The sequence below is a fragment of the Canis lupus genome, chromosome 21 (genome assembly GCF_003254725.2).
Source record: "Canis lupus dingo isolate Sandy chromosome 21, ASM325472v2, whole genome shotgun sequence".
In the NCBI taxonomy this organism is placed as follows: Eukaryota; Metazoa; Chordata; class Mammalia; order Carnivora; family Canidae; genus Canis; species Canis lupus.
Genome location: NC_064263.1, coordinates 7,399,161 through 7,543,339, shown reverse-complemented (window position 1 = coordinate 7,543,339; position 144,179 = coordinate 7,399,161). Strand labels below are relative to the sequence as shown.

Here is a 144,179-nt window from a genome sequence, read left to right as displayed (position 1 = left end):
CACATTGCCTTCTCCCACGTTATCTTCCTGCCCCCCTCTTTTTTTCAAATTTTATTTTATTTAAATTCAATTAATTAACATACAGTGTATTATTAGTTTCAGAGGTAGAGTTCAGTGATTTACCACTTGCATATAACAACCAGTGTTCATTACATTGGGTGTCCTCCTTAATGCCCGTTACCCAATTACCCTGTCTCTCCCCATCCTCCTCCCCTCCAGTGTCAGTGTGTTCCCTATAGTTAAGAGTCTCTTATGTTTTGTCTCCCTCTTTGATTTCATCTTACTTTATTTTTCCCTCCCTTCTCCAATAATCCTCTGTTTTGTTTCTTAAGTTCCACATATGAGTGATATCATATGGTATTTGTCTTTCTCTGAGTTATTTCACTTAGCATAATATGCTCTAGTTCCATATATGTTGTTGCAAATGGTAAGATTTCATTCTTTTTAAGATTTTATTTATTGGAGAGAGAGAGAGGAGAGGGAGAGAACACTAGCAGGGGAAAGGGAGAGGGAGAAGCAGATTCCCCATTGAGTGCGGAGCCTCAGTTGATGTAGAACTCAATTTCAGGACCCCAGGATCATGACCTGAGCTGAAGGCAGATGCTTAACTGCTGAGCCACCCAGGCACCCCAAGATTTCATTTTTGACACCTGAGAAATATTCCATTATATATATATGCTATATATTTATATATATATGTATATATATTGCATCTTCTTTACCCATTCACCTGTCAGTGGACATCTGCGGACCTTTGGCTATTGTGGACAATTCCCGCCTTCCTCTTGTAAAGATTCCTATGATTACCCTGAACAAACCTAGATAATCCAGCATAACCTCCCCATCTCAAGATACTAATGTAATCACACCTACAAAGTTTCTTTTCGAGACACGTTACCACATGCACAGGTTCCAGGGATTACAATGTGAACACCTTTGAGGACACAGCACAACTTGCTGAGATCCCTAGCTAGTGAATGGCAGAGCAAAGATGCAAACCAAAGACTTGTGTTTTCAAATTGAAAATTCCCACGGTTTGTCTGTATTGTCTGTAGGTACATCATTGAGCATGCGTTCCTCAAATTAGCTTCAATTGGGTACTTGAATTGATTGGATGTGTGACAGAACAATTCAGAGCATAGGAAAAAAACTATGCTCAAGTGGAATGCCACAGTAAGAACCTTGAGTTTTCATGAGGTGCCCTGCAATGGGCATCTGGAAAGATAAAGGTGGATGGAGAAGCACCAAGAACTTGAGATAACTTGGGGACAGGGCTAGAGGCAATGCCACCAGCTGAGGAACTTCTACATTTACTAGAGACGAACTCTCTTCAGACTCCAAATTGGAGAACTTAAGGATACCCAGGGCCATAAAGGAAGGCTTGTAGTCTTCCTATCAAACTATGGACCCAAGCCAGTAGCACCAGCAGCACCTTGCTAGAACATAGACACCTAGACCCCACTCCAGACCAACTGGATCAGAATCCACATTTTAATGAGCTCTCCAGTGTTGTGTATGCACATTGAATTTTGAGAAGCATTGGCTTTTGTCACAGCCTATTGCCTTTCTCTTCATAGAAAAGTAGAGCTGTTCATACCTTTCAGGTTCAGGGCATCATTATGATCTGAAACTGGTCATTCTTAAAGGGATGCTGTAAACTCTACATGAGCTGACTGATATAAAACACAGAGGAAAGGTCTAGGTCAAGATGCCCTCAAGGTTATCTGTTGTCGAGTTGGGATAGATACTGGATTCATTAAAAAAAAAAAAAAACAATTCCAAGCAAAAGAGGACAAGAGTCAAGGACATTCTTTGAACATAGCCTCTGTTCAATTTAAGAAATCTGGAAAACATCCAAGTATGATCTTAGAGCTGTAGTCGTGTAATGCTAAAAGCTACTGCCAGGTCAGAATAAACTGAAAAGAAATGTAAATGCCACCTGAATATAATATAAGAATGCATGTCATCCAAAGGTTAGCACATTAATAGAAGAGCAGATGTAAAATATGAGAAGTAATTACAAAGCTTTATTCAATTATTTTTAGAAAAATCAATTACTCGAAAAGTTATATATGACTTATGTTCTAATTTGGTTAAGCCTGACATGGATACATTTATTCATCCAACTAGGCAAACATTTGTTGAATCCATCCTACAAGTCAGGAACAGTGGGTATAAAGGTAAACAAGACACAGAATTTATTCTCAAGAAATTCACAGATGAGACATATAAATATTTTGTTTGTTTTTGTTTTTAAAGTGCAGTATAGGGTAGTAAGTTCTGGGCAGTAAGTACAAGATATCAGATGTAGATAGGAATTATAGGGTAATGATAAGTGTGTGTAATAAGTACAAGATAGTAAGTGCAGGGTAATAGCTACAGGGTAATAAGGCACAATCTGTGACAGAAGCAAAAAGGAAGAAGCAACAGTGTTGGTGCATAAAGTAGAAGCAATAGAAATTTTAGAAAATACAAAAGGCAGGAAGAAGAAAATAAAAAGGATGTACCAGGGGTGCCTAAGTGGCTCAGTTGGTTGAGCATCTGACTCTTGATTTCAGCTCAGATCATGATCTCTGGGTCATGGGATCAAGCCCTGCATCAGGTTCCATACTCAGCAGGGAGTCTACTTGGGATTCTCTCTCTTCCTCTGACCCTCCCCCTCCCCATCATTCTCTCTCTCTTTCAAATAAATAATCTTTTTTAAAAAAAAGCATATACAGACTCACTATAGGATTTCACAATTAAACTTTTGCCACGTACCCTTTAGGACTTTTCCCCAAGCACACACATCTTGTATTTACTTCTGATTTACAAGCTGAACCATCCGGAACTGCTCCTTTTATAGACTGAAAATGATTGACTATTGGCAAGTTCAGATGGTTCAACTTAACACTTTCAAAAATGTCTGGAGATAACTTACAATAGTAAAATACATAAAACAGATTTTAAAAAAATGAGAACAGAATGCACTGGAAACAGCAGGTATATAAATGGTCCCAGGTATCTGAGATGCGTTAATTACTGCCTTTGCACCTTATAGTGTGGCTGAGTTTCCTGGCAGCTAAGCAAAGGCTGAAAACCTATTCTGTTATTAAAATTCTCTTTGTAATTAAAGGAAGCACATGTTGTTCACCTGGAAAAATGAACTTTTCCTCCCAGTGAAACAAAAGTAATTTATTATTTTAAATGATGCTCCTTACTTGACTCTCTTCATTGGAGCAAAAACCAACAGTGGCCTAATTTAATGCTGGGAGAGAATTTCAAGAAGCTCAAGGTCTGGAAAACTAACAAATCTCTCAGACTCAGTCTCAGAAAACTGCTTCAAGTGAGCTTTTAGCAAGTGTCAATTTATAGACAAACTAGCTCCTAAATTCTCTTGAAGTGCTGGTCATCTCTGTCATTAATTAGCACTTCGTGTATTTTAGGTGCCAGGAATGTTGTCAGAGTTCACGTTCTTCAATGACAATTTCTTTAGGAACCTGGTTCTTCCCAAGCAAAAAATCATTTCTCTGTTACTTACATTTGCTCAGGGAGGAGGCCAGAGATGACCTCAGGTGACTTCTCTGAGGAAATGTCACATTATCAGGCCTAATGAGAGCTGAAATGCTGAATGTCTTTCAGGGTCATTTAGTGTGTCCAGTATTTCTGTGACCTTGCTTACCCCTAGAGACATAGCTATCATTTCACCCTTTCTGGTTCCTGCCAACGCCCAGGAACCTAAGCCTGTTCTCTTTGTCTTTACTTCTTTTATATTTCTGTTGTTTCCACCCTTTCTCTCCGCATCACTTTCAACATATCCTCCAGGAAGAGAGGATTTGACTGAGTTATAGCTATATGGAGCACCTTTATGAAGCAGAATAAGGTGACCACATAGGCGGTGGGTTAAGAATAAGGGCCCGACATGCAACTCTTTTTTTGTGTGTGTGGAGTTTTAAAATGTATTTATTCATGAAAGACACAGAAAGAGAGAGGCAGAGACATAGGCTGAGGGAGATGCAGACTTCCTGCAGGGAGCCCAATATGGGACTTGGTCCCCGGACCCCGGGATCACGCCCTGAGCCCAAGGCAGACACTCAACCACTGAGCCACCCAAGACCCCCCCTGCATACAACTCTTAATCTTGGGGTTGTGAGTTTGAGTTCCACTTAGGACACTTTAAAAAAAAAAGAGTAAGGGCTCTAGAGTTAGGCAGACAGAAAGACTTTGGGTTCAACCCCAGCAACTCCACTTCCTACCTTGTGACATTGGGCTGGTTACTAAGACTCTCTGAAGGCATGTGCGGGCCACAAGACATATGTGGTCATTAAATATTTAGCTATTATTACCATGTTCAGCTCTTGACAACTACTTTTGACTCTGATTTCCAGGTCAATAAATTTTGGCCAGGTAACCAGCTCACATGCCCCTAATCCTGGTAACTTTAAATGCGAGGAATTATCTTTTCTTCTAAAGAGATGATAAATATGGAAGGCAATTAGTGCTTTACATATTGTTCAGAAAGATCCCATTTTTGCATGAAATGGGTTGCATTTAGCATCGTAAGCCTGGAAGATATAGTTTGAGCTTTAAATAATTAAAGACATTATTACAAACTATTTTCTTTGACTACAAAAAGAAAGAACTAGTAGAATAGCATCCTGAGAGACTTGCCAAGATTCATCTACTTTTGTTTCTTAATTATTTCCTAAACATAAATCTTGATGCCACAGCCAGATTGGGAGCTTAACACAAAACTATATATTTCAGTTTCTTTTTAGTTCCCCAAATTCCTAAGCAAATAAATAATAGATTCTCCAAAAGCACGCATGGTCTCTCTCATTGAAGACATTTAAACATTAACTGAGTGGTAAATGGAAATAGCCTGCATTTTTTGATGGTGGTGGTGGTGGAATGCAAACTGGTGCAGCCACTCTGGAAAACAGTGTGCAGTTTCCTCAAAAAGCTAAAAATAGAACTATTGTGCAATCCAGCAATTACACTACTAGGTATTTAACCAAAGGACACAAAATAGTGATTTAAAAGATACATGCGGGAACCCCTGGTGGCTCAGCGGTTTAGCGCCGCCTTTGGCCCAGGCCTGGAGACCTGGGATCGAGTCCCACGTCGGGCTCCCTGCATGGAGCCTGCTTCTCCCTCTGCCTGCGTCTCTGCCTCTCTCTTGCTCTGTGTCTCTCATGAATAAATAAATAAAATCTTTAAAAAATAAATAAAAAATAAAAAGATACATGCACCCCAATGTTTATAGCGGCATTATTTCCAATAGCCAGATTATGGAAGCAGCCCAAGTGTCCATCAACAGATGAATTGATAAAAAAGATGTGGCATATATAAATATATATATATATATACACATATATTATTCAGCCATAAAAAAGAATGAAATCTTGCTATTTGCAATGATGTGGTTGGAGCTAGAGACTGTATTGCTAAGTGAAATAAGTCGGAGAAAGACAAATACTATATAATTTCACTCATATGTGGAATTTAAGAAACAAAACAGGTGAACATAGGGGGAGAGAGAGAGAGGCAAACCATAATTACAGACTCTTAACCACAGAGAATAAACTGAGGGTTGTTGGAAGGAAGGTAGGCAGGGAGATGGGTTAAATGGACGATGGGCATTAAGGAGGGCACTTGTTTATGACTTTCAAGGTATGGAGCAGAAATTCTCTTGGAGTCTTTTGAAAATGCTGTGCTTTTATCGTTCTATGCCCCCTGCTCCACATTTACCACGGTATTTAGCCGAACTATGGTTGCATGGGAAACAAGACAGACCCAAGTCACTTCCACTTCTTGTGGCTCCTGCATTAAAAAGAAGTTTTAGGGGCACCTGGGTGGCTCAGTGTTGAGCATCTGCTTTCAGCTCAGGTCATGATCCCGGGGTCCTGGGATCAAGCCCCACATCAGGCTTCATACAGGGAGCCTGCTTCTCCCTCTGCCTATGTCTCTGCCTCTCTCTGTGTCTCTCATGAATAAATAAATAAAATCTTTTAAAAAGAAAGAAATTTTGCTTTAAAATATTTCTTGGTTTCACTTTCTTCTCTCTGTTCCCACCGCCATCATCCACACCCAGATCTCTCATAACAACTCTCCTTTTCAATCTCTGCTGCTGCCAATTTATTCATTTGAAACACTGCTTTCGTTATATCATGCCTGTTGAAAACATATAGCAATGGTGGAGACTAATCTTTGCACATTTTCATCATTTACTTAACAGTTTATAATTTTACATGCTATTTTATTCGATATACTGCAAACTCTGTGAAAGGCAGGGACGGTATCTGTTTTGCTTACCATTATACAACAATTCCTAAGCATACAATAAATATTTTTTGCTTAACTAGAGTTTGGGACACTCTTGTACATGAATAGTAGGAACATAAATTGTAGGGAAATTTTTCAGTGTATTTATATGCATAGAAAAAACTGCTAGGGAAACACAAATAATGTTAATAGTGGATATCTCGGAGAAGTGGGATTATGGATGGCTTTTATTTTCTGGGTCATCTAAAAACAAAACGAAAACAAAAGCACCCAGTTCCAGTATTTTCCCTTAACCTACTTAAATATGTCTCTTCCTTCCTTCCTTCCTTCCTTCCTTCCTTCCTTCCTTCCTTCCTTCCTTCCTTCCTTCCTTCCTTCCTTTCTGCCTCCCTCCCTTCCTCCCTCCCTCCCTCCCTCCCTGCCTCCCTCCCTTCCTTCCTTCCTCCTTTTCTTCCTTCCTTTCCCTCTCCTTTTGGCTTATCCTTTAAAAGGGCCTTCATAACCCTGCCTTATGATATATGGGAAAATTGTTAAGACAGTACATCCTGTGGAGAAAAAGGAACACTCATGCACTGTTTGTGAGAATCCAAACTGGTACAGCCATTGTGGAAAACAGTATGAAGTTTCCTCAAAAACTTAAAAATAGAATTACCATATGACCCAATAATTCCACTACTGGGTATTTAGCCAAAGAATACAAAAACACAAATTCGAAACAATATATGCAGCGCTGTGTTTATAGCAGCATTATTTACAAGAGCCAAATTATGGAAGCAGCCCAAATGTCCATCAATAAACAAATGGATGAAAAAGATGTAGTACACACACACACACACACACACACACACACACACACAATGGAATATTATTCAGCCATAAAAAAGAATGAAATCCTGTCATTTGCAGCAACATGAATGGAGTTAGAGTATTATGCCAAGTGAAATAAGTCAGAGAAAGACAAATACTATATGATATATGTGGAATTTAAGAAACAAAGCAAATGAGCAAAGGAAAAAAGAGTAAAAAAACAGACTCTTAACTATAGAAAACATAGAGAGGAGGGAGGAGGAATGAAACAGATGAAGGGAATTAACAGTGCACTTACCATGATGGGCACTGAGTAATGCAGAGAATTGTTGAATTGCCATATTGCACACCTGAAACTAATATAACTGAATTTAAATTTTAAAAAGAGAGCAAATCCAGGGCAGCCCGGTGGCTCAGCGGTTTAGCACTGCCTTCAACCCAGGGCCTGATCCTGGAGTCCGGTGATCGAGTCCCACGTCAGGCTCCCTACATGCAGCCTGCTTCTCCCTCTGCCTCTCTCTTTCTGTGTCTTTCATAAATAAATAATAAAGAAAATCTTAGAGAGAGAGAGTAAATCCAAAGAGTTCTTATCACAAGAAGAAACTTTTCCTTCTTTCTTTTCTTTTTATTGTATCTATGAAAAATGGATGTTAGCTGAGCCTACTGTGATAATTATTTCACAATATCTGTAAATCAAACCATCAAGCTGTATGCCTTACACTTACACAGTGATGTATGTCAAGTATTTTTCAATAAAGCTGGGGGTGGGGAAGCCCTTCAAAATCTAAACCCATCTTACTAGATCTCCCACTGGTCTCTCATTAGAAAGCCCTCCAGTTAATTTTTTAAAATATTTTATTTATTTATTCATGATAGACAGAGAGAGAGAGAGAGAGAGAGAGAGAGGCAGAGACACAGGCAGAGGGAGAAGCAGGCCCCATGCCGGGAGCCCGACGGGGGACTCGATCCGGGGACTCCAGGACCACGCTCTGGGCCAAAGGCAGGCACTAAACCACCGAGCCACCCAAGGATCCCCACCTCCAGTTAATTTATCCATCCACCCATCCAAAAAATATTTGAGAGCCCATGTGCCTGGCACCATGGAAGGTAGGAAACAGACTCATGAACAATTCATTACACTCCAGTGTGGTTGATGATATATTAGAGACACATACAGAGGGCTATGGGAGAGCCATGGAGGGAGTAGCTGACTTTGCCCAGTTGTTAAAAGAGGCAGGGGAAGTATCTGGAAGAGAAAACCATATTTGAATGGGACCTAGGAGAGGGATTTAGTCAGGCAGGAAGATGGATGAAAAATATTCTAGGCAGAATGGGTAGCTTATAAGCAATTCCATGAGGGGGTGCCTGGGTGGCTCAGGCAGTTAAGCATATGCCTTCAGCTCTGGTCATGCTCCCAGGGTCCTGGGATCAAGCCCCATGTTGGGCTCTGTGCTCATCAGGGAGCCTGCTTCTCCCTCTACCTCTGCCTGCTGCTCCACCTGCTTGTGCTCTCTCTCTCTCTGTCCCTCTCTGTCAAATAAATTAATTAAATCTTAAAAAAAAAAAAACATGACCATGAGGCCTGCAATTTCATGCATTCCATTAGAAATACAAGTGTCTGTTTTACATGGGGTGAAATGTCACATCCTTGGATCTCAGTCCACAGGTGGGAGTCACTATCTACAATGAGATAGCTTAAGTCCTGTTTCCTCCAATAAGTCTCCCTGGATGCTCTTGGTACCCTGGGACTTCTTCCTTCTTGCAGACCCATTGCCCAATTATTTGGCACTTGATTCAAGACCTCTTTTATTATTCTGTTTTATTTCTCCCATCTGGTTTGCATCGTTCTTAAGAGCAAAGAATGCACCTTCTATTCATTTCTCTCATACCCACTTCAGTACAGTCAGTGTACCATTGTGCATCATAAGTTCTTAAAACTCATTGCCAACTGATAGATGCATGGCCCTTTAGCTTCTGTTTTCAGTTACAAGACCATCTGAATGGTTAATTCTCAAGGTGACCCACTGGAGCATTTTGATAAACCACTGGGATAAGTACTGATGTGCAATCATCCCAAACCATCTTCTGAATCTTCTCTCACAGTAGAAAGGGCAGGTCTACCACTGGTGCAGAACCAGAGTTTCTATAAATAAGGCCTGCTGTGGCCCCATCAGACCTTTCACTGCTGACTGAAGAGTGGGGGGTATTTAGTAAACTCCTGAGATCACTAAAGTCTGAGGTAATCTCTTATGCCTCATTAATCTGCGATGTTTGAAGTAATCGTTAATGTGCAATAAATCTCTAGTCTCTGAAGGTTTAAATCACACAGATGTGTTGCTTCAGATGAATAACAACAGAAATGATTTTGCCATCCAGTCACTGGACCCACATTTAGGGAACTGACAATGTTCAAAGCACTGAACTGGGGTCTTTTCCTGTGCCTCACACTTCTGTGTCTTCACTGCTTTATGTCATAGTGGAAAATGGACTAGCTCACAAAAAAGTGGGCTGGAAGTTCTGTGAATGCAAAGTAAGTGGTTATTTAGTTTTCAAATAAATCAAGGGAGGGGCGCCTGGGTGGCTCAGTTGGTTAAGTGTCCAACTCTTGATTTTGGCTCAGGTCATGCATGATCTTAGGGTCCTGGGATCAAGCCCTGTGTTGGGCTCCCCACTTAGCAGGGAATGTGCTTGAGGATTTTCTCTTTCTCACTCTCTGCCCCTCTCCCTGTTGTCCCCCAACCCCTGCAATAGATAAATAACTCTTCAGAAAAAATAGATCAAGGGAACTTTTCCTATTGATTTAAGGGTAAAGACTTCAAAGTTCTTTCATTCCCCCATTCCCTCCTTCTTGCCTTTAAAAAATGTTTATAGAGAATCTAGATCAGATACTCGAAACCAAGGATATGATGATTAAAAAAAAGAGAGAGAGAGAGAGACATAAAAGATACAAACTTCCTGATATAAAATCAGTACATCCTAGGGATATAATGTACAGCCTGGTGCCTATAGTTAATAACACTGTATTGCATATTTAAAAGTGCAAAACAATGAAATCTTAAAAGTTCTCATTACAAGCAAAGGTCATTAACTACATATGCTGTTAATGACAGATGTTAACTAGATTTATGGTGGTGATCATTTTACAAAATATACAAATAGCAAGGCATTACGTTGTACACCTGAAACTAATGTAATGTTATATGTCAGTTATACCTTAATTTAAAAAAGAGAGAGAGAGAGACAAGATTTCTGCCCATGTGGAGCAATAATATTTTTCACCTAGAAAGCAGAGTTGTCTAGAGCTCTCTATTCCTTTGATCTACTGAATACCCATTTTATGCCAGGCATTAGTAGGGTCAAAATAGGTCATGGGAGTTATATATGTCCATTACTTGAAAGGAGGCCTTTTATTTGGATGATGATAATAGTAAGTACTTAGAGCATGAGATTCGGATTTAAAAGACTTGAGTTTTCCCCTGCGTTATATTAAGTATGTGAACTGAGAAAATTCTATCTTTCTTTGTGCCTCTGTTTCCTTATCAACAAAACTGGGAGAGTAATAAATACCCAATTCTTGGGGTTTTGGGGAGCATGTAAGATAACGCTCTATGCGTCTGGATCTGCCTATCTTACTCCCCAAATTGTCTTTCCTACCTCCCCATCCCTTCTACCTCACTAACTCCTACTTATCTTTGAAACCCTGGCTTAAGTAGTATCACTTCCTGTCAGGAGTAGTTCTCTTTCTATCCCTAATGATGTTAAGCAGTCTCTTCTTGGCCATCATTGTACCCATCCAGGCTTTTATATTGTAATTACCACAAGATACTGTCCTACAGAAGGGTAGAGCCTATGACTTATTCACACGTTCTGTACCTAGCATAGTGCTTGGCTCATAAGCAACACTTAAAAATCTGTTGAATAAGTGAATAAAAAAGACGTTGGGAAAAAGATAGATTTGAAAGTATTAAACCAAAGTAAGGTACTATCCTCAGCATCATTCTGGGACAGGGGCACTGCAACCAAAAGAGGACTTGGCATGACTGAGCTATAGATGTGTATTCTATTAGTCCTCTGATATTTTGCCATTTTGAAAATCACCACAGCATACTCTAATCTATCCTGACTGATAAAGTCACCAACTCAAGTTGGAAAAAAAAAATAGAGCAATTTCCTGGGAATATAAACATGCTAATAATATCAAAAGCATGTAGAAAAAACTTGCCTAAAAAGTATGTACAGAGTTGAACCATAATACGAAGAATCTTGTATACTTTATAGGGGGTGTTAAGTCTCCGTTGACTTGAGTCTCTTTAAAATCTAAAGAAATTTCTCTAGATTTCTCAGCACTGAAGCAGGAACCAAATTCTGAACTTACATCAGAAGGAAATTAGATGCAATACTTTTTGAAACAAGGCTTTTAGCAAAACTTGTTCTAGGATCTTCTACTAACACAATCACTGCTTATGTGGCCTATTCCTTGTACCTCTTCCCTAAATGTGAATGGTAATGAGGATTGTCTCATGATTTTCTACTCCAGGAGTACAAAAGAGGGAAACATTCTTTTATGGGTTTAGTTATGTTTTCTTTTTTGTTTGTTTTTATTGTGAAATACACACACCACACACCTAAGTATATGAAATGTATATTTGCAACTTAACAAAAAAACCTATAAAGTGAAATTGATATAGCCACTACTTGGGTCAAGAAATAAAACGTTGCCAAGACTCCAGAAGTGCCACCACGTACTCCTCTCTCTGGAGGAAACCACCAGTCTGGCTTTTGGGATAATCATTTTCTTACTTTTCCTTGAAGTTTTACTGCAGTAACTATTTTAAAACGTGTTATACCACATATATGGTGGTAAAATTTATGTACAACAAAATGTACCTTTAAAGGATATAGTTTAGTGAGTTTTGCAGATGTACATACTTATGTTACCAGTACCCTAATCAAAATACAGAATTTCTATCACTCCGGAAAGTTTCTTTGTGTCCCCTTGCAGTAAATCTTCTAGGTCCCAACCCCAGACTACCACTAATCCACTTTCTATCACTATTGGTTAGTTCGGCCTCCAATAGAATTTTACATAAATAGAACAATACAGTATATATTGGCTTCTTCCACTTAGCATAATCTATGTCTGATTTTGAACAGAATCATAATGTATGTCATAATTTTTTTGAGTCTTGCTTTTTTTGGTCAACATTTATAAAATTCATCCATAAATTTGCATGTACCTATAATTCATTCAGTTTTATTACTGTATACAAACCATTGTATGACTACAACATAATTTATTTATCCTTTCTGTTATTAGTACAGTTGGGATATTCTATAGTTCCACTGCTGACATGTACTGATTCTGTAAGTTGATTTTATATCCAGCTAGCTTGCTTGCCTTCTTATTAGTAATAGCAACTCCTCTGTAGATTCTTTTGGATTTTCAGTGCATATATATATTCATATTATCAGTGAATAATGACATCAATCCATAAAATCTCTATATGTCTTATTCATTTTTCTTGTTTGTGTGACTGCTTTCACAAGAACCTACAATACAAAGTCAGATAGAAGTGCTGATAGCAGTATCCTTGTATAATTCCAAATCTCAAAGAAAAAGTTTTTTATTTTTAAAATGTTTATTCTAGTGTAATTATTATACAGTGTTAATATTAGTTTCAGGTACAAAATATAGGGATTCAACAGTTCCATACATCACACTGTGTTCATCACAAGTACAGTCCTTAATCCCCATCACCTATTTCACCCATCCCCCCATCCTCCTCTCCTGGTAACCATCAGTTTGTTCTCTTAATTAAGAGAGAAAATATATACTATTTTATATTCCATATTCTTATGTATATCACATCTTCTTTATCCATTCATGTACCAATGGACACTTGGGCTGCTTCTATAATTTGACTATCTTTGGCTTGAGAGGATGTCTATTACCAAAATACAGAAAATAAGTTGGCAAGGATATGCACAAATTGGAATTCTTGGACATTAATGGTAGGGATGTAAAATGGTGCAGCTATTGCAGAAAACAGTATGGTGGTTCCTCAAAAAATTAAAAATAGAATTACCATATAATCCAGCAATTTTACTTCTGGGTATATATACAAAAGAATTGAAAGCAGGATCTTAAGGAGATATTTCTATTTATTCATGTTTTTAGCAGTATTGCTTATAATAGCCAAAATGTAAAAGCAACCCAAGTGTTCACTGACAAATGAAGAGACAAACAAAATATATTTATACACATACAATGGAATATTATTCTTCCTTAAAAAGGAAGGTCAGACATATGCTTTAACATAGATGAACCTTGATGGGATCCCTGGGTGGCGCAGCGGTTTGGTGCCTGCCTTTGGCCCAGGGCGCGATCCTGGAGACCCCGGATCGAGTCCCACGTCGGGCTCCCGGTGCATGGAGCCTGCTTCTCCCTCTGCCTGTGTCTCTGCCTCTCTCTCTGTGTGTGTGACTATCATAAATAAATTTAAAAAATTAAAAAAAAAACATAGATGAACCTTGAGAAATGAAATGTGCAGCCCAAAAAAGGAGAAAAACTATATAATTCCACTCATATGATGTACCTGGAGTAGTCAAATTCATAAAGAGTAGAATTGTTGCCAGGAGCTGAGGGGGTGGATGGGAGATAGGAAATGGGGAGTTGTTGTATAATATAGAATTTCAGTTTTGCCAGATGGAAAGAATTCTGGAAAACCCAATACCCCTTCATGATAAAAACCCTCAGTAAATTAGATATAGAGTGGAACTTTCTCAAACTGATTAAGACCATCCACAATAAAACCTACAACTAATATCATGCTTAATGACGAAAAACTTGAAGCTCTCCCACAAAGATCATGTACAAGCAAGGATATCGCTTTTCATCATTCCTTTTCAACATCATATTGGAAGTCCTTTTAAAAGGGAAGAAAAGAAAAGATATACAAGATAGGGAAGGAAGACATCAAACTGCTTCTGTTTGCAGAGAACATGATCATGTATATGGAACACTCGAAAGCATTGATGAAAACCTCCTGTAACAAATAAGTGATTATAACGAGGTTGCAGGATACAAGGCTAATGTAGAAGAATCAATTGCTTTCCTATATACCAACATGAAGAAGTGGAATTTGAAACTCAAAACGTGACACCATTTAAACACTAGTACACTCCCTCAAAATGAAATGCTTAGGTGAAAAACTGACAAAATATACATAGGACCTATATGAGGAAAACTATAAAACTCTGGTGGAAAAAATCAAAGAAGAACTAAATAAATGAAGAGATATTCTGTGTTCATGGATAAGAAGACTTAATATTGTCATGATGCCAGCTCTTCCCAACTTGATCTACAGATTCAATTCAATTCCAATAAAAAATTCCAGCAAATTAGTTTATGGGTATTGATGAACTAATTCTAAAATTTATATGGAAAGGCAAAAGACCCAGAATAGCCAACACAATATTGAAAGAGAATAACAAAGTTGGAGGATTTATACTACCTGATGTCAAGATTTACCATGAACCTATGATAATCAAGACAGTAGTATAGATGAGAGAATCAATAAAGATCAAAGGAATAAAATAGAGAGATGAGAAATAGACTCCAAAAACATAGTCAGCTGATCTTTGGCAAAGTAGGAAAAGCAAAGCAATGGAGATAAGATAGCATCTTCTACAAATGGTGCTAGAGCAACTGAACAACTACATGCAAGGGAAAAAAAGAACCTAGAGAGAGACCTTAAACCCTATACAAAAATTAACCCAAGATGAGTCATAGAAAGACCTAAATGTACAGGTCTAAATGAAAAACTATAAAGTTCCTAGAAGATAACATAAGAAAAAGCCTAGACAACCTTGAGAATAGTAATGAATTTTTAGATACAACACCAAAGATATGATCCATGAAAGAAGTAATTGATAAGTTGGCCTTAATTAAAATTAAAAACTTCTGCTCTGTGAAAGACAATATCAAGAAAAATCACAAAACAAGCCACAGTAAGCAGAAAATATTTTCAAACATCTGATTTAGGACTGTTATACAAAATCAACAATAAGAAGACAACCCAATTTTAAAAATAGGCCAAACACCTTAAGAAAAACCTCACCAAAGACAAAATACAAATGGCAGCTATTTGCCATGTTTGGCATAAGAAGAGATATTCCATATATGTCATACAAGAAATGCAAATTAAAACAATAAGATACTATTACACATGTATTAGAATGGCTTAAATCTAGAACATTGACAACATCAAATGCTGACAAGGATGTGGAACAACAGGAACTCTCATTTATTGCTGGTGGGAAGGCAGTGCCACTTTGGAAAATTGTTTGGAGGTTTCTTATGAAACTAAACATACAACCCAGCAATCATGTCCCTTGGTATTTACTCAAAGGAATTGAAAACTATGTCCACACAACACCTGCAATGGATATTTATAGCAGTTTTATTCATAATTGCTGAACTTGGAATGTCCTTCAGCAGATGAATGGTTAAACTGGCACCTATAGACATTGGAATATTATTTAGTACTAAAAGAGAAATGAGCTATAAAGCCATAAAAAGATGAGAAGGAAATATAAAGGGATATTTCTTAGTGAAAGAAGCTAATTTGGGAAGGCTATATCCTGTACAATTTCAACTGCATGATATTCTGGAAAAAGGCAAAATTATGGAGACAGTAAAAAGATCAGTGGTTACCAGCGGTGGGGAAGTGGAGAGATAAATGGGAAGACCACAGAGGATTTTTAGGATGGTGAAAATACTCTGTATGATACAATGATGGAATATGTCATTATATATTTGTCCAAACCCATAGAATATATAACAAAAGCATGAACCCTAAGGTAAACTATGGACTTTGGGTGATTATGATGTATCAATGTAGGTTCATCCTTAGTAAAAAATGTACCATTCTGATTAGTGATATTGATGATGGGAGAGGCTATGCGTGTGTGCACACAGTTTTATGAGAAATCTCTGTACCTTCCCTTCAATTTTATTGTGAACCTAAAACTGCTCCCCCCCAAAAAATCTTAAAATTAAAACAGAGAGAGTTCAGGAAATGGATGGTGGTAATGATTGCACAACAGTGTGAACATACTTAAAACCACTTAATGGCACACTTAAAAATGGATGATGATAAATTTTATATATATTTTACTACATTAAAAAAATTCTAGGAGGAGAGTTGGCTCAAATATACTTGTTGACTATTACTAGAAATGGAAGTTGTCAACTCACATTTATATTAAATAACTACTCTTCGGCAGGATGATGCCATGTGCTTTCCATTATTACTCATAAAGTTAGTAATAATTTAAGTAAGAGCTACTTGTTTCTTTGGCAAGAGCCACCGAGCAGTTGTGTACTTATGATATAGGTAGGCATGGCGCTAGGTGCTGGAGGTTCAACAGTAAACAGCATGAGCTCAGGGCTGCCTGGGTGGCTCAGTTGGTTAAGCACCTGCCTTTGGCTCAGGTCATGATCTGAGCCATGATCCCCGGTCCAGGGATCAGGCTCTGCACCGGGCTCCCTGCTCAGCAGGATATCTGCTTCTCCCTCTGCCCCTCCCCCACCTCTTGTGTGTTCCCTCTCTCAAATAAAATACATAAGATCTTTAAAAAAAAAAAAAAACAGCATAAGCTCAGTTCATGCCTGCAAAGGGTTAACAGTCAATGTTCTCCTGCAAGATACAGATGCCAGAATAGGACCACATGTAAGAACAAAAGAGGAGCACTTCTTCTTGGCTCCTGTGTTCTAGGCTTCCTGCTAAATATTTGCCTACCTTATTTAATTCATCCCAGAACTTTGATGAATTTAGGAATTCCCATTCCCATTTTACAAAGGATAATCTTAAATCTCAGATTTCACTTACGTGAGATTGTACAACTGCTAAGGGAGTGGTAGACCTGAAATGCAAACACCAAGTCTGCTTCTCTGTAGCCCAAGTCCTCTTTGCATGTGGGTTCCCAGAACAGTTCTGTGGATTAAGCTGCCTGGAGGCAGTGTTTCACCATTAATACAGAGAAGACAGTGAGGACAATACAGTGAGTTTTCTATCAAAACAAAACAAAACAATATTTCATTAATAGTCTGTCCTATATACTGCAACTTGCTTTCTTTTATAGTTTGGTACTAAATGTTTTTTTTTTTTCTCTTATGAACTGATCCCCATCATAATAGATAGTAGTTGTCATCCGTTTTTAGGATCTCAATATCTAAACTCTATTCCTGTTTGAAAAATTATGCACTTTATAAATCTTTGTGGCAAGCACAGCCTGCCTCCAAACCTAAAAGCTCACTTACCCACCTATCCTGCAGCAAGGACATGAGCCCAGGAGCTACTCTCCAGTAATGATAAATTCACCCCAGACTTAGAGTTTGAAACCAGAGTTATGAAGAACCAAGAACTGCCCAGACTCCACTCTGGCAATGAGTGGTGGCAGCAGCAATGGCTGTATCTGGCTCCAAGGGCCATATGTCAGTGAAACCGTCCAGTGGCAGCATTAGTGATGTTAGTAGTTAACATGTGGCATCTACTGCTTGAAGGCATGAGCAGTGGTGTTTTCATGGTATCAAAGATACAATCCCCACAGGGGGCCTGATGCAGGACTCGATCCCAGGACCGCGGCATCACAACCTGAGCCGAAGGCAGATGCTCAACCGTTTAGCCACTCAGGTGCCCGAAATTCTTTCTCTCTTAAATCAGCCAGAATTAGTTTCTGTTGCTTGTAGCTAAAAACTCTGTGAGAAGAGTTGTTTTAAAACTCTTCTTGACACTCTAAAAAGTATCAATATTAAGCAGTTCCCCCAATTTTGGGAAAAAAAGGATATTGGTGTATGAAATTTTAAAATATTTAGGAACCATTGCTTTGTATTATGATGCTCTGATTTGTGTATTCAAAGCCCTATCTAATGAATTAAGCTAGAATTGATTTTTCTTTTCAACTAGTTATAATGACTAAACATAACTCTGGGTAACCGTGTGGGCTGCATTATTTGGTTGTTAATATGGCCAGACTTGCAACAAGTCTGTCTTAGCAAACAAGCCAGATTAACTATGTGTCTATATAATTGCTTTCTCAGCCTTTGTGAATTGTTTGATCCAGTTAACTTTATAGATTAGCTCCTCTTTTTAAAAGATTAAAACAGCATGTAATTAATTAAGTGATTACCGTATTGATTCATTATATTTACTTACTGAACGCAGCTATAGGTTTTTACCAAGCATGATGCCTGGCACACGCAAAAGACACAAAGCTTATGATCTCAACTATAAACCATTCTTTTCAGCTCCCTTGAAAACACCTTTAGCAGGCCAACCACAGTGACTTCTTATCTGGGCTTTTCTAATTGCTCCCTAGCTAGTTTTTCTTCTTACCCTTGCTCTTCAACAATCCATTTTCCATTGAGGAAGTAGGGCATTCTTTTAAAACATTAATTGGATCATAGTATTGCTCTGCTATAAATCCTTCAAAAATGTTCCAGTATCCTTAACCTTAAATCTAAAGTTTTTAATACAACCTGGAAGGCCCCATGCAATCTGCCTATATTTCTAATCTTATCTCACTCCTGCCCCCTGCCCGCTGCCCCCATGTCCCAAACATACCATCCCTAGCCCCCCCACCCCGAATTTCTGAAATGCTTTCATCTCTGGCCTTCACACATATGATTCCTTCTGCCTGGAATGTTTTCCCTCCTAACTGTTCACCTGGATAACCCCTACTTAGACTTCCTGTTTTAGATTTCACTTTCTCAGACACCTTCTCTGACCACCCAATGTAAGATAGACTCCTGATTTACTCTCTCAACATATGATTTTTATTGTGAGATTTGTTTGTTTGTTTGTTTGTTTGTTTATGAGAGACATGGAGAGGGAGGCAGAGACACAGGCAGAGGAAGAAGCAGGCTCTCTGCAGGGAGCCCGATGCGGGACTCAGTCCCAGGACCTGGGATCACAACCTGAGCGAAAGGCAGATGCTCAACTGCTGAAGTACCCAGGTGCTCCACACATGTGATTTTTATTATTTTCTTTCACGGCTCTTATTGCAATCTATAATTCTATATTTTGATGTTTGCTTAATGTTTGTCTCTTCCACTGCAGTGTATAAGCATTAAGAAGATAGGGGTGGCTGTCTTATTTACCACCTAGCATCCAGTAAAACTCCCTGAATGGTCTCCTTAAACACTTGTTGAATGAAGTTAGCAAACAAATCCAAAGCTTATAAAATTCCATGTAAAAAATGGTGTCCTGGACAGGAAGTGCTAGAAATCACAGAAACTGAGGGAATTCAGCAGAAAGCTAAGGAAAGTCTCAGGGAAAGTAGCACTTGAGGGGGACCCTCAAAGTTTGGGTAAGATATGAACAGGCTCTGGTGAGACCTCTGGGGAGAAGCTTCATTGATCAGGGCAAAAGGGGTGACCAGGGCAAAGGTGGCCTCTGAGGAGGAGGCAGAGGGATCTCCCTGCTAGATAACCGAGTAGTTAGATATCAAGCGTATGGCTTGCCTGATTCCACGCCAGCCCCTGACAGGAGTGTGCTTGCATCGTGCTGGAGCCTAGAAAGCTGAAACTATCCACCCAGATTCAACCTAGAGCCTATCAGGCAGATAGCACCATGCCAGGTTTGGGCAGAAGTGAACATCTCGCACACGAGTCCACACTTCTGCTACTGCCTTTTGCAAACACAGTTGTCAAAGCACTTGTTTCTTTTGCTTTGCTTTGCTTTGTTTTTTTGAGGCCATTGTAGCAGAGATTCCAGAGTCTGGTTACTAGCTTCCTGGCTATTGCGAGGCACTGTGTATCCCTCCTTGCTCTAAACTTGATTTAAACGTAAAACTTTCTCACTTTCCAGACCAAAACTGGGTAAGACCTGCTCTAGGCTGGCCACTTGCAGGGTGTTTGAGGATATCATCCTCTTTTCTTTCTCTGTTCTTTATCCACCTTGCTTTCTGGTTTATGATCGCTCTGGGGGTGGAGAAGAGAGGGGTTGGAAAGAGAAGGGGAAAGGAAGGTTCTTAGAGCACTTTGTAAGATGGCCTCACACTTCCTGGGTCTGGCAGACGTTTCAAGTTGCCTCACTTTTGAAGGTTCTTTAGAGACCCTGCTCTCACGGTGGGCTTTCACCTGTGGTCTTCCTAATCTGGCCAAATACCTGCTATTCCTGCACTTCCTCCCTCTCTGAGCTCTAGGGAATGGGTGACCCACTCAGCGTCATTTCCATTGAGATCTCATTGTCCCTTCAGGGTTCCTCATGGAAAAGATCTGGAACAGTTCTCCTGACTCTTGAGTTCACGCATATGGCCCACATCCCTGCCAGAGGAAACATTCACACGTTCCTCTTCCAGGAACTGGTATGCTACACATAGAAACCATGTGTAGCATACCAGTGCTTTTCTCTCCTCTGCCACCAAATCAGTGTGCAAGCCCAGCTCCAGCCTCTTGAGTTCACCAGGAGAGGAGCCAAGCTGCACCCAGTTGATTCTCCAGCTACGGGGAAACAGGGAGCTAGCTACCAAAGTAAATCTTCGCAGCCCATCTGACTCAGCCTGTGCTAAGGGTGGACACCCTGCCCCCGTAGGATGGAGGCTTGAGATACACAGCACACCGGCATCATTCTTTCAAATCCTTCACACCAGACCCTCTCTCCATCTCCGTTCTATACCATTGAAGCCCATTTGAAGTGGTAGGAGTGACTCACCTAATCAGTTTCCGGGACATCTCTGCTGTCCACTTTGAAATTTCTGCAGAGTAATCTGTTCTACAGCAAACTGATCACATCGTTGACTCAGGGGGTGCACACCTTTTAACATCTTTTTGCACCAGCATTAATGCAACTTCTGCCTTCCCCACCTCCAACTTCTGCCTTCTTCAGAAAACATTGCTCTTTTTGGAGGATCCCTCACATCCTTAGCTCCTTATGTGGGTTACAACCAGCCCTAAACCAATTAGGAAAATATTCTCCTGGTCTATTCTGGTTCAGGTTCTTGCAGTCATGAGAAAAACATCCCAAGAGGGACACCAAGCCATGGAGGAGGCAAAACTAAGACCCGGAGCCCTTATGGTGGTGTGGCTTGGATTGCTAGAGCTTTAAACTTCTTGTCATAAAAGATAAAAGTCCTTGTTATTTTAGCCAATTTGAGTCAGAGCTTCAGTTATTAGCAAGCAAAAGGTAGTGATCTATACATTTCCTGTGTCAGGTTACAAGTCATGGACCATTCACTGTGGAAATATTTGGTTAGCGGAAAATCTTTGGTTGTTGAAAACATTTGCTAATGGAAACAAACGGAAACATGAGGTGATAGAGAACATTGATAGGCATAGCATCCCATCACTTTTTTCTTCCTTAAAATTAGGGGTGGACCCAATGTGCTCCTCTGTATTTGGGGAAAGTAGAAAAGGTAAAGGAATGCCAGAGGGACAAACACCCCACTAAGACTAGCAGCAAACCTTTTTAAAGTACCTTTGGAAACCATTCTGTTTTGTGATTGTGGTTTTAAGGTTTCAGTTGCTCAGGCACTGTTAACAGCACCTGGACAATTAGCATTAATTCAAGATAATTGCTTCACATACATTGAAAAAGTCTGCTATGCTTATTTCCTTTTCAATGAAATTTTTATCCTAAGTTACATTGCCTTATGAGTCTAGTAGATATTGTCCCAAAAAAGGCAAATCAACCCATGAACTTCTGAACTTGACTTTTAATTAAATGAAGGTCTTTAGGGGAAGTTGCTGTTTCTAGCCAACAAGGCTCTTTAGTTAACCATTTTGTTTTTATTCTATTACAGTGTTTAATTCTATCAGTTTGGTAAATTACCTCTGCACTCTGTGTATTTCTGGGAAGCTCGGGATCTCTTTGTGGGTATTTTGATGTGTTCAATGTGAAGAAATATGATCAGGCTCTAAGCAACGCCACTTTGCTTCTAGCTACCTATAGCATCAATGATAAAAATAGACAGGAATGAGATACTTAGGATGGCATCATCTGTGTTATGGCTGGAGAAATAATCAATAACCTCTGAATGTCTTTGGCATCTTCCCCTTCCACCACTTTAATTCAGACCTTCATTATCTTGCTGGATTACTGCAAAGCCCCTGAAGTGGTATCTTTTTAATCTCCTGTTTTTCCCCCTCTTTGGTCCAGCCTCACACTATTTCCAGATAAATCTTACAGGCACACAGCTCCCATAGCATCACTGTCTCACTCAAGAGCCTTCAGGGACCCCCTCACTGTCTACCAAAATCAATAGCATTCAGGGCCCTGGTGTTCAAGGGCCTTATAAATATGACCCGAACACACTCCTCAAACTTTTCTCTCAATCTTTCTCCGTGTGAACTGTATGATTTCAATCAACTGGACTGCTTGCTATTCCCCAGGTGTTCCTCATGCTCCCACTTCTCTGAGCCATGCTGTGATCTTTTTTCTAGGATGACTGTTGTCTCAGTCTGTTCGGGCTGCTATAACAAAAATCCCATTAGGTAGGTGATTTAAACCACAGACATTTATTTCTCCCAGTACCTAAGTCTGGGAGTCCAAGATAAAGGCAAGGGCAGATTTGGTGAGTGGTAAGAGCCTGCTGCCTGGTTCATAACCAATGGTCTTCTTGCTGGGTCTTGCATGGATAGCACTTGGACAGGGTTGCATGAGAAGTGAAGTCCCTCACTGTTTGAGGGAGCCCTGAGGTTACAGTGTGGAGGCAACCATCCAGAGGGGAAGGGGCAAGGGAATGCCCAGGGCAAGAGGCTCACCTGACTGGGTGACATGTCTCTGTATAAGAGACCTCTGAAGGGCCTTCGCAGCTTGCAACCAGAGGGTTCTACCTCACCAATGGCCAGCAGATGTGTGGTCAGGTTTCACCAGGTATGCAAAGCAGTAGGGGCTCTAAGTGGTTAAAAATCTGCTTGTTTGGCCTATTTTTAAATAATCAGATGTGTAAAATTCTGAGTGTGCTGCTGGTAGGCTTTTGAACTATCATCTCAACCTGCAGTGAAGTAATAAACAGCCTACAGGTCAATACCCACAGACCATCTTTGGCTCATTTATAAAACATTTTGGGCAATAACTAGCAGTCAGTGCCAAAGCAACCATTTACAAATTGAATTAAGTACTAAACATTTACAATTTAAGAGGTGCTCCAGCAAATGACTTGACCTATCCTTTGGAATTATAAACTAGGAAAGAATGGAATGGATTTGATGGGTGATGTGCAGTACTTAGGAATGGGGAGTGGGAAGCATAAAGTCAGCATAGATGCTCCACTCTGTTTTTATTTGGAAGTGAAATCATCTCTCACTCTCCCACTTCTTTCCCAAATAAGTCCATGCGAACTCCAGTCAGCGTTCAACGCAAGATGCCCAAACCACAGTGTTGCTCAGTATGATGGAAAACAGCCTTCTTACCCTCTGCACCCCAGCCCTGCTCACCCTGGTGCTGGGACCTCTCGGTCCCCCTAATGGCTGCTGTATAGGTTAGTGTCATGGAGGGACTTCCCCTCTAAATGGAGGAAATGAAAATGCTGGGTAAAATGTACTATTCTTCCATGAGGTGATGCACCATTAGAATTGTTTATGTAATCAGAATTTAAAATGTCCCACAAATTGGGACACCTGGTTGGTGTAGTTGGTTAAGGCCTGCAACTTTTGGTTTTGCTGGGGTCCATCTCTGGGTCACCAGATCGAGTCCCGGGGTTCTGAGATCAAGTCCCACCTCCCGTCTGCTCTCAGAGGGGCGTCTGCTTAGATTTCTCTCTCCTTCTCCCTCTGCTCTCTCCACTTCCTCCTCTCTCTCTCTAAAATAAATAATTTTTTGAAAAAGTAAAATAAAAATAAATCAAATGTCCCACAATTCATATTATTCCCCAAGAGAGTACATCTTCCTTGTTTTAAAACTGGAAGCGCCTATAGTTTAGACTCATCTTCTACAGCCCAGAGTTGCTAAACAAACAAACAAACAAAACCCTCAGTTATTTGTTTGCATGTAAGTCCAGAAACACAAGCAGAGATGCTTCAAAAAATGAGAGCTTAGCATTTTAGAAATGCACAAGTCACTTAGGAAGCTTCTAGGACATGGGTCACAGTAAAATCTAAGATTTTTGATTACTGCTTAAATAGTCCCTGGAATGTTTTCTTTGTTAATTTGAAGAAGTAGTTTTAATTGTGTGATTCTTGATATCTGTGTTTTGTCCAACAAATATTTATAGAGAATTTGCTACGCGCCAGGCACTGGACCAAAACATGGGGACACGGCAGTAAACAAGTTGAATGTGATTGCTGCCCTAATGGCATGGGGAATGACGCAGGGGTCAGAAAGCTGTCCCAAACCTTTGCTTCTAAATTGAAGATTCTGACAAGGTAGGACAAAAATAAGTAGTTGTACTGTTTTATTTTCTCGCCTGGGCTTCCCTGAGGCTGGAACTGATTGGCTCCAGTTGCAAATCCTACAAGAAAGTGCTTTTTTTGTTGTTTTCTTTTCTTTTTTTTTTTTAAGGGAATTCATAACTCTGTAAGATACTACTGGTCTGAGGACTTGAGTTTAAGTTCCAATTTGCTTCACCAAGGTCTCTGATCAGCCTCAAAGAGGCCAATTCATGGAATCCCACAGTCTAACTTATCAAAATATTCATTTGACCTTGAAAACATTCTTGTTGATGCCATGCAGGTAGAAAACAAATGAAGTATTTGAACAAAGTGTTTGCATCAGTGACTCCAAATTGACACAAACTCTGTAGGTGTCTAGGATGAGAAACCTCTCTAAGACTCATTTTATTTGGTGCCTGCAGGGTTTTGTTATTCTCTGTGCTAAAAGATGACAAGCAGCATGTTAATTAAAGAACTGACATCCTTCAATTTACTCTTTTCTCACTATTTGCAATATTCCTCCTCCCCCAGCTCCCATCCCCATTCCTGCCGGTCCCAAAGAAGTGTAAATGAAAGGTCTCACAGTTCTTACATGAATAATTTTGGGGCAGATCCTGTTCTTTTCATCAACCACTTCACAGCAGAGTCAAATTGTGTGCCCTGTTATGTTAAATTTTGATCTTTTTAACACAGGAAAAATCATTTTGATAAAGGTTAATGCCTCCTTAATATTTATACACTTGAATCATATTGAGAATGCATTTTGAAATTCTGAAATCTTGAATTAATATGACAACGTGCACAGACTGTGTGACACTATTTGTAATTCATTAGCACATACTTTACAGTATATTAGCATCAGATGTGGAATTCTCTGTCATGCTTCTGGCAAGTCTGTGAGTTTCAACCTAGTCTATTCTCTAGCACTTCAAGGTTTTGACATAGATGTCCAGAGACAATTCCAAATGATTCTTGCAGATCAGGAATACATTAATTTATCCAGCAACCTGCTAGGTATAATATATTACCCCGAGAAACTTGCTTACCTAGCAGCCATCCAGCATATGTTTGTCTAGTTTCAAGCAGATTTTGAACACCAGACTGCCGCAATGTAAATGAATTGTGACATGATCCTGGTAAATGGGGGACTGCATCTGCTCTACTGCACCTGGCATGTGTCCTCCTTGCATAGTGAGTCTACAGATGATTAACAGCCCCTACAACTCACATCATTTTGAAATAGTGCCTGGATAACCCCACATGTATCGCCAGTGGCTCCTGCAACAGATGGAAATCTAACAGTATCATAGATTTCATGAGTTTGTTCTTTGCTGATGCGAAAACCCTCTGGAATACTTATTTTAATGACCTGATCTCCTGGGCATCTGAAAACCAGTCTCTGAATGGCAGATCCACACAGTGCCCAAAACAGTAATTTAACGGCTATACTTAGTTTGACTATCCCCTCAGAAATCCTAGCTCTTAAAAATTCCCAAATCTCTAAAAATCCTTTGGCATCATAGAATATTCAGAGTTTCCCTGAGCTTGAAAATTTTTGTAAGGAGCATAGCACGGGAGTTTATGTTTAAAAATATTTATAAGGATGTTTCTGGTCTTATTATTATTAAAAAGAAAGCTGCATCACCTGAGTTTTAGAATTGACAGGGCTGCTTCATATTTATTATTAATTGCTGTGACCCAACTATTGAGAACTGTGGTACAAGATTTATGAGCCACTGCAGTGTGTGTGTGTGTGTGTGTGTGTGCATGTACACATGTATATACGCACATAGAGCGTTATGCAACACAGAAGATACACAATCAGATGCATGAACATGGCCTTGTCTTTGTGACTGTTGTTGTCTGTACAAGCCAACTTAATGCTGCTTCTTCCCTTTGCTCTCAGCCTCATCCCCGCCCTGCTGCATCATCCCTCTGGTCCTGTGTCAGGGACTACTAATTTCTTCTTAATGTCCATTTTTATCTCTTCCATGGTAATATAATGCTGGGTTTTAGCTAGACACTAGACACATTGCTGCCCACTGAAATACACATTTTCCAATCTTCCTCGCAGCTAGATATGAACAAATGACCTCATTTTTGACAATGAGACATAAAAGCACCCTCCTTGGACCCTTTCCATCAACCTGCTGCCCGGAATGCCAACTCAGTGGCTCGAGCCCCACAGACATCTTGTGCAAACATCAAGTGAGGCCCACACAGTGACCTGGAAGGGCACTTGTGCTCTGACACCCAGGGGGCCTCGCCAGCCCCAGGCCGCCTATCTTCAGAGTATTTTAAGTAAGAGAGAAATAAATCTCGATCCTGTTCAAGGCATTGTTTCTTCTGCCATTGTGCTCAGGCAAACTGAATCTCAACTGCTGGCCACTTCTTCTACACCTGCCCGTGATGCCATCTGTGCCTCGCTCTGCGCCCTGCCATCCACGCTACCATTGGTGCTCCTGGGAGCCAGTTCTTGCCTGTCTAGTACCCTTGACTGATCATGCGAGGCCGGCCAAGATCTGATGACTGCCTCTGTCCAGCCTCAAGCCGGCCATTCCTCCTCAGCTCCAAACTGCATGTCTCAGCGGCGCTGCCATGCCTCAACACATTTACAGTTTGGGCTTTGTTCTCTCTAGAATGTTCTCCCTGTGCTCAACAACGTGAGAAACTCAAGTCTCAGCTCGAATGCTGAGCCCCCTCTCTGAGATCTTGCGTGATTCCCCCCAGCACAGCAAACGAATGTGTCGTTTCTCCTATAGACCCCTGCACTGGGTTAACTAATTGTACTGTAATCCTTTGCGTTCTTGTCTCCATGATAAACTATAAGCTTCTGGGAAGCAAGGACTAGGTTATTTCTTCCTTGCATATCTTGTATCGAGCTCATTATAGTCACTCAACATATGAAGCTGAATGTAAAAAAAAAAAAAAAAGAATGAATGAGTGAATAAATGAATGAATGAATGATTCTGCCGAGGATCCATTCCATTACATAGTACTGTCCCCACTTTATTTTTTTTAAATTTTTATTTATTTATGATAGTCACAGAGAGAGAAAGAGAGGCAGAGACACAGGCAGAGGGAGAAGCAGGCTCCATGCACCGGGAGCCCGACGTGGGAATCGATCCCGGGTCTCCAGGATCGCGCCCTGGGCCAAAGGCAGGCGCCAAACCGCAGCGCCACCCAGGGATTCCTGTCCCCACTTTAAATAACAGCTCCAACTCCTTAGTTGCTTATGTGAAAAAGAGCCTCCATGATGTTTTTAAACCATACTAGAATTTTATAGTTGACCATTTTAATGTTTTTGTTTTACCTTCTTCATCTTGAATCTTTTTGGAGTTAAAAATGACATAAAATGTATAAATAAGTAAACCTTATATTTAATTAGTTGTAATAATGGCCACTGTGTATACAGCACGTTACAGTGGCAACTTGGCCCTGCCAAGCATTGTGCTAAGTGCTTTATGTACTTTATTTTATTAAATTTTTGCCATAACCCTTTGAGGTAGGTATCATGTTCAGACTCTTTAGTTGTAAATGATAGGAACCCAAGTCAATCTAGTTTAAGCAAAAGGGATTTACTAGATTGTATAGCCAAAAGATCTGAGGGTATGGGATTCAGCCAGATCTAGGGCTCAAACTATACTGTTAACGTGCTATGTGTATCCTTCCCTACATCTTACTCTGTACTTGTCCCTTCCTGCCTCTGACTTGTTCCTTGTTACTATCCCTACCTCTATTCTTCTCCTTGTCTCCATCTCTGTCCTCATTTCTAGCTCCATCTCTATATCCCATCCTTCTCCCTACCTCTGTGTCTCCAGAAGTTTCTATTCATACAGCAATCATGATGGACATCAGCAGACCCAAACTTGTATCATCCCCCTTAGCAACCCAAACATCAAGGGAGCATCTTACTACAACTTGGGAGTGAAATCTCAGACAATTGTCTGCTTGGCTGCCTTGGGTCATCTGCTTCTCCCTGAAGTTGATAGTTATTAGGGAGAAAGGTAATGTGGTTTTAGCCAGGTTTGGGTCATACCCAGTCGTGTGGCTAGGACAGAGTGAGTTCAGGCCCGACCTGAACTAACCACATGGTGTGAGTGTCCCTACACAAATAAAGGAGTTCCAAAAGAAGGTGAAAACTACTAGGCAGGCAAAAAACAAAACAAAACAAAACAAAAACAAAACAAAACAAACAAACAAACAAAACCATGCTCTCTCCTTACAGATAAGGAAACTGAGCTCAGAGAGATTATTTTATTTTCCCAAGGATACACAGGAGGTAAATCATGGAGCTGGGCTTCAAACCCAGTACTGTCTGATTCTAGAGTCTTTGTCCCCTAACCATTCTGCTGAATGATATTCTTTTATACAGAACTAAAAAGTAAACACTAAGCCTTCAAAATTTAACTGATGACCAGAAATAAAGAAAAAATAATTTGTCCAAATTTGTGACATAGGGCTAAGGCTGTGATCTGAATTGCTGTCTCTATGCAACCCAACTGAGGTAAGTCTCCTTACCAAAGAGGTATATTATTTCTTTTTATAGCCATCCATAAACAAACAAAAACATATGGGTCACTTTGTACCTTCAGGGATTTTATTGTTTCCTTTTGGGGGGAAGCTTTATTCTTTAAACAGGTAGTCTCCACAGAATTATTTTCTGAATGATGCTCAGCTTCTTTTTTTTTTTTTAAGATTTTATTTATTTATTCATGAGAGACAGAGAGAGAGAGAGAGATTGGCAGAGACACATGGAGAGGGAGAAGCAGGCTCCACACAGGGAGCCCAACGTGGGACTCGATCCCGGATCTCTAGGATCACACCCTGGGCTGACGGCAACACTAAACCTCTGAGCCACCTGGGCTGCCCATGCTCCGCTTCTTAATGCCTTTTCCTAACTAAACATAATCGTAGCAATCTTAAACGATCCAAGTGGATTTCAGTATGTACATTGTGTATGTACACTATACTTGTCTTGATGTTGTTCTTTTGTTTGTTTGTTTTATTTAGTATCTTTTTTAAAAATCTGAGTGTAGTTCACACACAATGTCACATTAGTTTCAGGTGTACGACTTAGTGACTCAAAACCATGATAAAATACCACCATACATCAGAATAGCTAAAATCAAAATGACAAGAAATATCAAGCAAGTGTTGGTGAGGAGGCGGACAAAAAGGAACCCTCATGCATTGTGGGTGGGAATGTAAATTGGTGCAGCCACTGTGGAAAACAATATGGAGGTTCCTCAAAAAATTAAAAATAAAGTACCATATAACCCAATGATTTCATTATAGGGTATTTACCCAAACAAAAAGCACTAATTTGAAAAGATTATGCATCCCTGTTTATTGCTGTTTATTGGAGCATTATTTATAATAGTCAAGATATGAAACAAACCTAAGCATCTATCAATAGATGAATGGATAAGGAAAATGTGGTTTATGTATGTATATGTATATGTATATGTATAAAATATTATGTATGTAACCTAAGCATCCATCAATAGATGAAGGGATAGGGAAAATGTGATGTGTGTTTATGTGTGTAATATTACATAGCATAAAAAGGATGAGATTGTGTCATTTGAGACCACATACATAGACCTGTAGTGTGACAAATCAGTGCATTGTTCTTAATACTGCTCATACTTTTTTGGTTTCCCTAATGCAATACAGGCAACCCTACCTTCATACTTTCTATGTTTAATCTCTCATCCATAAGAATTTTAAAGATGTAAAACATGCCATGTCGATACTAAGGGATTTGGGTGCAGGGAATCATCCCAGAGATCATTAAACCCAATAATCTCATCTCACAGATGAGAAAAATCAGATTCAGAGGTTAAGCGGCTTGCCCAAAGCTGCTCCACTGGTTTGGCAGAACTAGGGACTAGGTTTTCTGGTGCGCTTTTTCTAACATTTTACCATTATCCATATTGTACCATATCTCATCTACCATGCACTGTTAGGTTTTCCTCTTCAGAACCTGAAATAAAACCTTCTCTGAAACTCTGTAGGCCAGAAAATTCAAGCAGTAAACATTTGTCCTGGCATACTAGCCATGTGATTAATATAAAGACGAAGCAAACACAGTCGAATTCCAAGGAATATAAGGGTGCCATTGAAAAATGCCAGGAGATTTTCTTTTAAAGATTTTATTTATTTATTTGAGAGAGAGACAGAGAGAGCATGAGGGGGGAAGGGAAAATGGAGAGGGAGAGTAACAAGCAGACTCTCTGCTGAGTGAGACAAACAGGCTTGATCCCTGAGATGGAGACCTGAGCCCAAGTTAGACACTTAATTGACTGAGCTACCCAGGCACCCCAAAATGCAAGATTTAAAAAAATTTTTTTGAGATTTTATTTATTTATTCATGAGAGACAGAGAGAGAGAGAGAGAGAGACAGAAATACAGGCAGAGGGAGAAGCAGGCTCCATGCAGGGAGCCAGACGTGGGACTCGATCCCGGGACTCCAGGATCAGGCTCTGGGCTGAAGGCGGTGCTAAACCTCTGAGCCACCCAGGCTGCCTGCAAGAAGATTTTTAACAAATGCTGTCTGTGCTCTATGGATTTAAGTATGCTTCTTGAATCTTGTATGGAAATTCATTTACATCACAGACAAATAAACCAACCACTGTAGTAGTAGAAATGAAAAGAAAGAAAGAAAGAAAGAAAGAAAGAAAGAAAGAAAGAAAGAAAGAAAGAAAGAAAGAAAGAGATATAAAGGAGAATTATGATAAAAGAAGGGACAATAAGTCCTTGCAAATGACTGTTAAAAATTGTCCAGGTAATTCTGGTATTCGATTTTTCTCTCACAAAACATTTCTTTTCTTTTGCTTTTAATAATCCCTTTTATGAAGCTGTTCAAACCTCATTAAATTGTCATGTTGTCACGGTCGCCTTATCTCCAAATGTGAATTAACTATATGTTTACTTGAAGAAACATTTTTTCTTCTATAGTGTTATGCCAATATCACCAGTGAGAAGATTTGCACTACTTTGAAAACTCTCAAGTAATGCAGTTCTATTAATCATAGTGCTGGAAAGCTTCAAAGTCTACCTGCATGTTCATGTTCAAAAACCTAAATGGCTTTTTAGAACTGTAGCAATTTCACTGGAATAATAGAGTTCTATAGTGGTTACTTACATCCTTTAATTAAGGCATTTGACAGAATTAGGTATACCAGGATATATGTTCTCATTCTGTATACCATAAAACATATTCTGGATTTGTTTTCACTTACGTTCAGGAATGCAGGTCGAGACCTATGAGAGATCAAGTATTTCCTCTTAGGCCAAAAATGGCAAATAGTTTTCATGGGAAGACCCAGCTTCGTTATACCTAGAAATAGGTATTGAGAAGGTTTGTGAGTCTGTTTCTAGGCCCTGGGGGGAAAGAAAGCTGTTTTCAATTAGTAATGTCTCCCACAGACAAACAAGGGACAGGTAGCTCTGTGGAGTGCACTTACACTCTCCAAAGGATGGTTCTCATTGTTTCTATTTTCCTTCTGTTTCAATTTTAATTTTTATCAAACCTATACATGTACATAGTTAGAACCTAAAATAGTCATGGTCAGAAAGCCCAACAGGAAGACAAAGGCTTATAATAAAAACAGTAGTCTCCTGATCGACCTCTTCCCACTCCTGATTTTCACTCCCAAGGCAACCATTTGAAGTTTGGGAGACTGTTCTTTTGTATTTGCCTTGGCAATCCTCAGGGTTGTTACTTGGCAAACAGCAAACTGACTCCGACAGTTGGGTAGCTCATGAGGGTGCTAGGCTTCTAGAAACTATGGTTAAAGCCACGTGATAGACTGCCTTAAAAAAAAGAAAAAAAAAAAGTTCTACCACAACTTGCCCCACTGGCACCAGTGCTGCTCTGGAACTCAACCTTGTGGTGACCTCCAGAGTTCAGTGATTCTGCCCCTCCCTCCCCGGCCGAGTTTGTCCATGTGGGGCCTCTTCGTCAAGGTCAAACTCTCAAGGGAATGAGTCTGCTAGTGGAGCCCAGATCATTGATGGCTTTGCTAGCGGCCAAGGGCACCAGAACAGACCTTGGGGTTTATTTGGAGGATACAGGGCTCATATGGCAGTAAATTTCCCAAATTTCCCCTCTGTTGTACAAAAGGAGCTGGACAGCCTGAAAAGAAATGACAAATATCTATCACAGCTTTTTTTTTATTTTTTTAATTTTTATTTATTTATGATAGTCACAGAGAGAGAGAGAGAGAGAGAGAGAGGCAGAGACATAGGCAGAGGGGAGAAGCAGGCTCCATGCACTGGGAGCCCGACGTGGGATTCGATCCCGGGTCTCCAGGATCACGCCCTGGGCTAAAGGCAGGCGCCAAACCGCTGCGCCACCCAGGGTTCCCTCTATCACAGCTTTTTAAGGGATATGTTTATTGCACTACTTTTTAATTTTGCATTTTACATATTATCTAAGCTAATATAAGATAATCATAACTCCCCCAAACCCAGATTTCTCTTCATCTATCTACCCATCTCTATAACCATACAATATTTTTTTCATACATCAGTATTTGAGTTTACATTATTCTATCCATTTAAACGTTATTTTTATCTGAGCCAGTATTTTATTATATTCTTTTCTCATATAATGTTTTGTTTCCCCTGAAATTAAGAATTATCTCTTCTTTTCATTTGACAGTTTTCTATATACCTGTCATTAAGGCATTCTGAATTTTATTCCAGTACTGTAGTTTCTGGTATCGTATTTTAAAATTTCTAGGTGGTTGATTTCGTTTTCTAAATGTTCTCTTTTTACAATGTATGTGTGTGTGTGTGTGTGTGTGTGTGTGTGTGATATGTAATGCTTTTTCTTGTTTCTCTGAAGATAATAATTGCCTGTTTTTCTTCTGCTTCCTATGTTGTTTGCTTCATCTGTGTTATCTTTTCTGTTTGTTTTGGTCTTCGTGTTATTAAAAGTTGCCCTCAAATCTCTCATCATTCTTGTTCTGGCTCATATTTAAGAAAGAAGCCTTAATATTGTGAGACAGAGTAGGGCTTATTAAAGACTGGGCTTCACTGAAGGATAATTGGGAAGAACATAACCATTTTTGGGAGGGACTTCTGAGTGGCAACATTTTATTTTTTTCCTCATTCTTCTCTTCAGCTGATTACTTTCCTCTGAGAGAACTCCTCCAATATCCTGTCCTTAAATATGGCTACCAGCATTCTTTTTCTCTTTAAGATTTTATTTATTTGGCAGAGAGAGAGTAAGAGCGCACAAGCAGGAGGAATGGCAGGCAGAGGGAGAAGGAGAAGCAGGCTCCCCTGATGTAGGGACCCTGGACCCACGGTCCTTGATCCCAGGACCCTGAGATCATGACCTGAGCCGAAGCAGACGCCCAACTGACTGAGCTACCCAGATGCCCCTATTGCCAGCATTCCAAGACCTGAGCCATGGAAGAGGTTGTTTAGAATAGAGGTTTTCATTCTATTTCCCTGTGTTTGGTAGGGTAGCCCTGTTCTTTCTGCTGAATGCATCAAGTCCAGAGACCTCTGGTTTGACATCTCCAGAGAGTAAACCTCTAATTTTCTGCCAGTTTCACGAAGAGGCAGTTACCCAGCTAGAGAAAGGACCTGGGTAATAATCTACATCCTGTGTAGACTTTCAACCAACCCTCTTGTTTTCTTCTCTACCTGTTCTCCCATATTCTGAAGTACTTGGCAGAATCAATTCCTGAGCTTTTTTTTTTTTTTTTTTTTTTAAATCCTTGGAATGGGTTGATATGCTTCTTAGGTTTAGTCCTGGTGGGCTTATATTTCAGCTTCCTGTGGTCTGTGGAGTTAGCCACCATTTATCCATGGTTAATAGTGTGAGAGTTCTCCAGAGCAATTATCCAGCTGCTAAAATCATACCACTGTCTTTTTTCTTATTCTCTCCCACCATCTCTATCTGTATCTCCCTCTCCTCCTTCTTCTCTCTCAGTGTGTGTGTTTGTGTGTGTGTGTGTGTTTGTAATCCTTTACTGTTACTGTAGTGGAGTTTTAGGAGGGAAGAATAGGTAAAGCATGTTTCAATCCTCCATATTTCCATGTTAATTAGAAATCCTTTGTTACATATTCTTTTTAAAAATCTTATCAATATTTACCATGTAATACCACAAATAGAATTGAAATTACAGTTTTCACAACTTACATATCTGTTTTTATCAACTTTTAATGAATCAGATCTTCAGTAGGAAAAAATTGGCTTTCTTCTTAGACATTTGACCATTATGTTGAGACTTGGGTGGGGTATCATCTCTGTTCTCTTTCAATCTCAATTCAATATTTATGGTTTACTGTTAAATCTCTCCCTATTATGCACCTTGCTACTTTCTAATTATATAAGCAACACATTTTTCTTTTAGGAAGTCTAGAAAACACAGAAAAACACAAAGCAGTAAAAAAAACCATTACTCTTTTTTTCAGCATAATATGTAAAATTCACTCCTTTTCAGTCCCACTAAGCTAATTAACAACCATCTACCATATCTCTATAAGCACTGTCAACATTTTGGTCTGTAGGCTTCTAGGTATTTTTATTGTTTATACCTACATAGGCAAGGTTAGATTTGTTCCTCCCAAAATATAGGATCATGCTATACATATCATTTTAAAACTCCCTCTGTTTTTTTTACTTAATGGTATATCGACAACATTTTTCTAAGTTAGTATTTTTTTACATACTTCATTATTTGTAATGGGTATTGAGGTAGTTTTAGGATACCTTCATACATAAAATAACTCCACTAACTTTCGATACTATTTGATTAGAGCATAATTCCCCTCGGAGTGTGGGGTTAATGACTCACTTCTAATGAACAGAAAATGGTGAGGTGACAGTGTGTGACGTCTGAGAGTAGATCCTAAAAGACATTGCAGCTTCCCCTTTGCTCTCTCTCTCTCCCAGACCACTCATTCAAGAAGAATCCAGTTCTGTGTCACCAGAACACTCAAGCAGCTCTAAAGAAAGGTCCACATGGCAAGAGACTAGGGCTGCCTGCCAGTAGCCAGTGAGGAACTGTGGCCCTCCACCAATATACATTTGAGTGGACTATCTTGGTAGTGGGTGTGTCAGCCCCAGTCAAGCCTTCCAATGAATGCAGCCCTGACTGATATCTTGACTATAATCTCATGAAAGAGACTAAGCCAAAACAACCCAGTTCATTCTTGATTCCTCTGACCCACAGAAACCATAATATATTACGTGGTCATTATAACCTGCTATGTTTTGGAGTAATTTGTTACACAGCAGTAGATAATGGATACTGCTTTTGGTACCTAGGAATTGGGTGCTGTCATATTAAAACCTAAAAATATGGAAGTGGCTTTGGAACTGGATAGTGGGCAAAAGCTGTTAGGGCTTTGTGGAAGAGTGTTAGGAAAAGCCTAACAAAACTATAACTGGAAGCCTGATTGCCATTGGCAGGCTACAGGTGAAGTCCCAAGGGTGAGTGAGCAAAAGCTTTATAGAAACTGGGAAAAAAGGGATCCTTGTTATGCAAGACAGAAAACTTAATAATACCATCCCCTATGGTAATGTGGAAAGTAGAATATGCACCCAATGAACTGGGTGATCTAGCTAAAGAGATGTCCAGGTAAAGTGCTGGGATGCTACCCAGTTTCTTCTTGCTGGTTACAAGAAAGTATAACAAAAAAGAGGGAAACTAAAAGAGAGATTTTTAAACATGGAGAAACCAGACTGGATGGTTTTGGAGATTGCCAGCCCTGCCAAACAGCAAACAAAGCTCAAATTAAGAAAGGATTTCCCAATAAAGTTTGAATCAAGGCCACTACCAGAAAGACCTGTTCTAGAGATGAGGCTGAGGGTGTAGCTACAGAATATTTTATTTATGACCTCAGGAAGATCTACAGAAGACAGTATTTCAGAAAATTCTTCAAACAACAGAGTTTTAAAGAAGCTTAAGGATGCTGTCCTTCTGTAGTTCAGCAGAAACCTAAGGTAGAGAGGATTGACCTTGAAGAGACTTGGGGGTGTGGCTTTTGTCAAATGAAGGGAACTCCAAAGACTCATAGAAGACTCACAGGTTTCTAAAAACAATTCTAATTACAGAAATACCACAAGCATAGACTGAAGGAGACAGAGATAATACACAGGGAAATGAAGCACTTGGAATCCCAAAATTTTACTGAGAAAGCTACACAGCTCCAAAGGTTACCTTTCAAGGGAAAGAAAGAATGAATCAGAAGAGGTTATCAAGTACCCAGAATGTGGAGCCAAAGGCCACAGAGAATCATTTCTGGGCAGGAGTAGGACTGAATTCAAATCAAGAAACTTCTAACATGTGACTTAGAACAGTGATTTCTTTGGGCCTCCATTCATCTCTTTTTGAACAGAGATGTCTAGAGTCGTCATTCTTTTCCTGTCCCACATGTGCATTTTGGGTACTCAAGGAGCTGTACTAAAGGAATGACACCTGAGAAGCTTTAACCATACCTGAGTCCAATTAACACAACATGTTTCTGAACTTTAAGCTGATACTGTAAAGGGCCGAGACTTGAGAGTGGAAGGAGGTGAGTTTGGAAGCAGATGAATATGTTTTCCATGTGAAAGTAATTTTAATAATTTGTGGCCAGAGGACAAGTTGGGATGGTTTTTAAATATGCCCACAAATTATCCAACACTCTTCCCTCCAAAAAGTGGAAACAAAATCACTTTCCCTTGAGCTTAGACTGGAGCTGATGACTTGGAATGCTGCAGAATTGATAGAATATTGATATTGTAGAATGTTGTAGAAATGATAGTGTGTGACTTCTCAGGCGAGGCCATAGAAGGGATGGTAGCTTCCTTCTCGCTCTCTCTTAGATCACTAGCTCTGGGGGAATCGACTGCCATATCATGAGAATGCTCAAGCAGCTCTAGGGAGAGGTTCATGTGGTCCATGTGGAGAGGGACTGAGGCTCTCTGCCAACAGACACGTGAGTGAGCCTTCTTGGAAGCAGATCCTCCCGTCCCAGGCAAGCCTTCAAAGACTGCTGGCAAACATTTTGATTCACGATAGACGCTGAGCTAGAACCACCCAGCTAAGCTGCAGCCAAATTCACCACCCTCAGAAACTGCAAGATAATAAAGAGTTGTTGTTTTGAACTGCTAATTTTGGGGATAACTTATTACCCAGAAATATGTAACAGAAATATGTTGTTCTCCCCTCTTTCTTTTTTGCAATTATAAACAATGCTGCAACAAACCTCCTTGTATATATATCTTTATATTCTCAAGATATTATTTCTGTAGGATGAGTTCTTTTTAAAAAAAGGATTTTATTTATTTCAGAGAGAGTGAGAGAGCACGAGCAGGAGGGAGGGGCAAAGAGAGAGGGGAAGTAGACTCCCTGCTGAGCAGGAGCCTGATGCAGGGCTTGATACCAGGACCCTGAGATCATGACCTGAACCTTGAGATCATGACCTGAGCCAAAGTCAACACTTAATCAATTGAGCCACCCAGGCACACCTCTGGAGGATGAATTCTTAAAATTGGTCTGGCTGTGCACATTTTAAATTTAGATAGATGTTGTCAAATTACCTTCCCCAAATAATTTTAACAATTTACACTCTCCCAAATGGTGGATGAGAGTGAATCTATATCTTGGCCAATTTTTTTTTTTTTCTTGGCCAATTTTAATGTTGTTAGTCTTTATAATTTTTCTCAGTCCTGTGAGAGAAAGTATCTTTAATTTTATTACTTTATATTCCTTAACCTTTCCTGAGGGTGAGCTTTGCTTTTTGTATATTTAAGGTTTGAAAACCACATTGCTTATTTCAGATGAAGTTTTCTTTCCACACTCCTATTCTTTCATCCTTACTCTTCCATAGTGCAGTTTCTGAATGAGTGAACAAAGGAATCATTGAAATTTAAATATGCAGAAAGTCTTCATTTAACCCCATGGGATTGACTTCTAATTGGGAAAAAGAATACCTTAGCAACCAATTATTTTAATTAGCTTTTCCCTTCCCCTTTATCACTATTTGATTATCATTCAATTGTTCTCTGAGTAAGCTCTTTATTTTATAACTTGCTTAGGACGATCTGTTTCTAGAAGTGGCCTAGAAATGAAGCGAAAACATAATAGCAGAATAGCTACATAACAAATAATAATACTAGTAAACAATAATAATGGTGATGCTATTTGCAACTATTGCTAGGCACCTACTATGTGACAAGCACATCATATACATAACTGACCTAGTTTAATCTTTTCTACAGCCCTGTAGGCATTATTATTTCCCACTATAGAAACGAGGAAACTAATATCCAATGAAGGTAAGAAAGTTAGCAACAATCATATAGCTATTAAGCAGTAGAGCTGAGATTCAAACTCTTGTCTGTATGGATTCAAAGCCCGCATTCTTTCTACAATGCTCAGCTGACCTTCTTTGGAAATAAACATTTATATAGTTGTTTTCCCTTATTATATGTTCAAAGAAAAAGGAAGGTTCAAGAAAAGAAAACAACTGTACAATTTTAAATAATGAACGCTGAAATTATGTTTTTCTTGCCTAGAGGGCAACTGCTTACTGGTGTTGATTCTTCTCTCAGAAGAATGAACTTTTTTTTTTCCTTTCATGGTTTGCAGACTTAATTTGGCCATCAATGGGTAAGTGACTTATGCCCAGTTAAAGTGAGAAAATGCAATTGAAACACTTAACTATGAAAAGAGAAAAAAAGAAAATGTGGTTTCCTTTTACCAGTGATCATCGGTCTCTACCATCTAAGAATTTCTGTCAAACTGAGAAAATTCTCCCAGTCTGTTCAGAAATAAGGCATAATGAATTTCGAACACAACACCATGATAATGAGATTGATGCCTTCTTTACAAAGCAATTTACAAACTTTCCGAGATAATTTGGCTTTCTGGATGGTGAGGCCACCACAGACTGAAGGCGAGTATACCTTTCAGGTACATTCCCAAATGTTCCACCAGAATCATGTAAATTCATTTTTTTTTGGATCACATAGCTTCCTTAAATTGCCAAAAGTTGTTTCTAACAAGCCTTGTGTGGAATCACAGCACTGTTAAATGCAACCACATGGGGAGGAAATAGCCCTGTTTGTGAGAGCACTGTGAACTAGATTTCATGCTACATATTTCTCTGCTGCTTTTTCTGGACACAACTTAGAGGTTTTATAATTGTAGTCTGGGAAAAGGAAAAGAGAAAAATGTTTGCGTTTTTTCCCCCCAGATTGGAAATGGCCAACTCATGTTCCCTCAGTGCTGAACTCAGATGCCTCCTAGAATCACATTTTATTATAGGCATAACAGCTCATATTCAGTCGCAACAGCGACGAAGCTAACATGTTTTGTGCCAGGAACAAAAAGAGGGCATAATGGTAGCAACGTGATGAGTAGTCTTGCCACACAAACCTAAACAACTAGAGTGCTGGGAGTCATTTTTCTTCAATTTGTGTTTTGTTCCACGTGATCATTAAAGTGTGACAGTAAAATGAATAAAACACTGGTATCTCTCTAAAACAGGTGCTGCAGACCCTCATGGTGATGACAGAATGTTTATTCATTAATGTTTGTTTGAGGTACTTTTTCATGTATCTCTAACTCAATTTTATTCAGCCAACTGCACGGAAACCATGGTTTATAGGATAAGCAGAAAACATGACACTCAGAGATAGCCAGAAAATAATTCTCAGTTCATAGGAGTCATTTCAATAAAATTAAATAACAACACAATAACAATAATTGATTTTCCTATTATGAATTTCTGTGTTCGAAATATATTTTAAAGCCACATTGTCTTATTTTATAAATGGCTATATTGTGTTCTTTAATTTGTATAGTGGGAACTCATGTTTAGCCTAATAAAGATATGAATGGTTACATGTAGAAGTAGTTAGAGATATGTATAAATACATGGGTTACTATAGACATAAATATTCCCCTTGCCTATCAGCTAAGAGGGCCTACAATCAATGACACCCAAGTAGAAATGAACATACATACTGCTCATATCTTGGTTTCTAATTGCCCTTTAAATACAAGGAAATGGGGTGCCTTCAGCTCAGGTCATGATCCCAGCGTCCTGAGATCAAGGCCCATGTCAGGTTCTCTGCTGGGAGAGTTAGCTTCTCCCTCTCCCTCTGCAGCATCCCCGGCTTGTGCTATCTCTCTCTCTCTCTCTGTCAAATAAAAAAATCTTTAAAAAAAATACAGGCAAACATAGAACGCTGGAGAAATGGCTGATTCTAGGACTGAAGCAGGATATATACATATACAAGATGAGCCTGGAATATCGTATAATGCCAGAAAGCAATAAAGTGCTTTCGAAATACAAAACTAAACTAAACCTCACAATAATTAAGGTATGTCAAAGGAACACAGAAATTGACTAAAAGAACTTCCAATGGCCAAAACTAGAACAATTTGAGAAACAAAATAAATGAAGTAGCTTTGGATTATAATTCAAAATACACAAAAAATATCCATTAGTCCATACTGATATAAATGGGTGAGATGGGAAAAATTTTCTGTGCAAAGCCTTGTGAGGTTCCAATTTAAAGGCATAACTCCCTACCTGGAGTGAGCCCAGGCTTTGTCTTTTGTCCCCTTTGCTCCATGAGACCAACAAAACTGGGGCACCTGGGTGGCTCAGCAGTTGAGCATCTGCCTTCGGCTCAGGTCATGATCCCGGGGGTCCTGGGATGGAGACGCACATCAGATTCCCCGCAGGGAGCCTACTTCTCCCTTTGCCTATGTTTCTGCCTCTCTCTGTGTGTCATGAAAAATAAAATAAAATAAAATAAAATAAAATAAAATCTTAAAAAAAAAAAAAAAAAAGGCCAACAAAATTGCTGTTCAGTTTTGTAGTCATTCCTTCCAGAGCATCAAATGCCTTCCAGGAAAAAACAGCATTGAATGATGGACTCACTTCTCTAGGTTCTTGCCTTTTCCTAGACTTTGACCCAATAATTTCTCACTATTATATTAGCTTGGGACTTGAAACACTTTAACAGAGATGAGCTTCTGGAAAGAGTTGACTCCTGCCTCCAAATTCGTTTTCCCCACCTGGGGACTTTTCACTACGGCATTGCCCCTGCCATGCCTGGTTCCAGGAAATAAGTAACTCCATCCATGAAACAAGACAAAAATCTTGTCTTGTACAAAATCTTTGTTCCTGTTAATACCCAATGGGGGATCACTTTTCAAAACCACTGTGCTAAAACACTAAGGGTCAAAAAATAAATAAATAAATAAAATAAAACACTAAAGGTCTATAAGAAGGAAAAGCAAAGGAAAAAATTATGATTGGTATATTCCAAATAATTTGTTTTCTGAACCTACAATAAGACCTGTTGTTTATGACTCCCATCGAGAGGACACAGTCCTTTGGCTCATAGGCCCCTGGCCAGCCAAAACTAAGAGGTAAGGCCTCCCCATTTACTCTTAATTAACTTTGGAGATGCAGCCCTTACTAGGAGAATTGATAGGACTGTGAATCATAATGAAGTGAAAGACTTTTCCTGCCTGCCTAAGGGTCCCAGTAACATATTTCTCTGCAGATGTCTGGTCCCTCTTCCAACCTAGAGATGATTAACGAGGGTTTTGATGAAGGAGACTTTCATAGTTCCTCTCAAATTATATCCAAATAATTTAGAATCTCTCTCATTGCATGACCCCTTGCACTTAACAACCAAAGCACTTTAGTACATTGGCCAAGAACCTGTTTTCTGGAGCTGTGCTGTCCAATATGGTAGCCACCAATCATGTGTGGCTATTGAGCACTTGAATACTGCTCTATGAATTGATTGTGCTATAAGTATAAACTATGCACCAGATTTTGAAAACTTAGTATGAAAAAAAGAATGTATAACATCTCATAATTTGTTATATTGACTATATGTTGAAATAATATGTTGGATATATTGAGTTAGATAAATATATTATTGCATCTAACTTCACCTTTTATTTTTTTAATTTTACTACTACAATATTTAAAATTACATAAGTGCTTTGCATTATATTTCTATTGGACAGTGCTGCCTCTAGGGTACTCTTGGTTCTAAAGACTGAATTTCCTCTTCCTGAATAGTTATTTTTCTCAACAACTGAAGTTTTTCCAGAAAATTCTTTAATTTGCTTCCATGTATGGAAGCGGTGTGATATAATAAGAAAAAGCACCTGGGTTCTAATCTCAATGTTTGTTATTAACTAGCAATGAAAGTAGTCAAATCATTTTAACTCTTTGGGCCTGAGTTTCTTTACGTAAAATGAAAGGGTTGAACTAGGTCCCCTCTCTGGTTTCTTCCAGTTCTATGATTATTTGATTATTATTATTATGTTAAAATTTCTTCTAAAATATTTTCCATGGGGGATCCCTGGGTGGCTCAGCGGTTTGGCGCCTGCCTTTGGCCCAGGGTGCGATCCTGGGGTCCCGGGATCGAGTTCCGAGTCGGGCTCCCAGCATGGAGCCTGCTTCTCCCTCTGTCTGTGTCTCTGCCTCTCTCTCTCTCTATCATGAATAAATAAATAAATCTTTAAAAAAATAAAATATTTTCCATGGATAATATAGATTTAGCTTTTTGTTATGACGTATATATAATTTTTGAACCTTCTTTAGAAGATACTATAAAAATAAGTATTTCCTTTCTTAAAAAGACAGACTTCAAGCTAATTTATATAACTTTGCATATGCTCAAGTGTACTTTCGTTTTCTGTGCTGTAATCCTAAATTTTGCTGTGAAAACTACTTTGTTAATGATTATTTTTTCCATTTTTAAGGTTCAGTCTATGGCCATGATTATTATTTATTTTATATAGTTGGTCCCCTAGCTTCTTCAGAGATCATTCTCATTCTTCAGACATATATGTCTCCTGTACTGTCTTTTGACCATTTCTGGTTATATTTACATCTTATTGTGGCCTTGCTGTGTCCTCCCATTCTCTTCCAGTACTGAACTTTCTTGCCATCTCTTGGCACCAGCCTGGTCACACTCTTACCCTCCTTTGGACTCAGGGACCTCCTACTTTCCTTATCCCTTTCAAAACAATTTCATGTGAAAAAGATACAATAATAGGTACATTTCAGGGTAAATTCCAGTCTCTGCACTTACTTCTTACTTGAAGGGGGGAATGGGTAGGGGAGTGGGTAGGTCAGTCTTTGCATTTTAAGCCTTAACTTTCATCTCATTATGAAAGCCTTTATTCCTATTAAATTGAATGGAGTGTTTCCATTCTATATTTAATTTTTTTTTAACTCCATCAGATACTTTGTAAGCCCTGCTCATTTCCCTTCTGTCTTGTGAAAATGTGGCTTTAAACACATCTACAGCCAGATTCTGTGTGCTCAAGAAACCTAATTTTTTGTACCGAGTTTGAGGAGCACTAAGTTTTGACTAAGAGGATCTAGATTCATTAGCTTAGCTGCGTTTGAACCAGATGTGTAATCCTGGCCAAATCCATTATTCTGAGGTTTACGTTCCTAATCTGCTAAAAGGAGCTGTAAGAACCCTGTGTCACATGTGTCACACCGTACTTGTGAGCATCTAAGGAAATAATGAGCATGAAAGTCTTTACCAATGGTAAAGTGCCACACAGCACGAGTGATACAGGGCATCCTGAAACTTCATTAAATTTTGTTCCTACTTCCAGTTTCCCCTCTTCAGGTCAGAATAACTATACTGACCCATTAAGTTTAGACAAGAATAAAGAATATGACTTAAGGTTTTCAGAATAATGGAAAGTTTCAAGTTAAGATGAAATGATCACTCTCTTCATTCAATCATAATGAGAGTTATGAAACACTTATTAGAACGAATAACCTAAGGTACTTTACACAATTCATCTATGAAACTCAATTTGTCAAGAGACAGCAAATGGTTTTTTGAAATTCAAAAGGAACCCGAATGGAGGGATTGGGATCCATGTTAAGTTGATAGTCATGTTAAGTAGCAAATTCATGTTTATGTTATGAACGTGGAGTGCAAAGAAAAGATTTTAAGAATTAGATGTCGATCAACTGGGTTTTGAGAAGAATGCTGTTCTTAAAATTGATGCAGAAGTACTTTCCAAATACAAATTCAAGTGCTTAAAAATATTATTTAAGGTATCAATAGAAAAAATTGTGTGTGTGTGTGTGTGTGTGTGTGTGTGTGTACAGGTCTATATGCATATATTCTTTCCTGTTCTTTAAAATCAGAGATATGAGACAGAGCTTCTATCATCAATTATTCTTGGAATTTAGTGAAAAAAGAAAAGAATTTGGAACCAGGCACCGGGTTCCCTCTGCCTTCCCCCACTTGGGTGGTGTTTCCTTCTCCGGCAAAGTAGTGCTAAGGACCCGGTGTGCTGTGTGGGGAGGACAGGTACAGTTGCTGCCGTAGTGATAACCTGAGTGGCTGTGCACCCCGCAGTGCACTTGAAACGCCGCCCCCCAAGCTGTTCTGAGGTGAAAGACACCTTGGTGAGGAGAGAGGCAATTCTCTGCCCCAAGTCTATTTTAGTTTTTATACCATTTCAAATATGGGGGAGAGGGAAGAGGGTCGGGGGGATTTAAGGAAGTTGGATGTCAGGGCGCCTCGCTGGCTCTCAGTAGAGCCCGCAACGTTTGATCCCTGGGTGGTGAGTTCGAGCCCCACAGCGGGCGTAGGAAAGACCCTTTAATAGAAAATAAAGAAAAGAAAAAAAGAAAGGAAAGGAAAGGAAGAAAAGAAAAAAGAAAGAAAAGGAAAGAAAAGACGAAAGGAAAGGAAAGGAAAGAAAAAAGAAAAAAAGAAAAAAGAAAAGAAGGAAAGGAAAAAGGAAAGGAAAAAGGAAAGGAAAGGAAAGGAAAGGAAAAAAAGGAAAGGAAAAAGGAAAGGAAAAAAGGGAAAGGAAAAAGAAAGGAAAAAGGAAAGGAAAAAGGAAATGAAAGTAAAGGAAAGGAAAGGAAAGGAAAGGAAAGGAAAGGAAAGGAAAAAGAAAGGAAAAAGGAAGGAAAGAGAAAAAACAGGAACGAACCCGGACCGGAAATGAAAGGAAAAGGAAAGGAAAGGATTCCCTGCAAACTTCCGGAACCGTCCCGTCCCTTCCAGGCAGGAAAGCCCCCTTCCCCCCCGTGTCCGCGACCCCGTGCCCGCTCCCCTCCCCGCCCGCCCCGGGTGGTCCAGGGGCGAGGACCGAGGCAGCGGTGTCGGGAGGGCCTCGCCGAGCACCCAGCGGCGGGTCCCGGGGGCGCGACCCGAGCCCCGCACGGCCGCCGCCGCCAGCCCTGCCCCCGCCCCGGGCGGCCCCGAGTTCGGCCGCGTCCCCGTGGCAACCAGGGCGGCTCTGCGGGCGGGCGGCTCCGGGACCCGGAGGCCCTAACGGCCGGGGCGGGCGGGCGGGCGCTGGCGGCGGGAGCGCGGGGGGGGCCCTGGGCGCGGCGGCGGGGGGGGGCGGCTCGGGCCTCCCGGGGAGCGCGGCGCGGCGCAGGTGAGCCCCCGGCCTGGGCACGGGCTCGGCGCGGCCCGCGGGGGCGGGGGCGGGGGCGGGGGCGGGGGCGACCCGGGGCCGGGCGGGGACCTCGCTTCCCGGTGCCTCGTTGCGCTGGCGCCCAAGTGAGCGGTGGGGAACCGGCGCAGTGAGATTAGCCTCGGTGCGTCCGTCCGGCCGGGCTGTGGTTCCGACGCCGCGGTCCTCGCCTCGCTGCTCCCCGAGCCTCTGGTCCTCGGTCTGGGAGGGCCGGAGCCCGCAGTCTCCCTCCTCCTCCTCCCTCTCGGAGGCTGTTTCGTTGACTTTGATGTAGTGACTCGGGAGTTGAAGTTCTCTTCGATCCTTCCATGTCATTTTTTAATTAACACTTTGTGGCTGGGATAAACGTGTTCCTCCTTCCTCTTTCTTGAAGGCAGGTACCAACATCCAGGTAAGCAGGTGCCCACAGAGCCATCGCAGAATTGTAAGATTTATATTTTTATAAACACTCTTAGCCTGTCTGTCCTAAATCTCATAGTATATTCGTTCTAACAAAACCCGGGAAGGGCCAAAGAAGGAGTTGACTCAAATACAAGGCAAACTTTTAGCAGACAAGAAAGTTTGAGAACATTTAGCTGTAACTCCCCTACCATAGGAATTCGGTTTTACTTATCTCGTGTGATGAGCACTTTGCAAAGTACCTGGCACCAGGGTGTTGTTCAGGAAATAGTGAATGACTGCTCATTTCAGCCAATACCATGGATTTCGACTCATAGCTAAACCAGTGTCCTAAATGCGTGGGGGAATTTTTTTAAAAGGCCCTAATTTTCTACATTTTGTAGCACCAAAAGCTGCTACACTTGGAGAAGCTCACACTACATGGTTTGCTGAGAGCAGAATTTTCTTGTTTTATAGGTTAATAAGTGTAAGTGTTTTAATGATCTAGATCATTTTTCCCCTAATAGATTAAAAATCAAGAAACAAACCAGATACAGCAATTTCTTGACATGGAGAACCAAGCCCATAATACAATGGGGTAAGTGCTGATTGAAAATTTTCTGTTTATTAAGTGGGCCCTTAACTATCCCCAAAACTCCCAGATGATACACAAATTTTGAAATTGAGCATTAATATGAAGGATGTATTAATTACTTTTGGTGAGGAAGATGGGGGGAGATTCAAGTGATTCTAATTAAGAACCTATGATATGAATCTTTCCAATTTTGACTATGGGTCAGTACCCAAAAATCATTATTTTCCAACTTTTAGGGAGTTTTTTTTTTTTTGGTGTTTTAGGATGGTGGGTGCCCATACAGGCCTCCTGTGCTCTTGAGAGGAGCTCCCCTCAGTTTGCTCCTTTCTTGCTACATTGAGCGTTCCAGTCATGCCTCTTACATTTGCCCTTAAGGCTGAATTCAACACTTAAACACAGCCTCAGAACAGATTTGGCTCCCACAGAATCTTAACTACAGAGAACAAATGGACGGTCACCAGGGGACGAGTGAGTGATGGAATGGGTGAAATGCGTGATGGAGATTAACGAGTACACTTATCATGATGAGCACTGGGAGATGTATAGAATTGTTGAATCACTATATTGTACACCTGAAACTAATATAACACTGTATGTTAACTCTACTGGAATTCAAATTTAATAACTTAATAAAGTTAAAAGAAAAAGATTTGGCTCCTCAAACAACAATAAGAACTGGATATGTTACCAAAGTCTTCACCATTTGTAAAAAAATTAAACTCCCTTTTACAAATATCTGTCCCTACCCCAACTGGGGTTAGGGGGCAGGTGAGGGGCAAGGGGTAGTGAGTAGGGACAGTGGGTAGGAGTGGTGCTGTAGTGCCTAATCTTGACTATGACTGATTTGCACTCATCAAACCACTCCAAGTGTCTCCCTTTCAGTTATTCTGCTCAGACCATGACTTTGACATCAGGCTAAAGGAAAGCATCATAAATTTGGGTAAGAATAAGGTTGGTTTTGTAAATCTTGCTGCATACTCCTCCTTACAATATCTCAGCTAGGTATTGTTCTCTGTACAACCAAGAAAATCGAGTGTATTATAGTCTAAGGTCTTGTGACAAAGAGACCCCCAAATGATGACCCCAGTGGTTTAAATAAGAGTGAAGTTTATTTCTGTTTCATGAACAAGTTTTAGGATAAGCAGACCAGGACTGGGAGGGCAGCTCCGCTGCCTCTACATGATTTTTGTGTCTGGATCCAAAGTGAAGGCTTCAGCTTTTACCACCGTGCTCCTGCCAGAGGGAAGGGGGAAGGGCAAGAGGAGAGAGAATTTGGTTCTTTTTTGGAGAATGTGCCCTAGAAATAGCAGGACTCACTTCTAGTCATTTCCTACCGGCCAAGAAAGAAGGTTTGGGACCTGTGCTCTCTAACTGAGCAGCTCTGTGGCCAGCTAAAGCCTAGGCAATAAAAGAAAGAAGAATGGATATTGGCAGACAGGTAGCAGCCTCTGCCATGTTTCTGAGCTCAGAAAGATAGAAAGAAAGAGAAATAAAGTGGCAGCTTGCCCCAGAATATACAGCTGGTTAGTGGAAAGGTAGGATTTGAATTCAGATACGTGTAACTCTAATCCCTGAAGCTTTGCTCCACTGGAAATGAGTGGTAGTGAGATGTGGGTGCAGAATCAGGTTGGGATCCAGGATTGAGCAGGTGTTAGGTCCCTAATATGATGGTAGCAGTAGGGTCTGAGATGCAGATTGAAGGTCTTGGCCTTAAGGTTTGGTACCAGGAACCCCTTCACTCCTGCGAATCTGAGGCTGCGGAGACTGCTGTTTGTCTTCATTCATTCTTTTGGGGGAAAAGTGTAGACTATTGAATGCATGACAAGCACAACACTAAGTCTCTTGGTTTATACAAAGATCATTAAGAAACAGATCTTAAAGAACTTAGAATTTAGTAGGGAGCCATAGAGCTTGTCTGGGTACAATGTAACTACAAACCAGAAGTGAATGAGAATCACTAGAGATTTCCATGAGGAACCACCCTCCTCATCCCAGCAGACATGGGACCAGACATTGTCTACCATGGTCTACAAAGCGTGGAGAGCCACTTTGACTTTGCTTCTGTCCTGCATCCTTTTGAGATATGTGTAAAAATCTAGATCATAAAGACAGTAAAACTTCATTGGGGGTGTGTTACAGAGCCTATCTAACCATGTCACCTACATACACAGTAGTATTTTGTGGCACATCTTCATCTAACAGATATTTATCTAGAGTCTACCATATGCTGTTAATGGTCTAAGCACCTGGAAGAGAGCAGTGTTCAAAACAGGCCACTCCTCCAGGGGTTGGTGGGAAATACTAACATGTTTCGTATGGTCATATGAAGGAAAACAAAGCAGGCTAAGGATGGGAGGATGAATGGGGTGATCAAACATGGGTTCCTGGTAAGATGGCGTTTGAGCAGGGATTATTTTGGGCAAAGAGAATCCCAGATAGTAGGAACAGAAAGTGCAAGGGTGTAAGGAGGGAGCTTTTAGACAGAATGTTCATTGGGTCAATCATTATTCTCTGGCACGTGGTTTACCATAGGGTTTGCTTTTAATTTTAAATCCATGATTTCCCGCAATTATAGGTGTTTGTATCTGTGCCATTAATCAACCTAAACTCCTTCTAATCAAAACAGCTGTATTTGAGTTTGTCCTTTTCATTTGTTTTTAGAGTGTGTGCCCAGAACATAAATAATAACAGAATGAACAAATGGTCTATTTGTCCTGGCCTAGTTAAGAGAACAGTGTCTAGATTTTGCTTTGTTTGTTTCCTTCTTGATTTCTACTCTTACTAGTATGGCCTCTTAGGATTTATTTTACTTATCTTGTTCTACTGAGTTTTGAATTGAAAAATCTGGTTTAGTTGTTTTTATGATTTCTGTATTTTATGATTTCTTCAAGCATTTAAAGCTTAAGTTTCTCCTGAGCACAGCTCTGCTGTGGGCCACAGTATTAGAGATTTCACACATATAGGTTAATGTGTTTTGTTGTTGCTGAAATTCTCCTTTGCCTGATAGTCATTCATATTGCCATTTCTGCTGTCTTTTTAGCTTACTATAGTCTGTATTGTCCTTTTCATCCCCTTTGTAATGGAAGAAACTCAGTCTTTTCTTTTCTGTGTAGGGAGAAACCCAGTTCTTCTCTCTATGCCTTTCTTCCCTGTGTGCCTTTATCTTCACAGAGAATACTTCATTTCTGATGCTTTGGTCATCAAATATGTGGCATTTTTTCCCCACCAAGCAATTGTCTGTAACACCAGCTGGGTATCCTACAATTTAACACAATTTTGACACCGTCTACCTGGAGATTGCACAAGATCACACAGGTAAAGGGCTCAGGCTGCTTCTTCTACCACTTCAGATGCCAGTAGCAAGCCCGAGTTGCCACCTGTGCTTCTGACCCACCAGATCCCCACCTTGGGTTCAATTAATTTGCTAGAGCAGCTCACAGAACTGAGGGAAACACATTTACCAGGATAAAGGCTACAGATGAACAACCAGTTGGAAGAGAGGCATAGGTCAAGGTGTGTGGGAGGGGGTCTTTGGTCTTTGGCTTCCATACCCTTGCCAGGTGTGCCACCCTCCCAGCACTTCTTGTATTACCAACCCAGAAGCTCTCTGAACTGAGTATTTTGGGATTTTTATGGCAGCTTCATGATATAGGCATAAGGGATCATTACCTCCATTGGGAGCCCTTCTGCCTTCTCAAGAGAAGAGAAGGTAGGGCTGAAAATTCCAAGCTTCCAATCATGGCTGGTCTTTGCAGTGACCAGCCTTTATCTAGGAGCCCACCCAGGAATTGCCTCATTAGAACAAAAGGCACTCCTATTGCCTGGGAAATTATAAAGGTTTCAGGAGCCCTGTGCCAGGAATCAGGCTCAAAGACCAAATGTTAGAGCGGAAGATGCTCCTGGTGCTTTTATCATTTAGGAAATGGCAAGGGTTTTAGGAGCTCTGTGCCAGGAATTAGGGGCAGAGACCAATATATATATTTTCTAGTATCTCACACTCTTGTTTTGAAAATTTTTATATCATATCATGTCTCTTGTAAAGAATATATGGTTAGATTTTAAAATATACCTCAATTGGAGAGTCTTTGCCATTAAAAGGAGGATTTATGATCATTAATATACTAATGTTTGACCCATTTTGATTTCCCCAAATTTACCAGTCTGATCTAGTTTCCTTTTTCCTCATTTTCCCTTAGAAGTTTTACATACTATTTTATAAATTGTCAATGAACATTTTTTACAAACATTTTAAATCTGGACTTCTCTTTTGGCATCTTGAATTTTAACTAAATCTTTGACTTCCCTCAACCTTTTCCCTCTGTTAAAACTTAACCTTTGGTAGTTCCTGTGCTTCCCCAGTCTCTTTTTCAGCTCCAAGAAATAATCTGGATTTCTAATTCCTGGTCACTCTTAATTCAGAGTATTAATTATTACATATGGGATACAGTTAATTATTATTGCATTCTTCTATTATTTTAGAATCCTTTTTTAACAGCTATAAGTTTGCATTATTACTATAGTTATATGCAAAATCTACCCTGTTCTTAATTTAAGAAACTTTTGAATTCATTTAATTTGACTAAAGTACTTCCTTAGATCTTTCCATACAAATGAACATGGGTGAAGGGTGCCTGGGGGGCTCAATTGGTTAAGTGTCTGACTCTTGATTTTGGTTCAGGTCCTGATCTCGGAGTTGTGGAATCAAGCCTCATGTCGGGCTCCACACTCAGCAGGGAGTCTGCTTGAGATTCTCTTTCCCTCTCCCTCTGCCCTTTCCCCTGTGCATGCAGGTATCTCTCTCTCTCTCTCTTTCTCTCCCCCCAAATCAATACATCTTTTTTTAAAGAATGAACATGAGTGATATACTTCTTAACTTGTTACATGTCCAAATGTCTTATTTATACTCTTGCACAGGAACTCTGCGACATTACTCTCATTGTCTTGAAGTGTTGAATGTTGCAGAAGGAAGGTCTAATGCCAGTGTCATTCTTTCTTGTTCAGATTTGTTCTTCCTTCCCCTTCCTTCCTTTTTCTTTCTTTTTATGTGTATGTGTCTGAAAGTTTATAGGATTTATTTTTATCCTTAGAATTTACACATTTACCAATATGACTTTCTAGTTATGGATCCTTTTGCAATAATCCTTCACAGCATTTGGTGAACACTTGTACACTGAAGATTCAAATCTCTTCAACTCAATGACGTTTTCTTATACTTCTTTGCTTAATAATTCTCCACTCTCTTGTTTCATTCCCATCTCTTAGAAGGATCATATTTTTTTCTTTTTCTCTCCTAATTTTCATTATTGTACTTTTTGCTTTATGTCCTGGAGGAATTTCTTGAGTTTTCTCACTTTTATTTCAGCACTGATTACAATTGTTTTTACTGCTTCTCCCCCAGGAGTTAGTAGTGGCAACCATGTTTTTATTTCCAAGAACGTCTTTTTCGTATGTCTATTTTGATGTTACTTTTACATAGGATAAGCTAGTTTTGTTTTATCAATGCAATTTACCCTTGGCTTTTATTAAAAATACAAATAAGAGGTGTTTGAAATGATCTCTTATATCAACTCCTTTACAATCAGTTGTTCTAGGGGCGTGTGGGTCTGGTGGTGTTCTCTACCTCCTTCAATTTGTGCCTCTCCCTGGACCCCCAACAGCTGCTTCACCACCAGTCCTTTTTCCTGGCTTCTGCTGCTCAAAACAAGAAATCAATTCGGTCTTCTGAAGAAATTTGTCCACCAGCTACAGTGCAGCTGCAGCTCCCTGTGGGCTCAGCATAGCTACCAGCCAGGAAGTTACACAGTCTAGTGTATTGAAGATTACTAAAACTTATATTTAGTAAACTTACCTCTGAAGGTCATTTCCTTCTCTTTTTTTTTGAGATTTATTTATTTATTTGAGAGAGAGCACACGCACAGGAAAGAGAGCACTTACATGCATGCACTCCTGAGCATTCACTTGGAGAGATGAAGAGGGAGGCGGGCAAGTGGACTCCCTGCTGAGCACAGAGCCCAGCAAGGGGCTCCATGCGGACTATGTGTGAGGGGCTGGATCAGAGGGTTAACTGTCAGAATAAGAATTACACAGATGCATTGAGCAATCCTGAGGTCAATGAAATACATATATAGAATCCCAAAATGTATGAATTCCAGAGTATTGCTTTTAAAAAAATGTTTTTTCCTTGTATAGGTGGATTCACCTATAATGGATTACTCTTTAAAATATTTTCTAACTAAAAAAGAACATTTTTCCAGATCTTTCTTTACTTAGTTACACATGTATGTAGTTTAAAAAGTCATTTGGTTCCTGATGGCTGCTATCAAAAAACACCAATCTCCTGTTCCCTCTCCAGTTTTCCATGCCCCAGAGACAATTCTTTTGGCTGATTCTTCTGGCATTTATCTCCATATTTCTAAATAACATGCTTATCTTGCTGCTACTTGATTTTTCCATTTTAGGCATTATCTATTGACATCCACAGTGGTTAATTTTCCTGCCTCCACCACCTCATCCCCACCATACACACAGTCTCACACATATACAGCCTCACATACACAGTCACACTCACACAGACGCACAGAGTCATACTTCCCATTCTTCCATCCTCTCGATACACCATAACTTTGACTTAATCAATGTTATGTTTACGTTGTTATGACTTTATAAATGCTTTTCACTTCTGAGTGAGTGAAAAAGACAGCATATAGTGATGACTCTTCCTCTCCTATAAATAAAACATTCTGTTTTCTCCTGTTATTAAATGTTAATAACTCTAGTATCTTAACTATATTTTTTTGAAGTTTTCTTCTTCATAATTTCCTTCAAAAAATGTCTTCCTGTTTGTTTTTTACCTAGTTGTGTGAACTGCTTTTCTCAAATGTCTGTGATCCCTAACCACTCACTCCTGTGTAAGATGGCAGAGTCAAAGCTGCCAGGAAACTCCAATGTGTTCACAGGCAGTGCCTGTTGACAGGGAGGTTCACTGCATGTCATCAGGCTAGTCTTGTCCAGTCTCTGTTGAGACAGGCTAATCAGATTCTAGAGAACACTCTTCTAAATTCTCCTGCTTAGAGGGTGTAAGTTGCCTGTCAGCATTTACCCTATACCTAGTTGGGTTGCTTCTTGGCTTTCTCTACTGCTAACCACTATTATCTTTGTCCTTGTAGGTTAAAAATATATCTTTGCTTTATTTTAATAGGATTTGGGAAGGAAAAGTGTTTATAGGATTTGGGAAGGAAAAATGTTTATGTCCATCCTTCTTCAACCAAAAGTCTCATTTTTATCTACTAAATCATTTACTGTACTTTTGATTCTGTGACTTCTATCATTGATCTTGTTCATGGAATCTTATCATATCCTTCCTAAAAATCTGCTGCATGATCTGCCAATTTTTAAAAATCTGCCATGAAAGTCAAATTTTCACAGGACCAAGACAGATGGATAATAAAGCATAACTTCTCACATCTAATTCAGAAAAATCCTTTAAAGCAGTACTATACGTGTGCATCTTTCTAAACCTAAGTGTTCCTTCCCTTTGAGATATATTAATTCATAATTACAACTTTACTTCCCAGTTTCTTAGTTTAATACAATTTTAATTATAATTTGTAAAAACATCTAATATAAGTCAATATATTGGTAATTTAATAAATTGTAGTTATATATTATTTTTTGAAGATTTTGTTTATTAATTCAAGAGAAAGAGAGAGAGCATAAGTATAAGGAGTTGTAGAGGGAGAGGGAGAAGCAGGTTCCACACTGAGCAGGGAGCCTGATGTGGGGCTCTAACCCAAGACCTTGGGATCATGACCTGAGCTGAAGGCAGACACTTAACTGACTGAGCCACCAAGACACCCCGAAATCGTAATAATCTATTGTTTTCGTACATTGACAATTCTTTTTTTTTAATTTGGTTGATTCTCTTGCCTTCTGAATGGCCCAGTCTATACCCTCATTATTCTCCCTCCACTCTTTATTCCCACCCAGGCATATTCCTTTTCAGAGTAATCAAATTTGGTAAGTTGTAGTTTCTAGTTTCCCTGAAGAAACAAAGTGAAATAGACCTGGGGTAAAATCCTGATATTTTACTTTGACAGTAGATCCTGAAATGTTAACACAACGCTTAGTGATTATAGGAATTCACTGAGTGATTTTAAAAGGAAGGGATGGGGGAGAGAAGAATGGAGGGAAGAAGGGAGGGTGTGGGGAAGGAAAGAAAGGAAGGGGAAGATTCCTTGAGAGACTAATTAAGCTGCTACCATATTTAGGCAAAGATTAAAAATGCCACCATGTAGGATACATTCATGTGTACTTTTTACAGGACAATGTTTATGAAAGATTAATTGCAGTAAAGTTACTTTAAAAAAGAAAAAGCAATGGTATGTGTAAACCCAGGCATGTACATCACGGGCTAGGCACACTGACCATGTAAAATGGGAAGTGCCTAGAGGGCTTTGAGCAATGCAGTGACATCCTTTGACTTAGTGTTTTAAAAGGCTTATTCCAGTTGCTATGTGGAGAATAGACCACAGCAAGGTGAGAGCAGGAGGGATAGACAAGCTTAGCTGTTGCAGTAATTCAGGTGGGAGATGACAGTGATTTAGATAAGCTTGGTAGAGGTAGAAATAGTGACAGAAAAGCTGACAATATTTAGAAATCGTGAGTTGGATGTGTGGTATGCAAAAAGGACATGGGCAAAGGATTATCCAAAAGCTTTTCACCCACCATTTGGAAGGATAAGTTGTTATTTATTAAAATAAGGAAGGCCAGAGAAAATGCAAGCTTGGTTTGAGAAGCCTATTTCACATCCAACTGAAGATGTCAAATAATTAGCTGTCTATACAAGTCTCCATGTATCTTTCTACTCCCCTCAGTGGGGGGCTTTTTTATTTGTGGTCACCTTATGGTTACAAGATGGCTAACCACCGCAATCATTACATCTGCTTTCCAGAATGGGAGCAGAGGAAGGGCGATGGGTAAAACCAAAAGAGCACATGCCAAAACTTTATTGTGGCTTCTTACAGAGGCCAAAGCCTTGAAACAAGGATTTGGATGCAAGTAGTTTTTTGGGAGATGAGAAAATGTGGTATATTAGTTTCCTGTTACTGCCATATAACAAGCCTGGTGGCTTAAAACAACCAAATCATAAGCACATGCACAGTTCTGGAGTCCAGAAGTCCAAAATCAGTATCACTGGGTCAAAATCAAGGTATCCAGAGGGTTACATTCTCTCCAGATACTCTGGGGAAGAATCTATTCCTTGCTTCCAGATTCTGGTGGCTGCCAGCATTCCTTGGCTTATGGCCACATCTCTCTGACATTTATTTATTTATTTATTTATTTATTTATTTATTTATTTATTTACTTGAGAGAGAGTGAATCCACATGAGCAGGGGGAAGGTCAGAGGGAGAGGGAGAAGCAGGCTCCCTGCTTAGAGAGCTCTACATGGGGCTCAATCCTAGGACCCTGAGATCATGACCTGAGCAGAAGGCAGATGCTTAACCAACTGAGCCACCCAGGTACCTCTCCTCTCTCTCTGACCTTTAAAGCCAACATCTTCATATCTGTCTCTGGTTCATCTCCATATCCCTTCTCCTGTATGTCAAATCTCCCTCTGCCTCTTTCTTAGCATGCACCCAGATAACCTAGGATAATCTCCCCATCTCAAGATCTTTAACTTATGCAAATACCTTTCTTCTAAATAAAGTAGCATTTATTTATTCCAGAGGTTCAAATGTGTACAGGGGCTGTTTTTTGGCCTACCACTTATGGGAAGAGGCAAGTAACGTAAGGAAGGGCAAGTTATGAAACCAGCTATCACTGAGGGTGACTGGAACAAAAGCCTAATGGGGAAACTCTGGAACCCAGTATAAAGCACAGCCCTCAGAGTTATCCCATCCAAGGAGCAAGTATTTACACACCAGTAACTGACAGTCACTGGTTGAAGATTGAAGATTGCTCCTGGGAGGGCTTCAATTTCCTGTTACTTCTGGCCTGTCACACAGGTAGCAAGAAATGAAAGTTCTGTCCACTAGGAATCAGGCCAAGTGCCCCCAAGTGGTAAGTGAGGGATGTATGGGATGCCAAAAGCAAGTGCTCTAGCTCCCTTTTAAATAGCTTCACGGCAACTTCTGCTTCCCTTTCACAGGCCGGATTTTGTTCCATGGCCATGCCTAGGTCCAGGAGAGACTGCCAAATGTAGTTGTGTTTTTAGCTGGACACATTTCCACTTTGAGTAATATTGGAGATCTGTTATGGAAGAAAGGAAGGGTGATGTTAGGTTGGCAGCTAGCTGCATAGGAGACAAAAATGAAATCAGACAAGTGATAAGGATGACTCAGACCAAAGTTTTATTACTGGACATGGTGAGAAATGATCAGAATTTAAGAATATATATTGGAGGCAGTGCCAATAGACCTGTTGTTCTGGTTTCTCTCTGTTGAGAGAAACACAAATCGCAGATCATGAGGGTTTTTATCATGAGCAACTGTAGCACTGGTGCCAATTAAACAGATAAAGTGGACTGGAGTGGGAGCAGGTCTGTGGTGCAGGGAGTCAAGGGCTGTGTTTTGAATATGTGAAGTTTGAGATGCCTAAAGGTGTCCTGTGGGAAAGTCGATGTTAAATGGTAGGTAGTTGGATATAGAAGACTGGAGCTCAGAACTCAGGCACTAGATATTTGGAAGTTATCAGAACAAGCTGGCAAAAGAAGGTTCATTTCCAACATTCAGGAAACAGTGTATTATCTATTTTCCTATTATTAGACAGATTTTGTCAATGTTTACCTAATTACTGCTAATTCTTTGCTGTTAGGATCCAGTGAAATAGCTGGCTCTAGTTTTAAATAGAAAAAGGGTAAAATGGCTATTCTCATTTGTACTAACACTGCAGTCTTTCATGTAATAGACCTTTTAGCAAGAGGGAATTTTAATTGTCCTCTTAGAGATTGCCTTATAGGACCCAACCCAAAGCATATGTAGTATATTACTAATTATCCCATGGTTCTCTATTAATATGAAGTTTAGAGATATATGTTTATGAGTGTAGTGAATTACTTATATTTCTAGATAACAATAAAAATCACCCTGAAGAAAGGGTTGGTGCCTGCTAATATTTCACTGTCTTCTTACATCATTCAGTCTGTGAACCAAGATGTTACTCAGAAGAGGAATGGTCATTATAGAAAAGTTTTGAGAAAAAGTTTATCTGTAATATAGATATTTAAAAGATCTTCCATTCTTTTTAGAACATAAAAATGTGAGATTTTAAACTTGTATGTACCTAGAATTCTAATAAAAATATTGATATAGGAACTTGGAAGCTATCACATTGCGTTTTATTTCTATAAATGTCTTTCTTTTATAATTATGATGAAGGCTCTAGAATAAGGCTTGGATAATTTCATGTAAGCATCTTTTTGGGAATGGTGGGATTTATACCTCCTCCACATCCCAACATTAAGATTATTACAGATGAGGGAGCAGAATGGACTGAGTATGAGCCACCATCTCAAATATGCAGTAAAAATAGGCATTATAATGCTGCTAAGTCAGCAAACACTAATGATGACAGTAAATAGCATTTTTTTGGGCAACAAGAAAAGTGCTTAAGAAAAGTTATTTTTAGTTATAATTTGGTAACTAATTTTGAATGAGGGCAACCATGAAATTACGACTGAGGCATCATAAAGTATTAAGCCTTTCACTTTACTGTCTTAGAGGGAACAGTCAACTATAGAGCAGGCCAACATCACAGACATGTCTATGAAAGTGGGTTCTGGGACTTCTGGGGTCTCTCCCATTGGATCTATTTAGGTTTCTGGTGTGGTGCAGTATTTGATATACAGAATAGGGTCTATGAGCCTCTACTGAAAAGTTAAATTCTATTGGTTTAGCTAAATATGTGGTAATGTAACTAAGACAAATAATATGTTGCTACATTTTAGAATGGGTTTCATTAAAATATTTTGGAAAGTTAAGACCTAATATGATGGCTCATGTTGCCCATCACGTTTTGGAACACATTTTCTTAGACTATTCCATGTTGCATGATATAGCCTCCTCTTTCTCTTCTGCCTATGATGACTTTCTCTATGATAACTTCCATATTTGTTTTTCAAACGCCCTCTTCTTTCTGTCAAGCTCAAGATCCATTTCTATTTGATATCTTATGTCCCAAAATGAACTCACCTTGGTTTTATTTTTTTTTAACAGACCTTTTTATCCATTTCTATTTTCCAGATTGATGATGGGTAGACTGCCCCTACATCCCACTTGGCCCAGAACAATCACTGGTTTCATCTTTGCCCTGGCAAAGATTACGTTAATAAATGTAACATTATAAATTATATTAGAAATTAATATATTGATATACGTAAGTTAATATAAATTATCATTAGTGCCCCTTTCGCTTTCAAAATTGTCCTGGTTTGGATAATTGATCATATAGTTGCCATAGCCATCTGTCTGATGAAGGTCTGCCCTTCTAAGAATCAGCATGCAATCCCATATATGAAAGAACTTTGGATATGTGTGTTACTCCAGCCTTTTTTCACTCTGAATGAGTCACCACATTCCATGTCCCTGTCCTCCTCCACACATTGGCACTACTACCTCCATTTATATCATCAGCTTTTTTTTTTTTTTGCTCTCTTCATCTTTAAGTTTTATATCCTTATATTTTGACTCTAGGCTCCTCAGATCAATATATCACCTGAAAGTCTCAGTGAGCCCCTTCCTTTTGGTTTAAGATCTCTGTCCTCGCCCCACAATCCTTCTCTTGTGAATTGGCTCCCGATAATAAACCCAGCAATCAGGGCCAGGGCTTGTATGTCTTAAGGAGTGTATCAGATACAATCCACCCTGTCCCTAAAGTTGGAAGACTTAGAGGATTTTTTCTTTTTTAGTGCCTTAACGTTTCTAAAATTGGAGTAATAAGACCTATTTTACAGGATGTTGTAAGGATCCATGAGAGGAAGAACAGGAATGTAATTAGCATAGTGGCAGCCTGGCATTTAACTAAAAGAAGAAATGAAAATATAAATAACGTTAGTGCCCAGCTTTGTAAGAAAGCTAAACTAGCCTTTTGTATTTCATTTTAAGGTTCATTAGCTTGAGGAGCATATACTGATGCTGTGGAGACCAACTGCTCTTAATTATCTTGGAAAAACTGAAGGAGGGAAAATATACCAGATTAGATCATTGAATTTCAAAAAGGAATATTAAATTTGGCAGAAAGCTGAGTTTGATGTAAACCTGAGTTTGGCTAAGTCTTTGGGAAGACTCTGGAAGGGATTATGGGTGGGTTTGTGAGCATCCGGGGAGGAAGCAGTGGCCCTGGACTCAGCACAGACGTGCCTCCATGGCTGTGCACTAGATCAGCCTTGGCTCACAGGGCTGATATGCAGGTGCATCAGGAAGTGTATAGATAGGATCTTCTTTGGGCTTTGCCATAATATTTTACAGGGCTTTTCATGACATTTTTTTAAATTTTTTTTATTTATTTATGATAGTCACAGAGAGAGAGAGAGAGAGAGGCAGAGACACAGGCAGAGGGAGAAGCAGGCTCCACGCACTGGGAGCCCGACGTGGGATTCGATCCCGGGTCTCCAGGATCGCGCCCTGGGCCAAAGGCAGGCGCCAAACCGCTGCGCCACCCAGGGATCCCCTTTTCATGACATTTTTATGGCGGGGCCGGGGGACAGGGACGGTGGAGAGGAAAGATCGTAAGTTTAATTAAGTGGATTAGAAACTGATTATAAGAAAAGGGATCCCTGGGTGGCGCAGCGGTTTGGCGCCTGCCTTTGGCCTAGGGCGCGATCCTGGAGACCCGGGATGGAATCCCACGTCGGGCTCCCTGCATGGAGCCTGCCTCTCCCTCTGCCTGTGTCTCTGCCTCTCTCTCTCTCTCACTGCGTGCCTATCATAAATAAATTTTTTAAAAAAATTTTTTTTAAATAAAAAAAAAAAAAAGAAACTGATTATAAGAAAAGAAGCAACCACCAGATCCCTGTCACCCTTGGGCTTGGTAGTGGAATGCCACAGAGCTCTGTCCTCCATCCTGTCTTGCATGATATTTTACGGTCACTTGGGGTAAAAAAACATATTTATCTGTGAAACAAGTAATGCTTATCAGATCTGCAGCTGACAGAAAACTGAGAGGTATGGCAGGATCCCAAAACAAAAGCTCCTTGAGGAAGGCTTCTGTGGTAACCCACCCTGTCCAAGTTTGTATTCCTTACCCCTCCCTTCCTCGAAAAGCTGCCTGGGTTCATCAGCCTCGTATTATACCTGCCTTGCAAGTGTGTCTGCGTACAGGTCTCTGTCTGTTTTCCTAGCTCTACAAAAGGGGAACAGCCAGTGAATGACTGCTTCATGCTGAGAGGCTGCAATGATCACACTGAAATTTAATAAGGATAAATATAGGGCACCTGGGTGTCTCAGTGGTTGAGTGTCTGCCTTTGGCTCAGGTTGTGATGCCAGGGTCGTGGGATCGAGTCTGCATCAGGCTCCCCGCAGAGAGCCTGCTTCTCCCTCTCCCTCTGCCTGTGCCTCTGCCTCTCTCTGTATCTCTCATGAATAAAATAAATCACATCTTTTAAAAAAAATAAGGATAAATATATTTATTGGAGCAGTCCCCCTACCCCCAGTGAAATAAGCGCAAGACATTGGCTTTGTAGCATGCATGGAATAGGTTCTTAGACAAGAATAAACTCACCTTGAAATGCTATTGTATCACTGCTTTGCCTTCCCCTTCCCAAATTCAAAGCTAAGGTGATCTTCATCTGCTCGAATAAAAATATCTAAAACAAAGGATGTGAGAGTCCCTGTCGAAACTGATTAGACTGTACCTGGGGTAATATGTTCCAGTTCTGAATGGTACATTTCAAGGAGGAAATCAAACAGGAACTTGTTCAATGGAGAGCCACCAGGATTCTGAAGGGTCTGAAAGTCTTTCCATAGTCATTCACTTTTTCATTAATTCAATAAATGGTAAGTTAAGTATCTAGTATTTTCCAGGCAGTATACTCAGCAGTGAGTGGTAGAGAAAAAAGAAATCTCTACAGGCAATTGAAGAAAATAAACAAAGACCACCCAAATGAGAACAAATGAAGCCTATTTATTCAAAGCTTGCTATATAGTAAAGGAGTTGCAACCATCATCCGTACTTGGATGGGAAAGGCTTACAGTGAACAAAAGAGAAGGTTTCAGATCTGTTTTCATCGGATGGAGGCTGTTACGGGGATCCTATGTGATTAGTTTGGGGAGTGTATTTTGGCTTTTTCTGAGTTGCAAGTGGAGGCAAAAATTAAGGAAGTTGTCAGTCACTGATTGATCCTGACCATTCTAGGACTATTGCTATAGAGGTTGTGGGTAAGGGTCTGTTATCATATGTTCTGGCCATTGTCTGCTTGAATGTTCATTATCTACTATTGAACAATGAGAAAACTTGGAAGAATCTGAAAGTACTGGTAACTACATTTGACATGTCAATAACTATATGCAAGTACTTCAAGGTGTACTCTGTTGAAAAGGCATTTGTTCTGCATGGTCCCAGTGGATCAAACTAGAGCCAGTGGATGAAAAGACTCTTCAAAGTAAAAGAACTTTTAAAAAACTCATTGCTTTCTAGATACAATCTCAGACAGTGGTTGCCTGGGAAAAAGAGAAATTCATACCTCGGCTGGGTGACCTCCTGGTACTGATATTGCAAAACAGATCACAAGCCTTAGCATGCACCAGAATCACTTGCCATCTTTGTTAGCGATGCAGAATCTTGGGCTCCGTTCTAGACCTGCTGAATCTGATCAGTGGGGCATCATAGAGGATTCTCTTATGAAACATTTGTGAGAGATATGCAAACACTGGATGGGTAATTGGACAAGATGACTTGTAAAAGCCCTTCCACCCTGAGTCTAAATACCCTAATTTTTGCATGGCATAGTCATAATCAGAAAAGAAACCATTCACTCATTTATTTAACAATATTGATTGAGTAGCTTCCATTATGTCACACTCTACTTTCAGCCTATATTTTAATTCCATTATAGTATGGTGCATTCCTACATGCCAAAGAGATAGTGATGAAAAGATCTCATTTGTTCATTTTTCAGAAATTTATTGAGCATCTGCTATGTGCTGGAGCACTGTGCTGAGCTCCAGTGAGATGGTGATGAAAAAGACCAACATAGTCCATTTTCTTTCACAGCTTACAATAGCAGGAAAGAACAGAATGTTTTTATAGTAAAGGTGATACATGTTGTTATGAAAAAGAAAATGATGTGAAAACAATTCTTTTTGTTCTGCTGTTTTTCTCCACATCGTAACTCCAATTAAAATTTGATCAATTTATTTATAGAGGAATTAGTACTTCCTTTCCTCAGGTTTGTTTTGGGTTTTAAGTAAAAATGGAGAGCCTTTGTGCCTTAGTCCAGAAATGCTAGAAGTCATTAGAATGGCACTTTGTATTTAAAAGCTTTCTGATGTCAAAACTGGTGAGGTCACTGTTGAATAAACCGATCAAAGCGACATTCTTCATTCAGGTTGACTGGGCATTTTAGAAAGCCCTGGAAACTCCGAGTTCTTTGGGTTCTAATACCTGTTTCTAATTCTATTTCAATGGAGCTAATTTATATTTATATTTTTCTTTTTTTTAAGATTTATTTATTTATTTATTTATTTATTCATGATAGACACAGAGATTGAGAGAGAGGCAGAGACACGGGAGCCCGACGTGGGACTCGATCCCGGGACTCCAGGATCACGCCCTGGGCCAAAGGCAGGCGCCAAACCCCTGAGCCACCCAGGGATCCCCTAATTTATATTTTTCAAGCAAGTCCTTACTTAAACATCATGTCTTTTGCTGTGTAATACACAGCAAGGAGCTGAAGATGGGAAGCAGCTGCCTAGGATCTTGATCTAGCTCTTTCAACTGATTACTGTGTGACCTTGACCCCTCTGGGCCATAGGTTTTTCAGAACGCTAAATGATCCTTAATTACCTCTAAAATTCTGATTTGGTGAAACTAAATGGAGAACATATGTCTTACCTGCTTTTCCCTCCCCATGTTCCTCCCACCTACACAAATATATTAGAAGCCCCATCACCACCATTGAATGGATACTGAAATAACTTGCCTTCTAATCTGGACATGTGTGTGTTCTTTAGGCTGAAATCTGAGGCATCAAATCTGCCTGTGTATCCATTCTGAATAACTGGATTTATGCCAGTTCCCTGTGGAATGTATCAGCTTCCTTGAAGGAGAACCCTGCCCTAGAAGCACCCAGCTCTCTATCATCTCACAACTAGCACCTCAGAAAATCTAGCTTTTACCAAGGGCTTTGTTTCAAATATAAATAGACTCTCTGAGATCCAAGATATTACCCCTTATCTGACTGAGTATCCCCATTATCTAAAGAGTTACATTACTCTGCCCCCACTTGCCTGATCAGATTCTTTCCAAGGGGACACCAGCCAGATCACACCAAGTTCCCCTCCTGGAGGAGTAGCACTGTAGCCCAGTGAGTACCCTTGACTCTGGTCTTACCTAGCCTGGGGTTGCTCTTCTATCCCTGATAGGCATGACTGAAGTCCCAGTTTATGTGCCATCAAACTTACTCAAGTTATGATAGACATAGGTACATGTATATTTACATGGAAGAGCATTGAATCATCTTTCATAATTTGAATTTTCCATAGAATCAGCCCACTTGAACAATGTTAATTAATTTTTTTTTTTTTTTTTTTTTTTTTTTTTTTTTTTTTTTTTTTTTTTTAGCTAGCTAGCTTTATTGTGACCTTGTTTCTCACATAACCCCCATGTGTGTTTTCATTTTAGGACTTCCTTGTCTATTGTTCCAAAGTTTATACTTTGAAATAATTTATCAGATATTTATTAAATGTTGTCAAGGCTTATAAAATATTGGGATGCCTGGCCCAGTTGGAACAGCATGGGACTCTTGCCTGCCCCAGTTAGAACAGCATGGGACTCTTGATCTCGGGGTTATAAATTCAAGCCCTACGTTGGGTGTAGAGATTATTTAAATAAATATTTTTTTAAGAAAGTTTAAAAATAAAAAGGACTTTCTAAGTCAAAACCTTTGCCTCTGGAAGACCCGTGTGCTACCACATACACTAAGAAGAGAATAGAAGTGGTGTAACCAGTGTATTGCATTATATTATGACAGCAGCTATGCTTTAGGAAATGTCATTTAAAAATTTTTAATGTATATTCACTGTTTACTCTGAAATTAGCTTTTGGTTTTAGTTTAAATTTTAACCTCTAACTTTTTTCCTCTTTAAACAATTGAACAATTTGAGGAAATAATGATCAAGGTATTCAGAGCAATGGAATCATCTTTCTTGTCCTTACATTTTACTCCTTTAAAATGTGTTTTACTTTTCAAACATTGCCAGAGCTTCTCCTTGTGAGGCCGAACTTCAGGAATTAATGGAACAAATTGACATCATGGTAAGCAACAAAAAATTGGATTGGGAAAGGAAAATGCGGGCTTTGGAGACACGATTAGATCTTCGGGATCAAGAGTTGGCAAATGCACAGACTTGTTTGGATCAGAAAGGTCAAGAGGTACTGAATATACATGTTAATTCAGACAGAAACCATATTTATTCTGTTGGAATATGTTTTTCATTACGTATGCTTTTTGTCAGGCATCAGCAGTAGCATTTATTGCTTGGAATTCTGTCATAGTGTGTTAAACATGTTCTATCAAATAAATGAGGATCAGAGCCTAAACCCATAAAAATTTGCTGATGCAAACACAACATGTCAGTGCCATCTAGAAAAGTAAGCATTCAGTATGTATGTGAAACGAATATTGTTTGCAAGCAAAGATGTCAGTGGTTTTGTAGCCGTAGAAACAAAGTAGTTGTCCAAACTGTGTCTTTGGAAATGGCCAAGTTCAAGAGCCTCTTTTAATCCCCTAGAAGAATATTTCCTGAAAGAAGTGAAATGTCAAGACATGATTTCAGGACAAGGGAGAAAAGAGTTTGGTGAAGGGGGTGTATGTATATATCTGGGCACCTTCTTAAGAGAAGTGTCCTCAGCCCCTAAAAAGTTTGCTTACAACCATGGTGGTGATTGTAGAATGTATAAGTGCTCTCAGGCTTCCAGAGGAGTTCAGGAAAACCATATCTTTACCTAATCACAGACTTCTGTGTCTGTGAATTTTTCTTCAGGGCAAGGTCTAAGAGAAGTGTTTACATTAATCATATATTAAAACGTCATCAGTCAGCCTGTTCATCAGCCATTCCTTTACCTTTATTGGCCTCTCAATAGAACTTAGTTTTTGACATAGTTAATGGAGTTATTGTTTGGCATAGTTGACTTAGTTATTGGCATCTTGCTTCCTTCCATAGGAGAGGTGGGCTAATCAGACTTGGAATATGCCAGGGACTATTTTCTGACTTCCATATTTGTGACAACACAGATGTGTACACAGGTGCTTTACCTGCTTTTTTAAGCAAATTCTGTAAGCCAAACCCCTAAGAACTCCTCTGAGACATTATTCTTTTCTTTTTAAAATGTTCTTCTAAAAAGGTAGCAGTTATTCCATAGTGCCACCAAAGCAGAGCTCCCATTGAAGGCAGTGGCATCAAAAATAAAAGCCGAAGTGTATCTGTAGAGGCTGTGCCTGAATAATGATGACATAGCCCCCTGAAAAGATAATGCAAAGTAAATTCTAGACTTTAGTTTAGAATGTGATGGTGATATGGATCTTTCGTCAAACATCCATACCATACTGTCCTAATGTGTACCCAGTGGAATAATGCTAGCAATGTGTGCCTTGTGACTTTAATTATTAATAGCTATTTTAAGAACTGCAGTACAAATATTTATTCTTGTTTTGGTACAGCAGTTTTATTTCAATTGTGCTCTTCCTTTGCATATTTTCTGATTTTGTCAGGCAAAAGTTGAGAAAAATACAAATTAAATTTTATTCTTGCTGCAGGTGGGGTTACTTAGACAGAAGTTGGATAGTCTGGAAAAATGTAACTTGGCAATGACGCGAAATTATGAAGGACAACTGCAAACCCTAAAAGCTCAAGTAAGGAAACTTATTATAATGTAATCTCATTTGTTAATTTAATACATTTTGATATATGTTTTTAAATATAAATTGTATCAAATTTATAGACTTATAAATTGTATTTTATTAAAATGGATTATTTTTAATACAAGTAAAGTTCTTGTATTTTAACTTAGGGTTATATGTTTGACCCTGTCTTTCACTGTTTTATTAGATTGTTTCTTTTCTTAGACCATCAACTCTTTATCCCTTTAACTGTTAGCAGAGTGCAAGACTATTGCCTATTTATCAAGTGATTTGTTGATTAATTACATGATAATAATTAGTTATATGAGCAACAAAAATAACTTTGGTATTACGAAATAGATAATTGAAAAGATAAAACTGGTCTTTATTACTTTGATACTGGTAGGGCTGTTTCATAAATGACAGATATTCTGAATAGGGATACTGAATTCTTTCTTATTTATTTCTGTATCTCCCCACTGTGCTGGCAAGCCAAAAGTCTTCTCTACCTTACCTCAAATAATACATAGGGCAATCATCATCTGTGCTTCTCAGATCTGGTGGATGCTATGTCCTTGCTTAACTTTGTAAATGAATCGATGGGAAACAGTTTGTGAAATTTTTGAAGTGCGAAGATTTCATAAGTGGTGATACAATTAAAGAGCCTCTAAAGTAGTGAATTCTTTCTTAAGTACCTTTTTAGGGAGGTTATCAGCCATTAAGATTGGAATATGAAACATTTGATGCCACTTAATAAATGTAATCTTAAAAGACTATCTCTTAAATTTAGACATTTTGCCTGCAATTCAAATAGCTGCCACTAGATGGTAGCTTGAATTATGAAACTAAATTGTTTTTCCTGTGCCTAAGCGTTTAATGCTTAAGTCAATCAACCTTGTTTTTTCTGTAATTATAAAGCTCTAAAACAGCAACATATATATTAAATCACTATATTATTCAGTACAGAGATACCACGATCTGGAATAAGTTTGAAAAAAATACAGAAATTGAGATACAAGTGAGGTGCCATCTCAAAATTATATTTCATTAGTTCTTATCACTGCTTACCAGATCTTTAATCTCTGGGTTTTTTTCACATCTACTGTTAGAAAGTTGTGAGACTTGTTTACAGGTGCTGAGCGGTCACATAATATATGAATCCTTGCCATTTGATACTCTGCAGCTCTATTTTATTACTTGTCTGCTGCCTAACCAACAAATATCCTTATGGCAATTTCACAAAAATGTGTTCTGTGGAACACTAAATTGAGAGTTTAGGAAATGCAGTTTACTTCTTCTCTGCTCCTGGACATTCACAATGCATATTAGCATATTACAGGGTGTGAAAAGTCCTGCTTTAAACAAATCCATTTGGCCTTTTTAATCTAGCATTTTTCAAAACATATGTGCCCATGGAACTCTCTTTATTTTTTAAGCCAAACCCTGCTTAAACTGTAGTACAGTATTATAGTGTAAACACTGTAAACAGGTGTTTCATAGAGTACAGGTTGGAAACACTACATTGTTTTTGAGAGAGCAGCCATCTGCTTTCACTGCAGTTTACTGCTTCTCTTTTCTTCTCGTGCTAAAAGAAAGGAAGAAAGAACATTAGGGAGCAGAAGAGAAGGAAAGAAGGAAGGAGGGAAAAAGAGAGAATTGGTTTGCATAAAAGCTAGTAATATGTCATTCTTCTAACCAGAAAATGCTGTCATGTGGCAAACACGCTTTGGTTGCTGCTAGCTCGCTCTACTGATTCCTTCTTTGAAATTCCTGCTTTAAGTACAATTTCCTTTTCCTGAAATATCTTAAGAATGCACTTTACCACAATCTTCCTTGAATAACTCAACTCCATCAGAACTTTCTCATAGAAATTGCTTCCTTTTTAGAAAGAGAATATGTTTTTTCCTTCTAACCATTATGAAACTATGATTAAATTGTGTGTATATTTGAGATTTTCACTTTGGGAAAGATGGAGTAAATGCATTTTGATCCTGCTAAATAAACTAGAAAGCCTGGGCATTATTTAAAAAATGACATATAAAGACTCTGAGAAGTGGAGGGAAGAGACAGGCCACCTAGGACCTTGGTACCCAAGGAGCGACATAGTGGTGAGTTCCCTGAGATTTCTTTTTGCCTCTAATATCCCAGTCTGGGTAACAGAGAATCTGACAACCCAGACACTCCAAAAGGCACAAACAACAAACAAAAAGAATCCCAAGGAATGCTGCTTTATACAATCAAAAGACCTGGAAAAAGACAGCCTAGCAAAATTACACAGTTTTAGATAATAACTGCTCTACTCCAGCCGGACACCGCAGGAAAAAGACTTGAGCCCCAAACCCACCACCGCCCCACCCCACCACCACCCCCAGCACAGACTGGATAGACAGCCTCTCTCTCACCAGGTAGCCCAGGCTCCCCAGCCTGGGTGGTGTTAGACAAGACCTGAGTGGAGAGTCAGGACTTTCATCACAACTGTTAACAAGGCCCTCCCCAATCCATGATGTTAGTGGAGGCCACGTGGAGAATCTAGACTGGTGTGCCCATTTGGTGGTGATGAGGCACCCCCCCCAATGATATCAAGGGAAGCCAAATGAGGAGTCAGGACGTTTACCACCTCTCAGTGGTAATGAGGCCATTTGTCCTCACCACCCTTTCACTGAAGGCCATGTAAGAAGTAGTAAAAAGTACCTATGCCCCTCCAGTCAAATTGGTATCAGTGAAGACTATATAGTAGGGATCCTGAACCCCCATTCCCACACAGCAGTGATAAGGAATGCCTCCCTCCTGTTACCACTGAGGCCAAGAGCTGGCCTCCCACTGCCCCTGGCAGTGATGAGGCACGATCCCAGTTTCCTTGCTGTCAGAAAAGGATGGCTGAAACATAATCCCTAAAGAAAATCTAGTGTCTCATTGCACAATACCCTCAATGTCCAAGTTTCAATAAGCGAATCACTCATCCCACCAGGAACCGGAAGATCTCAACTAGAATGAGAAAAGGCAACCAAGAAATGTCAACAGTGAGTGAATACAGATGCTAGAATTATCTGACAAGAGTTTTAAAAAAGCAGCTGTTATAAAAATGCTTCAGTGAGCAATTACAAACATACCCGAAACCAATGAAAGTTTTAGCAAAAACAAAACTATAAAGAGCAACCAGTTAGAAATATTATCTCTGGAAAATACTATAACCAAACTAAAAAATTCAATGGATGGGCTCAAAAGTAGAATGAAGAAGATGGAGGAAATAGTCAGTGAGCTTAAAGATTGCAGAATAGAAATTACCCGACCTGAACAACATAGAAAAAAATAGACTAAAAGAAAATGAAACTAAGGGACATGTAGGATTATAACAAAAGATTGGGAATTTGTGTCATCAGAGTCCCAGAAGGGAAAGGGAGTAAGACTGAAAAAATATTCAAAGAAGTAATGGCTGAAAAGTGTCAAAACTTGATAAAAGATAAACCTAGGGGTACCTGGGTGGCTCAGCGGTTGAGCATCTGCCCTCAGCTCAAGTCATGATCCTGGGGTCCTGGGATTGAGTCCCGCATCGGGCTCCTCATGGGGAGCCTGCTTCTCCCTCTGCTCATGTCTCTGCCTCTCTCTCTCTCTCTCTATCTCTCATGAATAAATAAAATATTTTTTAAAAAAGATAAAAACCTACAGATTCAAGAATCTGGGTGAAATTCAAACAAGATAAATACAGAGAAATCTATACCAAGACACATCATAGGCAAAGTTCTCAGATCTAAAAGACAAAGAAAAAAATCTTGGAAACAGGAAGAGAGAAATAACACCTTACCTATAGGGAAAAATCAATTCAGATAACAGATTTCTCATCAGAAACCATGGAGGCTGGAGGATATGGAACATTTTTCAGTTGCTAAAAGAACATAAATGTCAACCCAGAATTCTATGCCTAGAAAAAATATCTTTAGGAATGAAAGGAAAATCAAGTCCTTCTCAAATGAAAAATGACTAAGGGAATTTGTCATCAATAAACCTACCTTCAAAGAATGGCTAAAGAAAATTCCCTTAGCAGAAAGGAAATCACAAAGAATCTTGAGACATCAGGAAGGAAGAAAAAACAATGGAAAGAGTTTTAAAAAAATAGGTAAATGTAATACTTTCCTTCTCTTGAGTTTTCTAAATTGTTTGACAGCTAAAGCAAAAACTATACCAATGTCTAAGGTGGTTCTTAATATATGTTGAGGAAATACTTAAGATAATAATATAAATGAGTCAGGGCAAAGGAACATAAAGAAATGTAGGACTGCTGCATTTCCCTTGAACCAGTAAAATGTTGACACTAGTAGACCATAATGAGTTATGTATTTATAATGTAATACCTAGAGCAACAGTTGAGAAAGGTATTTAAATTGATATATTCAAAAACACTATAGGTAAACCAAAATAGAATTCTAAATAATGCTTAATCCTGAAGAAGACAGAAAAGCTAAAATAGAGAAACCAGAAACTAGAAAACAGAAAACAACAACAAAGAGTAAGGCTTAAGCTCTAATATATCAATAATCAGATTAAATGGACATTGTCTGAATATATCAGTTAAAAGATGGAGATTGGCAGAGTAAATTAAGAAAATATGGCCTAACAATATGTTCTGTTCCAGAAACTCACTTCAGACGTAACTATATAGGTAAATTGAAAATAAAAAGGTAGAAAAATATACAATACAAATTTAATCAAAAGAAAGCAGAAACAGTGCAGAGATAATTAGTGGAGAAAGAATGTATTTTTAACAAACAATAAAGGGACAACTGAATATCCACATGTAAAAGAATTAAGCTAGACCTAAACCATAGACAGAAATTAACTCAAAATGGATTAAAGACCTAAATGTAAAAATATATAAAATCTTAGAAAAAAACAAGAGTAGATCTTCATGACTTTGGATTAGGCAATGGTTTCTTAGATTTGGCACCAAAAGCACAAGAAAAATCAGATAAATTTAACTTCACCAAAATTAAGAAACCTCTGTGCTTCAAAGGACACCATCAAGAGAGTGAGAAGACAACTCACAAAGTGGGAGAAAACAATTATAAATCATATATCTGATAAAGGACTAATATCCAGAATTAAAAAAATAACTCATACTAGTCAACAACAAAAAGTAAATGACCTAACTTTAAAATGGGCAAGGATATGAATAGACTTCTTTCCAGAGAAGGTATACAAGTGTCCAATAAGCATATGAAAAAATGTTCAACATCATGAGTCATTAAGGAAATGCAAATCAAATCATGACATACCCATTCACACTGACCAGGATGGCTGTAATAAAAAGGATGGACAATAGCAAGTGTCAGTGAGGACATGGAGAAATTAGAACCCTATACATTCCCAGTAGTACTGGAAAATGGTAGAGTCATCTTAGAAAACAGTTCTACCATGCCTAAAAAGTTAAACTCAGAGTTTCCATATGATGCAGCAATTCCAGTCCTAGTTATGTACCCAAGAGAAATAAATATATGTATTTACACAGAAACTTATACACAAGTGTTCAGAGCAGCATTATTTATAATATACAAAAAGTAGGAAGAACCCAAATGTCCATCGATTGATGAACAGTTAAACAGAATGTGGCATATTCATGCAATGGAATACTATTCAGCCATGAAAAGGAATGAAGTATTGATCCATGCTACAAGACAGATGAACTTTGAAAGCATTACGTTAAGTGAAAGAAGCCAGACACAAAAGACTACATAAAGTATGATTCCATTAGTAAGAAATGATCAGAATAGGCAAATATATAGAAACAAAGTAGATAAGTAGTAATTTCTAGGGACAAGGATGAGGAAGAAATGTATAATCATTCTAACATTCTGGGCTTTCTTTTTGAGGTAATGAAAATATTCTGAAATTCAGTGATATGATTGTTGCACAACTTTGTGAATATACTAAAAACCAATTAATTTTATCTTTTAGAAGGTGACTTTTATGGGAGGTGAACTACATCTCAATTTTTAAAATTATATGAGAAAAAGAAAGCAAATGTGACTCTATCAATAGCAGATAAAGTAGACACGATCGTTCATAGCTTTATTTGTGATAGTCAAAAACTGGAAACAACCAAACTATCTCAAATATGAATGGTCAAGCAAACTGTGGCCCTATTCCATACTGAGCATAATACTGAGCAATAAAAAGGAAGGAACTATTGACATGTATGTATATCTTTAGGGCATTACGCTGTCAGAAAATAGCCGATCTCAAAATGTCATACACTGTATGATTCCATTTTATAACATTCTCAAATGACAAAATTATAGAGATAGAAACAAATTAGTGGTTGCCAGGGATTAGAGGTGAGAAGATGAGAGGTATGAGCATCACTACAAAGGAAGGGAGGTCTCTGTTGGAATGTTTCTGTATCTTGATCGTGGTTGTGGTCACACAAATTTAAACGTGATAAAATGGCACAAAACCATATATATATATAGTACCAATGTCAATTTCCTGGGTTTAATATTGTACTGTATAATTATACTGTAGAATTTTTTCAAAAGTGAAAATAAAACCAAAAAACTTTTGTAGTTACCTAGAAATTTCTTCACAGATATTGATGGACCATGCTGCTTTTAATCTGTAATTTGAAGGTATAACAAGAAACAGAAAAAATAGTATAGAGTCTAAGTTAAAAGAATTATTGGTAAGAAAAAGATTGTATCAATTTGATACTTCAATTTATTTAAACTTATATGAACATGAATAAGTAGTATATGCTGTTTGTATCTTTTAAGTTCAGTACTCAGTTTTCTTGAATAAAATATACACTTGTTATTTTATAGGAGTTACTGAAATTAAAATTGTCAACACAAGATGGCACTAAATAAAAGAAAAAAACTTGGTTTTTAAAACTTCTGAGCTTTGCTACATACGGTTAAAACAAACCTAAACAAAACATTTATCGAGTGAATCATTTGTGCAGTTAATGAAGTCCCAAATTTACATGAAAACTGAATGCTGTTCAGCTTCAGTAATTTAGTTTTAATAACTGGTCCTGTCTTCACTAATCAAAACATTTAAGCATTACTGCATTTTCCAATCATGACTTAAATTTTCAAAGAGGTGCCCAAGAGGAGAACTCTTGTGAATTCCAGTTCAAAGCACCAGTTACAGGAAGACATTAGCATTCTCTCTTACTTACAGTTTTCCAAACTGACGAATAGCTTTGAAAAACTGAGGCTACATCAGATGAAACAAAGTAAAGTTCGGCGAAAGGAGTCACCACACCTCAAAGAAGAAATACCCTTTGAGCTGAGCAATTTGAACCAGAAATTAGAGGTGAGCCATATGTACTGTCTTAGTTTCTTCATGCGTGGTAGGATTGATTTGTGCTGCTCTTGCCGGCTGCCTGTCTCTGATGGCACGTACAGCTGTGGTAACAAACACCATTACAAATCAGCTTCTCATTCAGTGTATTTTCTTAGTTCACCTTCCCTTTAGGCACTTAGCGAATTAAAACATCACTTTGATTTATGCATCTTTTATACAGATCAGCATTTTTGGAGAGGCCCCCCTCCAAAAAAAAAACAGAGTTCAAAGAAACTGCAGATGTTGAGTGAAATTGAAGGACATCCCTGGGGTCAGTTAAATTGAATATCTAATAAATCTTTTAATGGCTATTTAACTATTAGGTACTTAAATCCCAATGAAGCCTCGTAACAGTTTTTGGAACAGGGTTTGAAGTTCCACGGTTTTTTCTTAAAGGGCTAGGGCCACTCCAAGGTACTACCACATTATCACCCAGAGTTTCTGAAATCTCTGTCCGTAAAAAGGTTTACTATGTCCCAGATGCACTTATTTTTTCCTCCTTAATTTCCCAACCTTGGAAAAAACAAACCCGCGATTTTTCTTCCCTGTGCTCTTGAGCATTCCTGCTAGAGGTCATGTAACAGCACATAGATTCAATTATAAATTCTTGCTGGAACCTGAGCCCGGTTCCTAGGGCTGCTCCCGTTATCATTTGTTAATTGACCTCAAGTTAGTCCACTTCATTTCTTCTTTTGTTCTCAAGCCTTAAACCCCAGTACCTGCTCCCCATCCCCAGCCAATGATTTCCCTTTCTTCTCCTTTGCTGGTAGGTAATGGTTGGCATCCCCCAGTCACCCAGGTAGAGACCTAGGAATCTTTGATCTGTTCCTTTCTCTTAATCCCCATGTTCCAGCCCACGTTTGTCTCTTTTCCTGGTCTCCTGCCTCTTATCTCCTTCCTCCTCTCTAATTGTCATTGCCCTCTTTGATTTTCATTATTTTACTCTTCAATTAACAGTCCTTCTCAAACTTTCCCTCCAAAATATCTTTAAAAGAAGAAAGAAAAATCTAAGATAAGCCCTCAAACCAGCCTGGTGCAAGAACTTTGCTGGAAGGCTTGGGTTTTAGCTTATAAATTCCTGTAAATTTTACATTCTACTGAATAATGTATGATTTAAAAAAAAAATACAAAACTACTACCGCTAAGTAAAACTGACTCTACAGGAAAATGTACCATGTGTAACTGTCTGGCTCTTACGGCTTCAGAAATATCCTGGTATCATAGAAGATGCCCAAAAATGTGCAATATAATACATACGCTTTCACTGAAAATGCAGAGCGCAAGTCACCGATTAGCCTTCTGATTGACTTTTCATGGGGTTTTATGGGACAACCACATTCATATAAATTCAGACAAGAAAAAGTCCTAAAATTAATATTAACTACTTTGTGTGAACACTCTACATTTAGGGAATGGAATATTTACACAAAATATATTTCATGAATTTATAGATGAAATATAGATGTAATTAGTAGCAAATGTGGCAGCTGGGTGGTTCAGTTGATTAAGCATCTGACTCTTGATTTTGGCTCAGGTCATGATCTCAGGATCCTGAGATCAAGCCTTACGTTTGGGCTCCATGCTGGGTGTGAAGGCTGCTTGAGATTCTCTCTCTCCCCTCTTTCCCTTCTCTTACCCTCTCCCCTGCTCATGCTCTAATATATATATTCTGCCTCATTTTTTACCATATGTATATCTATGACCTGATAGGTTTGTACTTATATAAAATTTTTAAGCACACTGTGTAGGTAGCTTAATCTGTATAATTATGGAAACACTTCATGTACCTGTTTTTACTTAGAGCCATATAAAAAATTAATGTGTAAGAGATGGGCTGTCCCAGTTTCAGTCTAGATCTAAGAATGTTTTTCCTTTGGGATAAATGTTTATTCACTGTTCTAGTAATAGAGAAATGGGAAATAGCATCTTGATGCAGAAGAACATGACAGTTTATAATTTAAAATGCTTCCTGACTGACTCATTTATTTGCCTTGTGACCTTCAGGCAAGTTGTTAGCCTCATAGGAACTTTATTTTTTCGCCAGTAAATGGGTTTAAAATACCTTATTGGTGACATCGTGGTTGTGTGAGAAAAAATACACATATGTATATATTTAGATGCACACTGAAGCGTTTAGAGGTGAAAATACATGAGGTCTGGAAGTTGCCTTAAAATACTCCAACAGAGAACGAGCAGAGAGAGAAGTGGAATAGGGATGGTTAAGTTGATGGTGGTCAAACTGGGTGAAAGGTACATAGGAGTTTTTTTTAAATCTCTACTTTTATGTAAGTGTGAAATTTTCATACTACAAAGTTAAAGCCATCTTAGAGGTGGAGGTTTAAAGAGTCTCTGATATATAACAATCACTGAAGAAATGTTAGTTCCATATTCCAGTATTTAGTAAAGAGATTTAAAAACATATTATACAGAAATATATATGTATACAGAAATATATATGTGTATATATATACATATATATGTATGTGTGTGTGTATATATACATATACATATACATGATAATTTTAATGACCCTGACCCACTATCAGCCTTGAAGACCAAAAAAGTTCCAACCATGGAGAACTTATTCTCGAGGTTTAGGCAGACCCTCTGGAACCTGAGAGGACACCTCCAGTCTCTACAAAAATCCTCGTAAAGCTCTCTAGGTCTCCGTATGGTCCTATAACTACTGAATATATTGTGCTGGCTTGAAATCAGTCTTGAAATCAATACATCTCTAAGATCAAGAAAGCCAGGACTGTTATGAGCACCTGCTGATATGTTTACGACACATATTTCTAGCCTGCTTGGCCTCATTCTTGACCTCATTTCTACTGGTTGTAGAATTTGTAAAGAATTGAAGCTAATGCTCCTGCCTCCTCTTAAAGCATCCTGAGAAATATTTATTTTCAAAATTGAGAGGAGCGCCTGGGTGGCTCAGTCAGTTAAAATGCCTGCCTTCAACTCAAGTCATGACCCCAGGGTCCTGGGATTGAGCCCCACATCAGGCTCGCTGTTCAGTGGGGAGTCTGCTTCTCCCTCTTTCCCTCCCCCTGCTCATGCTCTGTCACTCTCTCTCTCAAATAAATAAATATGTTTTAAAAAAAATATTGAAATTGTTGGGTGAGTATTGCTAAATATTAGTATTATCTGAAAGATATAAACCATGTAAGTCAACTTTGCCCACATTTTGACTCCTGACTCCAAAGACTCCTTCCAAAATTAAAAGAAAACAGGAATTTTTAAAATCTACATTGTACTAATTTTAAATACTAGCTATTTTGTACAAATGCCTAGTTTTGTAAACTTGTCACTATTATTAAAGATGCTGTTTTTATGTACCTAATTTTGAATTGTTGAATGTCAGAATAAAAGTCAATAACTTTAAATGAATTGTTTCCATTTATCTTAATAAATATAGTTTATTTATCATAAGGTATTATCATATATTTAAAAGGGCCTATCCATATTTTTCCAACCTTATGACCATCATTCAATTTCAGGTCATCTTTAATCACTGTAAGAGCCTCCTAATTTATAACCTTCCTTGACTAATTGATTCCCAGAGCCATATCCTTTCCTTGAGTTAAGTGGTGAACATTCATGCTTTATGATTATACTACTTGAACAAAAACTTGTAGAACTGAGTGTATTGTATCCAGTTCATTCCTCCACTTCTTCCCCAGGGTAGCTCTGCTGATATGGCTAAATTAGGCCTGAGATGGTTGTTTTGTTGGCAAGAATGAGTTAATTTTGGCTTTACCTTGGACAATAGTGTTGAAAGCCACAAAGGGACAAAATCACTAAATCAGTCCAAGCCCCATCCCATAAAAACCAACAAGCAAACAAGCTAAGGATACAAGTTTGGTGATAAGAATCAGAAGCTATATCTAGTAATAAATCCAAGATTAGTGATTTAATATTTATTTTTTTCCAAATGGGGAAAGAATGGATGTAGTTCTTTAAAATGAAGATGTACAAATGAAAGAAGCCTTAATCATTGTGCTTTTAAATGAATAATTTTCTTCAATTTATGTTTGTCCCTCCACTTTTTTAAAAGGAATTTAGAGCAAAGTCAAGAGAATGGGACAAGCAAGAGATACTATATCAGACTCATCTGGTTTCTTTAGATGCTCAACAAAAATTATTATCTGAGAAGTGTAATCAATTTCAGGTACATTATCTACTACTTATAAAAAATTAGAGGTTAACTATTATTACTATCTTTGTAATCTTATTACAGATAGAGATGCCAGCCAAGGGAAAATAACCAGAGTATGTCTAATACTGGGTAAAGTTGCAAGTGCATGATAATTTGTAATGATGACTTTAGTCTACATGTCTCAACGGATGGTACTTTTAAAAGTGTCCGTTGTTATTATGTCATTAAATAACATCTGTTTTTGCATGCTTATGGGCAAGTCACTTAGAAAGTCTGAGATTGCTTGGTCCCTGACCTCAAGAACCTTACAGCTTAGAGGTAGAGCTAACACATGTACATATTTATAGATAATTAATGGCAGGCGAATGGGAAATCTTTTAGAGTTCAGAGGAATAAGGAAAAAATTTGGGCTGAGTTAGTGAGGAAATATCCTCCAGCAGGGGTAGGACTAGGGTTGGGCCTTGAAGAATGGATGGATTTTGAAATATTTTGGGTGGTGGAAGTAACAAGTGAAAATCACTGAGGCAAGAGAGCAAAAGGCAAATTCTGGGTGTAGAAAGTGGGCCAATTGGCTGGGAGTCCCTGTGGAAGGTGAGGAAGGGTTGGAGATGGTAAACCCTTCCTGGTGGTTGAATACAGATTATATAATAAGCCTTAAAGTCTTGGCCAAGGAATTTGGAATTTTTATTAAAGCCAGTGAGAAACTACGGTTTTTGTTTGATTTTGTTTTTGTTTCTTATTTTGCATTCTTTAAGGTACTTACATAAATTACATTACATAAGTTATATATGTTCTCTGAATTTAACAATACAAAAATAACGTGAAATTAATAGCTTCATCTTCTCCATTCTTATCAATTTAATACAAACATTTAATAGGTGTTTTTCTTTCTATACTTTTTCTTTTGTTTGTACAAACATGTAAAATGTGTATTTGGGAGAGTTTGTATATTTTTCCTTTTTAAAACTTTGTTGTTTTATTTAATTATCCCTCCTCATGCATATTCTTTCAAGTCATTACTTAATTCTCCATAATACTGAATAGAATTTGGTTTCTATTACAATATGTATCATAGTATATAGTAGATATATATACCATAATTCTTTTTTACTGATGAACATTCAGGTTGTTTCTATATTTTTGCTAATACTATAACAAATATCCTTGTATTTACATCTTTAAATGCTAGTATTTTTCTTTTGTTAGAGTAAAAATCCTAGAAATGATTCTTGAGCCAAAGGGTATTGTGTCCATTCAAATTTTTATTTTTATTTTTTTTAAAGATTTTATTTATTTATTCATGAGAGACAGAGAGAGAGAGAGAGGCAGAAACACAGGCAGAGGGAGAAGCAGGCTCCACGCAGGGAGCCCGACGTGGGACTCGATCCCAGGTCTCCAGGATCACACCCCAGACCGAAGGTGGTGCTAAACCGCTGAGCCACCAGGGCTGACCCCCAATTTTTAAATATATACTAGCATATCACTTCCTAAAAGGTTATAGTAATTTCCATTCATTAACTGTCTATGGGGGTACCTGTACTTTCACCAACATGGAATGTTATTAGCCTTTTGATTTTTACCAATTTGGACTGATAGTAGATTTACTTGATTTGTTTTGCATCTCTCTGACTACTTGTAAGGTTGAGTATCTCTTTGTATCCTTCTTAGTCTTTTCCATTTCCTTTTCTATGAATTGCCTGTTTATAAACACCAATTTTTCTTTTGTGTTCTCTTTTTCTTGTGGATGTATAGAAGTTTTTGTACATTAAGAATTATTGGCCCTTGTTATATGTGTTGACAACTTTTTCCTATAGTCCAGCTGTTTTTGTTTAATTGTTTATTTTGCATATTTTTCATCATATAGACATTTTCAACTATTGTGTAATTATACCCACAATTTTCCTCTACAAAATATTCTTTCTTGCTTGATAAGACTTCTCTACCCCAAATCCCCTCCCCTACTCTGCATCTTTGCTCTGAAGTTCTACAAATACATTTTCTCTTTAGGTCATCAGAAATTGAAATTTTTAAAAAACACAAGACTGAATTACAAAGAGCGAAGCTCCATTATAAACATATTGAAAGATAGTTTTCCCAAGTCTTTTCTATCACTCTTGAATGTTATTTATGGAAGCTTAAATATGATATTCCTCACTTCATTAACACAGTCTTAATTTTTCTCAGAAACAGGCACAAAGTTACCAAACTCAACTAAGTGGTAAAAAACCATGCACAGAAGACAGCAGCTCAGAAGATCCTCGGTTGATGTGTGAACCAGATCACAGTTGCGAAACCAGTGAAAGAGATGAGTTCATTATTGAAAAACTAAAGTCAGCTGTGAGTGAAATAGCATTCAGCAGGAATAAGTTACAGGATGAAAACCAGAAGCTCTTACAAGAACTGAAGATGTACCAAAGACAATGCCAGGTGATTATTTTCCGATATTGCCCACAAGTTGTAGAAATGAGTACTCAACAGGTACATGGATTAGAAAGCTAATATTCTATTCCATGTGTAAGTTCAGATCATATTTCCTCTTAGCAAATAATTCTTACTTGATGAGTAAATTCAGTAATCTCATAGATGCTTTACTCCACCAGGGTGAACCTCAGTTCTGCAGTAGTATCAGAATAATGCATTACCAGGACAGCGTAACAGCGCTTGCTTACAGACCTCTATGCCCTACACCCGTGGCCCCACGATTCTCTCTGACCCTGAGCCTCTTGGACTTGCAGGAATCCTGGGTTGGAGACCCAGGAAATCAGTAAGGGTTCAACAATCTAATTACCTCAATGAGAGGCATGGAGGCCACTTCCTGTGATTTATCACGGTTTACTTTACCATAGTCATTTACCAAGTAGCCTGGAGTTTGGGGGGTGTTTGTTTGTTTTTTGAGTAATGTAATGTCCACATTGGCAGATGGGATCACTGGTTATTCTAAGCATTAATTTTCTTCTTAACCCAACAGTCTTGTCTATATCTTCCTTCTTTCCTTTCTTTCTTTCTTTCTTTTTCTTTCTTTCTTTCTTTCTTTCTTCTTTCTTCTTTCTTCTCTTTCTCTTTTTTTCTTGTTTACTTCTGCATCACTAAGAAGGGTATACAGCATTCATCAAAATTGGTCATCACCAATTTCTGTACTAAATATGTACATTGGGTACATATTTATGGATATCCCAGTTACTTGACCCATTCTATAGTTTTATCCCCTGTTTTGGTCTCATCTCCCACCTACAAGCACTCAGCCTTTTTCTACCAATCCTAACATGTTGACTGGCCCATTCTTAGTCCGACTCTATTCCTTCCTCATGCTGAGATATACTTTGGAGGTCACTATGTGAGCAGACTTCCATTTCTCTAAGATATTTCTTGGGATCTTCTGCCACTTAAACTCCCAGGGTCATTTTTTAGTCTTGGGCCAACTCCTCATCCCCCCATCCTGCCACATTATATATGGGATTAGTTCTCTTATTTCTTTCTCTGCCAGCATCTACTCCTCCATGTTCCTCTATCCCCATGTCCGCAGGGGGGCAGAACACAAGACTCCCAGCTTCTCTTCCATGGCATTTCTAAGAGAAATACATCTCCTCCGTCCCCAAATCCAGCTTTGTTTGGGAAGGGGGGTGTTATTCTAACACAAATCAGAATATAGATGTAAACAAACAAAACAAGCTAAAAACGGAAATGCTAAACACTGAACAAGTCATAAATCATCTAGAAATTGACGGGATACTGCTGATGTTTTCTCCAGCTTTGCTGTAATAGAAATAAGACTAGTCCTTACTCTTCTACTCTAGAGGTTGTCTAGGTGGCTCCCAGTGTTCAGCTTGCCAGTCAGCCCACCTGGTCCCGTTTTAGCTGGGTTTACAGGACTACTGATTCTGATGGGATTTTCTGTCAGGAGCTCATTTCTCCATCTCCCCAGGCAGGGGACACATGCCCTTGGCTTTGAGTTAAAGACATTCTGCAGCTCTCTTTGTACTGCTAGAATCTGTACAAAGATCACAATAAGTAAGGAGAGTATATTTCTGGGTCGTTCCTGAATATTCTCCCCTGCGCTTTAGGTCATCCAGCACAGACTGAGGAGTTAGTCCTCTTTGTCCCTTGTGGAGGTCTTTTTGGTTCTGGTCCCCAGAAATCTACTTTCCGTTCTGCTGTCTTTAGTTTGCTCTAGACATATTTCACTAGTGAGCCCAGATAGAAAGTTCGCTCCTATGCTTCAGTGAAGTTCAGCTTCTTCACCAACATCTTCATTTTAATCTTGCCGAAAGAATTTTGTTTGGACCTCTTACAGCATCCAAGAACATCCTCTTTTATAGACTGAGGCTCTTTTACGGGCTTTTGGTTCTCCAGCTCACTTATGAAATATAAATAGCCACTGTACCCTGTATTCTAGAAAGAGCCTCTGTTCCACCCTCTTGGCAGCATGACTGACTTTCTCTATAATGCTTTCCTTGACCAGCTCCACCCTTCTCCTTCTCAGAACTTTATCTTTTATATGTTTCCAGGAAGGGAACATTGGAAAATCTTGTTCAAAGAAAGAATGTTGCAAACAGAGGAAGAGTATACATTGAGAAACATTCATAAATTCCCATTCCCAGTTCAAGTTGTAATCTCTACCCTCTCTCCAAGTGAATGCTTCAGGTGAATACTTTTCACATTGACACTCCTATTGACAAGAAGAGAGAAAGTGCAACCAGAGAGTGTGAACGGGTAGCAGGAAGTTAGGCCTAGGACCAAGGCCAAGGCCTCCCTGTCTTTAGCAATATCATTTAATTGATTTACCCTCCTGACCCAAGTTCAACAGAATATGACTCATATGCTGCCCCCCCCCCCGCCCCCACCCAAGGTCTCTACAAACTTCTAAGGGCTTACTGTGCTGTACTCCTGAGAAGGCTCCCTAGGTCATCTAGGCTAGGGAAAGTCCATGTCATCCACTTTGACTTTTCCTGAGATATACATATATGAATGTACATAATAATTTACTAATGTTCCTGAATACATACTAACAAAATAAAAACCCAGCTACTCATAAAAGTCAATAAATCATGAAGACTCTTATTGATGTTTATACCAAAGGTTATAAAATAACAGTATTGATTGCCCCTAATGTGGTGTCTTTCCTTTAAATCCGTGATTCTCTTAATTAAAAAAAATAAAAAATAAAAAATAAATAAATCCGTGATTCTCTAGTGGAGTGATTTTGCTCCCCAAGTGACATCTAGCAATGCTTGGATACATTTTTGGTTGTCACAACAGGAGAAAGGGGTGCCATTGGCATCTGGTGGGTAGAGGCCAGATATGCTATTACACATCCTGTAATGCACAAGACAACGCCCAAAACAAAGAATTATCCAGACCAAAGCTTAAATAGTGCTGAGGTTCAGAAAGCTGGCTTTAACTTTTGCAATTTTTCTGATATTCTTCACCAGTAATTGTTTTACGATGTTTTCCATAGTTAATGATACATTTTAATATGACTGTTATTTACTTATTTTTATCTATATGCCAACTTCTATGAGAAAATTCACCAAAGTTATTTTCACAGATTTTTTTCTTCACTAAAAAAAATAATAATAATTTAGTTATTTTAGGAACATTATTAAATTTAAACTAAAAATCTCCATTTTATATTTTACGGAAGAATCACATGTATTAAAAACAAACCAAAGTATTCTGGAGTATGCTTAACACATAAAAATATGTTAAAGCTTTAATGAAAAGATCTTTTTTTTTTTTTTTTTTTATTGGTGTTCAATTTACTAACATACAGAATAACACCCAGTGCCCGTCACCCATTCACTCCCACCCCCCGCCCTCCTCCCCTTCTACCACCCCTAGTTCGTTTCCCAGAGTTAGCAGTCTTTACGTTCTGTCTCCCTTTCTGATATTTCCCACACATTTCTTCTCCCTTCCCTTATTTTCCCTTTCACTATTATTTATATTCCCCAAATGAATGAGAACATATAATGTTTGTCCTTCTCCGACTGACTTACTTCACTCAGCATAATACCCTCCAGTTCCATCCACGTTGAAGCAAATGGTGGGTATTTGTCATTTCTAATAGCTGAGGAATATTCCATTGTATATATAAACCACATCTTCTTTATCCATTCATCTTTCGTTGGACACCGAGGAGATCTTTAAGGAGTAATTTGGTTCAAAATCTTAAGGTAGCTAACAGATCAGATTTCTACTCCCAAGAAAACACTACTTATTCTTGATTCACTTAGAAGAAAAAAATGCTGAAATTAATGCTATTTTTTGGCCTTTTCCCTGTTTTATTTCCAAATTTGACCTATGTTTCATTCTCTTGATTTAAAGCATATACTAAATAAGAAGATAATCAATTATTTACTATTTGGTAGCTTATTTGAAGGTTTAAAAATCCCTGCTTCTCTCAAACCATTAGGCAAATTTCTAACTAAACAGATGGGCCTTTAACTTGTTTTACAAAATTTATATTTTACCAAATGGTAATAATTAGAGGTAAATAATCACTTAACCAGTGCATGTGTTTAGAAAGAAGTTTCTCTTCTCTTTTTGCAAACCTGTCATATGACAGTGTTCCACATCTTGCACATGAATTTAGAAAGACAACCATTTCAATTTGAATGTCACTTATTGTATATAAAATTCTCTTTAGTTTACAACACATTTTAATGCCAGATGCATCTGAATTTTCACATGAATCACATCTTCTAACTTGTCTTTCCACAACTTTGAAATGTGTCAGTATACATATTAATTCCATTGCATATATTTATTTTCTATGGTGTACACACATTTTTAAAATGTGTTGCATTTCCCATTGGAGGTTAATGACAAAAAGAAATTGTTCTCACCTTTCTAATATCTATGCCTTCCCATAAATGACCTTTTTTGTTTACTTGTTAATGTGTCATTAAGGTACTAGAGCAACACTCTCCAGAAATATATGTCCAGAAATATAATGCAAGCAACAAACATAATTTAAATTTTTCTAGTAACCACATTAAAAGAAGCCATAAGAAATGAATGAAACAAATACATAATAGTAATCTATTTTATTCAACATATCTCTAAAGTATTATCATTTCAACATAAAATCAATGTAAAAAGTTACTAATGAGGTAGTGATATTTTACATTTCTTCTCATACTAAGTCCTCAAAATCTGGTGTGTATTTACACCTACAACCTATCTCAATTTGGAAGCCAAGTAGTCACTGGAAACACTTGATCTGTGTTTAGATGTCATAAAATTTACAGTTCAAAAAGTAGATTTACAGGGATGCCTGTCTGGCTCAGTTGGTAGAGCATGCAACTCTTGACCCTGGGGTTGTGAGTTTACTTTTTAAAAAAGTAGATTAACATACCTAAATTGTTCCAAACAAATTTGAGAGTATTCTAGTAACTGAATCAAGTACTGAAGAATCATTTTCCTAATACTGGCATCCACAGTGACAAATAATTAATTTGATTTTTCTGCAAAAGCATGCCAATTTTAAAACTACTTCTAAGTTAAGTAAATGCCCTAATTCTGTGTCAACTCAGTATTATTAACATTGAATTCAAAGGGATATTGCATAAGTCAAAAAACGACTCTCAATTTATCAATACCAGCAAAGCCTCTTTTCTTGTACTTTCATTGCCTAAGTTTACATAATTCTGTCAATTATAATTAAAAGCTTTTGCATATTCATGTTAGAAAAATGTTTCAAATCATTATTACTGATTTGTATTATGAAAAGTTTCAATTTTAACATAAATTCTCGTACCTTTGTAGCTAGATCATTAATAAGTTTTTTTTTTCCCTTAGTGACATGGTATCTCCAAATATCATTCTTACAGGTATTATTTTCTAAAAACAGTAAACAAGCTATTATTATCACATTTTACAGAATTGTAATTACCTGTAGCTCATGGTGACTGCATTTTATTGGCCCGAAGTTAGGGCCATTTTATACTTCCCTTCCCCAAATGAAGGAAGACCTCATTGCCTACATGCAACTTCAAGTCGTGGCAAATTTGCAAGGCAGATGATGCCTTCTTCAGTTGGTCAAAGTAATGGATGACATTCACATCAAGTTGTTTTTCTACTTGCTAATCTATTGTTTCACATTTGTTTATTTTGAAATTTTAGGCTCATCTGAAAAATCCCCTGTTTGAAACAAGGACTTTATTCAAGCACATCTTTGCCCAACAAGTTTATTAAATCACCTAGTTGAATATATTTTTGCTTTTATTTCCAAGTCAACCAGGAACTTCTGAGGCTAAAGTATTGCAGTGAGGTCCTTCACCAAACCCACGTCTTGGGTCTCTTGGAAAATAATATAAATTTAAGGGTTTGGTTTAAAAAAAAAGTTTTGTTTTTTTTTAAGATTTTATTTATTTATTCATGAGAGACACAGAGAGAGAGAGAGGCAGAGAAATGACAGAGGGAGAAACAGGCTCCCATCCAAGGAGCCGGATACAGGACTAGATCCAGGGTCTCCAGGATCAGGCCCTGGGCCAAAGGCGGCGCCAAACCGCTGAGCCACCTGGGCTGCCTAAGCTTAAAAAAAAAGTTTATCTGGAAACTTGTATGTCTTATTCTGTTTCCATAATTATATTTCTAGGCTCTTTGAATTTTGGGGTAGGAGTTAATGAATAAGAAAACATATGCCCAAAGCTTGTACATGAAATTTTATAGCAATCTTATTCATAATGGCCAAAAAGAAGAAACATCAAATGTCCATCAACTGATGAATTAATAAAATGTGGTATATTCATACAATTAAATATTATCCATCAACAAAAAGGAATAAAATACTGATACATGCTGTAACATGAATGAACCTTGAAAGAATTATGCTGAGGGAAAGAAGCCAGGGACAAAGGCTACATATTGTATGACTCCACTTGTGTGAAACGTTCAGAATAGACAATTCCATTAGAGATAGGACATACGTTAGTGGTTGCCAGGGACTAGGGGGAGGGAAAATGGGAAGTGACTACTAATGGGTATTGGGTTTATTTTGGTTGTGATGAAACTGTTCTGGAATTAGTAGTAATGCTTGTGAATATACTAAAATCCATTGAATTTTATACTTCAAGTGGGTGAATCTTATGGTAATTGGATTATATTTGAATAAATCTGTTATTCCTATATACAAAGAGTTATTTTACAGATGATTTTTAAAAATACCTATAATCAGGATGCCTGGGTGACTCAGTGGTTAAGTGTCTGCCTTTGGCTCAGGGCGTGATCCTGGATTCCCGGGGATCGGGGATGAGTTGGGCTCCCTGCGGGGAGCCTGTTTCTCCTTCTGGCTGTGTCTGCCTCTCTCTGTGTGTCTCTCATGATTAAATAAATAAAATCTTTTTTTAAATGCCTATAATGTTTTCTACAGCTTTTATTAGGAACTTCCTGTGCTTATAACACCCCACCCTCTCTTTACCAATAAGCTACAGATCTGTTCCACTAATTTTGCATGAAAAAAATTATTTTTGCATTTTGAATGTTCCAATTGGACTTTTAGACAAAAGACCTGGATTTTTCTTTTCCAAAATCTGCCACTTGTAAGCTATGTGACTTTGGAAGAAGTCTGGCCCTCAATTTCCTCATCTACTGTAGTGGCAATGGATTTGATGACCTGGGTAAGGTACACTTAATAGTTTCCCTGTGTAAGTGAGTAGAAGAAACCTGATGATTTAGAAGGACTCTGCCAAAATAACCTTTCTCCCAGAGAACAGCCAAGTACTGCTGGAGAAAATCACTCAATAGGTCATGGTCACAAATCTCGGATGAGTACTCACCACTAGCAGAAATTCTCTTGTGTTGCTCCAATCAGCTAATTCTCCCATTCACATTGCAATCCATTTCAAACCCTCTCCACTCTTAAAAATCACTCCCATGGGGGCACCTGGGTGGCTTGGTTGGTTAAGCATCTGCCTTTGGCTCAGGTCATGATCTTGGCGGGGAGAGGGCCTAGGATCAAGCCTGCATTGGGCTCCCTGTTCAGTGGGGAGTCTGCTTCTCCCTTTGCCCATCCCCCTGCTCTCTCTCTCGCTCTCTCTCTCTCAAATAAATAAAATATTTTTAAAAAATCACTCCCATGCCCCCACCTCCCCTTCTCCTTCTAGTGACATCATTTTACTTCCCAAGGAAAATAGAAACCAACAGAGAACCACTGTTATCTCTCCATATCCAGATGCCTATACTTGTCTACATTCCATTTTCCTTCCTTCTTTCCTTTTGCTTTAGGCAAATCTCTTCCACTTGGACTTTGGGACCCACTCCACCCACCTTCCCAGGAACCAAAACCATTACTGTTATTCTTCCTCTCTCCTGCCTGGACCCTTTCCAACAGCTTTCAAACTTGCTCAGGCATCTCAACAAAATAAACAAAATAAAACACTAGATTCACAGGATTGCTGATGTTTCTAGTTGTTGGATAAAGTAGGGCTATTACTGGGCAATAAAGACATAGACCATGGTTTATAACTCTTTGTATTGGTCAGCTTTGAAATTAGATTCTTCTTGACTATTGTCTTTAAATTGGGAATTACTGGCATTAATCCAAATTTCACACATTAGTATTTTATTCCTACTTTTATGATTCTCTCAAATTCACATACAGTGTGACTGGATTTGGTTGGTGATTTGATTATTCTTTATCACTAGACTATAAGCTCACTGAGAACAGAGTCTATGTATCTTCAGTGTTTTGTTTTTTGTTTTTTGTTTTCTTCAGTGTTAAGCACATAATAAGGACTCAGCAAATATTTGTTGAGTAAATGAATGAAGGAATGAAATTCTGTAAGACAGAGCCAACCAAGGAAGGACTCAATAGCAGTTCATTTAGAATTAGGCTAGTTCACAGATGTTAAATATTTTTAAATATATTATAATCACAATACCCAAATGTGTGCATTGAACCTGTTTGATGTTTTTATGTAGGCCATGGAAGCAGGACTCTCAGAGGTGAAAAGTGAGTTGCAGTCACGTGATGATCTCTTGAGAATTATTGAAATGGAACGATTGCAGCTGCACAGAGAATTATTAAAAATAGGAGAGTGCCAAAATACTCAAGAAAATAAAAAAAGGTATATTCTTTATACTCAGCAGCCTGAGAGAAACTGTTCAAGATATGATGTTGGAATATCTTAAGAGTTTTATATTTAAACTAGAATAATAAGTCTATTTGTTTTGTATTAACATCCTGTTGATTATTGGGTAATATTATGGATTAAAAACAAAATCTGTGATGATTTCATCTTCAAAATGAATATATTTACTTATCTAGAAAATTGTTTCATGTTCTGATTTATGGATACTTACCTATCACAGTGAGTGAGAAATTTTCTTAGAACTTTTATTTTTCAGGATATTGTAAAAACAATAGTATAGAACTGATATTTAATTGTATATGTTAATAAATAAGATTTATTCCCTATTTTCAAATGCTTTTGATTGCCTATAAGCCAAGTAACTGTTATTAACTTTTTCACTTGTAAATGTTATATTTATTTTGGCCTCCATAATCACTACCTTGTCAATTCCTTTAAGGGTTTTGTTAGAACAGATTTTTTTTCCTCTTTTAAAATCAGGCAGATATTGTGTATCCCATAATCACAAAGGAAATGGGACTGCTAAGGATTATGAAATGTTCATACTTATGAGTAGAAAATTTGACTGTCCAAACAATTCATTGATGTTCTAATTCTCATTGGAACTTGAATCCTTCTCAAGTCTGAAGGCTGATGGAAGGCCAATGAGAGGATTTTAAAAACTGACTAACCAAATGGTAAGGGATATTTTATTGAAAGATGATTACCTTGCTTTAAAGGCAATAATTATTTCTTTAAAGTTGCTGGACTTGCTTGAATTTTTTGAGCTCTACACTTAACAAGAAATGGCAAATTAAGCTTCCTAAAAATGACCTATTGTGTGTCTCACCAAGGATGTAAAATGCCTATTAGCCAGTCAGCAATATAGAGTGCTCCACATGCAAGCTATAGACCATCGTCACTGATCATTAACAAATCTATTGAAAAAATATAATGTGCAAGGCACTGTTCCAGTGGGGTTAGTTGATGAGAAATGTCTTTGTACAAAGAATGTCTATGCCTAAAAATATAAGAAATTTCCTAGAAAAGCAAACCTTTCACCCCCATCTGCCTCTTGATTTGTGGAAGAACATTGTAGGTACTTCCATGTGGACCTGTCTTACAACGCCAATGCCGAATTCCAGGCATTGCCAACTTATCTTCAATACATGACTTCATTCAAAATTTTGTGGTTATTCACATAGTTGTTGTTATGCCTAATGCCAGTCTCTATTTAAATTGGCATTTATTTGGGTCTCTAAACTTCAGTTTTCTTACTTGGAGGGTATTCCTCAATTCTAGTATTCTGAGATCTGATGGAAAGATAGATATTTAACTTTTCACAGCTAACATTATATTTCAGACTTAAGGCCTAGTCTTCTCAGCCTTCATATTTCCAATGGAAAGTTTCTAATCCTTTTGGTTTGTTCTCATATGAATGTAATTCCAATGTATTGTTTTGGTTTCTTTTCTTTGGACTGTGTTTCTTCTTTCCAGTTGTATTAAGGTGAAGCAGCCCAGGCTTCTTAGTGCAGATGCACAATAGTTTTATAGAAGTAGCATAGTAATGCTTTTACTCATTTTCAGAACCTTTCTCAATAATACTAAGATCTTGTTACCTTTTCCTTTTTTTTTTTTTTTTTTTTTAGCTACTGAAGCACCTTGGGCTGATACGTTCTGAGAGTTATTAAAAATATTTCCAACTCTCCTTTCCTACATGACAAGTGATAATTCCTTTATATATTATTATTAGCATTTTACATTAGCATGATTATTGTTTTCTTCTTTTAACTTACCTGCGTTGATGTTTGACATTTGTTCCAGTCGCTCAGTGAAATTTACAAGACAATCATGAGGTTTTTTTCCCCCCAATCAGTTCAGCATTCCACTCCCTGAAATTCCTTAAGAAGAATTGAAAAATAAGAAATGTCATTTTTCAGTCCTTTCAAATAATAGCAAATAAGAAAAATTTAAGACTGATTCTGAAATAATGTTGGAGGAGAATATTAGATAAAATGTTCACAATATATTACTGAGTAGGATACAAAAGGGGACTGAAAAATAATGCGTGTGATACATTTTAATTGTATGAGAAACATATGTATTTATACACATGTACATAGAAAAAAGATAATTAATATACACAAAAATGCCAACAATGATTTTCTTCTGATGATGACATTATACTAGTATATACTCTGATATACTCTGTTTTCTACAGTTAACACATATATTTGATAGAAGAAAAGCAATCCAGTCTAGATAAAGTACCTAGGGAATATCACTATTCATTTATACCTTTTTTAAAGATCCCTTTATTTTCAATATTTCCCTCAGTTATTTTTCAATCACTACTTGGATTTTGTGTTGTGTGGTTTAGGTTTTTGATTGATGGAACCTTTTAAAAAGTTCTTTGGACATCTGAAATTGTACTCACTTACAGGTGGGTACATCGCTCAAAACACCAGACTTTACCAGATTAGGCAAGCAATAGCATGCTAGTGTCCTTGCCTGACTATCTTTCTTTTTCTTTTTTAATGAGTTTTCATTTACCAACTTCCCTGATGTAGAAGTGAACCTGCTTGTATTTCTCCAAACTTCCTGTAGAAATGGTACTTTTTATACTAGTTTCTGCTTTTCCCCTCTGGTATCCATATGTGCTAGCAATTCTATTTTGTAAATTAAGCAGCCAAGGAACAGATGTATTTGAGCTTTCTCTGGGTAGACTGTCACATTTAGTCATTTTGGATCACTTTTATGGAGAAGTTGCCCCCCTCTGACTTCTGCTGACATAGTTCCTTCCCATGATGCATAAGCAGGTTAGATGTGTTTCCCTTTTCTTTAAGGGGGTTCCAAGTTATTTTATATAAAAATCTTATCTACATATGCAAACCCAGTATTCTGCCAATTTTCAGTGTATAATTGAAATTCCATATTAATTGCTACCTCTTATTTTTTTCACTAAAACCATTTGCACTCAGTTAAATATGTAAATACTTATGGGATCTGAATGTATGAGAATTTGCAATTTCTGGAACCAGAAGCTTTTCCAATAAACTAATAGTCTATCTCTGCAACCTACGATAGTCTAAATCAACGACAGAATCAGGACAGTTTACCAAGTTAAGTTTTTTTTTTTTTCACTTTAATTTGTAGAGTTGAATCCTCTTATTCACCTTCTACTAAAGAACTAGAAAGGAAAAGGAAAGAGCTGTTCTCAGTGACCCTAGATCAACAAAATCATGAAAAAGAATTGAATAAGGTATGGAAAATAATGCGCTTCATCCTTTCAGGCAGATCTGAAGTCTCTGAACACAAAGGGAAGAGGAAAACCGTCCTTCACATTCCCTTCTTTTTCCTTCTGTATTTTCCCCTAAGAGAATAACCTACCAGGCTGCTAATTCTTACATTTTTCTGCACAGTGCTATAAAAGACACAAACCTTCCATCCTCATTGTGCCTCTGGGAAACTGTGGCTCCATCACAGGTAGCTTACAGCAAGAAGTATGAGAGCCCAGACTCAGGCATCCATCTGTCTAGTAGGTACATAAGCTTGGGGAAGTGGCCTGTGCCAGATGCTAGGGTTCCTCATTTCTAGGATGGGGATGGGATCCTAAGCACCTGCCTCATACAATTCTGATGAGGCTTAAAGGGGTGAATAATGACTTTGCTACCTAAATAGCACTCCCCATGCGCCAGGAGGGGCTCTAAGGGCCTAACAAACCTCAGCTCATTGATTCTTCATAACCACTTTAGGAGGTAGGTACTAATACCATCTTTTACGTTTGAGGACAGTCAAGCACAGAAAAGTTAGGTAATTTTCCCCATATTACACAGCAACCAGGCAGATTGATCATATTTGAATTCAGGCAATCTGACTCCAGAGTCCATACTCTTCCCTTAGGTTAAAATCCATTTAAAAAACGCACATCAGGGATCCCTGGGTGGCGCAGCGGTTTGGCGCCTGCCTTTGGCTCAGGGCGTGATCCTGGAGACCCGGGATCGAATCCCACGTCGGCTCCCGGTGCGTGGAGCCTGCTTCTCCCTCTGCCTCTCTCTCTCTCTCTCTCTGTGACTATCATAAATAAATTAAGAAAAAAAATTAAAAAAAAATAAAAATAAAAACGCACATCAGATGCTTAGAGCAGGGCCTGCCTAGCTCAGATGAAGCACCCAACAAGCGAAGGCTGCCACTGTTAATGGTTGCACCCACCTTTTGTCACTGAACACCTAACTGGTGCCAAGTAATCTGCCAGGAGCTGGGAATACAAGCATGGATAAGGCCTGGGCACTGTCCTCAAAGGCCGTGTGGTTCTCAACTCTCTACCACAAGTATATTCTCTTCTCCCTATAGCAAAATCTAGTTGGAGTTTCCTTTCCATGAGCTTATCATGGCTTCTACTCATGTCTCTGGTCTTTAGGTTTGAGGACCACACCTAGATATTCAATGTTATATGATCTAAACAGTTGTTAAAAGTAGGGAAAACCTGGGCATGGCTTCGAATCATCATTTATCCCAGCACAGAGCCTGACACACAAAAGTGAAAATAAATATTTGGAGAACAAATGAATTAATATCAAGGTTATGATCTCCCATACCTGAAGAGGCTCATAAATTTAGTTGTCGTGTGTATAAATTCAACATTTATTGCACATCTAGTATGACTATATCTATTCTGCTTATTTCTGTAGGAAATACAGTGACACAAAAGACAAATCCTGTCTCCCAAAGAGTTGACTGTCAGGTAGCTAGTAAGTGTAGAAAAGGTATTATGAATTAATGATCATTTTCCTTATATTTTTGCTTAATTCCATGAAACTGATTTTACTATTTAAACATAGAATTTTTTTAAAAACTGTTCTTTATTGGTGTCTGCAATGAACGCATTATGATAAAAAGACTGATTAAAGCCACCTAAAGTGTATTTATACCGTTCTTAACCTCATAGACTTGATAACACTTTGAATAACAAGGAATCTACTGACACTGCACAGTTGTGCTCTGAAGGAAGAGAACACTAGGCACAAATTCTCTTCATAGGCTCTTGGAGACCTCTAGATAATGCACTGCTGTGCAGGAAAGGTAACAAATGAATTGTGTATAAATAGCTATAGCTCCCAGGAAGTGTTTGTGGAGAGCATTTCTATTCTCTTGTAATAAAAGCAACAAGAGCCATGTATTATGAATCTTGCAAGTGTTTTATTTCTCTTTTTTCAGTGTAGAACTATTTTTGTCATGTATTCCGTGATGAAATTGACATTTTTAATTAATAAAGCCAAAAGTCATTTAGAGCTCAGTAAATTAATCTCATTTAGAGGGAAGCTTTGCAGGAGAACATGTTTTAATATCTAAATGCTCTGAAAAAAATAAAAATAGTTTACTCCTTTTTCATGATAGTATATTCATCTTTTTTACATTTTGAAAGTTCCATTTTAAGAGAACATGTTAACTACACAACAGGGATGCAATCAGCAAAATCCAAACTGGGACAAACCACAGAAGAACCCCATTGTTTCATCAAATAAATTATAAAGAGAAAAATTGGAGAGAGGAGGTTGGAGATGAAAGCAGACATGTGACATTGTCCTCAGGGTGAGGATATCTGTACCTCTCTCTCCTAGTCTCTTCCTTTTAGGGCTGGGTGATAGGCCCACCCCTTCTCTTCTCTGGGAGTCTTTTTTTTTTTTTTTTTAACTCATCTGTTTAATGATGGGGTTGGGGTTATACCATGTGACTCCTAAGGTCATTTCCAACTCTGAAAAAAAATTTTTTTTTAAGGGTCAAGGGAGGGACAGAGGGAGAAGGGGAGAGGGTATCCTAAGCAGGCTCCACACCCAGTGCAGAGCCTAACATAGGACTCAATCTCACAACCCTGAGATCATGACCTGGGCTGAAATTGAGTCGAGCCCTTAACTGACTGAGCCACCCAGTCATCCCCCACAACTCTGAAATTCTAAAAATGTTAATAATAGGAATAGAGGGATGCCTGGCTGGCTCAGCGGTTGGGCGCCTGCCTTCGGCTCAGGTAGTGATCCCAGGATACCGGATGGAGTCCCGCATCGGGCTCCCTGCATAGAGCCTGCTTCTCCCTCTGCCTATGTTTCTGCCTCTCTCTCTCAGTCTGTGTCTCTCATGAATAAATAAATACATCTTTAAAAATAATAATAATAGGAATAGACTCACATAAGGGGTTGGTGGCATAGAGCTGAGGACAGGTCGAGTTTTCCTTCTGAACATGCATCATTTGTATGTTAGGTCTTCCCATGCTTGCTTGTTCCAATGTGTGAACTACCTTCCAGGATTCTGCTCACAGGGGTTACAAAGCACAATGGGTAAGGTCCTGGAATCAGACTGCCTGCCACCAGGAATGTGACTGTGGAGAGTTATGTATGTAACATCTCATTCCACAAAATAGAGAACTGCTCTAGGAGTTAAATGAGATGATATATGTAGACTACCAGAATACACACAACCACATACAAAAAGAGAGGCTTTACAAAGATGTGAGCCAGTATCCAAACTTAGATCACAATTCAAACAAACAACATACTCATTACAATCTTGATAAAATTTTAAATTCGAATACTTCCTGGATATGTGATGATATTGAGGAATTGTTAATTTTTTAAGGTACGATATTGGTCTTCTGGCTATGTTAAAAGAAAGAGTGCCCTTATTCTTTTACAGATATATCCTGAAATATTTCAAGATGAAATGAAAAAAAAGTAAATTTTAGAAGTTCCCTAAGGAAATTCATATAAATCTCTGTACATGGACTCCGTTAAACTCTCCAGCCTTATTTCTCACAACATGCCCAGTCCTGTCCACTCCAGACTCCTCTTGCTTCACTGGGTGTGCATGCTCTCTCTGGCTCCTAGAACCTTTACTGCACTCTTTGCCAGGAGGCCCTTCTCCATCCCTGCCTTCCATCTGGCTTCCAATTCATCCTTCAGTCTTTGATGTCCCCTCCTCTTGGAAGCCCATCCTGACATCCCCAGGCTGGGTTAAGCACCCTTCTACCACATACCACTGACATGCATTGCTCCTCTGCGTTCTGTTTATTTTTGTTTCCCCCAATGGACTACGATTTTCTTGAGATTGGTGATTATGTATTTTATCTCCAAATCTCAAGAATTAGACGTGGTGAATCATTTCTAGAAAGGTGGTAAGAGGCTGAACCAAAGACAGTGGTAGTAGAAATGGAGAGCAGAGGAGAGATTTAGGAGAAACTGAAGTACAAGGGACAGAATTTGCTGCTTGACTGCATTGTCAGGTGGGGAGGAGCCCAAGGTTATCCAGAGGTCAGTGACAAGGAAGGCCTAACTATGGTTAAGAATTGGACAGTCCACAGGCTTAAGAGGAAGAGATGATGCATTTTCATAGACACTTTCAGTGTGAAATTTATCATAACGTGATTCTGAAAAACATAATGTTTAGTCACAAATAATACACACAATTTAGGCAAAAAAAAAAAACACTGAATTTAAAGCTAAGAGTCCTAAGTTCTATTCCTAGCTCTGCCAGTTAATAGCTTTTTGACCTTGAGCAAGTCACTTAACTTTGCTAAGCCAATTTTTCTCCCTAAAAACCTGCTTGGTCCATATGCCTCTAGGTAGTGAGTCCTGCGTCTTTCCACCACACATTCTGCAGTGGTCATTTGATGGGTGTAAAGTTAAGTTATAGGGTGCCTAGAGATGACAGTAAGGCATTATGCACTAAAATTTTAAGAGGGTAGATCTCATGGTAAGCATTCTTACTACAAAAAAAAATTTTAAGCAAAAAAGGAACAAGGAAACTTTTGGAGGTAATGGTTATGATTATTATGTAGGTTGTGATGATAGTAACATGAGTATATGTCCAAACTCGCCAAATTGTATACGATAATTATGTAGTCTTTGAAGACTATTTATACCTCAGTAATGCTGGGAGGCTAAGTGCTTCATTATATTTTGTTCACCTTCCTGTCAAAGTAGTTATCAAAGCAGTATCAGTAATAAGTGATGATTTGCATATAATAGAAAATAGATGTGAGAAATGGAATTTTGAATTTGAAAGGAAAAAAGTAAATGAGCCATTTATTGTAAGTATCTATTTTTAATTCATCATTGATCAGAAAAGGTGGGTAAAGTGGGGCCTGCCAAAGGTTTAAGATAGGACAGGAAGACTGAGCATGGCTAACAAAAGCCTTAAGCTGCTTGACAAATAAAAAGATTTGTTAATATTTGCCTGGAATATATCTGCTGCAGATAAGAAGCCAACTCTATCAGGAGGAAGAGTACCATGGCTCTGAGCAGGAAAGAATGAGGAATGAAATCTCTGACCTAACAGAGGAGCTCCATCAGAAGGAGATCACTATAGCAACTATCATGAAGAAAGCTGCCCTTCTGGAAAGACAGCTAAAAATGGAGTTAGAAATAAAAGAAAAAATGTTAGCAAAACAACAGGTATGCAAGAGGGCAGGATGGCACTTTCCAGGTCACTGTGTTGCACAGTAGTCTTCCTCCTTGACTAATAAAGCATTGGATTTCTTGATATTGTTTCTGAGACTAGCATCCCGGAAATGCTTGGTGGAGCCACATAAAACCTTTGCGAAATAATGCAAAGTGTGGGACACCTAGGTGGTTCATTCGGTTGGTTAAGCGTCTGCCTTGGGCTTGGGTCATGATCCTGGAATGCTGGGATTGTGGTCCCAGAAACCAGTGCCACATGGGGCTCTCTGCTCAGTGGGAAGCCTGCTTCCCCCCTTCTCCCACTGCCCCTCCGCCTGCTCATGCTTGCTCTCTCTTGCTGACTTTGTCTCAAGTAAATAAATAAAATCTTTAAAAAAAAATAATGCGAAGTATCATCAAAAGAGAACCAAGGGAAAAGTGATGACACAAGATAATTGCACTAAATCTCATTCTAACATTTTCTTGTGACACATATTTTGATCACCTCCCACAGAATGCTCTAGTCAAAGATTTCTTCCTGAATTTATTTTCTGTAGTTCCATTAATATTTTTGTCTTTAAGAAAAAGCCTCTATTCCAGCTTTTTGTGGATACTTCTTACCCCCATTTTATATATTTATTAAGGAGGAGTAAAAAAAATGGATGTTGAAACATGAAAATTATTCCATATTTACTGAACTCGATACACCATATGGTTCATGGTGAAAGAAAAACAACAATTATACCATTCTACTATTAAAATACTGCAAGTAACTTTGAAGTCCACCCCTCCCTCCTTTGGCTTCCTCCTTTTTCTCCTCCCTTTCTTTCATCCTATTTCTTTTGAAATTCCTCAATCCTTTACTCATCATCAAATTGATGATCTGTTATTAAAAGCATGAGGTTTATCTGCTTTTCTTACCCCAAATCAAAAGGCTTTGAGGGCACCATTCAATGACTTTCTAGGCATATGAGGGTCACTTCACAAATAAGATGGCTATTTAAATCCTGTGTGTTATAAAAACAAGATCTGACTTTGCCCAATTATAAGCCATAAACTATGATAAATTCATACAATACACAGGAAAACAGCATAGATGAGATAGTAGCATTGATTGTACTGCTATAGGAAAAGATATTTTAGAAGTATTAACAGTGATTCGGGTAGTTGGATTATGAATGAATTACTTTCTTTATACTTTTATGCGTTTTTAGGTTTTTGATCAGGAGAATATATTTTGTAATCTACAAAGTAAATAAATCATTTTAAGGGAAGTGTTTTCTATAGAAATGAGGCCTATCTAAGTAAAAGAGCAGATGTGTGTAAGTACTAGTCAAGTAGAAGAAATCAGGGAAAAATAAATTAGACAGAATAAAGTAGTCATCAGACAGAGAGAGCGAGAGAGAGAGAGAGAGAGAGAAAGTAGTTTGGCAGAAATACTAGAAAGAACAAAATTAAACATAAAAGTAATATTTTCGTATTATAAAAATTAATTAGGTAATGAAGAATTCAATGGGCATTGTTATTAGAGCATGTTTTTAAATCGTGATTTTTCTGGTGTTAATTTGCATAGGGTAGAAAAGTTAGAAGTGAGATATGGAATTTTGGAATTGGAAAGAAAAAGCAAATGAATCGTATTGTCAGTATGTGTTTTTAATTTAGCACCAATCAGGAAAGGAGGGTAGAGTGAGGGCTGCCAGACTGAGAACTAAAGGCAAATATCTGATTTATGATGATCAGGCCTAACAAGTGTTTCTCTTCCCTACACTTAGAAAATCTATAGATTAGTAAAATTTCTTCTAATACAGTTGTGAGCTTTTATTATGATTTTTGCATTCACTTTTACCTCCCGATCTGCTTTCAGGTCTCAGATATGAGATATAAAGCTGTCAGAACTGAAAACACACATCTGAAAGGAATGATGGGCGATTTAGACCCTGGACAGTACATGGTAATAACAAGCTGCAACCATTTAGTAAATCAAACTGGGACACTGCGTCATTGGTCAGGATTTCCCCAGCCCTAATTTTACTAAGCACTTTCTATGTGTCAGATGTACAGGAGTTGGGGTGGCAAATTATTTTGCATTTGGATTGAATTTACTTTTATCCTCAGACTAGAACGTTTAAATTTCTTGTTTTCTCCTTTGCTCTTTTCTTGGGTTGGGCTAAATTCTGAGCATTTCCTCAAACATGCTACTCGCTCACTTTTGCTTCTGCATTTATCTCTGAAATCCTGCGTCCTGCGTGGCCTGACTCCCATGTCAACCATAGCCTTGATGCAGCCACTCCTGAAACTCCAATCAGAGTGAACTGGTCCATCCACACTTGGTCTGTACTTTGGTCTCACTTGTTTTGTAGCCTGTCACTTCCTCAGTGATGGTAAAAAGGGACCATGTTATATTCATGTTTGTATCACCATCACCTCACAATGTCAGGGGTACAGCAAGTGTTCATTAAATGTTGGCTGAATAAAAGGAAGGATGAATAAACAAATGATTGAGGATTGGCCTTATAGTTTTGACCAGTGGCTCTACAGACTGACCCCAGGGCAGCTTAAACAGACTGTGCCTTTCATTTCAGTTGTTCAATAAAACAGTTGAAGGTTGGTTTTTATATATCAATATGAGAACTTTTATTTATCAAACTAGGGAAATACCACTGTTACTTGTTTAGCATTTCTTTACTTTGGGAGAAAATTCTGAAAATAATTTGCCTGCCATTGAGAGAATGGAGAGGATAGAAGATGAGCAAGGTAAGCTGGTTCAGTTTCCTCAGCTATGACAGGAGGAAGTTGGGGTGTACAGGTTTCCATGATCCTGTATTTCTGGAATGGGAGCTACTCGTTCCCATAATGGTAAGTATTCAAGCATCAGAGAGTTAGAAGCATTCTGCAAGCATTCTGCCTTCGGCCCTGGTTACAGATTCTGTGATTGGAGGACAGATGGATAAAAAGGAAAGTATATGTGGCTTCCCTATCTGTTACATAAAATCTGTGTGACATTTAGGACTTTTATTTCTAAACACTTGACACGCAAAAATTTAAATTGGGTCCTGCCCCCATGAATGTCTTATTTTTTCCCCTCTCACAAAATGGTTTTTGTGTTATTTTTCTTTTTATTTTGAACTAAATGTTTTTCGGTGTGAATTCTGCGTCATCACAGCCCACACTGAGCCTGCTTCGCTCTGGCTTGTATAGGCATTTGGCTTTCTTCATTTATTTGGTTTTTTTTTTTTTTTTTTCAAGAAATAAAACACATAAAGATATGTAAAGAAGCTGATTATCCAACTGTTATCCCCAGTCCCAAGGTGGACTCCAGAGATATCCAGTGCTTTAAAACCAATATGTAGCATTCTATAACTTTTTTCTTGCTCATGTACACATATAGAAGGGAGAAGCTGAATGTCTCTTTACAGAAATAAGTATATAGTAAGTACATTATTCTAAACTGCTTTTTAACTATATATCATGGACAGCTCTATGAGACAGTAGGAAAACATCTTTTTTATCCTAATTTCTTAGGAAAATAAATATATACTCATGTAGAATATATGTGATTTTTAGTAAATTGAATCACAACTTATATACTAGTGATTTTCATGCAGGTATGTAGTCATATACTATTTAGGAGTTTTAACTTTTTTTAAAAAGTTGGATTACATTATACACACTTTCCTGTGTCTTGTTTTTGTTCATTCAACAATATCTTTTGCAAAGCATTCAAATCAGCTGGTTTAGGTCTATTTCATTCTGTACAATGGCTTAATAATATCCTTTGATGTGAATCTATCAAAATTTATTCTTTTTCAGAATGAATTCATTTGTAATTAATTCAACCCTTTCTAGATTTTTGCACAAATAAACAATACTGTAAAAAAAAATTCCTCATACATACTCAATTCTTAGGAACAGGTTCCTAAGAATAGGATTGCTGGGGCCACCTGAGTGGCTCAGTAGGTTAAGCATCCAACTCTTGATATCAGCTCAGGTCATGATCTCAGGGTCGTGCTGAGCATGGAGCCTGCTTGAGATTCTCTTTCTCCTCCTTCCTCTGTCCCTGGCTTAAAAAAAAAAATGGAATTGCTGATTAGAAGGATATGTATTTTTTAAGATTTATTTACTTATTTGAGCAAGAGAGAGAGCATGAGCAGTAGGTGCAGAGGGAGGGAGACTCTGAAGCAGACTCCATACTGAGCATAGGGCCTCTTGTAGGGCTTGATCCCACCACCCTGAAATCATGACTGAGCTGAAACTAAATCGGCTGTTTAACTGACTACACCACTCCAGTGCCCCTGTACATTTTAATTTTAAAACATCTGTTGTCAAATCACATTTCTAGCATCTCTGTACGTGCATACCTTTTTTGTTTCCTCCTTAGCAGCAAGAGGTGTTATTGCTCTTTTAAATTTTTGTCAGTCTGATGGATGTGAAGTGATGTCTCAGTAGTACTTTAATTTCTACTTCTCTGGCTACATAGAGTATATTTTTGTATATTGGCAATATACAATGAATTCTATTCTTATTCATTTCTTCATTGAGATACCTTTTTCTTGTCAATTTGTAACAGCAGTTTCCTAAATTTATTATTTATAATTTTATTTATGATATCTTTTTACCATACAAAAAGTTTTATTTTTTTGTCAAATACATGTATTTTTTTTTGTTTATAGCTTCTGAGTTTTCTTCCTGGAATATCAAGGTTTTTCCAACTTCTAGACAGTATACACTGTGAGTGTGTCTTTGATGATTTTTATATTTTTTCACCTATGACTTTAATCCACTTGAATTAAAATTTTACATTAGATATAAAACAAGAACCCAATTTAAATTTTCATATGAAGGTTCAGTTCATTTTATCCAGTTTCTGCAGATAATTTCCTGTTGGGTTTTATTTGGAATTGAAATAACTTTACACATTGCTTTGAAAGAATTGGCACTTTTATGATAGTAAATTTTCTCATCCAAGAATAAGACATGGCTTTCCATTTCTTCATGTTTCAGTTTATGCTCTTCAATAAGATCTTACAATTTTCTTTGCATAGGTTCTATGCCTTCTTTTAAAATTTATGCTCAAAAAAAAAAAAAAAAAAAAAAAAAAAAAAAAAAATTTATGCTCAAGTGTTTTATAATTCTTGTCACTGTTATAAGTGGAATATTTTCCTTTTTCCACTTATTGTTAATATAGTAAGAAAGCCAAATTGTCTTTTAATTCTAGTAGGCATTTTACTAGGGGATCCTAGGGTTTTTTGAGATATACAATCATTTTAACAAAAATAGATAGTTTTAACTCTTTTCCTACTGTTCATATCAATTATTTTTTGTCATATTGCATTTGCTAAAATCAATATTAAATAATAATAATAGCGATTGCTGACAAAACTAATTTTTTTATTTTCAATGAAATTGTTTTAGAGTTTTACTGCTTAGAATAATATTTGTTTTTGGGTTCTGGTCTTATATATTTTTATTCCTAGTTTATTTAGAGTTTTTAAGATTTGCTGCTGGCTTTTACCAAACACCTTTTCAGCATAAATGACACCATGTGGGTTTTGTCTGTTAATTTGTTAATGCCTGATTGACTGTGGTTGACAGATTTCCTGATACTGACCTATCTTTGAACTTTTGGAAGAAACCTTCTTGGTCATTGTTTTCATTTGCCAGGGCTGCCATAATGAAGTACCACAAACTAGGTGACTTAAAACAATGGACACTTACTGTCATACAGTTCTGGAAGTAGAAGTCCAAAATCAAGGTGTCAACAGGGCCACACTCCACCCCCACCCCCACCCCCCCGAAACCCGTAGAGGACAGTTCTTCCTTACTTTTTGATAGCTTCTAGAGATTTCCAGCCATCTTTGGCAATTCCCATCCTCTGTCTCCACATGACATCCTCCTTGTACATCTGTCTTCACACAGCCTTCTCTGGTTCTCCATACTGTCTTTCCTGCATGCATGTCCATCTCTGTGCCCAAATTTCCCCTTTTTGTAGAATACCTGTCATATTGATTAGGGCCCACCTTCGTGACCTCATTTTTACTTGATTGCCTACCGAAAGATCCATTTTCCAAATAAGGCCACATCCTGAGGTGTACTAGGAGTTAGGACTTCTATATATATAATTTTTTTAAAGATTTTATTTATTTATTTGAGAGAGAGCGTGCTCATGAGCAGGGGGCGGAGGCAAAGGAAGAAGCAGGCTCCCCGCTGAGGTCCTCTGGTGATATGCTTTCTCTTAAAGGATAGATCCATCAACCACTCCAAGTTACCTCCTTTGGATTACCCAATGGCTCCCAAGCTCTCCACTTCTTGTACTGGCCATACTTTTCTAACATAATCTTTCCTCATGTTACTCCTTTCAAGAACATGTGCTCAATTTCCAACTGGAAGTCTGAATTCTTCATAGTCCATGGCTTCCTTAATCTGGCTCTCCTTCTTTGTTTCACTTTAGTGACCTACACAAATCCTCTGCTAGAGCTAGGCCTGTCTTAGCCGCATTTGCATACGTGATGGCCATTTCTCATGCTCTTTCCTTGCTTCCAGGCCTTCACACATGCTTTCCTTCTACCTAAAAATTCCCTTTTCCTACTTCACAGAGCCATACCCTATTAATGTTTCAGGAAACTTAGCATAAATGTTACATGTTATACAAAATCTTCTTTGATTTCTCTCTGCTATGTTAAGTATCCCTTCTTGAAACTATCATAACATCCTTTACTTAACATCTATTGTAGCACAATGTTAAAATCACCTATTTCTTGTTAGCTACCCATCCCCTTACCAGTAGGCTCATTGAGGGCTGTTATGGCTCTAGTTTACCATTGTACCCAAGCACTTAGTATAGTGCCTGAATGCAGGAGGCAGCAAAAAAAAAATATTTTGTTAGATGAGTGAATGGATGAATCCATTATATGTCCTCCACCTGAAAGCTTTCCTTTACTTTTACCAAACTAAAGACATAGTTTTACTTTACTAAATCCTACCAGTCCCTTCAGACCAGGATTACGCTATATCTCCTCCATGAATTTATCTTCAGTTACTGTAGACTCCATTTACTTCTTCTTTCTTTGACTTTCTTTAGCAGTTATAACAATTTAGCATTGAATTTTAAATTGTCTTATTTTTTATTTTTTACTGTATATATGTCTTGTCTCATCAATCATAGACTCCTTGAGGGAAGAAGTGGACTGTGTTTTATACTTCTTACTGTAGGGTTTAGAATAGCATAGGGCTCAATGAATACTTGCGGATTTATGCATCTCACCTGTAGTGTAAGAGGCATAAATAAGTTTTCATGGAAATTATTGCTCACGTCATTAAAGAGATTGCCAGAGCCTTGTTTTATCTTACCTCCTGCATGATCTTAGTCTGATAGTTGTTGCCATTCATTGATTCAGAAAACATTTGAGTTCATACTTGGTGTAATGTGATATGATACATAGTTATACTTTATATTAGTCACTATTTTTTCATACATGTTAATTTTGTCTACTCAGTTTTGCTGTATTTTCCATTAAGGCAGAGTCACTTTTTCATATTTGATCACCTCTGACCTCTTAATACGTGTATATAAACAGTACATATTTGTTTAAAGATGGGTTAATTGGATATCATAAAATGGAATACCACTGATGAATGGCCCTCAGAGTGATGCCTTGTTAAAATAGTATTTAATCACATACACTTTATGTAGAATTGTAATTCATATAGAAGGTTGACTTTATAATTGCTCTCTCTCTTTTTTTTTTTTTTTTTTTGTATGTGAAGATCTGGAATTGACTTTGATAATTTCAAGCCACTCTCCAAAGAGAAAGATCTCTATTGAATTTTAAAAAGAGCAAAGATAATCCTTTACTCTTTAAGAGTATACAATCTATTATGTCATTTATTTAGCACTCACTAGTTTAAAGATTTCACATTAAAGAAAATTCCAATCTGTTAAAATCCCCTAGTTAGATAGTTAATTCTTTCCGAAATAATTGTAATGGATAAATAACCATGGAATTAAAGAATTGGCACTGAAATTTTACCTCAGGCAATAAGAAATAAAATATTTACATAATTATTTTTAGATTTTCTAAAATATGTGCTATTTGGATAATACTCAAATAATTTTTTTTTTCCTTTCTAGACAAGTGAAATTACTGATGTTAAGGTAGGTCATTTTAAAATCACTAGAACTTTGCAAATTTTTCCACTTGACTGTGACGCACCCTGCTTATTCGCACTTAGGGAAAGAAAGTTTTAAGAAAGCCCTCCCGCAGTGGTAGGAGTTAAGAGCCCTGCATTCAGTTATTGCCCTTTGCATACTTGGTGCTGTGGCAGCTCCCATTTTCCTGTGCAAAATCCACTGATGGGGCTCACCACCTCATATGTAAGTTTTCCTCAGGTCTCAGTGAGATACTCAAGATAGTAATAGAAGTAGCTCTGAAAAAGATGTTTTCCTTGGATTTGTGCAAGAACGATGACATCAAGTAAAGTGTCAGGGGCTGACCTTTATTCTTCTCCTGGGTAGCTCATGATAAATCAAATTTATCATGATGGATTTTTGTGATTCCATATTTACTTAGACCCATAGCATATTTAGTAAATTTTCCTTCATTTAAGAAAGGTGACATAAAATCAGATTTAATCAGAACTTATAATTTATGGTAATTTTTAAGACTAATTTGCCCTTTACTATCCATAAAGGTTGCCAAATAAAGTAATAGCCTAAAAAATTAGTACCTTCACAAGTCTCTAAACCACCCATTGACATGTTAAAAATTAATATACTAACCATAAAACATGATTGAAGTTGATCCCTCTGTAGAAATACATTGTTAGCCTATTATTTTGGAATATATATGAATTTAAAAAGAAAGTGTACTATAAAATACTATTATTGAGACACTTCAGTAACTCAACTAGCCTCATGCTAGCATGTCAAAGCAAGTAGGCACTAGGAGGTTTTGCCATTTCAAGAACGAAGCAATCGATTAAAACTACAAACCCCTAAAATTGGGGGGGGGGGGAATTTTGAGATAACAGGCCTATATAATAAGCAATCAGAAACACAGAGGTAGAATTTATTTTTTTTCCAGAGGTAGAATTTAATCAGTGCCTTAATCTTCACATGATAACCATCTAATGAAGGATTATTTCCTAAAATTAGTATAAAAGTATTTAAAAGAAACATGAAATGAGAGAGCCCAAAAATGCTGTCAAGGAAAATAGAATATGCTTTTAAGTATAAATCATGTAAATACATCACCTGTGTAATTTTTTCAGGTCATCACACTTATTTAATTATGGTGCATTTAGAAAGTTATAGAGTCTTTAAAAAAATTATTACTATCGTTCTTAATCACTTTCAACCAACACTGGGCCAAACAGAATCACAGATAAAATCTAATTTTATAGAAAAATCTTGAATAAAATGATAATGGAGCAGCAGACCATCAAGAATTATATATTTTCATGAATAGATGTTTTTTTTTTAGGAGTAAAATTTTTAATCTTTTCCATGACCTTTCTTGATCAGATCTGCTTGTATGAATATTTTCCTTATGAAGGGCAAAATTTTATAAGACCACTTCCTTTATATATTATTGCAAATCTGCTCTAATTCTAGAATAAACAATCCTTTCTCTTGTAAATTGCATATTACTCTTTCATCCGCACTAGTGTATCTCAAATGAGCAAATGTGAAGGCCTACTAAGGGCAAGGGCCTAAAAAGCAGAGAAATATCTTCAGTGGTCCTTCTTTTCCAAAGAGCACCATGGTGCATAGCCATATAATCACATAACCCTCTCTGAGTTGTTTTGGGGGAGTTTGCTGTCGTGGAGAATTTTCTCCGATTCAAAAGTTGGGACCTTTCTAAAGATTCATGAACTTCTATAACATATTGGGCAACAAACAGAAAATATAGTAAGCAGGCTTGGCCTTGGAAGCAAAAAATAAAACAAATAGGTAAACATTTTTAATACCTAATATGTATACAATTCTATACTTGTCAATCCTGATACTAATGTGGTAGTATATGAATAATTTAAAATGTGCAGTTCATCAAAAATTTTTTTTTCAACTTTACTTATTTATTCATTAGAGACACACACAGAGAGGCAGAGACACAGGCAGAGGGAGAAGCAGGCTCCTCGCAGGGAGCCTGATGCAGGACTCGATGCCAGTACCTCAGGATCATGACCTGAGCCAAAGGCAGATGCTCAACTACTGAGCCACCCAGGTGTCCCCATCAAAAAATATGTTAATGACTTTATGGAGTGCATAGCCCATGGAATGGCTTCCATGTCAAAGCTTTACATTTAGAAACTTCAAAATAAAAGTTCTAAGCCATTTTCATCTGTAGTCTTACAGGCTTTTAACCATAGAAATCTGGAGCTTCAGAAATGATACTTGATCCATGTTGTGCTTTTTGTGCTAAAATATTATGCTCTGACAATACAGCAGTATTGTTGAATTAGCAACTACACCACTCACAGATACCTAATCATAGGACTAGAAGGAGCTATGTAGACTCATTTAAAACATTTTCTTGACCTTATAAGAATATATTCTGTTTTTTAAAACTTTGTGAAAAGTTTAGACTCTCCCTAAGAAACTTCTTACAGCATTTAATTTAAAAAGCACCAGAAATCTTTGTTCTTGCTCAAAACCACTCATTTTGTGATTTAAACATGTTTTGTATTTTCTTCTTAAGACACATTAGAAATTAGGTGGCACATACCAGGTAGTAAAACTTCATCATGAAGCCACATTCCTCAAAACTGTGCTACTAGCACAATCTCAGCTCTTAGATCTTTGCTTTAAAGTGGTCCAGAGTCAGACTCTAGTCTGTATGGATTTTGTATATAATTTGTTGCGTCACCCAACAGCGGGGAATCAATATGGGATTTTCTATAATGACATGTGTTATTGTGATCAAAGAAAAATGTCTTTCAAAATTGAAATGTATGTTAATTCTGGTTCCATTATTAACACCAGAAGGCATACCCTATAAACATGAAAACTCTTAAATCCAGCCAATCTGTTCTTGATTCAGAGAATGCTAATGCATAAGTGAACACGGGTACTAGTGTAGGCATTGCTTTTATTGCAATGTGTTCAGTGGTAAATACTCAGTATCTGTGTTGTGAGGAGGTAAGAAGGGGAAAAGGCTTTTGGATGTACATAGGAGTAGAGCCATACCACTGACTCCAGTCAAAGACACCTTCCAACAGACATGTCTAAACGTACAGAAAATATGCATCGCTTATAAGGAACAGTTTTTTCAGGGATTTTTTTTTTTTTTATTCTCTAGAGTATGGACTTCACTAACAGGGAACATTCAAGGCATACATCTATTAACAAACTAGAATATGAGAATGAAAGGCTCCGAAATGATCTTGCAAAACTTCGTGCCAATGACAAATCAGCATGGGCTAACCAAAATACCTATGAAGAAATGGGACGATACACCTATCAAAACCAAATAAAAATGGAAAAACATGAAGATAGGTATGTTAACTCCCTTATATGAGGACACACATGAATGAACATACATTTAGAAATGGAAGTTTATTTTGAAAAAAATTAAAATTGAATTTTATAAACTTTTGCTCTTCAGTTATTTTAATTTTATTTTAGTGATAATGCAGTAGTATAGATCTGTTTTATATGAAATTCTGTATTGTCGCTAGCTTTCGAACTCTAACTGTGAAATGGTAGTGTTTTGGTGAATGTCACTTCACACCCTTCTTAGAAGCTGATGTGGCACTCAAAATATATAAGCAAGTATCTTATTTTTTAATGCCATAAAAAACAGATTTTCATATGTTACATATATTTAATCAAAGTACAGATATAGGATGATGTCACTTCCAACTTAACTTCAAAATATGCACTTCATACTGACACTCCAGCAGTAGCAACAAACCATTGGTCACTTCCTGGGGAAAGAATTGGGTAGGGTAGGAGGACGATTGGGTAGGAGGTCTCCTCTGAGTGAAGAGAAGCATGTGGAGAATTACATGATCCCCTTTTAAAGTGTCTTAGTTCAAAATTTAAGTAAATACATCAACCATAAAATTAGACTAATTTATTCAACTTTAATAAAATATTTTTGGAATCCAAACTGTCCCTGGAGATTTTTCACTCTTTTTCCAGACTTCGAAAATTCTCAGCAAAATAAACAAGTTTCTTTTCTACAAGACAGCTCTAAGTCATTAATATGCTAATATACGTTGTGAGTTTCAAGAAGAGGTGTGGTGTGCAGGACTCTTAAACTTACTTAACATTGGATTTATTAACATTTCATGGCGCCACAAAATGATGAATTGATAGGACTCAACATCAGTACAACCTTTGCTCAAGAACTCATAATACTTACCAGGAAAACCTTACACACTATTCTCATATAACAGTATTTACAAGCTTGGGAAATTTACAGCCTTTGTGATCCTTAACTTCCCATCTGATAAATAGGAATAATAATTATAAGTTTTTTGTGAGAATTATAGAAGAACATATAGTTCCATGTAAAACACATATTTCCATAAATGTTAGCCATTCTTACTGATGCTGTTATTACTGACAAAATTGTTAGCACTTATGATAATATGAATACTTCTTCAACAACTCACAGTGCCTAAAAAGGTCGGTTTTGATGGCCAAATGGCTGAACCTGGCATTTCCTCAAAGATAGTCCTGTGGAGGCGGGGTGATGCCAGGCTCATCTTTGTAACTAAGCACACCCAGTTCTACAGGGGGTAGATCCATAAATCCATGGCACATACCAAAAAATATGTGTGTTTAGCATTCTTGCAGATATAGCACAGCTCTCTACTTGTGTCACCTCTGCCCTGTACGTATTAGAGGATATATCCTAACCCGATGCAAGAAACAACAACCACTCAAAAGTGCTAAATGAATAACCTTTCTTCAAGTAGTTGGGGAAGGAAATGAGGGCAGACTGGCTGCCACCCTAAAACAAACACCGGCGGTGGGATCCTGGCAGGGGGCGGACAGAACAGGTCACTGAGGCACTGCGGTGGGCCAGTTCTCTCGTGAATGTGTCTGTGTGTGCTGCCAGGGGAACGGAAAATCTGTCCAAAAGAGTTCTAATTTTGATTGTGGTATAGAAATATTTTTTCTGACATAGAATAAACCCTCCCAAAGTGCCTTCCTACTCTACAGATTTATTTCTCTGTGGGTCAAATCATGACCCCGTGTATACAGTTTTTTCATTGTAAGGGAGAAGCAGGCCCCTAAAGATATCCTTTATAAAGGGTCTTCCTGGGTTTGTTAGTCAGGACTGGCCTGTATGGAGCACCCATTAGGTGCAGAACACTGTTTCCTATTCTTGCTTGTTGGGAAGAATTCTGAAAGCCTTAGATGAAGGTACCAGGAATTGTGATTTAAAAAGCAGTTACTCTGCCTTTTATTACTTTTAAAAAGTAATTTTATTGTTTGGATGGCCCCCTTTTTTCTTTGTTGGACGGCACAGAATGTGTTAAAAGGGCCTAACAAAAACAAGACAGTAGGAGACACAGAAAGCTACACAAGAGGTAAAACGCTCAGCGCGAGATGATCTTAATAAGCAGTTTGGACTACTGTTCCTGCCGCAGAGCCTCGTGTCCTGCCAGTCTCATCTGTTGAAAATTTCATTAAATTTGTTTTAATGCCTTGTCTGATTTCAGTGTTCTCCAGTGACCTGATTTTTAAAAGAAACAGCATTTCAAATGTTCTGAATAAATTATTACCATGTAGAAGCCGCTATGGGGAAAGCGTTGTTGAGTTGCAAGGACAGCGGGCTCCTCGGTGGAGAGCTGTGAAGTACATGCCTTTTAATTTCGGCAAGTGGAAAATGAAGTGTTCCTTCTCTCCCTCACAGCACAGCTCAGTGAAGGCAAATAGTAAAAGCTATACGTACTCGTCAGGCCTAAAAATCATCGGAACATACGGAGTCATAGTTACGTAGCAATGGCTAATGCAGGAAGTTCTCATTAAACTATTTTAGAGAGGAAAAAGCTTTTAGGCAAAAGTATATGCAGATAGTGTTCCACAAAATTTTTTTTTCCCAGTTAAATTAGAATTTCATTGGTGTTCAATTTACTAACATACAGAATAACCCCCAGTGCCCGTCACCCATTCACTCCCACCCCCCGCCCTCCTCCCCTTCCAACACCCCTAGTTCGTTTCCCAGAGTTAGCAGTCTTTACGTTCTGTCTCCCTTTCTGATATTTCCTACACATTTCTTCTCCCTTCCCTTATATTCCCTTTCACTATTATTTATATTCCCCAAATGAATGAGAACATATAATGTTTGTCCTTCTCCGACTGACTTACTTCACTCAGCATAATACCCTCCAGTTCCATCCACGTTGAAGCAAATAGGGGGTATTTGTCATTTCTGATGGCTGAGGAATATTCCATTGTATACATAGACCACAGCTTCTTTATCCATTCATCTTTCGATGGGCACCGAGGCTCCTTCCACAGTTTGGCTATCGTGGCCATTGCTGCTATAAACATCGGGGTGCAGGTGTCCCGACGTTTCACTGCATCTGTATCTTTGGGGTAAATCCCCAATAGTGCAATTGCTGGGTCGTAGGGCAGGTATATTTTTAACTCTTTGAGGAACCTCCACACAGTTTTCCAGAGTGGCTGCCCCAGTTCACATTCCCACCAACAGTGTAAGAGGGTTCCCTTTTCTCCGCATCCCCTCCAACATTTGTTGTTTCCTGCCTTGTTAATTTGCCCCATTCTCACCGGTGTGAGGTGGTATCTCATTGTGGTTTTGATTTGTATTTCCCTGATGGCCAGTGATGCAGAGCATTTTCTCATATGCATGTTGGCCATGTCTATGTCTTCCTCTGTGAGATTTCTGTTCATGTCTTTTGCCCATTTCATGATTGGATTGTTTGTTTCTTTGGTGTTGAGTTTAAGAAGTTCTTTATAGATCTTGGAAACTAGCCCCTTATCTGATATGTCATTTGCAAATATCTTCTCCCATTCTGTAGGTTGTCTTTGAGTTTTGTTGACTGTATCCTTTGCTGTGCAAAAGCTTCTTATCTTGATGAAGTCCCAATAGTTCATTTTTGCTTTTGTTTCTTTTGCCTTCCTGGATGTATCTTGCAAGAAGTTACTGTGGCCGAGTTCAAAAAGGGTGTTGCCTGTGTTCTTCTCTAGGATTTGATGGAATCTTGTCTCACATTTAGATCTTTCATCCATTTTGAGTTTATCTTTGTGTATGGTGAGAGAGAGTGGTCTAGTTTCATTCTTCTGCATGTGGATGTCCAATTTTCCCAGCACCATTTATTGAAGAGACTGTCTTTCTTCCAATGGATAGTCTTTCCTCCTTTATCGAATATTAGTTGACCATAAAGTTCAGGGTCCACTTCTGGATTCTCTATTCTGTTCCACTGATCTATATGTCTGCTTTTGTGCCAGTACCACACTGTCTTGATGACCACAGCTTTGTAGTACAACCTGAAATCTGGCATTGTGATGCCCCCAGATATGGTTTTCTTTTTTAAAATTCCCCTGGCTATTCGGGGTCTTTTCTGATTCCACACAAATCTTAAAATAATTTGTTCTAACTCTCTGAAGAAAGTCCATGGTATTTTGATAGGGATTGCATTAAACGTGTATATTGCCCTGGGTAACATTGACATTTTCACTATATTAATTCTGCCAATCCATGAGCATGGAATATTTTTCCATCTTTTTGTGTCTTCCTCAATTTCTTTCAGAAGTGTTCTATAGTTTTGAGGGTATAGATCCTTTACATCTTTGGTGAGGTCACAAAATTTTAAAGTCTAATTTTTAGCCGCTTCCTCCTTAGGTGAGGAAGATTGCGTAATACATTTTTATTTTTTTCAACTTGGTTTTATTTAAATTCAATTGATTAACATATTAGTGTATTATTAGTTTCAGAGGCAGAGTTCAGAGATTCATCAGTTGCATACAATACCCAGTGCTCATCACATCACGTGCCCTCTTTAATGTCCATCACCCAGTTACCTCTTTTGGGGTCCAACAGAGGTCTCCCCTAGCAGTGCAGGTGGTTCATCCCATCAGAGGAAGTTGCCTGCTTGGGTGTGTTTAATCTGATCCCTTAGTCTTGAGGTACCACAACTGGTTTGTGAGGAAGATTTATCAGTCATAGAAACTGAAAAGCCGTATTTTTTTTTCTGAAGGTTTTTTTGTTTTGTTTTGTTTTGTTTTGTTTTTTTAGTGGTCAATGATTCATCAGTCTTATATAACACCCACTGCTCATCACATCACGTGCCCTCCTTCATGCCCATCACCTGGTTACCCCATCCCCTATTGCCCTCCCCTCCAGCAACCCTCAGTTTGGTCCCTATGGTTAAGAGTCTTTTATGGTTTGTCTTCCTCTCTGATTTCATTATTTTATTTTTCCCTCCCTTCCCCTATGCTCCTCTGTTTTGTTTCTTAAATTCCACATATGAGTGAGATATGATAATTTTCTTTCTCTGGTAGACTTACTTCGCATAATACATTTTTAAATAATCTTTTATCCACTCAGAAATAACCCAATTTGTGTTGTTGTTTTTCATTCCTATTAGAAGTAATAAGAAGTTCTTCATGCTCATCCACTTAAACTGTGAAGCGTTTTAGGATATTGTGGCAGATTTGCTTTTGGATAGGGAAGTTATTCAGAACTTTAAAAAATTATGAATAAGATGTAATTGAATGTAGTGAGGATGTATTGAATATTTTTAAAGTTTTTAAACGGTTTTGAAGTTTAAGGATAATTTATAAACTAATTTGGAATAATGTTATCCAGAGCAATTAATATATGACTAATTTTAATGACAACTCAATTTTATAATGGGTTTCGTCTCTATATCTGATACATACTTAAAAGTCAATGTATGGTTTTAAAGGTTACATCATGTACTGGAAAGAGTTTAGTGACCATAAATATTAATCACTAAAATTGCTTCAAATCGAGTCAATAAATAAAGATTCTAACACCAAGAAAGCCACAAAGTTGGTAGGTTTGTCATAACTACTCTCACAGAGTCCCTTGTCAAGGATGGATAGTCATCTAGAAGCAAAAAAAGCCCGTCATGAAAATTTTGTACCAATGTGTTACTCAATAAGGAGCAAAACATAGACTGAAAAGTTGCAGGCCAGGAAATACTGAGCAGTTCCTAGAACAGGGAACATTGTGTGGAGTGTTAGGAGGTGAGGCTAGAAGCAGGCAGATTAGCACTTGTGAAGGGGTCCTGTTCCACACTGAGGACATTTTCCTGGAGCCCAGTGAAAATTAACAGAACGCCAGGAATGGATGTACAATCAGACAACTCTGAAAACTGCAGACAGTTGACTCCAAGCTCTCAAGTGGGCAGAGCTCTGCTCCCAACAACTGGGTCCTGCCCTCCTGGCAGAAGTAGGCAGAGGCCTCGGACTAGGACCTGTGGAAAAGACAACTGAAAAGACCAGCTTATAAGAGGGAAATAAAAGCCTTCCAAAATGTCTTTTAAGATAGCTTTTAAATTGATAGACTGCAAGGTGGTTTTATGAAGTATTGGAATAGCTGCATTCTAGAAGAACTTTGCAGATATAAAGATGCTTTTTTCAGATATAAAGATGCTTTAAACCAAAAGTATTTTAATCCACAATGTAGTCTTTCCTTTCAATCTCTACATTTTATTGATCTTACAGTAAAAAGCATGTTCATATATGTTTTACTAATTAACACTGTAAACTGTATTGATACATCCAAAGCAAAATGGATAATTGAGATAATTCTGTAGATAATTTAGGACAAATAATACTTTCCCTGAAATCTTTGTATAATTGAGATTACAAAGAGATATGTATGTCTTGAGTCGCTTCTATAATTATCTTATTTTTCCCACTGTGCTTTGAAGTATAGATGGTAGCCTCACTCAAATTAAAAGGTTCAGCTGAAGACTCTATGCAGATGTACTCTGCAATTGTTATAATTCTATCTGAATTGTGGGATGTTTCATCTTAACGTGCACATCATAAACCATGTTATTTCAGTTTAATTTGCTGTTCTGTTTCCATGGTAATTATGGTTTGGAAGAATGGATTAAAAAAAAGATATATTTCAAGATAAGTAAAAATGGAAAACATGCTGTGTTTGTTTTTATGTCCTAATTTACAGATGTCTCACTTAACTTTTATTGCTATTTGTATGCATCACTTTGAAAATGTTTACATAATAGGAAATAGGTCTGTATAGATAGATAGTCTCTGGATAAGAGGAGAGAACAATAATGTGAATTTTTTGGAACTATGTGAAATTAAAATATGAAGGCTTTGAAAATGGTAAATCAATACCTCTGGAGAATTTGAATAATCAATAAAAATGAATAAATAATTTTAAGTTGAAGGGATTCTTATGTTTTCATGGGCTTTGATGATTTTGATTAAATTTCAACCCCAATTTCATGAATTAATGTTCAGAAAGACATTTAGTCCCAAATAGCTCATACTGTTAGAACATTTTTATGTAAAATTTTATGGGAATTTGGTTCAGTTTTTGTTTTATTATTCATTTGTTTACTCAGCATACCAAAATTTAAAATCTCACTGGTATTTTATTCAGTTTCATTTTCTACCTTATATTTTAGCAAAAACAACCAATTCTGTAGTGTACCTTTCATCCTGATTATGGAGTTCAATTCTCCCAACCATCTTTTTTAATCAATGAAAAAAATAAAAGTCACAGAAAGATATAGTTATCTGCTCAAGGTCAAGGTCATACAGCTACTAAGGATGAGTTTAGGAGATGATACAAATTGAAATAATGTCACAAATAGTTAAATCCTATAGGAATGAGAATTATTGTACAAGGGCTTGTTCTAGCATCAAAAAAAAAAAAAGGCAGCATAATTCTGTTGAGAAAGCCATCGAGGTTAAGTGAAATAGAGAATACAGAAAGAGGATTATTTAGAATTGTCAAGGGCAGCAGTGTTAGCTGTTTTGAGATTCTTTCCAAACTGGTATCATGTTGTTTAATTAAATGGCAGAGGGACCCGAAAGTAAAACACAGAAAGAGATACAAAGTAGGCAATAAGAATTGAAGAATATTTTTAATAATTACAAAGTTTTCTGTTCGTTATTAATCATTAGAAATGACTCATCTGGAAAATTATTTTCAAAGAGATACTGAGATAAGAAGGCCAAACTTTTTGTTGTGCTTCCCCCACTGTTACATCAAAGAAATTGAAATCTTTAGCTACATGAACAGGCAGTGTCCTTGGTAGCGGTAAATGAGAACCATCCTTCTCTTTTAGACTTAGCCAAGATCGTGAGCCAAACAGAAGTGCAACGCCTCCACTGCCATCTTTGCCATTTCAAACCAAAGAAATGACGAGTCCCCTGGTTAGTGATGATGAAGTGTTCCCGCTGGTGAGTTGCTCGGTTGTTGGTTAATTTTTTTTCCTTTAAGGAATGACTACTCCTACACTGATACCTATACACTGATGTTCACATAGTTGTTAAGAAAGAAAATATTGCTTCTTGAATAGGACTCCAAGGTGGATCTGTGAGTCGTTTGGCCGTGCCTTTCTACAGAAGGAAAAGAGATCCATAATGTTTCATCAAGTATTTCAATCTAAGGCTATTTTCTGAGATTCATCATCCATATTGTTTTATATGTTAATTTTATGTAGTTAATCCATTTTTGTTTCTCGATAGTATTCCATTGTAAATAAATGCTGCATAGAATGATACTACAATTTATCCATTTTACTGTTGGCAGACATTTGAGTTATTTCCAGCTCAGGAATATTACAAATAATGCTGCTAAAACATTCTTGTATGTATCTTTTGGTACACACGTGTACACATTTCCATTGGGTATATTCCTAAAGTGGAATTGCTGGGTCATAGGATATACTTAAGGTCAGCTTTAGGAGGTAATGCCAAACTGGTTCTCTAACTGTTTGAGCCAGTTAATACCCCAATAAGTAGTATTTGAGTGTTCTTCTTTCCACCACTTGGTACTCTCCGTCTTTTTTATTTTTGCTTTCCTGGCCAGTGTGTAGTAACTTCCTATCATGGTTTTAATATATATCTGGTGAATAATAAAGTTGAGCACCTTTTCATTGGCCATTTTGATGTTCTCCTTTGTAAAATGTCTGTTCAATTCCCTTGTCTAACTTTCTGTTGGATTGTCTTTATTCTCATCGATTTGTAGGAGTTCTTTATATATTCTGGATATAAGCCCTTTGTTGATTATATAAATTGCAAATATCTTCTATCACTTTTACTTGCCTCTTCACTTAATAGTATATTTTGGTAACCAGAAGTTCTTAATTTTAATACATTCACTTATGAATCTTTTCCTCTGTGATTAACATTTTTTGGTAACCTATTTAAAACTTTGCCTGTCCCAAAGTTACAAAAATATTATCCTATGTTATCTTTTAGAACCGTTAGCTCTTTATCTTTCATATTTACATCTACACCTGGAATCAATTTTTGCATATGGTGCAAGGTAGTATTCTCAATCCCTTTCCCCATGAAAATATTCAGTTGAATTTGCACATATATTCTAGTCCTATGGATTCTATTGAATTTTCTATATTCCAAATCAAAATAATGACAATTTATTTCCTACTTTCATATCTTTATACCTTTTTTCTATTTTGGGCTTTACTTTACTAAGGCCTCCAGTAAATGTATCCTTCTCTCATTCTCAATTGCAAAGGAATTTCAATATTCCGCCATTGTGTATGATATTCACTATAGATATTTTGTAGACTCCTTTTTAAGATTTTTTTTTGAGATTTTATTTATTTATTCATGAGAAACAGAGAAAGAGGCAGAGATATAGGCAGAGGGAGAAGCAGACTCTCTGCACGAGCCCAATGTGGGACTCGATCCCGGACCCCGGGATCACGCCCTGAGTCAGACGCTCAACTGCTGAGCCACCCAGGCATCCCGATTCCTTTTATTAATATTAAGCAATTTCCCTTTTATTTCTAGAGTGCTGACTTTGTTCGTGAATTAATTTGGAATTTTATCAAATGCTTGTACTGCTTCTTTTGAAATGACCAAAGCAAAAACAAAAAGAAACGACCATATTAGTTTTCTCTTTAGTTTGGTTAATGTTTTTTCTTGTTAACTCAACTTTGAATTCTTGGAATAAACTGCACTCGATAACTGCATTTGGTCTGTTCATACTGGCTTAGACTTTTTGTTTTGTGTTCACTAGAGAAATTAGCCTGTAATGTTCTTTTGCTGTCCTTATCAAGCTTTGGCATCAGATTATGTTGACCTCATAAAACAGGTGGGAAAGATTCTTAATTTCATATTCTTCTGTTTCTTCATTTTCCTTGACTCTCTGTGTTGGTTTCTATGCATAAAAGAGCCACCACTCCCTGCCTTAAGAATGTGATTTCGTGTAGGTTAATTTCAGTCTTATATTTTTCAGTTCCTGAATTTTCATCTGATTCTTTTTTTGCATTTTCCAGTTCTGTGCTGAATTTCCTGCCTTATGATTTAATTTCTTGAACATAATAATCACAGGGTGTTTTTAAGTAGATATTTACCTCAGAAAGTGAGTAGTAGTACTCGTAGCAATTGCTTTCACTTATATTCAAAGTATATCATGTAATTTTTTAGCACCTCTCCATGTTATACTAATATTGGATGCAAATTATAAACAATGACAACAATAGGAAATGTTTAAACTGGATGGGGTACCCCATGAGTGCTTTTCTGCTTTTCTGGAATCTGTTGGCTTCTTTTGGTAGAGATTGGAAATAAGATTTAAGGTGTTTTGGAAGAAGACTTTAAACCATTAACTTTTGAAGTGTTAGAGATCTCTAAAGCCTTGAAATGTTCTTTTGTGTTCCTCTCAACATGAAATGCCAGAATTATTTGAAAAGAATAAAATTCCATACCGATAAAATAACTGAAATAAACCTCCTTATTTAAGTTATGGGAACCACTGAGGGGAGTTAGCAAATTTTGTATCAATAAAATCTGGATGCTGAAGGACTCCAAAGTAAGCATATATTCCAGTGAAACAAAGCATGATGAATTGCTAAATGCCATATGGTTCTAATGTCAGATGATTTTAGCATTTTAGGCTAGTTAGTCTCTGCTCAAATATTACCTCATCATGGGTGCCTGAGCAACCAACCTACAGTAGCACCTCCTTCTTGATTCCCCTACCCCTTGTCCTGGTTTTTATTTTTTTCATAGCACTTTACCATAACACATTTATGTCTGCTCGTGTGTTTGCTTCCCTCTTCTAGAATTTAAGCCCCATGAATATAGGGACTTTTTCTGTCTTCGCTTACTGTTGTAGCCCCAGCACCCAAAAAAGTGTGGAGCATTAGTAGGCACCTAAAAAGCATACCAGCGTATCTGTTGTCTTAATAACAAGGATTGGGCTTCCTTCCTTCCTTGCATCACTCCTTTGAGGAAGTTCAGAGCCTCAGAGTTGCCAGGAAAAAATTATCTCCTGTTTTAGGTCTGGGCATGGGGAACTTAATCTGTGATGGAAGCCCCAGAATTCCCTGAAAGACATGGTCCAACCCACTGTTCTGGGTTCAGTAGTTTCCCTCCACCTCCACATTTTAACTTCTACATCAGTACTATTCCTTCCAAGACCACCAGCAACCTTCTAGTTCATTAAATATGCTTTAAGAACTTGTCTTCCTTAATCATTTTTTTTTTGAAACTCTCATATTCTCTGGCTTCTATGACACTATTCTCCATTGATTTTCCTGCTGCCTTTCTGGTTACTTTTTCCCAGTCTACTTCTCAGCTTCTCTCTCCTATACCTGTCCTTAAATATTAATGCTCATCATTCAGTCATAAAATCAACATTATAAGCACCTAGTGTATGGCAGGTTCTGTTCTAACACATCTTCGATGAGACATAGAAGCCTACAGTCTGGTGAAAGAGAGGAATCTCACCAGTGGATGAATGGATAAACAAATAGCATTGCAGACACACAATGGAATACTATTTAGCCATAAAAAGGAGAGAAATACTGATATGTGCTATAGTGTAGTAGATAAACCTCCAAAACACTATACTAAGTGGAAGCAGTTAGGCACAAAAGGTCATATTTTTTATGGTTCCAACTACATGAAGTGCTGAGAATAGGTAAATCATAGAAACAGGATGCAGATTAGTGGTTACCAGGGGCAGCTCGGGGAGCAGGGAATGGGGATCAGTAGCTTAGTGGATCCAGTTTCCTTTTAAGATGATGAAACTATTTTGGAACTAGATAGAGATGGTGGTTGCATAACATTGTAAATGTACTAAATGCCACTGAGTGGTTCATTTTCAAATGATTTTACTTGATGTGCATTTTACCTCAAAGAAGGGAGGGGTACAATTAATGACTGGAAACAAATGAATATATATTTTTAAAAATCAAGTAATGATAAATTGTATGAAGAAAAGAAAAGCCAATGATGTGACAGGAACTGATGGGAGTGTGAGGGATTACTTTAGGTTGAGTGGCCTGGAAAATGAGGAGAGGACACTGAGGAGACCTATATTAAGTTGAGACCTAAATTAACAACAACAAAAAAGGCCCAAAGATCTGGGGGAAGAGGGCTTCAGGCAGAGGGAACTCCTGGTGCAAATCTATAAGGCAGGAATAAATTTGGTAAGTTCAAGAACCAGTCCTGGAGCCTAGGAGAGAAAGAAGATGGAATGCACTGGGGACAGAGAAATAGTCAGATATGTAGAGACTTTATGCCAAGGGAAGGAATTCGAATTTTGGGTGGAAGAAAAGGAGGTGGGTGGGGGTGGGGGTGACTGAAGGGGGCACTTGATGGGATGAGCACTGGGTATTATTCTATATGTTGGCAAATTGAACACCAATAAAAAATAAATTTATAAAAAAATAAAAAAATAAAATATCTTTTAGAGAGATTCATGTCTTTTGAGTGCCAAATAAATAATAAATTATAGAGGGGCAAAGGTAGAAGTGGGGAGAGCAATTTTCAGGCTATTTCAGTAGTCAAGGCAAGAGATGATGATAGCAGTGTAGACAAAGGAACATGTTGGATCTGGGAAATGTTGTGGAGAACAGACCAGACAGTCAATGGGTTAACTCTGGGGAATGAAGGAAAGAAAGGACTCGGAGATGACTCCTAGGATGTAAGCCTGAGCATTGGGTGGATGCTAGCATCACTTTCAGACATGAAAGACTAGGGAAAGGAGTAGGATTGGAGGAGAAAATCATGATTTCTAGATTGGGCACTTCAATTTAAAATGTTCATTAGACATGCAAATGGGAATATCACATAGGTGTTAGGATATGTGACTCTGGTATTCCAGGAAGACATCAGAGCTGGAAACAAAATATAGGAGTAATCAGTGTATGGCTATAAATCTATAGGACTAGACGAGAATACTTTAAAGGGTATAAATGGGGAAACTGTCCTAAGACAAAGCCTTAGACTATTACATTTAGTGTTCCAATGGGAACCTTTAAGGAGAAGAGGAAAGGTTGATGGCGAAGGAGGTGGGACTCATGAGTGACAAGGTTCATTTGCAGAAAGAGCCATTGAGAAGACACAAAGGAATAGAATCCATGGTGTAGGTAGAAGTAAGAGTCTCTGAAACAGATTATGGCGTGAAATGTAGATACAGGTGCAACAGGGTATAGAGAGGTGAGGGAGCTCCTTCCTGAGAAGGAGACAAGGCCACCAGGTAATGAGTGAGAAAGTGAATATGCTAGGGAAGTGCAACAGAATGGTCAGGCATTAACTAACTGATGTTAGTTAACCATCAGTTAATCAGATGTTAACTAACCATCTGATATTTGAGGTGGACTTTGAGTGAAAGCAGTCCCCACAGTACACAATTCCTTCTCCAGCTGTTCAGGTGCATGCATGGCCAGGCAGGTTATTTAGGCCTAGGTTTTACCAAGCACCTGAGACAAAGACAGGATGTTGGTGGGGGAGATGGGGAACGAGTTGCTGAATGATTATAATGACGGATCTGGAATATAAGCAGAGTTAGAAGGGAATGGATGATGTGAGAAAGTGGAAATACTAGACTAAGCTGGAAGGATAATAGATGGGTTGCTGAAATCTTGATTAATAAATAATGCAGTTTTCATTGATGACAATGTTGAGAACATAACCATGGGAGTGGGAGCCTGAAATGAAGTTCTCTCCAAGATACCGTATTTGAACTACTTTTTATTTAATTTGCATGTCTTGGATTATTTCAATCAGACTGGCAGCCTTAATTACCTGTAACTTTGAAATATCTCTAATCTATACCTATCTTTTGAGTTCTAGACTGATGATATATCTCATTTTCTACATGACAATCTGAGACCCAAGTCACCTCTAATTCAGGATTATTCAAAATCAAAAGTACTTTCTTCATTCATATATTAATTCAAAAATTTTGTTTAAAATATACCCTGTGCCAGAAGCTGTGCTAGAACCCAGGGAATCAAAAATAAATAAGACATTACCCTCAATGAGCCCTTTTACTATTTTACTTTTCTCATAAGTGGCATTGATGTCACCCAGTCATCACTCAAGCCAGCAGTTAAGAAGTCATCTGTTTGAGATCAGGTTTCCTAGCATCTGAGACAGAGATTCTTAGGAAGGTGGTTTCTTGAAGGTAGTAAGTCTCGGCAGAAGGAGAATCAGGGAAGCAGTCTAAGGAGGGAGGAAAGCTAAACAAAAATGAGCTAAAAACAAGCTGGAGACTAACTTGGCCTGGTCTCACCAGGAGCTTGGAGCATGAATCGCACAACAGAGTTGGTTCCCCTGGAGACAAGAAGTCTGGTGTTCTGTGCCCTGTGTCAATCAGTCCTCGCCTTAGAGGAGAGGGAATAGGCTGCGGGGGATATTACAACTTCTCAGATGAGGCAGGGGCTCTTAGTCCAGCTGAGGGCAGGTCTCCAGAGAACCAACCCCCCAGCAAGCAGGAGGACAGATGTGCCAGCCTGGTGAAGGGAACCCCGCTAGGACACCAACAGCATCCACTAGAGTCTACCTCTTGAGCCACTCAGATCCATGCTCTGTTCATGTTCATTCCATTCAGGCCTATCTTCTTCAAGATTCTGGCTTGTCACATTTCTTGGAAAGTTTGTACGAGGAGGGTCAGTGGGACAAACTACAGGCCTTGATGCCACAACTGGTCTCAAGAACTTAATGGATGGTCATCATCTCTTCACCCATTCTAGATACCTCTCCATCTCAGCTAGCACTTACGTTAGTCCAGATAGCTTGCCTTGTCGGGTGAGCCCCTGGTTCCTGTGTCCTCCTCGGGATGTGGTTTGTCGTTTACAGTTAAAACTGGGCACAGGAGTATTAAAAGAAACCTCAGTGGCTAGCTGAATATCAGACATGTTCCTCGCTGCTTCCATTGTGTAGTAGTAGTCTTCGTGATGATTAGGGCCAGGTACCTCTGCCAGTGTAGTACCTCTTTTCTGTGCCTCTGATCCTTTGGCATGAGGAGCCCGAGGTGGCTAGGTGCCAGCCAGTGCTTTTTTTTTTTTTTTTTTTTTTTCCAGCCAATGCTTTAAGCTCAGTGAGACTCTTACAGGTATCATGGTGGAGGCATTTCCCCCTCTAAGATCCAGGGCCTGTACATCCACAGAGCCTCAAGATACAAAGACACAAGGTAGAAATTCTCCAAGTGGGTCAACAAAATGATGGAGAGTGGAGCCATTCTTCCATCCTCCCTTTTGTTCCCAGATTCATGTATTCTCCTGCTGGAAACACAGTAGCATATAACAGCCATTGGTTGAGAGTCTGTACCATGTCCTGAAGAACGTACCCCATCCTCACAGGATATAATTTCCCAGCTGATGCCCCACCCCTGCCTTCAAGAAGCCTATCAGAGCTAGCATCTTGCAGATGGTCTGGATGGTGAGACCAATGCATTCCATGGTCATGACCCCTCTGCCATACTCCTCAGCTGTAAATTAGGTTCCTTTACTATTAGTCAGGATCCCATGTCAGTAACTCAGTCTCTCTGTGAGCTGCCAGGTAGTGATCAAGGCCAAGGCCCTTCAGGCAGGAAAGGCAAACCCAAAGAATATACATCAGTGCTGGTGAGGGTAAAATATTGCCCCTTCCAAGGTGGAAGGGACCTAGTGTAAATTAGTTGCCACCAAAAGGCCGGTTGGTCTCCTTGAGGGATGGGTGCCATATCTGGAACTCCTCAGCTTTGGTCTCTATTGCAAGCAGGTGGGACGCTCAACAGCCATAGTTAGCTACCTTAATCTTGGTGAAAGTGGGACCGTCCTGACAGGCCCATCCATAATTTCCACTGGAATGACCAAGGACAGAGCTAGAACCAGTCATCCTCTCCACTTCTTAGCTGCTTGGCCTCAACTAGGGCCAGTAGCATTACAGGAACGGTTCTGTAAATAGTGTACAGTTTTCTGCTACAGATGGCGTGGTCTTGCTCCAGAATCTTAAGGTTCTTCAAGGCAACTTGCCTAGTACACTTGGCAGAGGCTACACAAGGCAATTTTATTTTATCAGAGATTCTCCTAGTATGGGATCTGCTAAGCCATTTGGCAGGACTTAATCAGTTAACAAACAGTTAAATGAGCACTTCCATATTACCACAAAGTGTGTAAGTGGGAGGCTTTGTCAGCTCTAATTGGACAAAGGAGATACATTCCAGCATTACGGCCTTCCCTGCCAGAAGCCACTTGTACCCCGACATGCATCATGCCAGCTCTCCTCACCTGGCTAACTCCAAACAGCAATTAGCTCCCTTTTTCAGCCAATCCTTAATTTTTTTTCCTATCTAAGTTTTCTTTGCCCAAGTCTATCATAATCTTTATGTCAGCTTTTTGGCGTTGCCTATTTTCAGATGAAAACCCTTGGTTTTACAAATTAGTCGAGTATGTTTTAGGCAAGTTCCATGGTAATTTTCTTGTCCCTGTCCCTGCTTTTGCAGTTGAACATGTAACTATTCATTTCTAGAGCTTTTGAATATGCTGGTGGTGTGATGTTTTCATTCTTTGAGGATTTTTCACAAGCAGTCACTGTATTACAACAGCAGAGAGAGTTAGTCTGGATTATTTCATTAAGAGGTATGTGGGACCACATGCTCCGGATGAAGCATGCCTGGAAACAGGAAGGTTTAAAAGGCTTTGTATTCCTCATCTAACATTTCTTTCTTTCTTTAGTCTCCCCCAGATATAGTCTTCCCAGCCTCTTTGGCTGCACAGCATTATCTCCTGGAGGAAGAGAAGCGAGCAAAAGAATTTGAGAAACTTCTAAATACACATATTGATGAACTGCAAAGACATACAGAATTTACTCTTAATAAATACACGAAGCTAAAACAAAATAGACACATATGAGCTTTTAAACTCTTTCATTTGCTTCCCCACCCCAAGAAAAAAAAGCTCTGGCAAAATATTGACAAAGCTGAATAATGAAACTGAGAAATTTTGTTCTGTTTTCTTAAGTAAATCGTTTCTGTCAGGTAGCCAGAAAATAGTAAGTATTTTGTTCGATTAAGCTGTTTGTATTTCTACATTTACATAATAAATTGTTTGGCTCTAGAGTTACTATAAGATAAACATGACTACAAAAGAGATTTTTTTTTCCCAGTCTAAGGAATATTGTGGAATTAAATAGGGGTTTTTATCCCCACTTGAATCATGTATACTGAATACCCATTTCCTCTGTAACAACACAAAACCAGGGAAAGGGAATGTCACATTCCAAATAGCACACTGAGTGCGGCTCAGTTGTACTAGGTTTGAAAACTCAAGGATTTTTAAAAATGAGAAGCATTATTTTGAGCCATGTGAACATCCTAAAATTTCTTTTAGGGAAAAAAAAAAAAAAAAGCATAGCTTTACTGGTTCTGCATTCATCCTTGTAATGTTTTAACACAACGTTTTAACACAATAACACAACACAGTGGAATGTGCTATTTACACACTTAAATATATGTGCCAGCCAGAGATTAGTGCTTTCTTGTTAGTACTAATTACTTCACAGACACGGAAAAGATAAAGAAGATAGAAAACATTACTGTTGTTACAATCCTCTTTGTAATACCTCTGTTTTTAATACAATAAAGGAATACAAAGTTCTGTGGACTGAAAACATAAATGCTCAATCTGTATACAACAGTAATAGCACCATAGTGGACAATAAAATTTAAGTTACAAGCATATAAGCATGATAATCCATTCTTCTTTCTTTAAAAATGACATTTATATAAAGATTATGAAAAATCCCTCTAGTTATTCAAGGTAAGTCCTACAGCTCTTAGAGGTTTCTTTCTCTCTTCGAAAAGATTAAATCTCAACATACTGCAAGATTAAGTCAAGATGTCTTTAGATAACAAGTGCCATTGTCATGCGAAAAATGCAGAGCCCTGTTCACTTTAGGTGATGGGACCCTACAGATTTGTATAGCTCTTGATATTTGCAGAAAGCCTTCACACAGCAATATTCATTTCAACTCAAAACAAGCCTGTGAAGTCAGCAAGGTGAATATCCTTATTCCTGGGAATCAAGCTGTTAGGAAACTTCTAGAATCAGGGTAGTCAAGAAGAGACAGGGATGCCTGGCTTCTAATTACTGGCTCCAGCTCTTACTATTTCCTAGTATCACCTTTTGTAAGCAAGTAGAAGGGGAATAAGCCTGTATCCATAGAAGCCCTTTTTCATGATGAAACATCTGAGGGGTACAGAGCCTTTAGTGTACCCCAAAAGGTCCCTGTGAGGAAAATAATACAAGTTATGGTGCTTTAAGATTATTTAGCAATTCCTAGCCTGGACACAAAATACTTTTCAGTGTTATCTTTAGAAGATGGAAGAAGGGCCACCTGGGTGGCTCGGTGGTTGAGCATCTGCCTTTGGCTCAGGTCATGATCCTGGGGTCCTGGGATCAAGTCCCATATCGGGCTCCCCAAAGGGAGCCTGCTTCTTCCTCTGCCTTTGTCTCTGCCTTTCTCTATGTCTCTCTCATCAATAAATAAATAAAATCTTAAAAAAAAAAAAAAAAAGATGGGAAGAAAAAGTATGTTTAGGAAAAGGGCATTCCATAAACAATTCTAAAACCTTTGTATTAAAAAAAAAACTTTGTATTCATAATGCAAATGCAAACAATGCAAAAGCTTACATACATGTATCTCTATAATCCCCTAAATCTGAATGCCACTTCATTCTTTTCAGGGTTGATACATGATTTAAAATTGTGTGCTGAAATAAAGATCTAGCTACAATGTTCTTAGAACTTAGCAGAGTCAAGAGAGCATGAACTTGGAGCAGGTCCAGGACTAACAGTAAATTCGCTCCCCTGGATCATTATTTTAAGTCCCTAAGCAAACTGCTTCTAAATCACTAGTTTGGCATTGCACTTAATACCAGCTTTCTTAAAACAGTAGTTTTCAGTATTTTTTTGCTTAACAGCGGGATTCATTGTTCAAAAGGAATCAGATGCTAAAGCCCAGCCCATATATAATCAAGATAAAAAGCAAGCAAGCCACTCTGTTTGCATGCTGAGAGGAGGGAAGGATGAGGCTCCCCTGCGGCTCACACTGGCTCCTCAGCCTCTCCCACCCTCCAAAGACCAAAGGGATGCCCCGGGGCGGTAGCCCTAGGGGGGGTGGGAGGGATGGGAGGAGAAGCTGATGTGCTCTGTAGGACCCTAGCACACAATACATTTTCCTACAGAAATTGTGGCATGGATAACAATTATAGCCTTATCCATTCTACCAAAGCCACCTTAGCCCATGATTTAGCTAAAACATAGTGGGAGGAGGAGAAAGAAAGAAACAGGAGAAAGACCTAAGAGGCCATCTAGCCCTGGAGATGGCTCAAATGGGACATGTGACTTAATTCTGCCTCATTAATGGCTTAAATATACACTTCTACTTCTCAGTTACTCAGGAGCATATTAACTGATCTGGGAATTAAATTTGCGGGGAGGAGCGCGGTCTGCTGAAAAACCAGAGGTAACCCCCACATTTCAGTTGAGATGATAGACATCTCTTGATTACCTGCCAACAGAGCTGCTCCGCTCAGCAGAGCTTGGAGTCCCCCAAGTACCAGCACCGGAGCTGCAGCCTCACCCAGGCCCGGCTGTCTCCTCTCGCCCTGGGAGAGCAACCAGAGCCAAGCATCTTCGAGGCCACCTAACTGGAGAGGCCTGCCCTGGCGGGGTTTGTCTGAGTCCCTGCCTCAACCAAGGTTAACCTGACCTGAGCAAGCTAGAATCAATTGTAGTTTCAACAGTGATGTTGGGTGCTCTCTTCCCCACCCCATTATCTCTGCTAACATCAGTTTCTTCATTATCTGTGTGCCTCCTGTCCCTCCCAATGGGCCCAAAAGGTCCTACAAGAGAGGAGTACTCTTGGGCATCCTGCCTCCCTCCCCTGTGTTCCTAGCACGTAACCTCCCCTGGTTATGGGAGGTCCTGGTAAGGAGTGATTGAATCCAGACATGGAGGATACCTTCAGCAAAGGCCACGAGTAGAGCAAATTCAAGGCGGTTTATGGAACAATGACAAAACACGAGATATATGAAATTGTCAGCTGCAGAAGGTGCACAGACTCTAAATTTGTCTGAATGCTGGTGAATGTGAAGAGACCTTTACTCATACTTGACCTCACATATGACCGTCTAAGTATCTATGCATTCCTTTTATGTTTCAACTGATGTCTAAGACTCTGATATAGAACCATGCCTAACAGTCAGAGCAAATGAAACCCCAAGAATCCCAGGTTTTGAGCAATATGGTAGAAAGCGTGAGAGGGATTTGAGCCCAAGGACTTAAAGCCCAGTTAGCAACTGAAACTCAGCCCAACCCTTCCAATCCTGTAGCCTGGAGCATCACCCGAAGCTAAACTCTAGGGGATAAAATATTCCAAACTGATAGAAGGTTCTTCTCTCGAACCATGAGGCTGCACTGTGGCCCAGGGATAACAGTAAAAGGACCATGGGACTACTGAGTCCTGGCTGAGAGAAGATCCTGGGGGAAGGTTTTCATGACCTTCAGGGCCACAGTGAGGCCAAAATATCAGCAGAAATCACCCAGGCAGTATTGAGAAGCTGCCGCTCATCACCATCCTCCAACATCGGTCAAGAGGGGCCAGCCAGTCTTACAGCAAGGATAAACATGAGTCAGAGTCAGGCATGCAATTGCTGTGATGGTGGCCGAAAATCTCATGGCATAACAGAACTGCCAGGTAATCTAGAATCACAAAGTTTCAAATAGGGAAGCCTTCAGCGGGGCCAAGCATAGAATGAAGGAGGTGCTCAGAGCCACTTAGCAGGCCTCATGACTGGACTAGACATTCCTAGATCTTAAAGGTTCTCGATACATTAGTACAGCTTAGATCTGTTGGAGGCAAGTTACTCTCCATGCCTCAGCCCCATGACCTCAACAGAGGTTCCATATCTTTATCTGTGAACTGTGTCCAAAGACTGCCGAGGAATGAAGAAGGTAATATGCAGGATTCCAAGTCTCCATATTCCCTCCCATCCTTGACCTTGTCTCTTTGATTATAATCATTTCAGTGTGTGTGAAGTGCATTCTAGTTTTAATTTACATTTCTTTTATGACTATACAGAAAACACTCTGGAACATAGCGGGTACTCAGGAAATGCTAGCTGCTAGCACTTGTTGCCATCCTTGCCCTCTGAAGCAACAGGTCTGAGTTCAGAAGACAAAATACAACCTCAAAGAACAACACCATCATTTATCCAGGCCCACGTGTTACACATTATTAGAGAAATTAAACTTATTTCATCTTTAGCAGTTCTATTAAGAAATAATTTACATACCATAAAGTTCACTCAATTCCAAGGGTATAACTCAATGATATTTTACTAAATTTACAAAGTTGTGCAATCACTACCACAACCCAATTTGAGAACATTTCCATCACTCCAAAAAGATCCCCATGCCCATTTTCAGTCACTCCCTGTTCCTGTGCCCAACCCCAGGCAGCCACTGAACTGCTATTTCTGACATTTACCTGAACATTTCATATAAATGGATTCATATAATATGCATGTGTTTGCATCTGGCTTCTGTCATTTAGTTTTTTTGGTATGTGCGATTCATATTTTAGCATGCCATCAGTATTTTGTTCTCTTTTTATTGCAGCCTGGTATTCAGTTGTATGAAAAAAAACATATTTTGTTTATTCATTTCACTCACTGATGGACACTTGTCATTTCCAGTTTGGGGCTCTTCTAAATAAAGCTGTTATGAACATTTACATACAAGTCTGTGTGGACATATTTTCATTTCTGTCGAGTAGATTCCTGGGAGTCACATTTTGACTCACATTGTATATTCACTTTTAAGTTTTTTTTTTAATTTATCTTATTTATTTATGATAGTCACATAGAGAGAGAGAGAGAGAGAGGCAGAGACACAGGCAGAGGGAGAAGCAGGCTCCATGCACCAGGAGCCTGACGTGGGATTCGATCCCGGGTCTCCAGGATCGCGCCCTGGGGCAAAGGCAGGCGCCAAACCGCTGCGCCACCCAGGGATCCCCTCACTTTTAAGTTTTAAAAGAAACTATCAAACTGTTTTCCTGAGGAGCTGTGCCATTTTACATTTCCACTAGCAACCTATACGGATTCCAAGTCTCCATATCCCCTCCTATACTTGTTCTTGTCTCTTTGATTATAATTATTTCAGTGTGTGTGAAGTGCATTCTAGTTTTAATTTACATTTTCCTAATGACTAATCATGTTGAGCATCGTTTTTTGTGCTTATTAACCATTCATATTTTTTGGTGAAATGTCTGTTCAAATCTTTTGCCCATAATTACATATTTTCTTATTGAATCATAAGAATTCTTCATATATTTTGGATTTAAGTCCTTTATCAGATATATGATTTGCATAGATTTTCTCCTAGTCTGTGGCTTATCTTTTCATTTTCTTAATGGTGTCTTTTGAAGCACCTAAGTTTTTTATTTTGAAGTAGTACAATTCATCATTTTTTGCTTTTATGGATTGGGCTTTTAGCTTTATATCGGAGAAATATTTGCCCAGTCCAAGATCAGAAATATTTTCTTCTGAAAGTTTTATAATTTTAAGTTTTATATCAGGTTTGTGATCCATTTTGAGTTAATGCTTTTGTATAGCTTAAGGGTCTAGGTTCATCTTTTCAAATGTGGACATGCCATGGTCCTAGCAGCATTTATTGAAATAATTATTCTTTCCCCCATCAAATTGTCTTGGTACTTTTGTTGAAAACTCAGCTGTCGTAAATATAAAATATAAGGGTTTAATCCTGGGCTCTTAATTCTGTTCCATTGATCTATATGTCTATCCTTAGGCCAGTACTATATAGTCTTAATTATTGTGGCTTTGAAGTAAGTTTTGATATTGAAAAGTCTAAATCTTCCAACTTACAAGATTGGGTTTTTTAAAAAAGATTTTTATTTATTTATTTGAGAGAGGGAGAGAGAAAGAGAGCATATGACCAAGAGGAGGGCAAAAGGTGAGGAAGAAGCAGACTCTTCACTGAGCTGGGAGTCCAACACAGGGCTCCATCCCAGGACGCCAAGATCGTGATCAGATGCTTAACTGACTGAGCCATCCAGGTGCACCTACAAGATTGTTTTGGCTGTTTTAGGCCCTTTCTATTTCCATATAAGTTTTAGGATTAGCTTGTCAGTTCCTGATTTTTGCAAAAGCTGGGCTGCTGGGATTTTGATAAGGATTAAAATGGCAATTCTCTGCAAATTGATCTATACTGAATCTCAATTTGGTGAGAATTACCACTTTATAATACTGAGTCCTCCAATCAATCAGTAAACATGAAATGTCTCTCCATTTACATGGATATTTTTAAATTTCTCTTAGAATTGTGGTACATTTTTCCATGTGTAAGTCTTGCAGTTCCTTTGTTAAATGTATTCCTAAATATTTTATTCTTTTGACACTACTATGAAGGAAATTGTTTTCTTAATTTCATTATTATATTGTTCATTGCTAATATATAGAAATACAATCAATTTTTGTATATTAGTCTTGTATTCTGTGATCTTACTGAGCTCATTTATTCTAGTCGTGTGCCTTAAAAATTTCCACATACAAGATGATAATTGTCTTTAAATAAAGATAGTTTTTATTTCTTCCTTTCCACTCTGGGTGCATTTTATTTTTCTTGCCTGATTGCACCAACTAGAAACTCTAATACAATGTTAAATTGAAGTAGTGAAAAGAATCATGTTGCCTTGTTCCTGATCTTAAGGGAAAGGGTTCAGTCTTTATCCAGTAAGTGTAATGTCAGTTAGAGGGTTTTTGTAGATGCTTTTTTATCAGATTGAGCAAGTTCCTATCTATGCCTAGTTAGTTGAGAGCTTCTATGATTGGGTGTTAGATTTTGTCAAATATTTTTTCTGCATCTATTGAAATGATTATGCAGTTTTTGTCCTTTATTAATATAGTATATTATATTCATTTATATTTTAGGATACATTGATATTGCATGCAATAATCTTTTTTATATGCATCTGGATTCAATTTACTAATATTGTATTGGGGATTTTTGTGTTTATATTTATGAGAGATAGTGGTCTGCAGTCTTCTTGTCACATGTTTGCTTTGTATCAGGGAAATTCTTGCCTCATTGAATGAACTGGTCATTATTTCTTCAAGTGTCTGGTGGAATTCACCAGTGAAACTATGTGAACCTGAGCTCTTCTTTGTGGAAAAATTATAATTATAAATTCAGTATCACTCCTCACTATAGGAATAGTGAGGAATAGACCTCACTATAGGTCTATTTAGATTTTCTATTTCTTCTTGAGTAAACCTGGGTGATTTATGACTTTTAAATTCAGTTTAATCTCTATAATGGTGCCTCAAAGAATCAGGCCCATTTTATTTTAAGACTTAGAAGATCAAATGATTTATCTCAAGGCCAGATATCTGGAAAATGGCCAATATGTGGGTTCCAAAGTCCTATTTCCACAAGGCCCCACTAGCTTTAATCAGTATTGGGCTTTTTTTTTTTTTTTAAGATTTTATTTATTCATGAGAAACACACACAGAGAGAGAGAGAGAGAGAGGAAGAGACACAGGCAGAGGGATAAGCAGGCTCCATGCAAGGAACCTGATGTGGGACTTGATCCTGGGACTCCAGGATCATGCCCTGGGCCGAAGGCAGGTGCTAAACCACTGAGCCACCCAGTGATCCCCTAGCATTGGGCTTCTTAAAGTGAGCTCCCTCACCCCCACCAAGAGTCGCTGCTAAAAACAGTCCTCTTTTGAGAATTCCCTAGTCACTCCAAGTTTTTCTTTTCTCAAAACCTTGTGCCTCCCTGGAGTCTAAGTTGCTGACAGCAGGAACGCTGCCCACAGATCCTGGTTCTCCTCTCTTTAAAGCCCTATTGAGAATTGCTGCCTTAGGTCCTAGCATGATGCTCACAGGAAACCATCCTGGGAAGGCATCTTAGGGTAGATGCCACACTTAGCAATTTAAACAGAATATTTTCCTCCCTTGCCTGCCAAGGAGGGGGGAAACAAAATGCCCAAGGACCTAAGTGGTTAGAAGAAACCACGCTTATTTTGATACTGACAGTTGACAACTGACCTCTCCTAGGTCAAAAGAGCCTGATGTGTGACTTCCTAAAACGCAGTTCACTCACACAGAAATTATATGGAAGAACTCATCAGAGATAAAATTTATTTGGCTCTGTGTGCTTCACATCAAATAAAAAATTAAGCTTTTCATTTACTTTGTCAATATATCTTTTATGGTGGGGGTGTCTGGGTAGTTCAGTCAGTTAAGCTGCCAACTCTTGCTTTTGGCTCAGGTCATGATCTCGGTGACCTGAGACCAAGTCCCACATCAGGCTCCTTACTTGATGGGGAACCTGCTTGAGTATTCTCTCTCTCCCTGTGCCCATGTCCCTCCCTCTGCTCATGCTCTTGGTCTCTCTCTCTCTCACTCTCTAAAATAAAGAAAAAAAAAAACTTTTATGGTGAACTTCCTAAACAATATGTTTTACTGCTTAAAAGATTATTATATAAGATGAGGCCAAAGGGTTTAACACTAAGACTATGCTATGTTGTACTTGACATATGAACAATAGATCTGTCTTCAACAGAGAGTTTTATACATTAAAATGATAAAATATAAAATAACTGAGCCAACATTCTTCCTATTTGGTATGATTTATTTTGGATTTTGTTTGTTTCTGAAAACAAGAACATTACAGCTTTGAAATTCTTCATTTTCATCAGCTTGGGGAAAGTCTTCCAAACTGAGCTCAAACTGTTTCTACTCTGAACATATCTCTTGGCTGAGATGAATTATTTGATGAGTCATTCCCAAATGATTTTGATGGATAAACTGATGAGTAACCAAACTAAAACAGCTCTTTGGCTTCAATACAAAGTTTGCTACATACAAAGCTGAATTTATAATAAAAGATTTTTATATTAACAAGAGTTTAACCCAAGAATTTTAGGAATACATATATGTGTGTGTGTGTGTGTGTATATATATATATATATATATATATATATATACATGTGTGTATACATAAATACACAAAATCAACAAAAATTATAAGGTGGGAGAAAACTTTTGGAAGTGAAGAATATGCTTATGACACAGATTGCAGTGATGGTTTACGGTGAAGCATACAGGTGTATACTTATCTCCAAATTCATAAAATTATATACATTAATTATATACATTAAATACGTATAGCACTTTGTACTGTACTGTATTGAGATATAACACAGTGGTTTAAAAAAGCAAACATAAGTCAAGAACATCTCAGAAGTTGGAAAACACACATGGTTATGTCACTATTTTTAATGTTAAAAATATGAGTACTTAAGAAAATATAGGATTTAACAGCCAAACATAATGGCTTCATTTTGGAAAATATGCATTTATTTCATTGAAGATATACTAGATGGATAAGGCACCCAAAATTGTGGGTCTGTTGTTTAAGCCACCTAGTTTGTAGCACTTTGTTATATGACCCTTAGCAAATGAACAGACTCATATATCTCAGACTTGGAGCTGAGAAAGGTGACAATCTTGAAATGGCAAAGGATACAAACAAAAAAGCCCCAACAAGGCCTGCTCTCTCTAAATAAGAGGGGGAGCCTAGCAAGGCAGAAAATATTTACACAATAATCCCTCTAATTCAGCTAAACACCTCAGAGAAAACTGTGGCCCCACTCTCACCTCTACAAGCAAATGTAGACAGAGGCCTAGATTTACACCCTTGTCCCAAACTCCTTGCCAGAGTGTCAGAAAAAGCTTAGTAGGGTGGCAGAACTTTCATTCCCACCACTGGGTGATGAGGCACCCCCTTGGCAGTATCAGTGAGGACTATGTGGGGAGCCCCCGTGAGGGAGGAACAAGGCAGCCCTACCCCTCTCCAGTAGGGTGATATCAGTGGAGGATATGGAAAGGCAGGATACTCAGCCTTCCCCCAACAGTGTCACTGGAGTTCCTCTAAGAGTCAGTAATGAGGCCCCTTATCCTTCCCAGTCAGGGTAGTTTCAGAAAAAGACTACTGTGAAGCCAGAACTCCCACCCAACTCAGCAGTGATGGGGAAGCCCTCTCTGCAGATATTAATAGAGGCTGAGTCAACATTTGGACTTCCACTATCAACTGACAGTAATGATGCTATATACCACTTCCCTGCTCAGAAGTTGTTAGAACAGGTGTACTAAAGCACAACATTTAAATAAAACCGAGAGTCTCATAATATAGTGCCCTAATATACAAGTTTCAATCAAAACTCACTTGTCATATCAAGAACCAGGAAGATCACAACTTGAATGAAAAAGACAATCAATAGAGGACAACACCAAGATGACACAGATGTTAGAGTTATCTGGCAAAGATTTAAAGTAGCCATCATAAAATGACTCAGCAAGCAATTAGAAACATGCTTGGAGGAATGAAAATATAGGAAGGTTCAGCAAAGAAATAGAAGATATAAAGTGAAACCAAGTGGAGATCTTAGAACTGAGAAATATAATATTAAATAAAAACTTGGTGGATGGGCTATAATGTAGAATGGAGAAAACAGAGGAAATAATCAATGAACAACAGGAATCATCCGATGTGAACAACAAAAAGAAAACAGAATGGAAAAAAATCTCAGAAATGTTTAAAACTATAACAAAAGACCTAACAATTGTGTCAGTGGAGTTTTGAGAAGAAAGAAGAAAGGGAAGGACTAAAAAGTACTCATAGATATAAGGCTTGAAAATTCCCCCCAAAGCTCAGCAAACCCCAAACAGGATAAATCCAAGGAAGGCCACATTATGGCATAGTATAGTCAAACTTCTAAAAACTAAAAACAAAGAAAAAAAATCTTGAGGCAGTAAGGAAGAAACAACACCATATCTATAAATATAAACCAATTTCAATTAAACCAGATTTCTAATTGGAAAACATGAAGATCAGAAGTAAATGACACAATGTTTTCAAGTGCTGAAAGGAAAGAACCATTAACCCAGAATATTATACCCAGTGAAAATATCCTTAGGAATGAAGAGGAATTCAAGACATTCTCAGATGAAGGAAAACTAAGAGAATTGGTCACCATTAGATCTACCCTAAAAGAATTAAGGAAGTTCTATAAACTAACTAACTAAATAAGTAAATGGATGGATGGATGGATGGATGAATAACACCACTAAACAGAATACACATTCTTCTGGAGTGCCCCTAGAACATATGCCAAGGTATAACACAACATGGGTCATCAAGCTAATCCCAACAAATTTAAAAGAAATGAAGTAATAGCATATTCTACCACAAGAGAATCAAACTAGATATTAATAACAGAAAGAAACTAGAAAATCAAAAATAGGGAAAGAAAGAACTAAAACAACAGAAAAATCTCCAAACAGTTGAAAACTAAACAACATCCTAAATAATCAATGGGTCAACTGGGATGTCTCAAGGGAAATTTAAAGATATACTGAACTGAATGGAAATGAAATGTAACATAAAATTTTTGAGAAACAGCTAAAGCTGCCCTACAAGAGAGAACTTTATAGAATAAATGAATACATTAGAAAAGAGAAAAAGTCTCAAATCAGTCATCTAAGCTCCTCTCTCAAGCATCTGGAATGGAAAGAACAAAATAAATCCTAAGGAGGCAGAAGGAAGGAAATAAAATTGATAAGAGCATAAATCAATAAAATTGAAAGCAGAAAAAACAATAGAGAAAATCAGAGAAACAAAAAGCTTATTCCTTAAAAAATAATCAATAATACTGACAAATCTCTAGCAAGACTGACAGAGGGAAAAAAAAAAAAAGAAGATACAATTACCAACATCAGGAATGAAACGAGACATTACTGAGACTCTGCAGAAATCAAAAGGATAATAAGGGAATGCTGTGAACAACACTATTATGAATGCTGTGCACACAAATGTTTATGTGACAACTTGGCTGAAATGGACCAAGTTCATTCCTTGAAAAACACAAATTACCACAACCCACTCAATATCAAATAGATCACTTGAATAACCCTAAAACTGAGGAAACTGAACTCATAATTTTAAAACTATCAAAAAAGAAGTTTCCAGCCCCATATGTTTTGACTAGGAAATTCTTATAGAAGTTTGAATAAGAATTAACAGAAACTCTACATGAACTTTACTAGAAAATATAAGACTTCCCACTTTACTTCATAGGCCAACATTACCATGATCCCCAAACTAGACAAAGACAATACCAAAAAAGTGCAGACCAGTATCCCTCATGAATATAGATGTAAAAATCCTTAACAAGATCTGCAAATAGAATTCAGTAATATATATATAAGGAATTATACACCATGATTAAATGAGATTTATTCCAGGGATTCAAGGCTGTTTCAATATTGAAAAATCAATCAATGCAATCTGCCTAAAGACATACAAAGAGCAAAGAAGAAAAATTATATGTTCATATCAACTAATGAAGTAAAAACATTGACAAAATGAAATACCATTTCATGATTTTAAAAACTCAGAAAAATAGTAATAGAAGGAAACTTTCTTAACCTGAAAAAGAACATTTACCAAAAAAAAAAAAACAAAACAAAAAACCTATGGATGATATTTTACTTAAAGGTGAAAGAATGATCAGTAAGTATGTCCATTCTCACCATTTTTACACAGTACTGAAATTCCTAGCCAATGTGATGAGTGTAGAAAAAAAAAAAAAAGGCGCCCAGGTCAGAAATGAAGAAATAAAACTTTCCCTATTTGCAGATGACATGACTGTCTAGTAGAAAGTCCCAAGAAATCTACAAAAGAAGTCAAAGAATTAAGAAGTGAGGTCAGCAAGCTTGCAGGACACAATATAAACACAGAAATCAATTGTACTTCTATATCCAAACAATGAACACAGGGATGTTGAAGTTAAAAATATATCATTTACAATCATTCAAATAAATGAAATAAGTAGGTGTAAATCTAAAAATCACATGTGGGACTTGTACGCTGGAACACTGAGAAAGAAATGAAAGATGATTTAAATAAATGAGATTTATAATGATGGATTGGAAGACTCACACGAAAGATCGCAGTTTTCCCAAAATCAACATATAGGTTTACACAATTCCTGTCAAAATTTCAGCAGGATTCTTTTTTTTTTGGTAGACATAGACAAGATTATTCTAAAATTTATATGGAAAGGCAGAGGAACTAGAATAACTAAAGGAATTTGGAAAAAGATAAAGAAGATCTAGTCTACCCAATTTAAAGACAATATACAGGGAACGTAAGCAAGACATAAGACATGTTAAGTCTCATATTCTATACAAAAATTAACTTTGTTTTAGTAATTAACACATTGTAAAATTTAAAAAAATGGACGATGGACTTAAAATGTAAAATAAAACTTTTTAGGACAAAAACAGAAGAAAAGCTATGGGACCTATGAGAGTTCTTACACATGAAGGAAAAGCAGAATCCATAAAAGGAAAAGTTGACAAACTAGAAGTCAACAAAATTAAAAATATTTGCTCTGCTAAAGTCCCTGTTAAGAAAAAAAAAAAAAAAAAAAAAAAAAGCTGTAGTCCTTGGGTGACTCAGTCAGTTAAGCAACTTGGGCTCAGGTCATGATCTTAGGGTCATGAGATCGAATCCTACTTTGGGCACAGCACTCAGTGAGGAGTTTACTTCTCTCCCTCTCCCTCTACCCTAGCTCCTGCCCACACGCCCTCACTCTCTACATAAGATAAATAAATCTTTAGAGAAAGGGGAGGGGGGAAGCTACTGGGAAAAAATATTTGCAAACCACATATCTGAAAAAGAACTAACATCTTAGAATGTATGAAAAGTTCTCCAAACTCAACAGCAAAAAATCCAATTAGAATATGGGTAAAAGGCATGAAGACACATTTCATCGAAGAGACTATACAGACTGTAAATAGGCACATAAAAAGATGTTGACATTATTGGCCATTAGGAGAATGCAAATTAAAACCACAATAAGATATCACTACACATCTATCAGAATAGCTAAAAAATAGTGACAACACGAAATGCTGGCAAGAACACAGAAATTGGATCACACTGCTGGTAGGAATGTAAAGTGGTACTGCTACTTTGGAAAACAGTTTGGCAGCTACCATATGATGTAGCAATTGCACTCCTTGGCATTTATCCCAGAGAAGTGTAGACTTATGTTCGCACACACACAAACCTATCCATGAATGTTCATAGCAGCTTTATTCATAATAGCCCCAAACTGGAAATAACACAGATGTCCTTCCACTGGTGAGTGATTAAAAAAAAAATAAGTACAAAACAGAGGTCAGGGAGAGAAGTGTATGCAGAAGAAGCATCAGAGAGATGCAGGGCTGCTGGCTGTGAAGGGGGAGTAAAGAGACCACCAGCCCATGAACTCAGGCAGCTTCTAGAAGCTGGAAAAGATTTTCAAAGCAAAAATAGAGTTGGAATCTTGGCAGAACCGGACAAAGAGAAAAGATTACTAACAGATCTTGGCAGGACTGGGCGGAGAGAAAAGAAAATTGCTAATGCAGAGCCCATCTTCAACAAATCATTGCACTCCTGAGACCCTCTCTTAATAAGGACTTCCGGGACCGTGCTGAGCAGCAGCAGCATACTGCAGCCCAACAAAAGGGCCTTTGTAGCACATAGCCCCCCTTTATCTAGATACCTCATAACTCAAGATGCGTTTGGGAGTCTTATTCTTCTCATTTTACCTTGCCTTGACCCAGATTGGAGAAAATATTTTACTGAGTGAACTTGTTATACCAAATGTCAAACGTACGGTCATCCAGTGCTGTACAAACTGTGACTCTCATAATTTTGATGAACTTTTCTATCTTGTGCTTCCTTAAAAGGATGGTCCATGTAAGTGAAAGCAAAACAGGAGGATAACCAGGATGATGAGAGCTTTGGGATTTGTGTTATCCGAGGAACTGATGCTATCCATGACTATAACTTTTCTGTTACCACAGGTTTTTAACTCTAAATGAAGCTCTGAATTGGATGGTCACATAAGTTCACCCCAAAGCCCCCAACTAGTTGGACTAAGTATCTCATGTCCACAATAGACTTTCAAGAACCATGTATAGTGGCTCAGATTTTATTTTTTTATTTTTTATTTTTATTTTTTTAGTGGCTCAGCTTTTAAAGAAATGTCAGTGGTTTTTCAAAATGTGAAGAGGCTAACATAAGTTACATTCGTATTTGCTGTTTACAGAGTTGATATAGCCAACCTGTCATCCTGAAATATTCTTTAACCCATAGCTAGTTCTCCTATTCTCAATTTTAGAAGAAAATCCAGGATAAGACTAAGTTACCAACCAATCTTAAACATCTTCTGTAAACCTATGCCGTGATCAATAATGTGACTAAATGCTATTAAAAACACTTCTAAGAAAAAAAGTGATACATCCAAACAATAGAACAGCAGTCAGCAATTAAAAAAAAAATTGATTCAAACAAAGTCCTAGAGGACTATCCAGGGAATTATGCTGAGTGAAAAAAGCCAATCCCAAATGGTTATTTTTATTATATAGCAAAACATTCTTGAAATGGCCAAATGACAAAACCAGATTAGTGGTTGCCCTGGGACAAGGAGGGAGCTGGGGTCAAAGGGAAGTGGGTGTGGCTATAAACAGAGACTGTAAGCATGGCAGTAATGAGCTGTACTTTGTGCCAATGTCAATATGCTGGTTGTACTAGGATATGGCCCTATAGGTTTGAAAAAGTTAATGTTGGGAGAACTTGGTAAAGTACACAGAGGATCTCTATTACTTCTCACAACTGCATTTGGATCTACAATTATCTCACAATAGAAAGTCTAATTTTTTTTAAAAAAGTAGTTATTCTTAGTTCTCCATCTGTTCAAAAACAGATGGCAGGCTGGATTTGATCCACAGGCTGTAGTAGTTTATGGAGTTTAATGCAAACACCAAGAAACACTATATGTTCATTTAATGGTGTTTTAGATGCTAAAACTTTTTTTTTTTAGATACTAAAACTTTATAGAGATTTAAGCACAGAGGTCTTAAAATGTGTTTTCCATCATTAGTTCTTACAATTACTGCAGTGGTTTTCTAGAGGGAGATGTCCATTCCCACTCCTGACCTGAAAGGGATACAAGAGTGGGTCTGTCCTCCTCTGGATTTGGTCTTCAAAGCCTTTGCTCTTGCTTTCATATCCGCATCGTGAGCTCAGGTCTGCTAAGCCAGCTACCACATGTCCATTTGCTTCCCATCTTCCCATGCGTCGTTCCTCTTGACTGCTCACTTTCTCTTCATCCTGGGAATTCTGTTTTCCTTCATCGTTTCACCATTATTAACCAGAGGTCTTCATTCAAATAATCACAGGCTGAGCCAACACATCAGGGACTTGTGTGGTTGTCAGCGTTTAGCATGACATCTGGGCTTGTCATCATTCTGGGCCAGTGAAGACCTCGGATGTGGGCATAGACTCGACCCCATGGTAACTTCATGCCCATGGATTCAAACTTTCACACTGGATGTAGGTGAGATTAGTTCTTATCATTACTGCAGGTGCTTAGACTAGAAGTCAGGGGTTCAGATCTCAAGTGAACTTGCAGAAGGAAGTACTGTAATATATCCTTATTTGTTAATAAGGATATATTATTATGATGGAGAATAATAATAATAATAATTATAATTATGGGGCGCATCTTCTCCAGTTGCAGGCTGTCTTTATCTTAGATAAGAAGTCAGAATCAATGAGCGTACTTGCAGGAAGGGATAGGAGATTGAACCAGTAACTTCTGTAGACCTTTCTCAAAATATGTACATGTGTAGCTTTATGGGAATGTGCTCTCAGTTCCATGTAGCAAATTTACATGGCAGCCATGAGTTATATGCCAGCCTGGGGAGATGCCCCCTTGGGGGAGAAAGCTCCTAGGTGAGGCAGTTCGTCAGTGAGACAGGCCGTGGGCCTGTCAGGATGATGCACATCCTTTCTCAGGCCATGCCACCCATTGAACTACAGGAAAGGTTAGAATACAATAGAACACCAAGTAGTCCTCAAGGTCACGGCTCACCTTGGAAGTTTGCATGAGGGGATTTATAAAGTGCAAAGAACTCCTTGTGTTAGTTCTTCTGCTTGACTTTTTGCAGAAGTGATACATGATGGAGGCATGCACTTATACACAAAGTGGGGATTTGGAGCATTGTTTTTTTTTTTAAGTTTTGCCAATGTGACAGGTAAGATGGTATTCTGTTATTATTTAAACCAAAATACTTTTGTTTATAAAATTGTGCTTTTATTTCCCCCATGGTCCTGCTGCCCATCTGTATTTTGTGTGTGTGTGTGTGTGTGTGTGTGTGTGTGAGAGAGAGAGAGAGAGTATGTGTGTGTGTGTGAACTATGTGTTCTCTCACTTCTTTAAAAATATTTACTAATCACTTCTGTTAGTTCTTCTCCCATTTCATTGACCTCATGATTTTGAGGAAGTAGACATTAAATAAGTAAATAGGTAACATGATTTTTGTAAATGTTTCTGAAACTTAAAGAACCCAAGAGTTTGATATATGAGTCAGATTTATTTATACATATATATGTATATTTGAAATTGTTATCAAAAAGAAAACCTTGATCATTTTGTACATATTCATAATTTCTAGATCTTCATCATGAATTATATAACTCTATTATCCTTTATCTCTTTTATGCTTTTTGCTCCCACTCAACTTTAACAGTGAGGTTGTGAACACTGCTTTCTTTTGGTTTCCGAGACAATTTCAAGTTCTCATGTTTATAGATACAAATATTTAACGCTATAAATTCTTCTCCCAGCACTCTGT

General features: G+C 38.1%; 1 protein-coding gene and 1 pseudogene across 5 annotated transcripts; both read left to right on the top strand.

The window, feature by feature from the left end:
• Positions 1-46,059: 46,059 nt before the first annotated feature.
• On the top strand, positions 46,060-129,061 carry DEUP1 (deuterosome assembly protein 1). 5 transcript variants are annotated; one of them, XM_035704187.2, is made up of 15 exons: positions 46,060-46,306; positions 46,821-46,891; positions 65,303-65,474; positions 66,859-66,954; positions 74,116-74,250; positions 78,338-78,451; positions 80,624-80,866; positions 89,360-89,505; positions 92,665-92,770; positions 97,755-97,952; positions 99,802-99,888; positions 106,066-106,089; positions 109,235-109,431; positions 117,213-117,327; positions 128,918-129,061. In XM_035704187.2, the coding sequence occupies exons 2-15, from the start codon at positions 46,863-46,865 to the stop codon at positions 129,044-129,046; spliced, it is 1,791 nt and encodes a 596-aa protein (XP_035560080.1). In that variant the 5' UTR covers positions 46,060-46,306; positions 46,821-46,862; the 3' UTR covers positions 129,047-129,061. The 5 variants fall into 5 exon arrangements, with proteins under 5 accessions (XP_035560080.1, XP_025275103.1, XP_025275101.1 ...); XM_025419316.3 differs by lacking the exon at positions 128,918-129,061 and adding an exon at positions 126,072-126,992 and having other exon boundaries at positions 46,061-46,306; XM_035704188.2 differs by lacking the exon at positions 128,918-129,061 and adding an exon at positions 125,866-125,889 and having other exon boundaries at positions 46,062-46,306.
• An 11,562-nt stretch (positions 129,062-140,623) lies between these two features.
• LOC118351752 (SOSS complex subunit C-like) lies at positions 140,624-141,127 on the top strand (annotated as a pseudogene).
• Positions 141,128-144,179: the final 3,052 nt, after the last annotated feature.

Bases quoted from the DNA above. Each gene is read 5' to 3' on its own strand.
- DEUP1 (XM_025419316.3), top strand. From the start codon at position 46,863: ATGGAGAACCAAGCCCATAATACAATGGG. The intron at 66,955-74,115 runs GTAAGGAAACTT...TCTTACTTACAG, and splicing joins TGCAAACCCTAAAAGCTCAA to TTTTCCAAACTGACGAATAG. The intron at 92,771-97,754 runs GTATGGAAAATA...TATCTGCTGCAG, and splicing joins ATGAAAAAGAATTGAATAAG to ATAAGAAGCCAACTCTATCA.